This window comes from Pantherophis guttatus, chromosome 5, assembly GCF_059756535.1.
Source record: "Pantherophis guttatus breed Tessera chromosome 5, ASM5975653v1, whole genome shotgun sequence".
NCBI classification, from domain to species: domain Eukaryota; kingdom Metazoa; phylum Chordata; class Lepidosauria; order Squamata; family Colubridae; genus Pantherophis; species Pantherophis guttatus.
In genome coordinates, this window is record NC_142067.1 from 16,674,415 (window position 1) to 16,818,593 (window position 144,179).

The 144,179-nt window shown below is 39.9% G+C and overlaps 1 protein-coding gene across 2 annotated transcripts; it reads right to left on the bottom strand.

The window, feature by feature from the left end:
* Positions 1 to 7,429: 7,429 nt before the first annotated feature.
* TRPC6 (transient receptor potential cation channel subfamily C member 6) lies at positions 7,430 to 82,297 on the bottom strand. Of its 2 annotated transcripts, none has more exons than XM_034408935.3 (12): positions 81,116 to 82,297; positions 39,296 to 40,070; positions 35,567 to 35,746; positions 33,680 to 33,844; positions 28,669 to 28,885; positions 22,485 to 22,700; positions 21,103 to 21,367; positions 18,312 to 18,507; positions 16,691 to 16,894; positions 14,270 to 14,353; positions 12,310 to 12,385; positions 7,430 to 8,061 (listed from the first exon to the last, which is right to left on the bottom strand). In XM_034408935.3, exons 1-12 carry the CDS (start codon positions 81,256 to 81,258, stop codon positions 7,910 to 7,912), a joined length of 2,673 nt encoding a protein of 890 aa, XP_034264826.1. In that variant the 5' UTR covers positions 81,259 to 82,297; the 3' UTR covers positions 7,430 to 7,909. The 2 variants fall into 2 exon arrangements, with proteins under 2 accessions (XP_034264826.1, XP_034264836.1); XM_034408945.3 differs by having other exon boundaries at positions 7,463 to 8,061; positions 39,296 to 40,067; positions 81,116 to 81,864.
* Positions 82,298 to 144,179: the final 61,882 nt, after the last annotated feature.

The following is a 144,179-nucleotide window of genomic DNA, read 5'->3' on the forward strand; positions in this document are numbered from 1 at the left end:
CTAAGAAGCTGAGAAAACCATCACCCTAAAGAGCAGGGATGAAATGCTACCAGTTTGCTCCAGTTCAGTTCAACCGGCAGTTTATTTATTTATTTTATTTTATTTTAATTTGATTTATATGCCGCCCTTCTCCAGAGACTCAGGGCAGCTTACAATGCGTTAAGCAATAGCCTTCATACTTTTGTATATTTATACAAAGTCAGCTTATTGCCCCCACAAACTGGGTCCTCATTTCACCTACCTTAGAAAGGATGGAAGACTGAGTCAACCTTGAGCCTTGGAGAGATTCGAACCAGCAAGTAATTGCAGGCAGCTGTGTTAATAACAGGGTGCTCAGACCACTGTACTATCAAGTTTAAAATGCTATCAGTTTAGGCGAACCAGTAGTTTAAAAAAGCTACTGGTTTCTGACGATCAGCTATGCAGCGGGGTTTAGCTTTGCTAGAAAGCAGGAAATTCTGCTTTCTAGCAAAGCTAAATCACGTGCCACAGCTGATTTCCCCCTTTGCTGTTCTACTTACTTTCCCAAGCATCTTTTTGGCATGTACTGCACATGCGCGTGAGCGCAGCACGTGCCAAAAGGAGGCTTGGGAAGGTAAGTAGAACAGTGGGGGTGGGGATCAGCTGTGCAGCGCAGTTTAGCTTTGCTAGAAAGCAGGAAATCCTGCTTTCTAGCGAAGCTAAATCGTGCGCCACAGCTGATCCTCCCCCCTCGCTTCTACTTACCTTTCCAAGGCTCCTTTTGGCACGTGCTGTGCATGCACAGTCAGCGAACCGGTAGCAAACCGGTCGGGATTTCAGCACTGCCAAAGAGGTAAGTGGGTAGCAAACCATTTTTTGTAGCACCTACAAGGAACCTGGACAGGTGGTATCAAGTACTCAGCAGAATGTTGAGTTGGGCTCAGAAGTTGATTTGGGCTTTGTTGGCAAGCAAAGAAAAAAAAAAGTCAAGATCAAGTCTCCATCCAGATTTGTTCAGTGTGCGAGGTGGGTGGTCGATAAACAAACAAATAAATAAATAAAACAGGGGTTTAAGGCACCCTGTTATTAAGCTGGTTATTAAGAGCAGCTGCCTGCAATTACTGCAGGGTTCGAATCTCGCCAAGGCTCAAGGTTGACTCAGCCTTCCATCCTTTCTAAGGTAGGTGAAATGAGGACCCAGTTGTGGGGGCAATAAGCTGACTTTGTATAAATATACAAAAGTATGAAGGCTATTGCTTAACGCATTGTAAGCCGCCCTGAGTCTTCGGAGAAGGGCGGCATATAAATCAAATAAAAAAAATAAATAAAAAAAAATAAAAAAGATGGAGCTTCAGTTGCATTTTTTTTACAACACACCCTGTGATCCAAACCCTTTTGGTTTGAGACTATCTTTAACTTTTATGTATTAAAACTGGTTTAAGGGAAAGCAATACTACTAGGAAGCATTATTCCAGTTCCCCACAAACACACACACACACTCACACTAAAAATCAACTCTGCGTGATGAGGCAGGGTGTGGAAAGCGTGGTTGTGTTGAAAGAATTAGAGCATACACAGAGCGTACCTAACTCAACTGGCCACCCCCCCCCCCGAGGGAGAGCCTTCTCAGTGGGGGCTCCTGCTCTCTGGAACGAGCTGCCCCCGAAGGTACGGAGGATCCCAGACTTGCATACCTTCCGCTGTGCCCTGAAAACTTTGTTATTCCAGCAAGCCGGGCTAGCCTAATTTTAATGGTTTAAATTTTAAATTGGATTTTAATGGGATGTTTTTAATTGTGGGCCAAAGTATTTAATCTGGTTTTAAATTGTTTTTAACTTTTATATTTATGTATTTGATCTTGGCTGTTCACCGCCCTGAGTCCTTCAGGAGAAGGCAGTATATAAATATAATAAATAAATAAATAACTTTTGATTCCCTGCTGAGCCGAGCTCCATTGTAACCTAACATGCCAACTGCAAAAATAAAGCCTCTAAGCTAATTGCCAGTAGCCTCGCTTGTAACTTAAAATGTGTATTCTCAGCAACCTAATGTAAAATAGCACCCCCTAACAAAGCTCTGGGCTTTAGGCCAGAAAATGTATTCCTTTCCCCTTCTAAGGTCCTTTGTTTGCAGAGTGCTGAGAAAATCATGAGGGTTGCATGAACTAATGGATAGGAAATTATGTTTCTAACATAATTCTACCTTCAACCTTCATCATACAATCAGAGGTCCTTCCAGGAGTCAGTTTAGTAATTTTTTAAACCAATCTTTAAGCTTTTAATGACCTCTTCTTCCCCTATTTACTTAACAAAGAGTGCCAGAGACACAGATTCATCCGAGTCACATTGGAAATGTATTAGCTTGCCTGTTGGGTATTCTCTGCATCACATGTGTAACTCTTCTGGCACAGCCATCACATATCTAGCCATGTTTAATTGAATAAACTGGGAAAGATTGTAATGCTGGGAAAGGTGGAAGGAGAGAGAGGAAGAGGGCAACCAGCAGCAAGGCGAATGGACTCATAACAGCAATGAATGCATGAAGGAAGAGCTGAAGGACCTAGTCAGGGACAGATCCCCATGGTGAAAATCTATCTATATGGCCAATAACAGTCAACAAAGACATGGCCAATCAATTCCTCAGAGCCAAGAAGGTATAAATACCCACCTAAATTTCATTCCTTTCTCTTATTTTCTTTCTTCTTGTTGCAGGATCCCTCCAGTTCAGTACTGAAACCTGAAGATCTCTATTGATCTTGGTTACCGGCAGAAGTAGAATTCAGCCAGTTCTGTCCGGTTTGGGCGAATCAGTAGTGGCAACTGTGGGAGGCTCTGCTCACCCGCCCGGATGTAATATGCGAGCAAAGAGCATGCGGGGAAGGCCGTGCGCATGCATAGAGGTGGCACGTGTGAACGAAGCGAGCGCTTACATTTGCGAACCGGTAGGGAAGGCAACTGAATCCCACCTCTGGTCACCTCAAGTACAGGTAGTCCTCAACTAACAACAGTTCATTTAGGGACTGTTCAAACGGCCCTGAAAAAAGTGACTTATGTCCATTTTTCACACCGTTGCAGCATCTCCAGGGTCATGCAATCAAAATTCTGGCACTTGGCAACTGACTCATATTTATGACGGTTGCAGTGTCCCGGGGTCAAATGACCACCTTTTGTAACCTTCTGACAAGCAAAATCAATGAAGAAACCAGACTCACTTAGGAACCAGGTTATTAACTTAAAAACTGCAGCGCTGGCTCTTCAGCTTTGAAATGAAGATGAGCATCGCCCCCTAGAGTCGGGAACGACTAGCACATATATGCAACGGGAACCTTTACCTTTATATAGTTTAGCTTAACAGATTGTCTCCCTATTAGTAACAGTCTGCTGATCGAGTGTTGGTAGGAGAATGTCTAATTCACTATTCCTTTTTATAAATACTTGTGGCAAAATATACTTGCATTGTTCAACTTAACCTCTTAGTCAAGGTCCTTGGCTTCTTCTTTATGGGAAACATACCACGCACCACATGCTCTGCAGAGATATTGTTGGCCCTATGTTCCTGAAATATAAATGTTCAAACACGGGTCAACAAAGAGATAACACAGCACTTCAACATAACATTGGGCTATTTAAAATGGTATCAATTCAGGGAGCGGGGGGGGGGGGCTGCCAAGGTCTTCGCTCCCACCAGCTTTGCCCCACCATTAAGATACATCACAGGGCTAAATGCATTCAGAACGCTGTAAGGAAATCTCTTTGCAAAAGGTCAGTGCTTAAAATATATAGCTAAATAAACTATCCCTTGCTTACTCTGAATGAGAGTCGAAGAGGATGACTCAGAGAGATAGAAAACAGCTGGTGGAGATGCTGGAGATCAAAACCTATGCCAAGGACTTAGAACAGAGGGACTTTAATCAGTTTTCTCTTGTCAGGTTTTCCTACCTGTTTCTCAAGCTGTTTTGTGTATGGTTGCAATCTCATTCCGACAGAAATTTAAGTGAATAGAGTTTATTTCTGGTGCGTGTATTTCATCTGTTTAGTTTTAATACCACAGATTAGAATTAGTAGAGAGAATGGGGATATTTAACCAGTAGTGGGATTCAAATAATTTAACAACTGGTTCTCTGCCCTAATGTTTGTTTATGTTTATGTTTTATTAAATTTATATACCACCCTACTCCCGAAGGACTCAGGGCGGTGAACAGGCACAAAATAAAATACATAAATACAAAAGTTAGAAACATAATTAAAACCAAATTAAATAATTTAGCCCAAGACAATTAAAAATCCCAATAATTTAAAACAAATTAAAATTCCAATTTAAAAATTTTTAAAAAAGGGGAGAAAATTAGGCCAGGCTGGCTTGCGGGAATAGGAGGTTCTTAAAAGCAAGGCGGAAAGTGCGCAGATCCGGGATCCTCCGTATCTCCGGGGGGAGCTCGTTCCAGATAGTGGGTGCCCCCACAGAGAAGGCCCTCCCCCTGGGGGTCGCTAGTGTACACTGCTTGGCTGACAGCACCTGGAGGAGCCCCTCTCTATGAGAGTGTACCGGCCGGTGGGAGGTTGTTTGTGGTAGTAGACGGTCCTGTAAATAACCAGGTCCTAAGCCATGGAGCGCTCTAAAGGTGGTGACCAAAACCTTGAAGTGCACCCGGAAGACCACCGGGAGCCAGTGCAGCTCGCGCAGGAGAGGTGTCACAATGACAGGTTGGGTGGGTGTGGCCATGGTGGGCATGGCCAGGGGGTGTGACAGGCAATACTTGGCCTCCTGCATCCCCCTGGGAGCAAAACAGGCCGTGGGGGGGAAATGTGCCTCCCGCCCTGCGCCCCATTTTGGACTAGTAGGCCTCTTTGCAGCCTCCTAGGAGCAAAAACGGGTAGCGGGGGTGGGAGCGCTGCAAGATAATAATGACGACAGCCTAGCTATTTAAAAGCCAGTGGAGAGTGAGGCAGATGTATAAACACTCATATATAAACTTCTCCTTCATTTGAAAAACAGTAATTTTAGGGTTTTCAGTAGTTTCTCAATCTTGGCCATTTGAAAATGTGTGGACCAGTGGTGCGTTCCTCCCGGTTCGGTCCGGTTCGGCCGAGCCGGTAGCGGTGATGATATGACGTCACCGAACCGGTTCTCCCCCCCTGCCCTCCCACCCCCCCATTATTCTTACCTTTTATTTGGTCCCACCCCCAATCTATTGCTGCCTCCTGAGTCCCAGCTGATGACTAGAGGGAAAAAAACTGTTTAAACTCTTGCCATGGGGCTTCAAAGGGCCGTCCTACAGCTGATCAGTGTTAAAAGCAAACAAATGAGTCGGGTCGTAAGTGCGAGGACTGGTCGTAAATGCGAGGACCTTCCAGAAATGACTCTGACCAGCTAGCCATGCCCACCTAGTCACATGACCTCCAAGCCACACCCACAAAATAAGCCACACCCACAGAACCGGTAGTAAAAAAATTTAGAACCCATCCCTGGTGTGGACCCAGCATAGTTGGCTGGGAAATTTTGGGAGTTGAAGTCCATCTATCTTCAAATGGAATCAACTCTGTATTTCCCAATCATTCTTAGCTGTTTATGGCTTCTATACTGCATTTATGTGACAGAACAAACCTTAAGTTTCATACCTGGAAAGTCATTTCTTCACTTTCATTTAATTGTATGCCGAAGCCCCCGAGAGAAATGTGTGTTTCCTGATAATGAATAAATCTGGCTTATCACATCATGCAAACAGCTCCATACACTTTATAATAAATGTATAAATATAATCCTACCATAATTTATACATATACTGTTGATACCCCCTTATTCAGCTTTTCGTAACTTGGTAATATAATTTTTGTGTGTGTGAGATGGTTTTTGTAATTCTACACGATATGGTTTAGCCTAGTGATTCTCAACCTCTGGTCCGTGGACTCCTGGGGGGCCGTGATGTCATCACAGGTCTGCAAAGACTAGAAATATTATGATTTAAATCTTGAGTCTTTGGGGCGGGTCTGTGGACCTGGTACGTGACCACAAAAGGTATTTAAAGGGGGGGGGTCCGTGGTGAAAAAAACAATACAGAACCAGTGGTTTAGTCCATTCTTCAAAAAATGCTGCATATGATAATTTCCTAAGAGGAGAGCTAGGTCTCCTGAGACATTTTCGTTAGGCCAAGACAGCTAAAATACTATTGTTTAAATTCCTTACAAAAATTATATTACAATACAGGTAGTCCTCGACTGACAAGTTGCTTAGCAGCCATTTGAAGTTATGACAGACTCCCTAAAACAGAGGTCCCCAACCCCCAGTCCATGGACCGGCAGCAGTCCATGGCATGCCAGAAACCGGTCCGCGCAAACAAACAAAGCTCCATCCACAGGAAATAGGCAGCAAGCGAAATCACGGCCCCTCCGGTCATCAGTAAAACCTCTCTCCATGGAACTGGTCCCTGGTGCCCCAAAGTTTGGAAGCCGCTGTCCTAAAAGGTACTCATGACTTGTATTCGAACTTCCTCCTTCCCTGCATGCTTGCATTTTGGGTACTTGGCAACCTGACCGCATTTATGGCTGTTTGCAGTATCCTGCTGTTATATGATTGAGATTTATGACATTTTTTGGCCAGAAACTGGTGTTTGCTTCTAGTTCCCACCACAAAGCAACCACTGCGAAGAAAAGATTTGCTTCAGAACCACAGTATTCTGTTCACAAGCACAATGTTTGCTTAACAACCGTAACATTTGCTTTGCGACCATCACAATCACTTAACAACCACTGTAAAAAAAGGTCATAAAATCAGCAGGGACAATCATGTGATGACCCACTTAATGACCATCTCGACTTATGACTGTAATTCCAGGCTCAATTATGGTTATAAATTGAGGAGTCACTGTAGTATAGTGATACCTGTGGTGTTGTATTACAGTAGTTCTAGAGCAGCGATGGCTAACCTTTTTGCCATCGTGTGCCAAAAGCAGAGGGAGCGCGGGGGGCCGTGTGCATGTGTGTGGGTGGGGCGCACTGAATTATAGGTACCCATAATTCAGGGCGCCCCACCCACACACATGTGCGTGCAACCCCCCCACAAACCCCCCCGCTTTTGGCATGCACGGTGGGCCCGGTAAGTCTGTTTTATGCCCTCCCCAGGCTCCAGAGGCTTTCTTGGAGCCTGGGGAGGGTGAAAACAGCCTTCCCCACCCCACCCCCGGAAGTCCTCCAGAGGCCGGAAATGGTCCACTTGTTGACTTCCGGTGGGCCCAGAAGGCCCAAAAATCAGATGTGCGCGCCGGAGCTGAGCTAGGGCAACGCTCGCATGCCCACCGATATGGCTCCGCGTGCCATAGGTTTGCCATCCCAGTTCTAGAGTTATACAACAATTTCCAGATGTATTCTTTTGAACTTATCTTTTATCCACCCTAAGCCTTTATACTGACAATGAAATTCATCTCTTTGGTTAATTAAGAATATAATCTTTTTAGTTAAAGGAGGTTCAGTTCTTTTCTTTTTAAGACCGGAACTCTGTTCCTAGCTAATTTATTGCAACCTCGCTTTATTTTAATGGTCTATGATTACAGATACACGTTAAGATATAAGGTATGTGTTTGAACATATTGTATATGTGAAAAAGAACTTGATGTTAACAGAATCCAGCAGTTAAAGTCATATAGTTTACGAGATTGTGTTTTATGTCTTTTTTTAATTTTAAGATTATTTTTGAAAAGTTCTTTTTCTTCTTCTTCTTCTCTCTTTCTCCTTTGGTGCATGGGATTGAACAACTCAGTCAAATGCTGTTTTCCACCCTGTAACAAATAATAATAAAAAGGTCCATTCAAGATGTGTCTGCTTTTGATGTCTGCTGTAAAAGTGTCAATTAAGTCAGAAGGAGAACAAAGGGAGGTAAACACTGATATGGCTTTCATTGGGTCTGCCAGCTTGGAGGATTTTTGCTTCTTTTCCTTTTGAGAAAGAAGTTCTTGTTATCTGCTGCTTTGTTCCTGCTTTGGTTCAATACGCAGTTTCTCTCCAAGTTTTCTGATAAGTTCTGCCAGGTCTTCTGTGTTTTGTGATTTTTCTTCAAGGAGCTCATATCGAAGGCTTGAGATGTCCTGTTTAATTTCTTTCAGCTCACCTGTAAAAGAGAAAAGATCAGAAGGCTTAGGAATATAGGAACCAAAAACCTGTTTCCAGAAGGAAGGTAATAAATAAAACACCAATAATGAAGGTAATGAAACCTTTGCATTATTATTATCATTATTATTATCATCATCATTATTATTATTATTATTATTATTATTATTTAATCTTTAGTGAGATTCACAGCCTTTGAGGCTGGTTAATAGCTCAGCAGCTCGAGTCCTAACCAAGGACCTAGAATTGTTACGGTATCATCGGAGGATGTAAGCTGTTCCGAGTAAGGTGGTTTTTTGTAGAGTCAAAATGTTCAAGTCTGGTAAATTTAGAATTTCTAAATAGCGGGGTAGCCCTTTGGGTATTGCTCCAAGGGCTCCAATTACAATTGGGACAACACATGATTTCTTTTTCCACAGTCGCTCAACTTCAATTTGCAAGTCCCGGTACTTTGTGATTTTTTTTCTTGCTGATTATTATTATTATTATTATTATTATTATTATTATTATTATTATTATTAACAACAACAACAACAACAACAACAAATCTGTTTTTCAAAAGAGGTGGGTTATTCCCCCCCCCCTAGAAATATAGAATCTTTATCAGGAAGAGAAATAAGGTTTAATGTTGGCTCTGGAAGCAGAGCTAATTCTGCCACTATTTTGAATAGCTTCTGCTATTTGATAGTATTTGATAAACATCAGCTATATTGATATTAGGATCCTTCTTCTTCCCAAAGTTGTCCAAGAAGCTTCTTATCCAAGAAACAAAACGTCTTCAAAGAAAAACCAGAAAGTCCAGTTGCCTCTTGAAAAAGCACCTTTGGGACAACCATGACCTCGATGCAGTGGTGAAATTCAAATTTTTTTACTACCAGCTCTGTGGGTGTGGCTTGGTGGGTGTAGTGTGGCTTGGTGGGCATGGCAGAGGAAGGATGCTGCAAAATCTCCATTCCCACCCCACTCCAGGGGAAGGATACTGCAAAATCTCCATTCCCACCCCACTCCAGGGGAAGGATATTGCAAAATCGCCATTCCCACCCCACTCTGGGGCCAGCCAGAGGTGGTATTTGCCGGTTCTCCAAACTACTCAAAATTTCCACTACCAGTTCTCCAGAACCTGTTAGAACCTGCTGGATTTCACCCCTGCCTGGATGACTGATAATTTCCATAGACATCCTTGTCCTTCACATCTACAGTATATGGATCCCTGACAGGAGCTATTTTTAACTTCATTGGGGGTTTTTTTGGCATCAGGTTCAAACACCATCTTTGTTTCCAAGAATGCTATGAGATATAAGACACATTGTACTATTATTTTTTTACAGTGGGAAGTTTTAGCTCCCTGCTTTGGTTTGTCATACTTACAAATGATTGTCGGTCCTTGACTTACAACCGTTCTTTTAACAATCATTCAAAGTTACAATAGCACTGGAAAAAAGTGACTTACGACTGGTCTTCACACTTATGACCATCACAGCATTCTCCTGGTCCCATGATCAAAATTTGGGTACTTGGGAACCAGGGTGTATTTTCAATGGTTGCAGCACTGCGGGGTCATATGATTTCGATTTGTGACCTTCCCAGCTGGCTTCTCTAACAATCAAAGTCTAACCCAAAGCTGGATTGCTGAACGACCATGTGATTCACTTAACAACTGCAGCAGTGGTGGGTTTCAAATTTTTTTAATACCAGTTCTGTGAGTGTGGCTTGGTGGGCATGGCATGGCTTGGTGGGCGTGGCAGGGGAAGGATACTGTAAAATCTCCATTCCCACCCCATTCCAGGGGAAGGTTACTGCAAAATCCCCATTTCCTCCTGATCAGCTGGGTCTTGGGAGGCAGAGAACAGATGGGGGTGAGACCAGTCAGAATTTTTACTACCGGTTCTCCGAACTACTCAAAATTTCCACTACTGATTCTCCAGAACTGGTTAGAACCTGTTGAAACCCACCTCTGAACTGCAGTGATTTACTTAACAATTGTGGCAAAAAAAAAAAAAATTAGGCATGACTCGCTCAACAACCATTTTGCTGAGCAATGGATATTCCGCTCTCAGTTGTGGTGATAAGTTGAGGACTACCTATATTGCACAAGAAAAAGGGTGAGCTTTTCTTTGCTGGTTTGTGTCGTGCCCTGCTTTTCATCCAAAGAGCGCAACCTCATTCTGCCTTTCAAATCTTAGCCTCAAAATTCAGGGAAAGATTAAATTGGGAAACCCATTTCAGAGAAGATGCTAACTGGCCTTATCTTGTCTTGCCTTGCCTCTGACATCAAAGCACAATTTAAGGCCTTAGGACAGACTGGCTGCTCAACATGTCATTCCTTTTGAAAAATCAAGTCTGCTGGAAACTTTCAACATTTTTTTTTTACATCGGAGATCTGGTCCTTTCTTTAGTTTCTCAGTCAAGGGTGGAAATGCTGTTCTATCCACATCTACCAGAGCTCGAATTATGACTTGCAGATTGAGACTCTGTATCCTGTTACAAATTGCAGAGGTCAACTTTCTGGATCCATTGCACATATCCAGGAGGAAAAATAAATAGATATATAAAAGTATTGCCCTCCCGAGTCAATGTTTACTGCTCCTCTGTAATGAGATCACTGGTGGCATTGCCTGCAGAACATATAGCAATAGTAATAGCCATGGTGGCGCAGTGGTTAGAATGAGAACTGCAGGCTACTTCTGCTGACTGCTGGCTGACTGCAATTTGGCACTTCGAATCTCACCAGGCTCAAGGTTGACTCAGCCTTCCATCCTTCCGAGGTCAGTAAAATAAGGACCCAGATTGTTGGGGGCAAGAGGCTGACTCTGTAAACCGCTTAGAGAGGGTTATAAAGCACCATGAAGCGGTATACAAGTCTAAGTTCTATTGCTATTATATACCAGATATATCAGTAATATACCACTATTTTTTTTAGTGTCCCCAAGAAAAAAAAAGATAGCATTTGTGATAAACGGGAATTATTTTGATTTGGGGATTTTTATGTATGTTTGTGTGTTGGAGGAAAAGTTATACAGGTTGTCTTCAATTTACAACAGTTCATTTAGTGACTGTTTGAAATTACAATGGCACTGGAAAAAATGACTTATGACCATTTTTGATACTTATGATCATTGAAGCATCCCCATGGTCATGTGATCAAAATTCAGATGCTTAGCAACTGATTCATATTTATGATGGTTGCAGTGTCCTGGGGGTCATGTAATCATCTTTTGCGACCTTCTGACTGACAAAGTCAATGGGGAAGCCAAATTGACTTAACAACTGTGTTACCAACTTAACAACTGCACTGATTCACTTAACAACTGTGGCAAGAAAGCTCATAAACTGAGACCAAAGTCAGTTAAATGTTTCACTTGGCAACAGAAATTTTGGCCTCAATTGTGGTCATAAGCCAAGGACTACCTATATTTATAGGTGTATTAAGCCCACCCAAGACTCGATGCACTACACTTTGCTGTAATAATGGATTCCTGCATTGGGCAATTAGGTTGGGATCGGGGTGAAATGCTCCCGGTTCGGACCAGATCACCCAATCCGGTAATGATGGCGGCGGGTGGTTCGGAGAACCGGTAGCAAAAAGCCGCCCCACCATGCTCAGCTGAGTCGCACGATCATCAGAGGCTTTTTTTTTTTACTTTTCAAAGCATTTTTTCTACAACCTCTTCTGATGAAAAAATGCTTTTAAAAGTAAAAAATAAAGCCTCTGATGATCGCGCGGCTCAGCTGGGATCCTCAGAGGCTTTTCAAAACATTTTTTTCTGCAACCTCTTGGCCGAAGAGGTGGTAAAAAAAATGTTTTGAAAAGTCTCTGACGATCCCAGCTGAGTTGCCTGATAGTCAGAGAGGCTTTTCAAAGCATTAGAAAAAATGCTTTGAAAAGTTAAAAAAAAAAAAAAAGTTGGCCACGCCCACCGTCACATTATCCCCCACAGAACCGGTAGTAACACATTTTAAATTTCACCCCTGGTTGAGATAAATCTCCAAGATCCCATTCACCTCTTACATTTTCTGCTTTCTACAGCCATGACCTGAAAACTCTGCTTCTGTTATTCATCAATTTGCTAATGAATCTTTGACAGCATGATTTTGAGGAGACACTTCTAGAATTGCACAAGGCTAGTACAGACCATGGATTAAAAATACATGTTTGGCAGCAAAGATACAACTAAAGTCTTGATGATACAAACAAACAAGAAAACTTTCTTATCTAATATTAAGAATTATAGCCATTCTACAATCTTACCTTCATTGACTTCATCACTTTCTCTGTCTACTTGAGCTTTCAGTACATAACGTTTAATAAGACGTTTCATGATCTTCTAGAAAAGAGAAGCATAAAAAAAATTATTTTAGCTTTGATGAAAGGATCCTAATTCTACAAGCTGACTAACGCTTGGCTTGCCCTCCCGGAACTATTCAGAGCCTTGCTATGACCAGACTGATGCTTATACAAATATCGCCGTGTCATGTATATTAGCAGCTCCCAACCTTTTGGGCATCAAGGACTGGTTCCATGGAGAGAGGACCGGAAGGATCGTAGTTTCGCATGCTGCCTGCATCCTGAGGATGGGGCTTTGCTTGTTTGCATGGCCCAGTTTCTGACATGCCGCCACGATGCTGATCCACAGCTCAGGGGTTGGGGACCCATGATGTATATTAAGTATATTAACTCAGAAGCCCCACTGAACATAGTAGAATTTACTGCTTCATACCAAATTTCCCTTATTTCCATAACAATTTCCATAACAAAACCGTAAGAAAGACTGAGCGCCAAAGAATTGAGGCCTTTGAACTATGGTGCTGGAGAAGACTCCTGCAAGTCCCTTGGACTGCAAGGCGATCAAACCGGTCAGTCCTAAAGGAGATCAACCTTGACTGCTCTTTAGAAGGCCAGATCCTGAAGATGAAACTCAAATACTTTGGCCACCTAATGAGAAGGAAGGACTCACTGGAGAAGAGCCTAATGCTGGGAAAGATTGAGAGCAAAAGAAGAAGGGGATGACCGAGAACGAGGTGGCTGGCTGGAGTTACTGAAGCAGTAGGCATGAACTTAAATGGACTCCAGAGGATGGTAGAGGACAGGAAGGCCTGGAGGAACATTGTCCATGGGGTCGCGATGGGTTGAAAATGACTTCGCAACTAACAACAACAATTTCCCTATATTTTTCCATTGACCCAAACTGATGCAGGAGATTCATATTCAGAACAATCCATTAAGAGATTTACTCGGAAGGCCAAGATAAGTTGGCTATTACCCCAAAGGAAAAGGCACAGAATAATGGAAATCAATGAGAGAGAGATGGATTCCACCTTGAAAGTTAGGAAAAACTTCTGAACAATAAGAACAGCCTGTAGAACCAGTTGTTCAAAAAGCTGGTGAGATCTTTTCACTGGATGCATTGAAATGGAGAGTTAGAAGGCCATCTGTCTCAGATGGTTTAATTTAGATTTTCTGAAGAGAACAGGGAATTGGACTCAATGGCCTAGTGGAGACTTTTTATTAATTCATGCGCTGTTGTGATTCAATAGTTAGAACAATTAATCAGTGGAACAACTTGCCTCCAGAGGTTGTGAATGCTCCAACACTGGAAGTTTTAAAGAAGAAATTGGATAATCATTTGTCTGAAGAGGTGTAGGGTTTCCTGCCTGAGCAGAGAGTTGGACTAGAAGACCTCTAAGGTCCCTTTCCAACTCTATTCTTCTATTCTATTGAATCATGGCAATTCCTGAGGGAAGGATTCCGGTATGGCATTTTTCACAGTTGAGTCTTCTCACAAGTTACTTTGTGACTTCTTCATGTAAGACTGAATATGTCTTACACCTTGTACTAAAATTCTGCAGAATTCTGTCTATTGAATTTCCTGGCTGGTTCCAATTGGCTGGATTCCCACTAGATTTGTCACTTACTGAATTAACCCATTTCTTTCAGATCTGCAAAATACAACAAACCATAACCAACCAAACAGGTTGAGTTATGAGACCTGGGTTGTAAAAATAAAGGTATAGTTTTTTTAAAAAATCTAGCGCTTTGCTTTTATATAAAAGCCATCCTAAATTCTACAGTCCAGATCTGGTAGCCCTATATGACAAATTAATTCACAAAAAATATAACCCAGGTTAAACTTGGCTAAGTTCTTCTGAAGATGCCACAATTATGTCTTTAACTGATCTAGTTAAGCATAAGATGCAAATTTGACACTTACCTGGTACTTTCTTTGTGAATTATTTGAACTGTTTAAGTCGATATCATCTGTACTTCTTATATTTGGTAGCTTATTATGCTCCATCTGAAAATAAGAAATAATGAGAAGTTTTCTTAGATAATTCCATTTTTTCCCCCCTTTTTTCTACCTGCTGGATATTTCAAAGAAGATAAGCAAGGAACCCCCAAATATAAGCCAAGGAAAAATAGGTGAATGTTTTTATTTAGTGGTACAATTTTATTAATTGTCACCAACTAACAACTGGGTTCTGTATAGATATGTCACTCCAATTTATTTTCTCTCATTTCATGACCTTTTGTATCCAGTCTTCTGTATTATCTTTTTATCTAGGAACTTGATGGTAGATTTTGAGGATCCAGGCTCTCTGCTTCACTAAATTAACATGGTTACGTTCTCATCACCACTCTATAAAGCCTTAGTAAGACCACACCTAGAATACTGCATCCAGTTTTGGTCACCACTCTATAAAAAAGATGCTGAGACTCTAGAAAAAGTGCAGAGAAGAGCAACCAGGATGATTAGGGGACTAGAGGCTAAAACATACGATGAATGGTTGCAGGAACTGGGCATGGCTAGTCCAGTGAAGAAAAGGACCAGGGGACACATGATAGCAGAGTTCCAATATTTGACGCGCTACCCCAGAGAGGAAGGGGTCAAGCTATTTTCCAAGGACCTGAAGACCAGACAAGGAATAACGGATGGGAACTGATTAAGGATATATTCAACCTGGAAATAAGGAGAAATGTTCTGACAGTGAGAAAAATCAGCCAATGGAACAGCTTGCCTTCGGACGTTATGGGAGCTTCATCAGTGGAGGCTTTCAAGAAGAGATTGGACTGCCATTTATCAGAAATGGTGCAGGGTCTCCCGCTTGGGCAGGGGGTTGGACTAGATGACCTACAAGGTCCTTTCCAACTCTGTTAATCTAATCAAATGTTCACATGGATCAAAGTATTTTCAAAAACTAATCACATTTTATATTTGCTGGAGTACTTTATTTCCCCAAATGACTGAAGCTTTAGCTACAAACATGATAAAGGAAGAGCAACCTATCATATCAAACATAATAACTATTAGACATGAGCTCCAAAATATTGATCATTTTATTTATTAATCCGTAAGAGCTTTAGAAGAGAAAAAAAAATAAGCATCTCCTTCTTCATTCCTCTTTTTCCTTTGCATTCCCCTAAGCGGAAAATTGATATTCTTAAGAAAAAATAGCTTGATTTCTCCTTATTTTCTTCATTTTAAGGATAGAAAGCTTAACATGCAAATTGGAGTATTCCTTAATAAATGTGATTTGTCCCTTTGGATATCCATTTATAAATTCTCTCAATTAGCTTAATTCTACTTGCATACGTACATCCTGATACATGTAGATTCTGAAGAATAGACCAAGGATTTTAACTAACATTGCCTTCATTTTCTCCTCTAACTACCACATAATTACCAAATTCCATCTAAAACATGTGTTTTTCATCCAGATGCATCAAGTATGATGTTTTTTCTTTAGAAATTCAGTTCTTGGAAGAGCAGTTTTCAGGAAGCAAAATCTCACAGGAATCCTTCATGTTCTGGAATATGAGAATCTTCTCACTAACACTCTCTCTAAGCAAATTGTTTATAGGAACAGTTATTTTTAGTGTTATGCAGAAAAACTATCCTCTATTTTTCATTTCTAACTCTCTCTCGTGAAAGAGAATTTCCTTTCTAAGATTTGTTTCAGAAAAGAAGACTGGAGCATTTACAGCTGTTTAGTTCTAAAGTCAACAAGATATGCACCAATTCCTACTTTTCACATAAAATCATCTCTTCGGCACTCTACAGTTCTCCTGATTTCTCATGCTTCCGTGAAGAAGTCATAATAAGGGAAACTTCATCCATGGGGAGAGCTTTCTAATTCAAGGTGATGGAAAGATCAGGGCCGCCAGCAAGAGCAGGGACCTCCTACAATAATGCTCAAAACTACCACTAAAAGAAAGTCAGAAATAATTCTCAGTCCCTCTGAAAGTAAGACATAAAAAGCAGAAGGCAGATTTCATGAGGCAGTTGCATTCAATTGTTTCAGTGTAATAATATTTCAACACTGGCTGTTAAATTTTAAAAGGTCCAAGTGAAATTACATTGCATTACAGTCTTTGAACACGTGGTGGCAGGATGCACAAAGTCAGTACACTTTCCAATTGTCTAATAGTCTAAAAGCTGGCTTTAAACAATGCTAAGTATGCTGCCTCATTTCCTGAAACAGTAGGGTAGCAGTGTAATAGCCGCTGATTTTACTTGCTGAAAGCTCACCTCCTGAGGCAGCCATTGTGTTGAATGGTGTAGAAATAGCACCTATTTCCTCCTCCAACTCAAACTATGAAAAATATACAATTCTAGTATGTGGCAGCTGGTTACCTGATTCATCTCAGCATCCTCCTGGAAACCCTTCACGTGGCAAAACAGTAGTTTAAAAATCCATGTCTTTATTCTGAGGGAAAAGTACAGCAGAGATTTGGGGCTGGGCACCAGATTGAAAGGGACAGGAAGAGTTCGGCCTTCCTCAAAATAAGAAAACCAGAGTTTTGCTCTGGCAAACTTCCATTCTACATCGGCATCATCCTGAAAGGCAGAGAAAACAGTCAGTCAGTGGTTACCTGAAACAGTGGTACACAAAAGAGAATATACACTTGTTTAGAGCTGCAAATTTGTCTAAATTCCTACAAATGCACTCTCTCTCTCTGTCTGTGTGTGTCTCTCTCTTTCTCTCACACACACTCACACTCAGTCACACACACACACACACACACACACACACACACACTTTTTAATATATGTACGAGCAGTGCAGTGACCTAGATCTTAAGATGCTCATTTCATATTCAGGAGGTTGAGATTTCAATTCTAGGCAGTGGCAGATATTTCTCTTTCTGGGCTCAAAGAGAAAATATCTGCTGCGAACTGCATGTAGGTGTCAGGAAGGGAATCTGGCCAGTAAACGTTTAGCTCCATTCAGTCGCCCCGACTCCACCCCAATGCAAGGGGTTACAGGATTGTAAAAAGAAATAGATAGATGCCATTCTTCAAAATCTACATTTTGTCAGGGTGATCTATATTAGGTTTTGGAGCTGGCTATAAATATTGTTAAATAAACACATGAAATGCAAATACATTAAATATACAATTAACTATAATTATTAAAAAGCACAACACTAAAACAACAAAATAAAAGCAGCAACCTGAATGCAAATTTCTGAGCAGCAAGATGTTAGAAAATTAGCACACTGATTGAGTGATTCAAACAAAACTTCTTTGCTCGGTGCTAAGAAATAAAAACTGGTTTCCTTAGTGCAGAAAATACTTCTCTTTTTTCCAGTATATTAGCTTATTTTGTCAGGTGATTCTTTCTGGCATTTAGTTAAAATCCTTTTTTATTTTTTCCTGCTCTTTTATGTCTTATGTTCCAAAATGGCAGAGAACTATCTACTGTAGCTATAGCTTCAGAAGGTGAGTAATACATCATTTTTAATAGCCTCTTCCCCAAGCTAACACCCTTCAACTTTTCTTCACAGGCCTTAGCGTGCAGGCTATGTATCATCTCTTTTCTCTTCTTCTGGACCTGTTCTAGCCTGTCAACATCTTTCTTAAATTACAGTGTCTAAAACTAGGTATAAAAGTATCAGAATAGTCTTGCTGGATTTGGCCAGAACATAATTCTGTCCCCAGGAAGCAACACCCAAAAGCATTCAGGAAGCTCTCATGACAATCTTCCAGAACCAGCCTTGGCCAAAACAGAAGACTGATGCAAATATAGAGTTTTATTGCTGAATACTCATATTTAACTATCAGCAGAGCCATAAATATAATTTTAATGAACAGTAATAATTTTAAAGAAAAGCTCTATTAGCTCAAAGACTGCTTCTATGCTACAATGTTTCCTGTGTTTGTTTATTAGCATGGCTGTAGTTCCTAATTAAGAATATGTACAACATTTTCATGTCTCTGAGGAAAGCCCATATCAGTTTAATCAAAATATTACCTCAATTTCCTGGAAGGAACTATTGATCATTGCGATAAGCATGTTCAACAAAACAATAACCATGGTGACATTATAAACACCATAAAGGACATAGCCAATATTTTCAATAAATTTGTGGTTATAATTTATGACCACAGATTTTACTTCGGAAAGTCCAAATATTGCCCAGAACAAAGTCTTGAAGCTTTCTTCCACTCTGAAAAAAAAAAAAAGAATAAATAGAAGCATGAACAAATCTTGCAAAAGATCTAGAAAAATTGAACTGCATTAGCAGCAATTTGCCTATCTTTAATTAATAGTCCTTGAAAATATATTATGTCATGGATGGTATTTGCAGGATACGTGTTGTATATTTGTACAGGTAGTCCTCGACTTATGAGCACAAATAAGCCCAAAATTTCTGTTGCTAAGTAAGACAGTTATTAAGTGAGTTTTGCTCCATTTTACAACTTTTCTTGGTACATTTGTTAAGTGAATCACTGCAGTTCAGGGGTGGATTCTACTTACCTTTACTACCAGTTCGCAATGAGACTGCATGTGCTTCTGCGCATATCACCCATGATGACATTGTGATGGGTGGGCGGAGCCTCCTGCCGGTTTTACTACCGGTTCTATAGAACCGGACTGAACCGGGAGCAACCCACCACTGGACTAGAACTCCCAGTCTCCTGATAGGCCCAATGTCATCTAGTTCAGTGGTGGGTTTCAAAAATGTTTATTACCGGTTCTGTGTGTGTAGCTTGGTGGGTGTGGCTTGGTGGGCATGGCAGGGGAGGGATATTGCAAAATCCCCATTTCCTCCCAATCAGCTGGGACTTGGGAGGCAGAAAATAGATGGGGGCGGGGCTAGTCAGTATATTTACTACCGGTTCTCTGAACTACTCAAAATTTCCGCTACCGGTTCTCCAGAACTGGTCAGAACCTGCTGAAACCCACCTCTGCTGCAGTTGTAACATGATTAAGCGAAACTCGCTAACTTTGCTTGTCAGAAGATTTCAAAAGGCGATCACATGACCTCTGGACACTGCAACCATCATAAATATGAGCCAAGTGCAAAGCGTCTGAATTTTGATTACATGACCATGAGAATGCTGCAGTGGTCGTAAGTGTGAAAAATGGTCATAAATCACTTTTTTCAATCCCATTGTAACTTCAAATGGTCACTAAATGAACTGTTGTAAGTCATGGACTACCTGTATATCCAAAATTGGAAGATGAAGGTGCATTGTCACAATCTAAAGCCCACCCGTTTCCACCTGTATCAACGCCGTACTAACATCCAAAGGTGGTGTGACATCACACCTATCATCTTGCATTTTTTGACTCTTCCTTGTGAATACACACAAATGTCTCAATGAATTGGGCATGTCAAATTTTTCAACTTTCAATTTCCAAACATTAGGGATTCTCAAAAGTTGTGATATGTCTTGGGGATTGTAAAGATATTTCGGTTACTTTAATAGAATTTAGATGTGCTTGGTAAGCAACTACATGAATATCATAACTTTTTAACACTTTGTTTCTTTCATTTGATAATATATTGAACTTCTAGGCCTCAATTGTTTTGGGTGGATCACAACAATAAAAAAAATATAATAACATAAACATCAATCGTTTTAAAAGTTTAAGTGAGACATGATCAGATGTTGCTAGAAAAAAAAGGAAAAATGCAATTATTTTGGCAAGTCAAAAGTAGAAATGTTTCTAGTCGTCTAATATACCGCTCTTTTTTTCTTCTTTTAAATATAATTGCCTTCCTTTTTTCTACATGTTTACATTTTCTTAGCATATTTGAAAGAAATGGGCATGTTCTGGCATGATCTGATTTGGACATTTTCTTAATATCCTTTTACATAATAACAGCAATCTCAATCTTTTTGAATGTTGTTCCTGATGAAACCACAACAATACTATCCACAAACACAAAAAAATCAGTACTGGATTGGGGAAAAAACTAATGCTTCAATAACACCAAAATGGGACAGAAAGAATATAAAGAGAAACAAAATAGAGCAATTAGAACTGAAGTTTGTTAGTCAGCATAAAATGTTGGATAACGAAAGGAAAACAATACATCTGGGAATGAGTGTAAATAAATCCAAAATATAGTTGGAGGCACAGGTGGAGAATTGATTAAAATTCCAAACTGCAACAATTTACAGTATGAATTTTGATACAGTTTATTTCATAATGCACAATGTTGGATTTAGGATTTTAAGATTCTCTGTATAGAGATAGTCCTTGGAGGAAGATGTGCTGGATATGTTCACCATTTTGGACTGTTTGTAAAAATAATAAAGGCAGGATACAAATAAATAAATGAATAAATTAACTAAATGCATGCTAACACATCTGCATCAGAATATTGAATTTTTACAGAGTAAAGAATATGAAATGTATTTCATAATTTTTTTTCTGCTTAATATCTCTTCTTAGGAAAATGTACAGGCACCATAGTTCCGCTTTCTCTAATAATCTCATCAATCCATTTTATGGCAATCTAACAAAATACAGTAGTATGAAAAAAAATCACACTGATTAAAAGCAGTGATCCTTCCTCATTCATGAAAACGTTCACCTAATCCGATTTCACAGATCTGAAGGCATCAATATTAACAGCATAAAAACGGTACAGCAGAGAAATGTTTTAGGGTCAGCAACCGTAGCTAACTATGACAAGGGAATCAAATACATTCTGCTCACACTAAGAATGTTACAAAATCAAAAATACTTAATCCAGTTGAGTGCCTTCCAATACAATCATTCACAGATTCCACAAGGATTAACTTACGTAGTAAATGCTTCATTCTGCTTTGCTCCCAAGTAATAGGAATAGAGATTAAACATTCCTATCATGAAGGCCACAAAAACCATGATAAATATGACCATGAACTTGAAAATGTCTTTCACAGTTCTACCAAGTGATATCTGCAAGGGTCCAAAGCTTTCGTTGGCTGGCAAAATATAGGCGATGCGTGAGAAACTTAAAACCACAGCAATTGCATACAAGCCTTCGGATATGATTTGAGGGTCAGATGGATCCCAGTCTATTCTTGCTAAAAAGAAAGAAATAGAAGAATTTTAGTTTAATATGTTGAGCTTTGGTCCTCCTACATCAGAGGTGGGTTTCAGCAGGTTCTGACCAGTTCTGGAGAACCGGTAGTAAAAATTCTGACTGGCCCCGCCCCCATCTATTCTCTGCTTACCAAGTCTCAGCTGATCAGAAGGAAATGGGGATTTTGCAGTATCCTTCCCCTGCCACACCCACCAAGCCACGCCTGCCAAGCCATGCCACGCCCGCCAAGCCATGCCCACAGAAACGGTAGTAAAATTTGAAACCCACCACTGTCCTACATGCCTGCTCAAAACATTAGGTCAACCACAGTACAGCTAGTCCTCAATTTACGTTCATTTAGTGACTGTTTGAAGTTACAACAGCACTGAAACGACAATTTTTCACACTTATGACCATTGTATTACTACCTGTAGCCTAGGTATCATTTAACCTTGTATGAAATAAGACAACTGAGGAAATGAGAGGATCTTCCTTTGTTCTGGAACTGAGTTCAAGCAACAATCTTCAGAAGTGTGTCTCTTTGACTTCAATACTGTTTACATTCAGGTTTGCAATGAACACGTCACTTTTCCCGCAGATTATGGCTGATAAACTTGGTGAATAAATTATGGCATCTCATAAAATGAGTTAAATCAACCTTTTATATCCTGCTGCTTTTTATTATAAGTTGGGGTTGCAACTTTTTTGCAACTCCCAGCCAGTGAAGGACAAGAAAGCTAGAATTTTGAGAGTCGCTGTCTCATCAGATCCAGAAGGTGTCATATTTTTTAAAAAATATTTTAAAAACTGCCGTATATTATCTGGAGATGGCTTGTTTATAACGTCTTGCTGATATTTACTTTATAGCATTTAATTTACTTTCATGGCCATTCAGTAAAACCTCTTTTACTTTAGAAGCAAAAGGGCACGTTTATCTGGTATTATTCTGTTTCATTTCTAAGATAAGTCAAGTCTGGTTAAAAAAAATTGAGGCTTATTTTTGGATGGATTTATATATAAGTATATACGGTATATTTCAATTCTGAATAATATAAATTCATATTTGGAAGGAAATAAAACGTTAGTTTAGCTCTATAGTATAAATCTGAGCTGCTCACCCAAAGTGTAGTACTTTATCCTGGGATCCAATATTGCAGTTGTATTAGCGTCAACAATATTCTGGGCTCTAGAAGCGTGCCAGAAGGCCATGAACCTGGCAATGAATGAGGCTGCAAAAATAGCCAACATACCAAAATCTAGCATATTCCACAACTCAAAAAGATATTCCTTGGGACCTTGGGACCAAATTTCTTTGCATTCAGCCCATATCATACCTAAAAGAAGAAAGAAGAAAACAGGACATTAGCTTTAGACTTCGTGCCTCTCCTTACCTTCAAAAGACTCTGAACATGGTACACAACAGTCAAAAGAACAGAGATGGGGGTGGACAGGGGAGAGTTAGCTGAAGCATGATCTGTACTTGTAAGTGCAGACCGGCTGCCAAGCGCCAGAATAGAATAGAATAGAATAGAATAGAATAGAATAGAATAGAATAGAATAGAATAGAATAGAATAGAATAGAATAGAATAGAATAGAATAGAATAGAATAGAATAGAACAGAACAGAACAGAACAGAACAGAATTCTTTATTGGCCAAGTGTGATTGGACACACAAGGAATTTGTCTTGGTGCATATGCTCTCAGTGTACATAAAAGAAAAGATACGTTCATCAAGAATCATAAGGTACAACACTTAATTATAGTCATAGGGTACAAATAAGCAGGATACAAGCAATAAAATTACAGTCATAAGTGGGAGGAGATGGGTGATAGGAACGATGAGAAGATTAATAGTAGTGCAGACTTAGTGAATAGTTTGAGAATGTTGAGGGAATTATTTGTTTAGCAGAGTGATGGCGTTCAGAGAAAAAACTGTTCTTGTGTCTAGTTGTTCTGATGTGCAGTGCTTTATAGCGTCGTTTTGAGGGTAGGAGTTGAAACAGTTTATATCCAGGAGGCAAGGGGTCTGTAAATATTTTCACAGGCCTCATTTGGACTTGTGCAGTATACAAGTCCTCAATGGAAGGCAGGTTGGTAGCCATTGTTTTTTCTGCAGTTTTAATTATCCTCTGAAGTCTGTGTCTATCTTGTTGATCACACAACCGTGGGGACCCTGTAATGGCCATAACTTTGAGGACTGAGCATAAGTACCATATGTTCAGTGCTGTCATGACTTTGAATGGTCATCGAATGGTCATTAAGTGAGACGTGTCTATGGTTCTCACAGTCAGAATTTTTTTTCTTATTTCAGGTCTGGTTCTCCCTCTGTAAAGTCTCCACACCTAGTTAATCTCTGAGAGTTATGCAGAATAAATACCTACACTCTGTTATAGACCTTCAAGGATTTGAAAGCTCTTGTTATCTCTCTCCTTAACCTTCTCTTCTTTAGGTCAAACATATCTAAGTTCTTCATCACTTTCCATAGAACCATCATCATGTTAATTGGTTTTTCTCTGCATTCTTTCCAGTTCCTTAAGTTCCAGATCTTGCTTGAATTGTAGTGATCAGAACTGGACACAGGGGTAATCTGACCAGCATAGAGCAGAACTATTATTTCCCCTTATGTCACCATTCTACCTCTGTTGATGCAACTCAAGACTGCTATCAAGATTCTCAATCATCCAGGTCACGATTGTCCCAAAACTGCTTTTCCAAAAGGCAACTAGATGTTCTTGTTTTTTTTTTCCTCCATGAAAACGTTTCCCTTCTCATTCCAGAAGCTTCTTCAATTCAGTGAACTGAACTTCAATGAACTGAAGGAGCTTCTTGGATGGCAAGCTAAACATTTTCAAGGGAAAAAACCAAGAAAGTCTAATTGCCTTTTGGAAAAGCACCTAGGGGACAACCCAAGACTGCATTAATTCTTTTGACAACTGCAGCACAATTCTGGCTCATGCTTAGCCTATGTTCTACCAGGTTACTTATAACCTTCTCATAGGTACCATTCCTGAGACAAATGTCATCTATTTTGTCACCTGTGCATCAAGTTTTTCCTACCTAAGTCCTGAACACTACATTTTTTTCATGACTGATTTGAATTTTGGTGTAAAGGGCCCAATGGTTAATTCTATCAAGATTCTTTTAAGTCTTGTGTCTGTCTTCTGAAGTATTAGTGTTCTCCTCCAGCAAAAAAAAAACAAAAAAACCCCCACCCCCCAAAAAGCAGTAAATTCAGTATAGCAAGCTTTATATTTTTAAGAAACCTATACTGGCTTCTAGCAATATCCTTATTTCATTCTAAGTGTCTGTAGTGCTTGATTATCTTTTTCTAGGATTTTGTCAGGTAGTGGTATGAGATTGATCAGCCTAGAGCTTCCTGAGTCCACTTTGCCTATTTTGAAGATAAGAAAAAAATATTCATTCTTCACCAATCTTCCAATATTTCCAAACCAGTGGTGAAATCCAATTTTTTTTACTACCGGTTCTGTGGGCGTGGCTTGCTGGATGTGGTGTGGCTTGGTGGGCGTGGCTTGGTGGGTGTGGCAGGGGAAGGATACTGCAAAATCTCCATTCCCACCCTACTCTGGGCTAGCCAGAGGTGGTATTTGCCGGTTCTCCGAATTACTCAAAATTTCCGCTACCGGTTCTCCAGAACCTGTCAGAACCTGCTGGATTTCACCCCTGCTTCCAACTGTATTTGACAAAACAGTCAAAGGTTCTAAGATCACGTCCACCAGTTCCTTAGCCCTCTGGGATTCATTCAAAACAGCCAGGTGTTCCTTCACCAATTATTTACCTATTCTGACCTATTTTGTTCTACGGCCTTATGGTGTGGCTTCCTAATACTTTCTAATGCTGTGATCCATCTCCCTCCAAAATAAGCTAAACAAAACTGCTTTAGCAAGCAAGGAGGTACAGTTGTTTTTGCAGAAAGCAAGGGGGTGTGGTGCAGCTGTTTATGCAGAACCCATAAACATTTTTTCTTAGGATCGATTGAGAACAGCCCAATTAGTTGAGTTGTAATGTAAGGAAGTGGAGGGGGGGGAGGAAGGGAGGGAAATGTGTGAGACAAAGAACAGACTGAATAGATCAAGACCTGGATGTCAGATCTATTTTATTACAAAAGTTACAAACTTTCCCTTTTCAGCACAGCTGAGATTTATTTGACCTGAATATTAAATCTAAAGTAGAATTGCTCTGAACTGCGTTCCTTGTAGAACCATTATGATTTGCTGCAAACAAAGGAATTGTCAAAAGGGAAAGAAACAGATGAAGAACAAGCCATGTCTCAGCTTTTTCTGCACTGGGAAGCATTAAAGTACAGCTGTTATTTGGTACCTTGAGTTCAAGCTGGCATTTTCAATGAGCATATATTACTGTATAACAGACTTGTCATTTCATGGATTAATGTATGCTTTGAAAATGATTCAGAAGAAGTCCTTAAACCTCAAGCAAGCAGAGTACTTTTCTGCTGTTCGTTCAAGCAACTCTACTTTTTTCAGGCTGTTGTGTGAAAGTCAAACTCCTTAAAGCAGCTACATCATTTTTCGTAGTCATACAGAGGATGATAAAACAGCGGTCCTTTAATTAATAACTTTGCTTATGCCACATTTGAGCATCTTAGGATAAAAGCGGGCATGTTCCTCTTTTTTATGTATGAAAAAATATTAATTATAAAATAAATGAAACAATTTCATGGAATCCCACTCATTCATTTACCTCTCAGTTCTTAATTTATTTACTTTCATTACATTTAATATTTGTTAATATTTAATATGATTATATGTGGAAACTCTAGAAAGAGTGCAGAGAAGAGCAACAAAGGTGGAGGCTAAAACATATGAAGAACAGTTGCAGGAACTGGATATGTCTAGTTTAATAAAAAGAAGGACTAGGGGTGACATGATAGCAGTCTTCCAAAATCTAAGGGGCTGCCACAAAGAAGGGGGAGTCAAGCTATTCTCCAAAGCACCTGAGGGCAGGACAAGAAGCAATGGGTGGAAACTAATCAAGGAGAGAAGCAACTTAGAACTAAGGAGAAATTTCCTGACAGTTAGAACAATTAATCAGTGGACAACTTGCCTCTTTTTGTAAATGCTCCAGCAATGGAAGTTTTTAAGAAGATGTTGGATAACCATCTGTCTGAAGTGGTGTAGGGTTTCCTGCCTAAGCATGGGGTTGGACTAGAAGACCTCCAAGGTCCCTTCCAACTCTGTTATTCTATTCTGTTCTGTTCTGTTCTGTTCTGTTCTGTTCTGTTCTATTCTATTCTATTCTATTCTATTCTATTCTATTCTATTCTATTCTATTCTATTCTATTCTATTCTATTCTATTCTATTCTATATTTTCACTTCTCAAGAATCATACTTAATTATCTGGAATACCAGGTTTTATCAAGCTGACTCTCTCTCCTGCTACATATAACTTTTTTTCTAGAATTCACTAACAATGTTTCATATGCTTACAAATGTCATGTCAACCTACAAATTCTTTTTTAGAACATTGCTACAAAATATCTATATTTACATAGATACTACAGCCAGAAATGAAATAATGTTTTTTTCAAATGATGTATATTGTTAATTCTACAGACTAAGAGTTTTGTAGTGCTTTCATGATAACGTTTGACCTTGTTTTTCACAGCATACAGCTAAAATACAACAAGCAGATGGTCAGGAAGTACATTAAAGCTTGAATTCTTCTTCCTAAGATTGTGAAATGTAAATTGCAATGGAATTAATAACATGTCAGCTGCAAGCTATTTTTTAATGCGACTATGAAATGTATTATCAGGGATGAATATATAATATATGGACACTGAGATCAGTTTAATTGGTCCTGGTCTAATGAATCTGACTCCGAAAATGGTATGACTAAGCAAAGCATTCTATGCTTGGTCTTTTTCCTGGTTTGGGACTTTAATACGTAATTGTAAATTCCTTTAGTTTGTATTTCAATGTTGCGATACTGCAGCAACCATTCAAACTTGTGATTGTGCTGAATGAATGATAGTTATGACCAGTCCTCAAAATTCTGGCTGGCACAGCAACTCAAACGGTCATAAGATGACCAGGGTACTTGGCCTGGAATTCTGATTGTCAAAGCTAATTATGATTTGTGACCTTCCGTGCTGGCTTCCCACAAGCAAAATTAATGGGGAACCTCGAAGAAAGTCGTGATCACATGAGGTCCTCATTTAACAACCCACACTTGCTTAACCACGGTAACCGGGGACTGCCAGAACTGCCATTGCATTGCAATTTTATTTATTTTATTTATTTTATTCGGCTTATATGCCGCCCTATCTCACAATGGACTCAGGGCGGCTCACAACAATAAAACACAAGCCACAATATAAAATAAAGACCAAAATCTAAAAAATGTAAAATTAACCCTTAAAATCAATTAAAACCCCATCATCAGTCCAGGTCAAGGGATTTGAAAAGCCAGGTTTTTAATTCCCGGCGGAAGGTGCGAAGGTCAGGAGCTAATCGGAGCTCCAAGGGGAGTTGATTCCAGAGGGTGGGCGCACCAACCGAGAAGGCTCTACCCCTGGGGGCCACCAGCCAGCACTGTCTAGCCAACGGCACCCTGAGCAGGCCCTCTCTATGGGCGCGAACCGGGCGATGGGATATCATTGCTGGCTGTAAGTGGTCCACCAAATATCCTGGTCCTAAGCCATGTTGGGCTTTATAGGTCATCACCAGCACCTTGAATCTCACCCGGAGAGCAACTGGTAGCCAATGCAAACCACACAGGAGGGGTGTAACATGGGAGTATCGGGATTCTCCCATCACAACCCGTGCGGCTGCATTTTGCACCAGCTGAAGCCTCCGAGTGGTCCTCAAGGGCAGCCCCATGTAGAGAGCATTGCAGTAGTCAATCCGTGAGGTGACCAGCGCATGAGTAACTGTGCGTTTGGTAATCCCCAAAGTGCTTTTTCTGGACGCAACTGGACTTTCTAGTTTTTTCTTTTGAAGACATTTCATTTCTCATCCAAGAAGCTTCTTCAGCTCTGACAGGATAGTGGGGAATGGAAGGATTTATATTCCTTGCAGACAGCTAGTAAATTACTTTTAGAAGGTCGTTGAAGCACTTGGAGGTTTATCTGTATCCTCAGGGTCACCTGACTAGTGCTCCCGGTCCCTGTAGTCTGCAATTTTTTCCTCTGGAAATCCATTCCTACTCCCACACCATTCAAAGGGTGTTCATCATAAATTGTATGTAAACTGTAAAGCATCTTTAAACATCTGTAACCTCTGCTATGGTTGCAAAACAGAACTTGGACGAATATTTTTACCTATTACCCATGAGATAATCAGCATTTCCATCCAGGAGAAGCAAGATGTCTTCATTCGAAACAGCTGTTTTGCACTATCTGTCACAGTTTCATTGGGCTTCAGTTTGATGCCATCAAATCTGTCTGCTGCATTCATGACCAGGAGCCCAAGGAAAATGGTGAAAGAGGCTGCATGTGCCACAAATTTCATAAAGGGTCCACGCATGACTCTACCCAACTGCAAAACAAGTAAAAAAATAAAATTTATTTCAGATTAGAGGAAACTGGAAAAGGTAACAGAAATGAGTGAACGCAACAATTAAAATTATGAGCTAAGCCACATGTAATATAGCCAGAGATCATATTTTAGCATATGGGTAGTCCTTGACTTACGACCACAATTGAGCCCAACATTACTGTCGCTAAGTGAGACATTTGTTAAGTGAGCTTTGCTCCACTTTACGACCTTTCTTGCCCCAGCTGTGAAGTGGATCACTGCAGTTGTTAAGTTAGTAACATAGCTGTTCAGTGAGTCTGGTTCCCCCATTCACTTCTGTTTGTCAGAAGGTCACAAAAGGGGATCACATGACCCCGGGACACTGCAACCGTCTTAAGTATGAATCAGTTGCCAACCCTTTGAATTTTGATCATGTGACCATGGGGAATGTTGCAATGGTCGTAAGTATGAAAAACAGTCATAAGTCACTTTTTCCAAATGCTGTTGTAATACTCAGTGGTGGTATTCAGCCGGTTCTATCTGGTTCGGGCGAACCGGTAGCGGCGGCTGCAGGAGGCTCCGCCCACCTGCCTGGATGTAATCACGTCCCATTTATCCACATTTTTGACACTCTGAGCATGCGAACCGGTAGCGAAGCTAAGTGATGACCACCCCTGAAACCATTGTAAATCAAGGACTACCTGTATTTGGAGGGTTGAAGGACATTGTCAACTACTACTTGATACTTTTTGTATATGCCTAGATTACAATTTCCATCATCTACCAATCCCCATAGTCATGGAATTGGATGGAGAGAAATTGTTTAATTGGGATTATAGGAATTGTACTGTAACACACCTAGATGGATCATGATCTAAAACAACCAAGAGAGGATTATAGCACCCTAAATGTGCTACCACCCTGCCATGATGTCAAACAAGCTGGTCACTTTGGTTTCCTGAAGACGCTACACCTGGCCAATAGGCAGTTCTGGTGGCCATGGATGAAGAAGGACATTGAGGCCTATGTAAAAAGCTGCCCAACCTGTGCTGCTATGAAACCCAGGCCAGGGAAACCGCTGAGCCTGCTGCAGCCGATTGCCGACCCCATTAGGCCATGGGAGGACATCACTATGGATTTTATTGTGGACCTCCCAGAGAGCCACAGGAACATGGTGATCTGGACAGTAATAGACTTTTTTTTTTTTAAGCAGGCCCACTTCATCGCTTACCCTCAGCTCGCAAGCTGGCCAAATTGTTCCTGATCCTGATCTACTGGCTACACAGGGTACCAAGAAGGATAATATCTGACCGGGGAGTCCAATTTACGGCCGACAATCAGCTGGGCCAGAGCGCATGACAAGCACCAGGGTGAGGCATGCGCAGGGGAGAGAGTAGCTTGCCTATTTAAGGGCGCTGAATGGCACGCAGTCTCGGACATTGATACACATTCTTTCAGAGATGTAGGTCATCATCACATTTTGTAAGTACACAGTGAACATGTTGCTCATGTATATCCCTTCATGGATGGATGCAAGCAGTGTGTGGAACTAATGTATAATGCTAAGTCACAAGTCACGCTAAGCGCAACACTGTGCATTTATTCCAAAGCAAGACTCACTGCATTTCGTAAGTTTTATGTTTGCTCAGAGGGCTGCCTAAAATAGGTTTTGCCTTTCTTCTGAAAAATAAGCAGCTGTCTTCCGTTGCCAGATGGCCACCACCGTTCCTAATCACTCTTATTAATGACCTAGACAAAGTTTTTGTTAAAGCTTCCAAAAGGACAGTTAAAGACTTTGATGATTAAAATGCACTTTATAAAAAGCTTGTGTATCTTGATTGTGTATCTGTATTTAAATCTGTATAAATCTGAAGGAAAAAGTAAAGCAGGAGAATGAAGCATCAATATGGAAAAAAATTATCAAAGTAAAACAAGGTAATGGCAGAATAACTAGAGAAGGATTAATTTGCATCACCTGTAGTAAATATCACTACATAATTATTATTTTTTTTTGATATTTTGGGTTGGGTGGAGAGAAGTTGTTTAACTGGGATTATTATGGGAATTATAATCTAACACACCCAGATGCATCACGATTTAAAACAACCAAGAGAGGCTTGTGGCAGCTTAATTTCATTTTCTGTGTCATGTTTTTTTCAGAGATATACGTGATCATCACATTCCTGAAGTAGACAGTGAATATGTTGCCCCTATATATCCTTCGTGGGTGGGGGGTCAAGGAAATAAAACTACTTTGCATAAACAGATGACAACATGAAATCAGGGAGAGCGAACCTCACAGTGGTATATGCAGTTAGTTAGAAATTAACTCTTTCCATTCTACAAGACTTTCCCAATGTAACTCACACTGCAAAAACCCAGAAATACCCCTTAGTGCTTCATAAAGGAAAAATTCTGAATATGCATGTTTTATGAGGCAAATTTAGAAAGGAAACTGACCCGTGGACACATATTTTTGACCCACTGTAGTAAATCTCCATTCTCAAATCCCACAACTAATTCCCACAACACTGTCACATTATTTACTAAGACTGTATTACTATTATTCTTCTCATCCTTCCTAGTACCTATCTCTTCCCACTTATGACTATAACCATGTTGGTTGTATCTTTACAGTTTATATTGTTTTATTTGTTTCCAAGTACGATTTGATTGCTTATTAGTAACCTATGACTATTACTAAGTGTTGTATCTTATGATTCTTGATGAATGTATTTTATTTTTCTTTATGTACGCTGAGAGCATCTGTATCAAAGACAAATTCCTTGTGTGTCCAATCACACTTGGCCAAAAAGAATTCTATTCTATTACAATGGGAAATTCAGTTGTGATAATCCCGTCCATGACTGAACTGAAATCCCATGGTCAAAGACAGACACAACCAACAACACTTTCTTTATATGTTTTAAATTCTGCTGGGACTTTATTAATTAGGAAAATGCTGAAAACCTATTCCTTCAAGCAGTTCAAATACATGAAAGATTGGATTAAACGTATATGTCTTCTGATCAATACATAAGAGAGGAATAGAAGGGATAATTGATAATTCATAGAAGGGATAATTGATGGCAGAAATGTATTCCAGGTTTAAATATTATTCAATCATCTAAATAAAGCTGTGAATGATTCTGTCCAGATAAGATGCTATACTTCAGCAACCACAATATTTATATTAAAATAAGGGTTTTGTTTTTAAATAAGAAACACACAGCCACAGGCAGAGAGACAGACAGACAGAAAGTGTGGTAATTGTTAAGGCACTAGGCTGGAAACCAGGAGCCAGGAACATTCCTCCAGAGTCCAGACCACTTCTGAGATCTTGCCAAGAAAACTGCAGGGACCGGTTTTTATGCCAAAGCTTGTTTTTTTATAGTCTACATCTGTTCACTCATTTGATAATCATTATTAGTTTGACAAATAACTCTTTCTTCTCCCTCTATCCTGACAAGCTTTATCAGCATAGGAAATGTCATTCATTTTTATTCATTTGGAACGTACACATGGAAGCAGTCTAGTAGCAAAGCACAGGGATTGCACATAGAAAATCTTGGGCTGAAACCTTGCGCCTAATAATCTGTATTTTATCATAAAGACCAATCAAAATTTAATCATATTGACCACCTGCTCTTCTGTAGCTTTAGTTTAAGCACAATTGTGATATATTGCATGAGCAAATTTGCCTGCAGTCGTTATATAAATGACATATCTGTTTGATATTAAGCAATCTAAAAGAGATTGTCTTTCAACACTTACTTACTTCCAATCAAAATGAGTGCCTATAAGTTAAGTCCTTTTGCTGACATGTATTTAATGTGCTGAAGTATGACCAGCTCATGGTTTAAAGTAGGCTTGAGTAAAATGTTTCAGATTTGAAACATTTTAATTTTGGAAGTGGGTTGCTGCAATCTTCTGATCACAATGGAAGAATGCAAACTCAAAGGTGTTTTTCCAAAAAAGGCAACTGGACTTTCTTGTTTGTTTGTTTTTTCCTTGAAATCATTTTGCTAGAATTTACAGTCTCCCAGTTTTGGTGTGTAAGTGATTCATTTTATTGCAACTGATACCGGTTCAAAAAACTACCTCTGTGTTTATATCGGTCAACAGTCTAAGGTAAATCAGACAGGACAATTAACTAGATGAGCTAGTTCTACTGTATTGTAAGATTATATTAACAGAACCTTACAAGTCTTAAAATACAAACTTCTCGTTGCTACTTTTAATTGTCTAATCCATTAAGACAAATCCTTGCTAAGATTCTTTCTCTGGCTGTTGAGACACTAGGGCCGTGATGGCGAACCTATGGTATGCGTGCCAGAGGTGGCACACTGCGCCCTCTCTGTGGGCACGCAAGCCATCGCCCCAGTTCAGCTCCGTCGTGCATGCGCACATGCCTCCCGCCAGTCAGCTGATCTTCGGATCTCTGCTGCACATGTGCAGGGGGCGAGGCGTGGGGGGAGCATGTGCATGCAGGGGGGGCAGGATATGGGGGGTGCACACAAATGCACGGGGTGGAGTGTATGCGGGGTGGTGCGGGGGTGGGGCACATGCACAGGGGGCGCACTTGCATTGCATTTTGGGGGTTTGGATGCTCTTTGGGCACTCGGTCCAGAAAAGGTTAGCCATCACTGTACTAGGAGCTCCTGCTTCTCTTCTCTGATGGTTTCCTAGGCAGAATCTCTTGCCTTCATCCCCAAGGCCATTCACACATTCCATTACATCATCTATTCTTTCCCACATGCAAACCAAGCCCCAGAGTTATTAAAAAGTCAGGCCCATCTGAGCCCAAACTCATACCTTACTACACGGAGCAATCCAATAAGCCATTGAAAGGAATGGCAATCCAACAGCTACAGCAAGAACCACTAAAAACTTCACCGCCATGGTCTGTTGTCGTAAACCCGACAGATTCTCGTACCAGATTGAGAGAAGTTGCTGCTGGCAGTTTGGATGTGCAACAAACTGCCAGAGAAAAAAAAGGAAACACAAAGAAGCGTTAGCCATAGTCTGCCACTCACCTCAAAAGTAGGATGCTAAACCAATATTAAAACAGAAAAATATCTAAATAATCTTCATACCATAGTCGCAAAGGAAACATGAAACTTAAAGTAGGGGAAGTCTCTCTATGTGCCTTATGTCTTTCTAAAGTAGAGAATTTTGATTACTTAATCAGAAGAAACCCTGAATTTAATTTTCAGCAATATTGCTTTTAAAAAGATTTTCCTATCAACAAATGTCCCCAGGCGACTACTACTACAAATAAGAGCATAAAATGTGCTTAGATTGAGTCAAGTCAATGGTATATTTTACTGTATCCTGCTCAGATTTAACTTTAATAATATCTTTGGGATTTTTGCAACATGAGTCTAATGGCAGGAACCATTCCCTTTTATGATATTACAACTTCTCATTAAAAAAAGTATAAAAGCAATTGGTATTGAAAATGAAAAATGCATTTTTGGATATTTTAATAGCCATATTTGAACACCATCTCTATAACTAGTACGGGGTCTGCAACCTTAAATGCTCAAACAGCCATTTGGACCCGTTTCCCACAGAAAAGAAAACACCGGGAGCCACAAAACCCTTCCCGTGCCTGACTATTTTTTGAGTGGCCACAAAACTAGCAAATGTAGTTGAATTAAACATTCTGTTTTCTTCTGAAACTTTCCTTTTCTTGGATTATCCATGGTTGGCCTACCAGGGGTTGAAAAGCTCAATAAATCGCATGCCAGTGGGTGTCGTGCATTGGCGGTTGTGATGCATATTTTGAGTGACGGAGCCACAGCAGAGGGGTGAAAGAGCCACATGCGGCTCCAGAGCCACAGGTTGCTGACCCCTGAGCTAGTATAATTATAGCTAGTAAAGAGCTTTAATTCTCTTTTCTCTGCTTACATGAAGTTGGACCTCAATTGTTCAATCATTATGAGGCTGCAGGGAGATTTAAAAAAATTTTTTAAGAGAGATTTAATTTGCTTGTTTTGGAATTTATAGGTGTTAATAGATATTGTTAAACATACTGGAGATTTAAAACACTAATATATACATTACAACAATATATGTACCATCTGGGTACATTTATCCTGAATTTTAGCAGCTGATCTTAATAGCTGTGAGGCTGCGTATAACTGACAGACCCACCAGAAGAGAATATCCGTAACTCAGGGTTGAACTACCATATTTTTCGGAATATAAGACGCCCCAAAATTTCGAAGAGGTAAGGAAAAAAAAAGGTTTTTGCCCTCCCTGGCTGCCAGGAGCAGTCTGCAGGCCTCCCAAGCCCTCTGCATGCCCCATTTTTCACAAAAATGGGCCCATTTTTCACAAAAACGGGGGTGTTTTTGCCCTCCCCGGCCCCCATTAGCACTCAGCAAACCCTCTGCGCACCCTGTTTTTGCGAAAAATGGGCCTGTTTTTCGCAAAAAATGGGATGAGCTGGGCAGGGCTTCGGGAGGCCAAAAATGGCTGTATCCGGTGTATAAGACGCATCAACATTTTCACCCTCTTTTGGGGGGGGGGGAAGTGTGTCTTATACTCCGAAAAATATGGTATGCAGCAGGGGTGGGATCTACTTACCTTTACTACCGGTTCGCAATGGGATCGCACGTGCGTGTTCCATGCTAACAGTATTGAATAATTGTGAGGAACTTAACTGAAAACCCCTCAGTTAATCTCAGAACTCACTTTTTTGACTTCATATTTTATAGCCCGTTTTAAGCGGCTCAAGCTTGGACGTCCATGCTCCCCGTGGTTCAGTTCAACATCTCCGTTGAGGATAGCTTCCACTTCTTCTGTGTTTCTGCACAAATCAAGAAGTCCAACCACAAAGTCCTTGCACTGCATTGATAATTTTTTGTAATCGTTCTTTGAAGGAAAAGAAGTTGATGAGTAAATAAACAGTCTCTCCCATTCCCAGTAACACACGAGTACGGAAGAACTCTCTTAGTAGGTTGTTGGAAGTAGGAAGGCTCTACTACAGAATGTGTTCTACTTTGGGCCTAGCTGTGGAATTTTCTGCTCCCCAATGGGTGTAGATTAGGGAATGTTATACCAGTGAATAATGGAACATTAACTTCCAAGAAATTAGAGATAACTGTGAGATAATGGAGTGGAGTGTTTGGCATGCAATGTTAAATAGCAATGCAATTCTTAGGAACCATAGGTCAGTCTTTGTAGATGATTGGGATGAGTGAAGGGACTCGAGACTGATGATCAGTGGACATGTCATCAGTCCCAAGTCCCTTCATACCCACAAGAAATATAAGTCCAACCCACCCTGAATTCCTTTGACTCTTATCTACTGCCAATTTACCTTGACCATTAGTAATTTAGATTCCTGAGTGGTGCGGTGGCCTAGAGGTGGAGCTCTCGCACCACAATCAGGAGGCTGTGAGTTTAATCCTAGGTAGAGGCAGATATTTCTCTCTATGGGCATGATGAGAATATATCTGCTGAATATAACTCCACATTGGCAACAGGAAAGGCATCTGGCCAGTAATCACTCAGCTCCATTCAGTTGCCCAGACTCCACTCCGCAAGGGATTATGGGTCATTAAAAGAGAAATTGAGCAATTCTGACTACATCAAAAAAGGATTAGGTGGATGTGTTTAATAAGTAGATAAATATTTGCAGGACTTATAGGTTGATCTGTTCTACTAAGTGCTGCATAACTCCTCGTGTCTATGAATCAAATCAGAGAGATGAGTAATCAAAATGTTAAAAATAAAATCATTAACGATAAAAACCAGGAATCAATTATCTAATTATAATAAGGCAAATTCATCATCCACAGGGATAGTCACAGCAACCCTGATGAAATAACCAACTCCAGAGGTGGTATTCAGCAGGTTCTGACCAGTTCTGGAGAACCGGTAGCGGAAATTTTGAGTAGTTCGGAGAACCGATAAATACCACCTCTGACTGGCCGCACCCCAAACTACTCTCTGCCTTCCGAGTCCCAGCTGATTGGGAGGAAATGGGGATTTTGCAGTAACCTTCCCCTGGAGTGGGGTGGGAATGGAGATTTTACAGTTTCCTTCCCCTGCCATGCCCACCAAGCCACGCCACGCCCACAGAACCGGAAGTAAAAAAATCTGAATCCCACCACTGACCAACTCTACTGATTTTCTGAAAACAAGGAGGAAGGAACTTACAAAAAATTTGGTGATGCTACTACTTGTGTAAGGGAGATGGAATCTAATAAAAAAAAATAATACAACTAATGCATAACTGAATGATCAGGTAATGAACAATCAAGGAACAGAAACCCTGGAATTTATGGCCAATTACAAACCTGTTAAGAAAATAAGTTATGAGTGATATATAATAGGAAACCCAACATAGCAATATGGTTTTGCACTTCTGGCTTTCTCTCTCCTGCCCAGAGAGTAGAAAAGGTCACTCTGATCAACAGACCCAGATTTTATTGCAGTGCCATTTTCAAGTTTTAGCTTGCAGGGGAAAAAAAACACTGCAAGCTACTTTAAACGGGCCTGGTGGCAGACTGATAACATTGTGATTAACACCAGCTGTCTGCAATTACTCTAAGTTCGAATCTCACCAGGTTCAAGGTTGACTCAGCCTTCCATCCTTTCTAAGGTAGGTAAATTGAGGACCCAGTTTGTGGAGGCAATAAGCTGACTTTGTATAAATATACAAAAGTATGAAGGCTATTGCTTAACGCATTGTAAGCCACCCTGAGTCTCCGGAGAAGGGCGGCATATAAATCAAATTAAAATAAAATAAATAAATAAATAAAATAAACATGCTTTTCTTTTGATCTTCTGTTTTGTGAATAAAGTACAGTTGTTTTTCCTTAAATTATGGTTCAACTGTTTCATGCAAAAGGCAGATGGGTTTTAATTCAATACATTTTAATTTATGGGATAGCAATAATGAGAGATTGTCCTAAATAGACTAAAAAAAATTTGCCATTCCAAAAACCCTCCCTTGCCTGCAAGTTTCTCTAAGAATTAGAAGAAGAGGAAGTTCAAATTCTATGTTAAAATCAATAAACGGAATTCAGAGACCTCTGATTTCTTTCACTCATTTAACGTAAAATTTAAAAATTATTACTAGCCACAGAGACAACTGTAATAATACCAGTGTCTTATTACTTGCATGACTAAAAAAAAAAGGTCAACTGTACTTTTTTGTCATTTGAAGACATTATTAGCTGTGGTGGCACAGTGGTTAGAGTGAAGTACTGCAGGCTACTTCTGCTGCCTGCCGGCTGCCTGCAATTTGGCAGTTGAAATCTCGCCAGGCTTAAGGTTGACTCAGCCTTCCAACCTTCTGAGGTCAGTAAAATGAGGAGCCAGATTGTTGGGGGCAATAGGCTGACTCTGTAAACTGCTTAGAAAGGGCTATAAAGCACTGTAAAGTGGTATATAAGTCTAAGTGCTATTGCTATTATCCATTACTTAATTAATTATAAGTTTATTTAACTCTAGTATCAGGGTGGCCTGCAAAGTTTAAATATGAATTATTTAAAAATATGATGCAGTTTTAGAAAGTTATCTAAAATGTAGACATAACGATCATTAGCACATTTTACCCTACTGTAGTCTAATGCATTTTATTATTTTGGATAGAAAAATTCTCTTCCAAATTTGGAAAAATATTTAAAAGGTAAAGATTTCCCCTGCCCAGTCATGTCTGACTTTAGGGGCATTGCTCATCTTTGTTTCTTAATCAAGAGACCCAATGTTGTCTGAAATGATTTCCATAGTCATAAGACCAGAACGACTATATGCCAAGGCAATGGAACCCTGTTACCTTCCCACCAAAATGGTTCCTATTTATCTACTTGCATTTGCATGGTTTTGACCTGCTAGGTGGGCAGGAGCTGGAGCAAGTAATGGGAGCTCGCCCCATCACGCGGCACTTGGGTCTTAAACTTGGGCTGCCAGCTTTCTAGCTGAAAAGTTTAGTGTCTTTAACTGCTGAGCCATCATGTCCCCAGGAAAATATTAATAATTAATAATTAGTAACTATATTAGTTTTAACTTTGCAAACTGACTTGATATATGTGACTGAATTTCTTTTGACATCTAACTTGGAATGCAAAATATGGGAGTCAAACCTTCAAAGTCTACTTTAAGACTTTCTTAAAATGGTGCAGTGGTTAGAATGCAATACTGCAGGCTGCTTCATGGTTGACTCAGCCTTCCATCCTCCCCAGGTGGGTAAAATGAAGATCCAGATTGTTGGGGATAATAAAACTGCTTAGATAGGGCTGTAAAGTACTGTAAAGCGGTATATAAATCTAAGTGCTATTGCTGCTAGAGCTAAACTCTTTTTTATGGTTTATGTGTTTTTTATGGTAATGGAAAGGAGTTTAAGATATTTACTCTGATCCAAAAGAGGTTATGTAATGACAATTCATGCCTATCTATTGATTAACATCTTACCTTGAATTCTTTTTCGATGTTAGCAAGCACAGCCAACTCATTGCTGAGTTCTAAGGCAGTCATAACGGGGTCCTCACTGGACAAAGACAGATAAGCTGGACTCGCCAGACCTTTGTAAGCATTGATCCTGGATCTAGAATGGCTGAAGGAGTCATTCTTTTGCTTCTTGTTGCATTCGCTGCATTTGCAGAAATAATCATGAGGCCTCTCAATCCGAGCTCCTTTCCTCAGCAGGATATGCACAATTTCATACTCATGGCAGTGGGCGGCGAGGATAATGGGGGTCACGTCATGGGAGAAGCGAGTTCCGTCCTCATCGTAGGCGTAAAAGTCATCATGTTGCAACTCCGATTGACTGGGGCTTGTGGCCAGCCTCTTCCCTTCTGCAAATGCAGGATGATTCAGAATGGCTTCAACGATTCGGATGTAGCCTTTGCTAATGGCCAAGAGTAGCGCATCTCCAACCCGTGACAAGTTTTCCTTCTTAAGTAACAGCTCCGTGATTTCCAGGTGTTCATTTGCCACAGCCAGTTGTAACGCATTCTGGCCCATGTAATCCACACAGTTCACGTTGAGCGATGTGCATTCCTCCAGCATTTTACGGACTACAGGGATATTGCCATATTCTGCTGCTTCCAGAAAACGCTCTTCCTCAATAGAAAGGCTGGTTGAATGATCATTAAACATATATGCTGGGCCTCGAATGGCAGATCTCCTTCCTTTCTCTCTAACTACGGTCTGTTGGCGAAAGCCATGCCTGTTCTCAGCACCTCTACTAAAAAGAAAGAGAGGATTAATGCTTTGGCCACCTTCCTTTTTTAAGGATACATTTGTCAGGTGTAAGGAACAAGGAGAGAGACACAAGGAGCTGAACAGAGTGGTATGCTTATTGCTACTCGCCTAAAGACAGGAATCTGGTCACACTAAATCTCCACACATACACACACACAACTACTGGGTATACATTGATTTCCTTTCAGCTGCTTCCTTCCCATCAGTGACTCAAGGTTAGCCAGCTTCTTCAATCTTCCCCTCAACTCACCTCAAAATTCCATAACATTTTGAAGACTATAATGTGGAATCTTACTTCAGGCTCTATGCAATGTTAAGCTAGATCTTCAGCTAGGTCTCTCACAACTTCTCTATAGACTACCAAATAAAATTAATATTTGAAAAAAGATGCATATCCTGTAATCCTTGCACTGTTCGCTTGAATGTGGACTGCAGAACGCTCAAAATATTTTACTATATTGTAATGTTTAATGTGTTAGGAAATATAATTGTTTATATACATGGGAGTGGTATTAGTCAAAGTAATATCGAATTAGTTATGTTTAACCCTGTTTAATGTTATATTAAAAATTAAATCCAATTTAATTTTCGTCTTCCCCTTGCTCAGTTTTCTATCTTATCCAGTAAAACTATCCAGTTTTATCTTTTAACAAATTTTTGGCATATATTCCCCATTATACTATAAGTTGGCCTCCAAATAGTATAGATGAAGAAGCTTGGAAAAGAGTATTTGTAGCTCAGGGTTGAACTGTGGGACCGTTGGCGGTCTCTGAGCTTGGCTGATTTCTTGCAGATGTTTTAATACCCAACCAAGTAACATCATTAGTGCTAGGCTTTATCTTTTCTTTTTTTTCTTTTTCTTTGATTTATATGCTGCCCTTCTCCGGAGACTCAGGGCGACTTACAATGCGTTAAGCAATAGCCTTCATACTTTTGTGTATTTATACAAAGTCAGCTTATTGCCCTCACAAACTGGGTCCTCAATTTACCTACCTTAGAAAGGATGGAAGGCTGAGTCAACCTTGAGCCTGGTGAGATTCGAACTTACAGTAATTGCAGACAGCTGGTATTAATCACAATGCTATCAGTCTGCTGAGCCACCAGGCCCTAGTCTTCCAGTAATTCTTTGGCTTTTTGTATATATTGTGATCTGTTCATGATCACCATTTAATTTGTCTGCTGGTAGGATGATATTAATTAGTTGGATAATGAAATGTCTACATAGAAACCGATCAAGTTCAGAGAGCACCAAGGACCCCACAAAGCTTGGAAAAAGGTGCAAACAGCATTAAAAGATTTAAAAGTTTATGTATTAAAATTGTTTCCTCTAATAACCAGTAAAAACGACTGGATTTATTTCTAGTCCATATTATCTTCACACTGTTTTCAGGCTTGGTATCATATACTTTTTACACTAGTCTATTTTCAAGCTGTGTATTTATGCAATTTATGTGTTTAAATTTTTACCTACCTTTTTTCTCAAAGTTTTCTCAAAATGCGTATTTAAATGCCTAGCTTGATCACATTTTAATTGTTGAGAGCGAGAGCAATTTTGCAACAATGGAACCAAAATGAATTCTGTCTGTTTAAGTTCTAATAAGCGCATCCATCTAAGACGGTGTCGAACTGAAGGCCCTGGCTGGATCCGACCCAGGGCTGCTTAAATCTGGCCCGCGGGCCGGCCTGGCAATAGCAAAGGACTGGCCCGCACTGCCTCTGGCAGCCAAAATGGGACACGCCCCCCCACCATGCCCCATTTTGGCTGGCAAAGTGCTGCAGGAGGCTGTTCAGGCCGAAAATGAGCCACGGGGGCTGCACGTGGCCCCACACCGCGTTTTGGCCAGCAAAATGCTGCAGGAGGCGTCCGCCCCATCTCCCCCTCACCGCCCCCCAGAGAATTACAATGCTGATCTGACCCTCAAAGAAATCAAGTTAGACACCCCGATCTAAGGTAATATCTAAGTAATAGATCAGCGCCTATAGGAATTTGCCTGCATTTGAATATTTTTTACATGCAGTAGAACTAAAATAATACCTTAAAGAAGAGAGAATGAAAACTGCTGAAAGTAATTTTTGCTACTGATTCATCCTATGTACTCATTTGCATTTAATTTCCACTTAAATCAATGTCATTGTAATTATCTCTTCAGCTGATTGCAATTACACGGTTTTTCTTTGAAAATTATTTTTTCCAGACATATAAAGAATGTATTTAGGGTCAACAGGATAATTATTTCAAAACCTGATCCATATCTAATTGGTGACTTTCAAAACTCTGCATTTTCTTGGAACTGTAAAAATATAACTCTAATGATATATTAGAAGCTCCAATATCACCTCAGATTAGCACCAGAGATTTAGATGAAAATTGAAAAATCTTTCTGAATTGTTGAGTTTTTAAAAGGCTGTCAGATCTGGACATTTTGCTCATAAACTAAAGTTCATAAATGTTGGGTTAAGCTTTATATTTTAAAAACTGCCTAGTAATCATCACAGTAATGTTAATTACGGCTGATGAAGATTTGCTTATGTTATCTGCAGTAGCTTCAATTTCAATTTACTTTGCTCGCTACCCTTTCCCAGAACTTTTAAATATTATAATAGATGCACTGTGAAGTATACTTGCAAGACAATCTTTTCAAATAAAAAAAAAATCTGCAGATTTTTTTTAGAGTCAAATTTTAACAGATTAACAGAGTTGGAAGGGACCTTGTAGGTCATCTAGTCCAACCCCCCACCCAAGCATTTCTGACAAATGGCAGTCCAATCTCTTTTTGAAAGCCTCCAGTGATGAAGCTCCCACAACTTCCGAAGGCAAACTATTCCATTGGTTGATTGTTCTCACTGTCAGAAAATTTCTCCTCATTTCCAGGTTAAATCTCTCCTTGTTCAGTTTCCATCCGTTATTCCTTGTCTGGCCTTCAGGTGCTTTAGAAAATAGTTTGACCCACTCCTGTCTGTGGCAGCGCCTCAAATATTGGAACACTGCTATCATGTCTCCCCTGGTCCTTCTCTTCACTAGACTAGCCATGCCCAGTTCCTGCAACTGTTCTTCGTATGTTTTAGTCTCCAGTCCCCTAATCATCCTGGTTGCTCTCCTCTGCACTTTTTCTAGAGTCTCAACATCTTTTTATAGTTAAATTCTTAAACTGAATTACCTTGCTTTGAAATAAAACTTGGAAAGTTAGAATTGCAGACATCTTCCTGCCAAAAAGGCAGTCTAAATCACCTGCGTCCCCACATAAAAGAAAATTTACTTCCTATCCAGACTTACAGAGAAAATGAAGAGAATTTGTCTGAAGCAGACAAATTTGTGAAATTTTAACAAATGAAGCACATGACTCACATGGAATGCAAAAACCGGGAGAAGAGTCATGGAAGGGTTTTCATGGAAACATTGCAACCATGTGGAAATAGAAAAACTGGCATGCTTATTCAGTTTTGTTAAAATGTATGTCTTGCTGGAGAAAATAACTCTAATTTGATGGGTCTTTATTACAACTTTTTCAAAAATAGGAGAGTAATCAGTATTTGACTGAAATAAAACTGACATGAATACTAGGATAATACTAATTATTAGTATTATTACTAATTAATATTAGTTACTATTAATAATACTAACACTAATAATACTACATTGATACATTTGATCAATTAAGAATACAAGGAAAGTCAATCCTATCTACCCTGTTTCCCCCCAAATAAGACATCCCCTGATAATAAGCCCAATCGGGCTTTTGAACGCATGATAATAAGGCCAAGCACTTATTTCAGGGTTCAAAAAAAATATAAGACAGAGTCTTATTTTCGGGAAAACATGGTAATCCCAGCTGTCTATGGAGATTCTCAGTCATCCAGGTCACGGTTGTCCCCAAAGGTGCTTTTTCAAGAGGCAACTGGACTTCTTTGGTTTTTCTTTGAAGACGTTTCGCTTCTCATCCAAGAAGCTCTTGGATGAGAAGCGAAACGACGTTTTAAAAGAAAAACCAGAAAGTCCAGTTGCTTCTTGAAAACACACCTTTGGGGCATCTAATCCAGTATTCTATGTCAAAGAGAGAGAGAGAACAGTTTAGGGCAGGGGTGTCAAACTCGATTTCATTGAGGGCCGCATCAGGTTTGCGGGGGTCAGTGGTGGGTTCCTCCTGGTTCGGTCCGGTTCGGCCGAGCCGGTAGCGGTGACGATATGACATCACCAAACCGGTTCTCCCCCCCGCCCTCCCACCCGCCCCACATTATTCTTACCTTTTATTTGGTCCCACCCCCAATCTATTGCTGCCTCCTGAGTCCCAGCTGATGACTAGAGGGAAAAAAACTGTTTAAACTCTTGCCACGGGGCTTCAAAGGACCGTCCTACAGCTGATCAGTGTTAAAAGCAAACAAATGAGTCGGGTCGTAAGGGCGAGGACTGGTCGTAAGTACGAGGACCTTCCAGAAATGACTCTGACCAGCTAGCCACGCCCACCTAGTCACATGACCTCCAAGCCACACCCACAAAATAAGCCACGCCCACAGAGCCAGCAGTAAAAAAATTTAGAACCCACCCCTGGCGGGTGTGTGTGTGTGAAGGCGGGCATGAGGAGCATGGGCAGAGTGGGTGGGTGTGGCAGGGGTGGGCGTGGCCAGCTTGACATCACTTGTGTCAGGGACACCTGTGGTAGCCCTGGCAGGACTGGGGAGGACCCACTGTCTATAGCAGAGGAAGGTGAGACCAGGGAGAGCCCCAAATCCTTGTCTTCCATAGGAGCCTCGCCATCCCTCTCAAGCCACGTGGAGGACCCCCGGATGGCAGCGATGGTTGTCCAGAGCCCTAGGCAGCAGAGGGCAAGCACCCAGCCCAGCCCTTGAGCTCCCAAAGTACCAGGACCCACAGCCCAATCCAGCCCAACCCCACTGGGCTGGTTATAAGCATTCAGGAAACTCATAAATATGGACTGTCTTCTGATACCATCACTCTCTAGCAACTATCTGAGGCATGTGTGATTCAGGAGATTGTACTGTATATACCAGTGTTTCTCAAACTTGGCAACATGAAGATGTGTGGGCTTCAACAGAATACTCATTTTTTTTCCCCATCCAAGCAGAGTTGGCTCTGCACTGAATCTGTTTAAAGATTTTCACTGAGCTTATTTTTCTTTATTTTTCACTCTTGGTGAACCAGCAGACACCACATAGCAAAATATACAAGGTAGTATCAAATGAAACCATTTATCTCTGTTTGAAATGTCAGTGATAAAATAGACTATCTGCAGGCTCTTTTTTTTTTAAGCTTCCCACTTTCTTCTATACAGTTGCAGATATAAAATATATTAACCTTTTGATCTAAAATTCAAAACACACAATATGTCTATAATCATACTGGAGAAAGACTGATATGTCATAGATCTGTTGGAAATATAAACTGCATGTTCTTTTAGTAGCAAAATTAGTAGCTGAGATTCTCTTACAATGAATGTGTTTCTAAAACATGTTGAAAGACATGAGGTGTATAAATAAATTCTGGGCAGTAAATTTTCAAAATGTGATTCCCATTTGCAATTACATACCTATACTTTGTTAAATTATAAAGGGATTGCTATGTAGTGGTCACAAAGGGCTAAGTATACTAGCGCTTCTTATTTAAAGAGGCTTTAATAAATTGTGGTCCTAGCGCAGATTCAAGTGAACATTCTCCTATACGGTTCCATTTTAATCTGTTTTAAATATTCTGCATTTTTTTTCTAAAAGCTTCCCAATTTAGCATTATCTGGGAGTGCATGACACTGTGCAAATGTTTATAATTGCTATGTAATTTGCTTCCTAGAAATGGTGCATGCATTTTAATACAGGTAGTCTTTGCTTACTGACTGCCTCATTTAGCGAACATTGAAAGTTATAAGCAGAGTTCACGGAGAATATGAAAGTAAAAAATTTGCAAATTGTAGTCTAATATAACAACCATGGTGATCCACCTAATCACCAAATGGGAAATGATATGTTGCGTAGAAACCCCAGTGCTTATCAATGGAGTTGCCAGTGCCAATTGTAGTCTCTAAACAAGGACTACCTGTACGCAAGCAGACACACCTAACCCCAATAGTCTATTCAGCTATGTCCAGTGCTCTATGTTGTGGCTCCGTTACCTGAGCCTGTGTCATTGGCAGGAGAGGACTCCGAGAGTGAAGGAGAGGAGTTGGCAAGGCCTCCCTCTCCAAGACCCTCCTCTTTGGCAATGCCTTCGGTTTCCGCCGAAGGGTAAGAGATAGGGCCGGGGCCAAGCATGTCCATGCAGCCACAGGTGGACAGTGATGAGAGTAATGAGTCTTGGCTGGATCCACGCCAGCGTCGCAGGGATAAGCGCGCACAACAGAAGAAAAGGCGTGCCCGAGATTAGGCTGAGTCACTGGACCACACCCCACAGGGTATAAAAGGGAGCGTGGTGGCCAGTCAAGCCTTGTGACGAACAAAGCTGAAAGCTTCCACGCCATTCTGCATTGCCGGACTTTTACTATAGACTTTGCTGGATTATACTTGGATTTAAGTGACTTTGTAATTATTGAACATTTTACTTTGATGTACCAGAAGCGGAGAGAACTTATCTCTTCCCTTCGTGAGTAATAAACTCTTGGCAGGCAGCCACTAGGTTGCTGCCAAGTTCCGTTATCATAAGGAAAAGGATTTTGTCAGCTGGTTTGGTTTTTAACTCTTGGACGTCTGTTGGTGTGTGTGCGTGTGGGACGGGGACAGAACACCCTAAAACTTTAGGAGCAGCAGCATCAACAGTATAAAAAACAAGGCAAGGTGTATCCAAATTGAATTCTAGGTTTACAGTTACTGTACTTTGGTCAGTTCTGTTATAGAGCATTCCAGTTATGCTGAATTTCACATTTTACAAAATGTGTGAGTGCCATTTTTTTTTTTTTTACCTCTCTAGCTGGGAACTCTGGCAGAATATATTTGAAAGGCACCAGATTGGAGAAGGTCATTCTATAAAATAGGAAGATCTCAACCAGATCAAGCCAAAATTCCGTCTGCTACAGTCTTCTTTTTTGTACAGGAACCAGAAAATTCACAAAGCAAAATTGCTTAACGCATTGTAAGCCGCCCTGAGTCTCCGGAGAAGGGCGGCATGTAAATCAAAATTAAAATTAAAAGAATAAAAAAAATTGTCCACAGTTAATCCCTAGACTTGGTCTCCTGTATTTGTCTAGTTGTTTTCAAAATCCATTTAAGCTAGTAGCCATCAACATATCTTATAGAAGTAATTGAAGTCTGGATCATACAATGTGTGGTGTCTTTTATTTTATTTTATTTTTATTTTATCCCATATAAATCATATTACAGCGGCATAAATTTGTAATCCAGAATATTAATGGTTAAAAAATTCAGACAATGAGATTTTTCTCCATAGAAATAATCCTTCCTTACCATAGTCTTTGTTTTTGAGTAAATGCCACTTCCTTCCCCCAAATATGTGAATGTTTATTTGGGGAAAATAGAGGCAAAATGTGATCTTTATTTACAACCTACCAAAAACTTTGTTGCTCATTTTCTTTTTTTAAAAAAAAAATATTAAAAAAATATTTGCAATGGTGGAAAGGAAAACCAACCAATTCTTTTCACTGCATATTTATCTGAGGAGATACTTAGCTTACAATTATTCAAGTCCTGATATTGATTGTGGGTTCTAAATTTAGCAGGAGGGAAAATACAGTGCTAGAGTTTATCAAAGAATCTTACCACATTCACAAATGCAAACAGCCCTTCCTATTTCATTTGTCTTTTAGGAAACACACTGCCAAAAAGAAATCAGTGCAAATGCATTTAGGAGTTTGGTAATAAAGTGATGATAATGACTAGCAGCCGCTTTAAAGTGATAAATCACCACCACCTCCATCATCATCACCACAAGTATAAAGCCTGGCAAAAGAAATAAAATGACTGTGGCAACCGAAAGCAAAAGCAGTACTAATGGTAATATTTTAACTGCAATCCCAAAACAGCTGGAGCATCATTTGAACACCATCAGCACTGACAAAATGACGATTGGTCAATTGCAAAAGGCAGCTTTGCTGGGAACAGCTTACATCCTGTAACAATACCTCTAAGTGCATCAAACATATTTGCCTATCCCAGGTCCTTGGGAAAGACTCGCTAGCTTGATAAAAATATCAAATCCAATCTAAACATCTGGCTGACTGTGTGACCAACCATAATAATTTTTAATGATTATCGATTCCAGGTGATAATGACTTTGAATACACTGGTATTATTAGGGGACAGAATAAATTTAAGTTTATTTTTTAAGAGTGGACAGAAGAAGCAGAATAGCAGGAATCCAAGTGGCAACAGATCTGAGAAATCAAAGATAGGAAAGTGACTTGGGCAACAAAATTTAAGATCAGAATCTTGAAGAATGGAAATTTAGATACAGAATGTAAAATTAAGTATGATGTCAGGAGTTTCACATACTTTGTCCCACAGATAAAACAGCAATCCTTGAGAAGGAGAACATGTTTTGGACTGAAGCTACCGACAGGGTGCAAGAAAGCCATTCTGGTGTAGTGGTTGACATGCTGGACTTCAACTGGGGAAGCTGGACTTCAACTTGTACAGATAATCCTTGACCTATTACCACAACTGAGCCTGGAATTTTGTTTGTAAGTCATTGAGGTCATAAATCCAGTCATCATGTGACCAAACTCAATTTTATGACCATTTTTACAATGATTGCTAATCAATTCATCGCAATTTGTTAAGTGAATCATGTGGTTGTAAATCCAAATATGGCTTATCCAATGGCCTTTTTTGCTAGTTGTTGGGGGATTTTTTCCTAGGAAATGGCAAAAAAAATCACAAAACATGATCTTTTGACTGAGCAATGCTGCAACCAGTTGTAAATCAAGCCGGCTGACAAGCGCTTGAAATATGATTACGTAACTGCAGAGGTTGTGTGGCAGTCATTACTTTAAGAGGGATCGTAAGTAACTTTTCAAGCCTGTTGCAATTTCCAAGGGTTGTTAAGCAACTTGTCATTAGTAGAGAACTACCTGTAGTCCTTCATTAGGCACAGAAACCAGCTAGGTCATGGGTCCCCAACCTTGGCAACTTTAAGCCTGGAGGACTTCAACTCCCAGAATTCCCCAGCCAGCCCACCAGGTTTAAAGTTGCCAAGGTTGGAGACCCCTGATCTAGGTGTCCTTGAGCCATTCAGCCACAATCAATGTCAGGTTCTGCATATAGTTGGCTGTAAAATAAACCCTTATGACATGATGCCTTGATGACTTTGCTGTGTGAACAGGCAACTACAGTGCATAAGAAGTGGATCCTGCAAGCAGGACCAACACTACGAAAAATGTAGCAAATCCATGTTTAAGAATCGCTCTCAGCAACTGCATTAATCCAATCATGGCTTCTGAGCATTATGACATAATGCCACTGTTTTCTTGGAATAAACAACATAAGTCATACTAATGGACTTTCCATTACAATTTAATAGACTTATTCAAACACATTTATTTTGTAAATAAGGAACTTTGCTGAAAAGTCCCATTTATTCTACAATTATAAGTGCATTAGAGTTCAGTTCTAAATGAACAGAAATGCTTATTTGTAAACTCTTTCAAATGGAGTTGCCAATTAAAGTTATATCAAAATGTGTAGGAGAGTGTAGTACCCAACTAAACAAAAATCCTGGGGATTTCAGATACAAAAATTATAATGTTTTTGAACAACGCTCAGATCCGGAAATTAACATTATAACTTTGGGAAATGAACTTTGTAAATTAATAAATCTTTAACAGACTAAAGATCAGCAACTTTTTCACTGTAGCAGCATACAGAGTGGGGGGTGGGGGGGGAGAGAGACACATGGGGATCTCCTAAGACAATAATTCCCAACTTTTTCCTTTATATGGATCACAACAACTTTATGTGGAAAGCCAGTTTAAGTATCAGGCTATAAACCAGGAGACTGAGTTCTAGTCCCACCTTAGACATGAAAGTTGGCTGGGTGGTTTTGTGCCAATCACTTTTTCTCACTTCACAGGATTGTTGTTGTGGGGAAAAATAGGAGGAGGAAAGAGCATTATGTATGTTGGTTGCCTTGAGTTATTTATAAAAATAATAGAGGCAGGATAAAAATCTAATAAATGAATAAATAAAACATTAGGGCTGAAAGTTTGCAAACCAACAGGCAGTGCTGTACGTGTGCTCCCTTCCAAATGGACATAAATATTATGTGAAAATGAATGTAATTTTAACCAATTAAAAATGAATAAAATAGCCAAAATCTTAGGAAATCACTAAATCTCGTATTTTGGCATTCCTGTCTAAACTTTAGCAAGCGTTTACATAACAATCCTAAAAACCCATGTGAGTTGAATGAAATTGTACAACAGTTGCAAGACCTCCCAAGATTTTATCTTTTTTTTTTTAAAAAAAGAGAATCTATATTTGCCACCTGTATCAATAGTTCTTTGTAGAATAAAGAAGATGACTTTGACAGAAAATATTGCCTAAGCAAAAGGGTTAAAACATTTTAAAGTCCAGAATATACAGATAATATTAGGAAGGGGCCCAGAAAGACACCTCTCTAAATCAGAGGAGCATAAGAAGGGGAACAATGTAGAACATAATCAGACTTAGACGACTATATTATTAAAGCTAAAGGAAAACAATGCTTAGATAGTATATTATTCAAACCCTTATCTTTAGTTGGCTCATCTAAGATGGGCAAAGGGGAAATCTGAATCTTTGCCTGTGGACTGTATATTCCATGTTCTGGAACATATTCTGTCCATTATCATAGTACAAGGTTTTCTCTTTCTTTCTTTTAACAAAATTCCAGTATTGCAAGTTCAGTAAACTATGATAAACAAACATGAGAAATTATATTAAAAAGGCAAACCTTCAGTTCATGGAATAGAGAAATGTTATTTTTCCTATTTTATAGGCAGCATTATCAGCAATTTGTTTAAAACTCTTCAGGAATTAAATGGAAATCATTTCTTGTAGTATTTGTTTCTTGCCAACTTACCAACTTCATCTGGATGCATCATTCTATATATTTATGTATACAACCAATAAATTGGACCCACAAGAAGGACTTACTTCTGGGTAGACATGCATAGGATTGTAGTGTTAATTTTGTTATTTCCCAAAACAATGTATGCCAAGAAATAATAATGGTGTCTCAAGCAACTTGCCACTGATTTCAGCTGCACCAAGATTTCACTCCTAGAACAGAAAAAACTATTAAATTTTCTTTAGCACCAACCTGATGTTTACAATAAATATTGTACCATCTACTATAAATCAGATCACAACATGGAACTCAGAGAAGGCACAGACGCATAAAGTCCATTGTGCTACAGGGTTTTTCATTGCTGAGACTTCCATGGTAGGATTTGGCATTATTTTAACAAAACAAAGAAATGCAGGAGCAGAATTCCTTATTTGGTTTCTAGAGGTGGTTATTTTGCTTTATGCCAGACGTTTCTAAAATATACCTTCCCTAAAAGAATAAAATGATCTCTGTTGGTTGTATTGTACAAAAATAAAGGCATAGGTTATCAAGCATGTCAACTTGCTTAGGTGAACATTGACAATCCAAAGCACACAAACAAGACCTCACAGAGATTCATAACATCCACTGATATAAAGAAACATCAGGAAAGGGATGGGATATAATTTGATCCTGCTGCTACTCAGTCTTCCAGGATAACTTTCTTACAATCTACATTTTAAAAATGCACACATTAATTACCTGTAATTAACATCCTATTTGGTCATACCGCCCCATTTTTTCCAATTAATCCCTAAAAAATTTTACGCTCTTAGCGATGTTTCACTCTCGCTTTCAAGATTGAGCCAAGTAGGTAGGTTTTTTGAAATCAAACTACAAAGCTATTAATCTATTGAACCATTTCTTCAACTAACCTAATATTGTCTGCTTGGACTGGCAGCTCCTCTCTATGGCTTTGCTTAACTTTTCTTGACTATCTTTAAACCAGAGGTGCTGAACAACGTCTGAACAAAAGCCATGCACCTCACACCATCATCCTATAGACCCGCCCATCCAGATAAAATTTAAAGCCTAAAGAGTCATCCCTGTTTTACATGGGAGATACATCTCAGCAGAAATGCTAGGACAATAGAGCATACCTTTCATCTCAGAATGGATGGTGTTTAGTTATTTGCTGTATGAAGACTTGAAGAGATAATCCAAGGTTTAGAAACTGAAGGCAGAGCCCCAATAGCAGTCACTAGAGAGTTGGCCTCTTAAGCAGAGATGTTCTTAAACACTGCTTCAGCATCAGTCAGTAGCTCTTTAAGAAGGACCATCGAAGAGGAATGGAGTATTTATCCTCCCTTCCTAGAAGACGGCAGTCCAATTAAGGGAGTGGTGAACTATGCATTCTGATGGTGATAAGTGTATCAACATATGCCTGCTGCCAGTGGGAATAGCAACGCAATAACTGCAAGATGCTAAGAGCTAAGGCAATCCTTGGAGAACGGTAACCAATACTTGGATAATGTCAGAAGAAATACCTATTTAGCTGCATTTCATTATGTTCAGTACCACAGGGCTAATTGACTGCCTGCTGATAACACACAATGCTTTTTTTAAGCAATGCATATGGCCTCAATTCTGTGTGGACAGCATTATTGATTCTATCCTAACAGAATTTTGGTATAGGAATCCTTGTATCTCGTTTTCATTTTTATTTTAAAACATTCTCTAGCAAATATCAAAAGACTTATGGGGTAGACTAATACAATATTTAACTGTACATATTCAATATTTAATACAAGAATTCAAAATCTTATTCATTGTAAGATGAGATGGTAGCTAAATTCATCCACTATAAGCATTAAGACACTGACATTAAGACCGGTGCCTGGAGGCTGTGAGGGTCTGGATGGGAGTCAACAGGCTCAGACTTAACCCAGACAAGACCGAGTGGCTGTGGGTATTGCCTCCTAAAGACTATGTTGATTGTCCATCCTTGGTTCTGATGGGGGGGGGAGAAATTGTCCCCCTCAGAACGGGTTCGCAATTTGGGTGTCCTCCTAGACTCATAGCTGATTAGAGCAAAATCTGTCAGCTGTGGCTAGGGGGACCTTTGCACAGGTTCGCCTGGTGCACCAATTGCGACCCTACTTGGATCGGGAGACTCTCCTCACGGTCACTCATGCCCTTGTCACCTCACGGTTAGATTATTGCAACACGCTCTACATGGGGCTACCCTTGAAAAGTGTTCGGAGACTACAGTTGGTGCAGAACGCAGCCACGCGAGCTGTCGTGGGTGCACCTAGGTACATCCACATTACACCAATTCTCCGCGAGCTGCACTGGCTCCCTATTGGTCTCCGGTCACAATTCAAGGTATTGGTTATTACCGTTAAAGCCCTACATGGCTCAGGGCCAGGGTATCTTCGAGACCACCTTCTACCGCATAACTCCCAATGACCGGTAAGATCCCACAGAGTTGGTCTCCTCCGGGTCCCGTCAGCTAAACAATGCCGGCTGGTGGGCCCGCGGGGGAGGGCCTTCTCTGTGGCTGCCCCAGCTCTCTGGAACCAGTTACCTCCTAAGGTCCGGACCATCCCCACCCTATTGGCCTTCCAAAAAGCGGTGAAGACCTGGCTTTTCTGGCAGGCCTGGGGCCGTTGATCTCGCTCTTGCGATCCAACGAGATCTGGCCATGAATGGTGTGAATGAGTTTTAATGTTTTTAATTATTAAATGTTTTTTATAATGATTTTAAATGCATTGTGAGCCACCTTGAGTCTTCGGAGAGGGGCGGCATACAAATTGAATTAATAATAAATAAATAAATATGCTGTCTAAATGATCCCACCAAGTTAGTCATGTAAGCCATATTGTAGTTCACTTGCCTTGGCTTGTGGTTTTGATATTAACACTGTGGTTTGTTACCATCTGTGGGTTACAGCTGAACAGTTTTTTTATACCTTACATAACTTTTTCATCCTGCACCGTTTGCTTAGAATTCATGAAGCACCAGTTTACATTTATGATTCAACACATTTGCTATTTTTATTTACTAACATTAGCCTGAAAACAATTAAACTTCTTCAATTGTTCTGCGTTTAACATTTCTGAAAACTTTTAACACATTATTTTAAGGAAACAAGTCATTTTTCGCGGCTCTTTCTGACATTTCTAATATAGGTAAATCAGCTACAGTATTTTCCTAACAATTTATACATTGGTAATTGTTGGAAAATTACTGAGAGTAACTTCCTGTTTCGTTGGTACCTATTTTCTCTTAATCTATAAGCATAGTCCTCAACATACAATGACAACTGGGACAAGAATTTCCATTGCTAAACAAGGCAGTTGCTAAGTGAGTCACACCCAATTTATGATCCTTTTTGCACAATTGTTAAGTGAATACTGTGGTTAAGTGAATCACATGGTGGGTAAGTGTTGTGGCCCGTCAGCAGCCTGTGCAGCTAGTAGCTGATTCCAACAGCGAGGAGGCTGGTGTGGTGCTGCGCCAGCACCTGTGCAGCTGGCACTTGAGTCAGACAATGAGGAGACTGGAGAAGATGTGGTGCCAGAGGCGGGGATTCAGCCAGGGCCTTCAGAACCTCCAGAAGCTCCCATAAATGAAGAGGAAGAAGAGGAGGAGCCTCTTCTTGATGCACGAGTGTGCAGAGCTGCCAAAAGGCAGGAGTGGCTCCTCAGGAGGAGGTCTCCTCGAGAGTAAGGCTTGGGGCTAATTGGCCACTCCCCTAGCCTATTTAAGGAAGGACGATGACTGAGGCAATTTGCAGGAAACAACTTCGTTCATATTCCTTTGTGTCTCGATTCCAGAAATGTCTTGCTCCTTTCTTGTCAGTTTTCCTGCAAATTGCTTCTGGGCATTCTGCCAACCACAGTAAGATTACGGTTATCTGAAATACTATGCTTCAGAATTGAGTTATTATTCTTTGGATTCTTGTCAGCTGTTAATGAAGTTAAATTAACAGCCCTTGTTCAGAAAAGACTGATTTAAACTGTACTTGTGTTCGAACAACTACTAAGAAAACTCATTAGTAGTCCTTAATTAGTAAACTAAGGTTTGTATGGACTTTGTGTGTGCTACGTTCTTTGAGGTCTGTAGCTGGGGCAGAACAGTAAGCGAATCTGGCTTTCCCCACTGATTTTGCTTGTCAGAAACCAGCTGGGAAGGTCACAAATGGTGATCATATGACCATAGAACCCTGCAACGATCGCCAATCATGCCAATTGTCAAGTTCCTGAATTTTGATCATGTGACCATGCAGACACTGCAACAGTTGTTAGTGCAAAACAAGGAGAAAGAGACATAAATAATTACCAGATAAAAATAATAAAGGCCTTAATATTTACAATCTACATTATGAACATCCATCTATATCTAAAGGCACAGAACTTTCAGAACCACTTGGAAACACTATGAGTAATTAGAATGGAGAGACCCAAAGGGAGTGGGGTTTGTTATTCCAGTTTAACAATAGCAATAGCATTTAGGCTTATATACTACCCCATAGCACTCTCTGGGCGGCTTACTAGGTAATCGTATTTGCATATTGCATTTGCATATTTTCCCCAATAATCTGAGTCCTGGGTTTATTCCACTTATGTATCTACAGAGGAATAGAGATGGGACATAGGACACCAAGTGATCCCTACTGTATTGTACATCATGAAGGAATCAATTTGATGGATGGGATGAAGTATCCAAGAATAACAATGTGCATAGATCTCTGTTACTGCTAACTACTGCTATGGACATCTTTGCACAGGTGGGTTTCCCTGTGATTTCTTTCTGTTACAACCTAGAGCAGTATTTCTCAACCTTGGCGACTTTAAAATGGGGTGGACTTCAACTCCACAAATTCCCTAGCCAGCATGTTGGCTGGGGAATTCTGGGAGTTGAGGTCCATACACCTTTAAAGTTGTCACGGTTGAGAAACACTGACCTAGAGAGTAATTCTCAAAGTTTTGATTCCTTTGTTCCCTATGATTTCATGAATGAACTAAACATAAAGTTGTAAGAATTTATTAGGTCTCCATCCTTTTAGCCTTCGAGAAGGTCATCAAGACCATTTTTTTTCTACCCAGGTATTTGTGCAAAGTGAGGATGTTTTAAGTTTCTTCTTGGAGCATCCCAAAGGGATAACCGAGATGCTGGGTTTTGTTCGTGTTTTATGGTTTTATAGTTTGAGGTTTTACTGTTATGGCGAGTGCCCAGAGTTGTGTTTTAAGATGGGCAGCCATATAGCAAAAGCAATAGGACTTAGACTTATATACCGCTTTGCAGTGCTTTACAGCCCTCTCTAAATGGTTTACGGAATCTGCATATTGCTCCCAACAATCTGGGTCCTCATTTTAGTGACCTCAGAAGATTGGAAGGCTGAGTCAACCTTGAGCCTGGTGAGATTTGAACTGCCAAATTGCAAGCAGCCAGCAGGCAGCAGAAGTAGCCTGCAATACTGCACTCTAACCACTGCAACCACTCATTAAATCTTTTAAATCAATAAATAATCTAAAATCAGAGCCTAAACATTTGAACAGTTTCTTAGCACAAAATGGGTGCCAAGTTTAAAAATGTGCAATACTTCAATAACAGTAAACTGGAATTTTTTTCCCCTTTCCCTTCCCCAAATGATGTCAGAATGCAGATTATTCCCGTGTAGAATGGTGAGTGCATTTCACTTTATGCTAACTGAAATTGAAACTCCTATTAGACACTGTAGGTCAAAAACCACTGTTTATTTAGAAATAGAAATAGAATAACAGAATTGGAAGGGACCTTGGAGGTCTTCTAGTCCAACTCCCTGTCCAGGCAGGAAACCCTACACCACTTCAGACAAATGGTTACCCAACATCTTCTTAAAAATTTCCAGTTTTGGAGCATTCACAACTTCTGCAGGCAAATTGTTCCACTTATTAATTGTTCTAACTGTCAGGAAATTTCTCCTTAGTTCTAAGTTACTTCTCCCCTTAATTAGTTTCCACCCATTGCTTCTTGTCCTACCCTCAGGTGCTTTGAAGAATAGTTTGACTCCCTCTTCTTTGTGGCAGCCCCTGAGATATTAGAACACTGCTATCATGTCTCCCCTAGTCCTTCTTTTCATTAAACTAGACATACCCAATTCCTGCAATTGTTCTTTATATGTTTTAGCCTCCAGTCCCCTAATCATCTATGTTTCTCTTCTCTGCACTCTTTCTGGAGTCTCAACATCTTTTTTACGTCGTGGCGACCAAAACTGAATGCAATATTCCAAGTGTGGCCTTACCAAGGCATTATAAAGTGGTATTAATACTTCACGTGATCTTGACTCTCTGTTTCAACTTGTATCCCACAAGTATGTGATTATAAAGTTTCCTTGATGGAAAAGGAAGTCAAAAGCAGCCGAAGAAGCAGAAATGGTTCTGTATTTGGACCATTAGCAGTCATATACTGTATGTGTTAAAAGTATCTCTTAACAAGCTCCCTAGTGGTTGTCATCCATTGAAACAAATGGGCATTTATGTTTTTTTACTTAAAGCTGAGAAAACATTATTAAAGGCATGAAATTATTTACACAATGTAGCTATAGCAGAACTGAATGGGGAGAAAATCTCCGCTAAAAGCCTTGATTTTACTAACTTTTCTTTCAAACATTAATAAGCCCAAAAAGAAATGTTGACAGATACAGTATGGCACCAAAGACAATGTGAAAGGCAGTGTGAGCTTCCTTAATATCCTTATTTATATATCCCATCATCAGTAACATTTCAGCAATTATCTAGTACTTTTAGTAAAAAATTTAGCTGATCGCAAACACAGAGGAAGGTTGGGTAATTACTTGCATTAGATCACTGCAAATTACTGTAATGCTTTCATTTCTTTCATGTGGAAAAGCCCAAGAGATACATTATATGCAAGATATATTACAAGATATGTTGTTACTTCTGGCTGGCAACCTTTTATCGGTTTCTGCTGACACCAGAACTGAAAAATTGATATTTTTTGGATTTGTTTAGATAAGAGATGGGATAAAGAGATAAATGTTTGTAACCTTAGACGGGGTGAAGAGTCACTAAATTTGTTTACACTTGTGATGAAGTTTGGAAGTCAAACCCCCCCCACACACACACATCTGTATTATATTTTTGCCCTTTCTTCTGTTTGTTTGTTCCTTCTTTTTTCCTTCGCATGTTTTATTATTTTTTTCTGTTCTCTTTTCTTTCTTTAGTCTGTATTATTCTTTACCATTATAACAAAAGTTATTAAATATGTATATATAAACTGATTGGGGAGGGAGGAAGAGGGAAAACATTTTTCGGGTATAGCTCAGATATTAGTTGAATAGTACAATAATTCACTGATTTCTGCTGAAAAGCTAATATTATTGATTTCCTCTGAGATTGATGCAATATCAAACCAAGTTTAGAAATGATCATGCTATGTAGGGTAGAGTAGGTAGGGTAGGGTAGGGTAGGGTAGGGTAGAACAGAACAGAACAGAACAGAATAGGAGTTGGAAGGTACCTTGGAGGTCTTCTAGTCCAACCCCTTGCTTAGACAGGAAACAATATACAATTTCAGACAAATGGTTATCTAATCTCTTCTTAAAAACTTCCAGTGTTGGAGCATTCACAATTTCTGGAGGCAAGTTTTTCCACTGATTAATTATTCTAACTGTCAGAAAATGTCTCCTTAGTTCTAAATTGCTTCTCTCCTTGATTAGTTTCCACCCATTGCTTCTTGTCCTACCCTCAGGTGCTTTGGAGAATAGCTTGACTCCCTCTTCTTTGTGGCAACCCCTGAGATATTGGAACACTGCTATCTTGTCTCCCCTAGTCCTTCTTTTCATAGTTCAAATGAAAATATGCAAGTTCAGACTTTTTGCATTTCTTCTCTTATTAACAAACCATAATGCTGCCATTTTGCCTGTAATGTCAAACAATGGTTGGTGGTTACCAGGTAAAGGGAAAGAGGAAAACATCTTATAAGCAGAACATTCAGCTCAGTAGCCTGCCAGCAAGCTCATAGGAAAAGGGCAGGATTGTAAACTCTGCATTTAGGACTTGGCAAAGATACTTAGGCAAAGGCTAAGGAAGGAAGGAAGTTTTCTCTGTCATTATAGGGAGTTTTGGAGAAACAGCAAGCGTCTAATTGTTTCTAAGTGCCTCCAGATTCTCTTTAATACATTCCATAAACTCTAACTAGCAGAAGATGACTTAAAGGTTTGCTCTTGGCAGACTCCTAATCCTGTTGAAAGCTAATAACACACTATGGGATGACAGAATTCCTCACTATTTCCTAGTGCCAGATCTCCCATGTACTGCATTTCAAACCTGTTTTACCCCGTTATAAATTTTGCTTCCCTTTGTTTAAAATTATTGTCATTCATCCTTTTGAATGTTATGTAGTTTGCTGCAGGAAAGGTGAAAACTCTTGGAAAGATAAAGACTCTTGGAAGGATGAAAACAAGAACAAAATGAAATGGGCAGTAACTTAAAAAGCTTGAGAGCAAGCAAATCTAAAGCTTTTGAAGTAACTGGTCAAATGCTTGGCTGTGGGCCATTCGATTCCATTTCATGCATTCCCCCATGCTTCTTAGTAAAGCACAGGCACAAAAACCACAAGAATTCTGTTTTCCCCTTCTTCCTGATATAAATTTGTATCTGTTTTGATTTTATGGAATCACAGATACGTATTAGAATGATGCATACATTTAAAGCAGCAGAAAATATGTTGTGTGTGTGTGGCAAATAAGAAAAGATCTAGCAGAGTTACCAGAGAAAACTGGCTAACACCCAGTGAAGTAACTAATAGCCATAGAAGGAAATTTTCTCTCCAGAAAGAAAGTTGGATTGTATCAGACATGAAAGGATGTGGGATTAAATGGACCGCACTGCAACTCTGGACTATTTTACAACTGCTCAAACAGTTCTAAAAAGTATGCAAGGGGTAAAAGATTTATCAGGACAAACAGACACAAACGTAGAGTTAAAACAGGTGAATAGCTTTGCATTTTGCATGAGTCAAAATGGGAAAAATGTACAAAAGTTGACTTGGGGATTAGGATTCCAATACCACTTCCTATCTTTTAAAAACCATATGTATACTGTAATAGCTGTAATTTAATATTAAATATCTGTATTTATTAAGTATACAAGAAATTGCTCCTTTATTTTATTGGCATCAGACTACTTTAGGCGTTAGCGTTGACTCTGGCAACTCTATGACTGCTCCCTGCAGTTTTCTTGGCAGTATTTTCAGAAGTGTTTTTGCTAGAATTTCATTCCTAAAGTTGACAGAGAGGGATTGGCCCAAAGTCATCCAATCAGATTTGTGCCTAAGGCAAGACTAGAACTTTCCTGGTTTTTACCTGGTGCCTTAACCATTACACTAATCTGGTTCTCTTAAGCATGCAATATATGTTATATATGCATACACATACAGACACACATACTACAATTGGCGGATGAGGGAGATTAATCAAAATACCCAAGGTGATATTTCAGCCTTAACATTTTCCTTGACACTTACAAGCTCCCAAGCGTAACATTTTATTTATTTATATAGCTTTAATGCTGGATCTTCCTGGAGTCGGAACGACTAGCACATATGTGCGAGGAGAACCTTTAACTTTTAATGCTGGAAAAAATGAAAACAAAACACAATGGCAACCATTTTGTGGGAGTGATTAGAGCTTACTTTCAAAATTCTCATATATGACCGATAATCTAAAAGGGTAAGTGCTTGCAGAAAGCCATAAGGGTACCCTTAAGAGAGGGTACCCTTAATCAGATTAAGTCAATAGTAAACAAATCAGAGTTTAATACTATAGGTGAACCACACCACAGTAAAGATTTGGGCAGGTATATAGGTTTGTTTAATAAATGTGGGATAATTTTATACTTTTTCTTCATGCACACATATCACTTTGCAGTTCTCTCTCTTCCTCTCGTACTCTGGCAGCTCAATGAGCATCTGGGAGCTAAGCAGCCATTCTGCCATGATTGACCCAGGACAACTGTCAAAATTTGTTTCCCCTGCTGCCAAGTTTACCATCCAAGGGACTTTAAACATGGTGACTACCCAGTGTTGAGAAGCTGTCTGGCTCCTGAACTGTTATAGTATTGCCGGCATCATGTAAACCAGTTAGTCTGCCTTCCTGCAGGAGATTTTCGGCTGGAGGAGGAAGACAAAAGGCCCGCTGACCCCATCAGCAAATTCCTATTTAAAAACTTGTAATTTAAGTAAGCTTAGAGAAACATGATGCAGTTATATATTGACCATTTGGTTCTATCAATGTGTGATTCCCTGCTGGACTTTTTAACTCTGTTCTGATTAGATCTGGAGTTAAAATTAAAGCTTTGGGCCATTGAGTATATCCTTTGCTCAGTGCAGTAAACCATATTAAGCACCCCAAATACATGGATGTCTAGCCTTAAGCTGTTTGGCTAAACAACTATACTATTGAATACCACTAGGAAATTTTTCCTAATACTGAGACAGAGACTCTGCCTTCTGTAGCATAAATCCATTAATCTACGACATGCCTGCTGGAACAATTCTTTCAGATTATCAAATCCATCATCCAGTTTTCATGTCTCAGAACTAAACATTCTCTGGTTCCTGTTACTTTTCTTCACAGAACTTAATTTCCTCTAATCCTCCAATCATCTTCCTTGTTCTTGTCTGAAACTCCTCCAGATTGCCTGAATTATTATTAAAAAATATCCAGAGCTGGAAACATGACTTGAAATATGGCCAACATAGGATGAAATGGGAGAACTGCTATTTATAATTTCAGAAATATACTTCTCTTCATGCAACAAACTTAAATAAAATCTTTTCCTCTGGGAAATAAAGAAATGATTTCTCCAATGACCTTGTTCAAATGTTTTCACTTGTGACACCACCGTCACAAAGATAAGATTTACTTGACACAAAGGACACTAGTAATGCCCAAAAGATCCTAAGTCACCATGAACTCGGATTCATTGATTATGTGCCATCATCAGTGTTGACTCTTAGTCAGAACACAGGTAGATTTTCTCCCAGAGGATCTGTCCCAAATTTACTCTTTACTTTACTTTTACTTTTACTTTTATTTGATTTATATACCGCCCTACTCCTGAAGGACTCAGGGCGGTGAAAAGCCAACAATAAAATACATACATACAAAATTTAAAAATCAGAAATAAAATCAAATTAAATAGTTTGGCCCAGACAGATTAAAAAACCCCAATCAATTTAAAACAAATTTAAACTTTGAATATTAAAAATATTAAAAAATATTAAAAATTATTTAAAAAGAGGGAGAAAGTTAGGCCAGGCCCGCCTGGTGGAATAAAAAGGTCTTAAGAGTGCGTCGGAAGGTGCGCAGATCCGGGATCCTCCGTATCTCCGGGGGGAGCTCGTTCCAGATAGTAGGTGCCCCCACAGAAAAGGCTCTCCCCCTGGGGGCCGCCAGTCGATATTGTTTGGCCGACAGCACCCGGAGGAGCCCCTCTCTATGAGAGCGTACCGGCCGGTGGGAGGCTATTGGTGGTAGTAGGCGGTCCCGCAAGTATCCAGGTCCTAAGCCATGGAGCGCTTTAAAGGTGGTGACCAAAACCTTGAAGCGCACCTGGAAGACCACCTGGAGCCAATGCAGCTCACGCAGGAGGGGTGTTACATGGGAACGCCATGTCGCTCCCATTACCACCCACGTGGCCGCACTCTGCGCCAGTTGGAGCCTCCGGGTGCTCCTCAAGGGGAGCCCCATGTAGAGAGCGTTACAATAGTCCAGGCGGGAGGTGACGAGGGCATGAGTGACCGTGCGTAAGGAGTCCCGATCCAGAAAGGGACGCAACTGGCGAATCAGGCGAACCTGATGAAAAATCCTCCCGGTCATGGCCATCAAGTGCTCTTCTAAAGACAGCCGTGAATCCAGGAGGACGCCCAAGTTGCGCACCCTCTCCGTGAGGGCCAATGATTCACCCCCAATAGTCAGTGATGGCACCAACTGACTATATTGGGATGTCGGAAACCACAGCCACTCGGTCTTGGATGGGTTGAGCCTGAGCCTATTCCTCCCCATCCAGATCCGCACGGCCTCCAGGCACCGGGACATCACTTCAAGGGCATTGTTGGGGTGGTCTGGGGTGGAGATGTACAGCTGGGTGTCATCAGCGTACTGGTGGTACTTCACCCGAAACCACGGATGATCTCTCCCAGTGGCTTCACATAAATATTGAACAGGAGGGGTGAGAGGACCGACCTTTGCAGCACCCCGCATGAGGGGCCTCGGGGTCGACCTCTGCCCCCCTGCCAACACAGACTGCGACCGGTCAGAGAGAAAGGAGGAGAACCACTGCAACACAGTGCCTCCCACCCCTAACTCTTCCAACCGGTGCAGCATGATACCATGGTCGATGGTATCAAAAGCCGCTGAGAGATCTAACAGGACCAGGACAGAGGAGCACCCCCTGTCCTGAGCCCTCCAGAGATCATCTACCAACGCGACCAATGCCGTTTCTGTGTTGTACCCGGGCCTGAAGCCTGACCGGAACGGATCCAGATTCGTCGTTTCATCCAGGTGCTGGGGGAACTGTTGCGCAACCACGTTCTCAACAACCTTCGCCACAAAGCGAAGATTGGAGACCAGACGATAGTTTACCAACATTGCCGGGTCCAGGGAAGGCTTCTTGAGGAGAGGCCTCACCACCGCCTCTTTCAAGGCGGTGGTGAGGCCAATACTCTTCCAATTGTGCACCTAGTGCCACTTAATTGACTCTGCCCACCTTTCTACTAGTTATTCCCTTTTCTTTCCTTCCGCCTTCCTGAAATTATGGACTTCTTAGTGGAATTGAATTTCTGCATAATGTGCAAAGTACGATATTTGAGCCACATCATTTCTGCCTCAGCTCTGCATTGATTTGTTCCATGGTCCAATTGTATGCTTTCTTGGCTATCTTTGATATGCTTAAGAGGAGTCTTCTTCAACACCGAATTTCCAAAATGTTCAATACTTTTTCTATCTTTCTCCTTAAAATCTCAACTTTCATTTCCATAAAATATCACAGGGAAAAACATTGCCGGCATTATTCTGATTTTTGTAGGTACTGACACTTCCCAACATTTGTGTATTTTTCCAAATTTACCCAATATAGTGTATCATTTTTTTTTATATTTGTTCCATGTTGTTTGCATTAAAAAATCATATCACCCACAACAATATGATTTTTTCCCAATATAAGTTAATTAATTTATAAAAGAAATTAAGAGAAAGATTTCTAAAATAATTCACCACCTTCCCCAATATGTTACTGCTTTGTTTTAGTGAATTTTAGAATTCCGAGCCTGTGTGATTTTAATGATTATTGATTACTGATGTATACATTATTGATTTAATCAATAATCATAGTGTCTGAGAATTCAGGGCACCGACTTGGGGTCAAAGTAATGTTTGAATAGGCAAATATTGGACAAACTTTATTTTGAATCCATGCACTGAACAGGGATCCAACTCAGTGTACCAAATGGCTTCTTCTACAATACTATTAGATTTAATTTTGTCCATGATGGGAAACAAACAAAGTTCATTAACTGCTATTTCTTGTTTTCCTGTCGCCAGACAAATGTAGTTAATGCATTTTTTAAAAACCCAGAAGTTTACAAATGTAGAGACAAAAATGAACATTATTAGGTTAAGTAATATGGTTCTAATACACATATTATTATAAAATATGAGCCTAATTTTCCAAACTACCCAAGCAGAAGTTTCTACAAGTAGCATAGAAACTAATTTAATAGGATAAATATTTGTTTCACAATAAAAGATTATAAGTTTGTTTTTACATTTCTACTCTGTAAATGTGCTCTCATTGTATATTAGATTTGCAATATAGTGATACAATTGAGAAATACATAGGAAGACATACTAATAACATCTTTTCTAAGAATTAGAGGATAGTAGTTATCTTCTCAGAAGTCTATAATGTTAATATGGAAGTACTATAAAATGACTGTACATATTTTCTACCATTGTTGTGGTGTTGTTGTTAGTTGCAAAGTCATCTCCGACCCATTGCGACCCCATGGACAACGTTCCTCCAGGCCTTTCTGTCCTCTACCATTCTCTGGAGTCCATTTAAGCTCACACCGACTGCTTCAATGACTCCATCCAGCCACCTCATTCTCTGCCATCCCCTTCTTCTTTTGCCCTCAATCTTTCCCTGCATTAGGTTCTTCTCCAGTGAGTCCTTCCTTCTCATTAGGTGGCCAAAATATTTGAGTTTCATCTTCAGGATCTGGCCTTCTAAAGAGCGGTCAGGGTTGATCTTCCCTAGGACGGACCGGTTTGATCGCCTTGCAGTCCAAGGGACTCGCAGGAGTCTTCTCCAGCACCATAGTTCAAAGGCCTCAATTCTTTGGTGCTCAGTCTTTCTTAGGGTCCAACTTTCACAGCCGTACATTGCAACTGGGAAAACCATAGCCTTGACTGTACACACTTTTGTTGGCAGGGTGATGTCTCTGCTTTTTAGTATGCTGTCTAGATTTGCCATAGCTTTCCTCCCCAGGAGCAAGCGTCTTTTAATTTCTTGGCTGCAGTCCCCATCTGCAGTGATCTTGGAGCCCAGGAAAATAAAGTCTGTCACTACCTCCATTTCTTCCCCATCTATTTGCCAGGAATTTTCTAACATATTTGCACCCAAAGCAATTCCAAGAGTCTTTTCATTCAGGTTTTACATTTGCTCAGATCATTGTAAATTAGCATCCCCTGCAATTAGTAAAAACACTCGATTCTCTTTTTGTTGTTGCTATTGTACCGTTGTAATTTTTCTCTAGACACTGTCAATTTGTTTTGCATTTTTTTTTCACAGAACTAACCCTATTAGTTTCCACAATGTTTTAAATGTTTCCTGAAATGGTCTCTAGGAAACTGTTCAATCAAAGGCTCCAGATATGGATTATGCTACAAAAATACATTTTACCCAAAGTCATTCACCATGCTTTCCAAAAGAAAAGAATGATTAAAAAACACTTTATTGAAACTGCTACACCAGACCCAAGAACCACATACTAGGAAAAATATCTAAAACTTTATTTAACAGTCCACTCCAGAATAACACAATAACAGACCCAATACTTTTAAAAAATTACTAAGGGATTAGCACTAACAGTTGTCTGTCTTTTTAGTGCAGGTTTATAGTGAAAACAGAATGTAGTCCATTTCAGAAAGAGAACATGTAAATTGATTATGGGTAGTTTATAAAGACCATTTGTATGATAAAAGGAAAAAAATAGTTGTAACATAACAAGAAAACTCATATTAATGCCTTTAATAGTTGTGTCAAATTTCACCTGGCACAGCTTCTAATCTTGAGAAATTTCACCTGCCAAAATTTTCTGATCTGCATAATGATTAAAACCATGGTAACCACGGTATAATTCTAAATGCCTCATGCTGAACTAAATAGAAGAGGAAGACTCCTATCTTGTCTCTTAGGGGCAGATTTTTGGTCTGGGCCAACTTAAACAATTACAAAACAAGTGTGAAGAATATCACAATAGATATATCACAAGAAATAATGACAATGGCCTGATCCAGACATCATAGTAAGTTACTCTGAGGCTTGCTTGGTTTACTGCAGTGTTTCCCAAACTTGGCTATTTTAAGATGCATGGACTTCAACTCCCAGAATTCCTCAGCCAGTATGCCCGGTTGAGGAATTCTGGGAGTTGAAGTCCATACATCTTCAAAGGGTCAAGTTTGGGAAACACTGGTTTACTGCATGATCTTGATCTTGTGATTTGCGCACCATGATTTATGAAGTATAAACAATGGATGGATAGATGGACGGACTGACAGGTGGATGGATGGAAGGAACCAATCTTCTCCCAACTTGTAGCTATATAAATACTATATCTTTCAGTATTTTCTGGTAGAATAATAAAAGTGTAAGAATTCTGAAAACTTCAGTCCAGATACATATGTGGAGGATGCCAAACTGGGATGGAGATGTTGTCTGACGTAAGATTTTTATTTTTGTAATTAATATGGAATACCTGCTTTGCATAATTCTTATTGTAAACCATTTAGACACTGTTTGAATGTATATTGCCTGAAAAACCCTAGATTATTGCGTGATGGAAAATAAGAAAGACATTATTTTCTAGGTAAATAATGCAAGCTTATAATGAAATTGATCAATATATTAAATATCTTTGGATTGGTGAAGAAGCATGGAAATTTGTGATTCTGGAAAGTAAGGCAGAAGAACGAGTTTAGTAAAACATCACTTATGCTTCCAAAATTCTTTGCTAAGTTACGTCTTTAGAGGGAGGAAATTACTGGTTTTGATTTTTATTGATTGCTTCATGATAATAAAACAGATACAACTTTGCAGATCTTAATCTGTTGTCCAAGCCACTTTGAAATGAATTGGAATTGTGCATTATTATAGCCTGAGACTAAAGTATCAAATAATAAAAAACAAACCAGTGGCTGGTCTGATATGAGCCATTCTCTCTATAACATCAGAAAAGATTATTGAACATATTTTCTAAATAAACAAATAGCTTTTTCTGTTCAAAGTTGATTCATTATTTAAACATTATGAAGAAATAAAAATTAGCAGTGCAAAAATATGGTTACACTTCGCTATAGAAACATTTCTCAAATTCTGTTGGAAATCATTTATCCATTAGGGTTTCAGAGTTAAAAGTGTATTATTTAGAGAAGTACAAATTAGCCATGTTAATTGCAAAAGTCAAGTATAGCAGCACATTTCGCTTACTACTGATTTTCTTATGCTAGAATTTATAATTGAGATTTGTTTTAGGGTATGGTTACGTTCCTTCTCTTGGGATGATATATGGAGATTTCAGCTTAATCCCCATGTTGAGGAATGAAATGACTCTTTACAAAAGAGTAAAATGAATAACTTAATATATTCAAATGCCTTCAATTCTTAATAATGATCTCTATGCTAAATGATATCCACCTTCTATTAGCCCTGTGTAACTATAATAGTATTACTAATGACAGAACACGATAATTCATGGTAGTTAAGAATCTTGGAGAACCTGAAAGACTGCTACAGCGTTTTTCTCTGGATGTATCTATTGGATTCCAAAGTACAGCAAGGTCATTTTAAATTGTAAATATAATAATGTAAGAGAACTTTTTATGGCAATGAAACTGTCTTTGCTGGTTTCTGGCATGCTGTGGACCGGTGCCACCCTGGATTTCTGTCCCAAAATTCTGCTCTAATAGTGCCACAAATTGAAGTTGCAGAACCAGTTTGATCTAATGGTTAAGGCATCAGGCTAAAAACCAGGAGGCAATGAGTTCCAATCCCATGTTAGGCATGAAAGCCAGTCACTCTCTCTCAGACCAACTCATCTCACACGACTGTTGTTGTGGAGTAGGAAGGAATATTATGTCTGTTCGCTGCCTTGAGTTATTTATATAAAAATAATAAAGGCAGTATATAACCTGTAGATAAACCACTGTTTGAAAAACCTGTGTACTGTATTTTGCTTCTGGGTTGTCTCAAACTAGCAGTCACACTGTGCACACTCTGACAAAAATAAATAAATAAAAATCAATTATGGAGATACCGTATGAAGCTACTCTAATGAAACAACTCTCTGTGTGTCTAGATCCAAATTGCCCACTGCAGGAGGAGCTTCTTAGGCAGTACTATGCAAAAATCTATTGCAGACTTCCCCATTATTAGTGAACAAAAAATACTTTGGTGCTGAACACCATAAGTCTGTGAGAAAAGGGTGCAAAAATAGATATATGAAATCCAAATTGAAAATTAAGTACTCTTGCTGCAGAGATTATAGCAATATTGTTTTTCATCCTAATAAAGCTTGCTAAAAGAAATGTTGTGAGATTTGGGGGGAGAGGGATCAATTCAGGAAGCTACCCGAAGATCTGTCTTCCAGAATAGAAGAAGAATCACTAAGAATTAAGACAGCTGACTTCATCTAGAGATATTGCAAAGTGGATCTCTAATCTTCTGTATGGAAAACATGATTTCCCAGACTACAGATTACATACTTCTCATACCTCCATAAGATATTGGAGAAGAGAAAAGAGGTTTAATAGCTAGGCATATACTATACAAAACTACATATGGTGTATGGGATGAATGAGATTCCAGCTGCGTGAATTTCTGGGTAGTTTGAAGAAGGTATTGGCTTTAAGCCTCAGTCCCCAGCTGTACAATGGGAATAATAATATAGCTCATACCAATGAGATTACAAGAATGAGAAACCTTCATAACAGGTTCATAAATGCTGGGGAGAATTTATGGGTGATTTATACAGTTGAAATGTAATGTGTAAGTATGTGAAATATTTATTACCATTACTATAATGATCATTGGTAAAGATACAAAAAAGAACCGTGTATATTTTTCTTTGTAAATAACACACAAACAAATTAACATAATAGATAATGGTTACCTGAAAAATTATGGTAATTATTTCATTTCAAGGCATTAATTCCATTAAATGTACAGAAAAGGAGTATGTAGGTCTGTTATTAAATTTAACATCACCATCTCAGTAAGTAATATAACTAGTAGAACAATTCATTCATGGTATTTAAAACTCAATCATTTAATATACAGTAATAACTTAACTATCTATTTCCCCAGTGGGTACAAATATTTTTTTTAAAAAAAAGATATTAAAGCCACTCCTTACTAAAGCTGTACCATGATTTTAAGCTATTAAAGAAGCATCTCATGGTAAACAAGGTAAACAACCAGTAACCAGTTGCTCATTAAGATTGATAATCAATCTAGCTATCAACCAGGCAATCTATTGAGGGAGAAAAGTATTCCATTCTGTTTTCTCACATTCTTACTTGCCAGGTCTACAGAGTACTGGAATATTATGTTCAAACCAGCTGGCTTAATGTTACAATCATTCCTCCTCCTCCTCTTCCTCCTCCTCCTTAGGTTTATTTATTGAGTACATTGCTTCGATTCTATGTAAGATTTATTTTCCACTTCTAGCATATCTATTTTCTTTCCATCCCACTTTGTCTCACTTTTTTTGACTTTCTCCATTTCAGAATTTCACCTGCACTAATTGTATCTCCTCCTCCATTTCAACCTTCCCCACTCTTTTCACACACTTTTGCTATCCTGTTTCTGTCCTTAAGATTATCTTCTAAATTTCCAGTACAGAACTTTGTAGGGTCCTAATGCCTTGCTTACTTCTTTGTTAAAAAATATCCCAGATTTTACTTTGGTCTTCCTGAATTAGATTCCTGAACTAGAAATCTTTACAACTTTACAATCTTTATCACTGAAATCAACCAAACATGTAGGCAATGACTCAATGGAGATCCAATGTGTTTTAATATACGATTTGCACTTTCATCTATTATTTATTTTTATTCAATACATTTATATTCTGTTTTTACTATGGTTTGATTACAGTATCCATATGCTTATTTTATTTGTTTGTTTGTTTATTTATTAAATTTGGTACACTGCCCAGTGTAAATAAAATAATAATAAGGAATAAAAATGGCAAAAGAAAAAGAAAAAAGGCAGCAACAAAATATACTTACTCCTTGGAGGAGATTATATATATCCTAAACAAATATGTGGACAAAGAGCCGTGTCCAACCACTAGGACAGCCAATTTGCCATGGCCAACTCACTGTGGGACAAGAGTTATATTAATATTGAAGAAATAATCCACTAGAATCATTAAAGAAAGGATGCAAAGAAAATGCAGAAAAGAGGGACAAAGAAAAATGTGACTGACAAAAATTAAAATAAATTTTAAATTTTATTTTAAATAATTAAATTGAATCGTTGAATTGTCCTATGGTGAACTGGCCTGTGGTGAGTTGGCTGCAGCAAGTTGGCCATAGCAAGTTGGCCATGGTTAGCTGGGCATGGTGAATTGGCTGCGGCAAGTTATCCCATTCTGACACCAGAAGGATGGGATCTGAGGGAAACTCATTCTAGAAGGCAGATGCTACAACAAAGAATAAACCAAGAGCACTCCAACTCTGCAGGTATCCCCATAACTGTCCATGTCATTGTATTCTTGGACCACTTGAAGCTTCTGGAAGGTCTTCAAAAACATGTAGGGTGTAAGGCAGGGTGTGTTACATTAATCAAACTAAATATTTTCTCTGCATTCTTTCATCATGCTCAGACAGAAATCAGTGGATCTGAAGTACATAACCCAAAAGACATGCTATCATATTTCCTTATTTTTACAGTCCAGGATGCTTTATCTGTGTGATTTAGGATTAGAATGTTGTCTTTGGACCAAGGAACCTGAATTCACATCTAAAAATGTCTTATCCGTCAAAGAAAATATGTGCTATTATTGATAATGATGATGATTAGCAGTGGAGCAGCAGTGATTTTTACATATTCGTATTACTGCCTTTTTCACACTGATTGACTTTCACAATTGTTTTTATTATTGTTACCAGAGAAAAAAATAGAAAAGTCAAAAAAGGTTAATTTGACACAACATATAAAAAACATGTTTTTGTTTGGACTTATTATTACATCGTGTGAACCCCACCAACAGCAGATTATGCATCAAACCATGTTTAAGTAACTTAGTATGATACACTAAATACTAAGTAGCTACAGTGCCTGCCAATAACTGCACTACAATTCTTCCACTAGTTTTTCTATGCAAGCATATTGAATGAGCTTTTGAGGAAATATGAGCAAGGTTTGACATGAAGTGTGATAGTACCCTGCTACATCTGGCTGACCCCAAATGCAGAGAAGAGTTGGACCTGGTTAGTTCTGGTATGAAGGATCCCAAGATTACAAATTATGCTGGGAAATTGAAAAAAAATAGAAGAGTCAATGGCAAACAACATCCATATTATTGTGAAACAAACAAACAAATCTGTAAGACTCAAGTTTAACTCAGAGGACACTTTATTAATTTTCATCCATCTATCATCTATCTATTCATCTATCATCTATTTATTCACACACAAAAAAAGTAAAGTATAAATTAAATCCACCAAGAACTTTTTTGAAGAGCACTTGAAATAAGAGATATGAACAGTATAACAGAAATAACAGAATAACAGAATTGGAAGGGATATTGTAGGTTATCTAGTCATCTAGTAGGTCATCTAGTATAAACACTTGCAAAAATAGAAAAGGTTTCCTAGGGCTTGCAGAGCTTTCCAATCACCAACTAAACTTTCTACATAGAATATTCTAAAAGCAGAAAGCAATTTCAAAAACCCCTTTTTCCATTCCCTCTCCCGGTGTACTATGATAGCTGTTATAATTCTCATCACTTCCAGCTAACATGACATACGGTTGGGTTCCAATGCAATGCAATGCAATCAATGCATCAAGAATGAGCCCAAATTGAGAAAGTTGGTAGTCAACCATAGTGACATTCATCTTGTCTCCTATCTGATTCCAACCTCTCTAATTTATTTCCATCTTTTCCAAGGTCCACCTAATGAACTTTCAAATGAATTGAACCAGTAAAATTATCATTTCTTCAGTGTTCTTAAACCCATAGGTATTGGTAATTATTCTTCAGATGGTCTCCAAGCAAGAGTCTTGCATATAACATTTTGACATTTGCATAATATTTAACAGAATTAAACAACTGTTCATTATTTCTTTGGAGGGTGAGAAGGGCTGTGTTATCCTGAGATGTGTACAGATGGAGGCCAGACATATCTATGTCTATGCGATGATTCGATCTGAAATCCAGTAATAAACGGGGGATTGGATTCAGTGGCCTTTTCCAATGCTGTTATTCTGAGTATCTATTCTTATAACCTTAAACTTCATCTTCATTGTAGCTTCCTCATACCAGCACTCCAAAACTGTGCCAGGTTATATTAATATATTCTGGCAAGTTCAACTTGTATAAATCAAAGGAGGTGAACAACAAAATGACTCACGTTAAGAAGTCAAAATACAAAGTTAGACTATTAGTGAGATAGAAAACATGTCTCCTACAGCCATCTCCAACTATTCTAGATTCTTGTCATGCTTTCTAATATAATTATTTCTTGATCTCTAGGGAAGATTATTGTATGCAAGATGCTGTGATTAAATTAAGATAAATTGGAAGCCATGATGTTTATTCTGGTTTTATTGAAAGTCCATAGAATTCAAAAGTGTGTACATGTGAGCTTCCAAATTGCTACCAAATTTAGTTTTTTATGCGATTGGAGGGAAGAATTAATAACTATATGAAGGATTATTATATTAATGTATTTGATCAATTTAATACATTTAAATATTAGTTTTTGAATTGATGTAACTTTTCTTGACTAGTTCTACCAACTTTGTAAACTACTTCTTAAGCAGAGGCATCTCTCAGCTTTAAAAAAAAGTTGTATATCCTTTCATGAAATTTCTCTAAATCCTAAAATATTTTAAAATCAATTTTTATTCCTAAAATTCGTATTTTTTGAATAATTGTTTTTCTGGGTTACCCACTTTAAAAATTATTCAAGCTAGGAATCCCATTTAAAATAATCCCAAACAGAACTGGTAAAAGATTAAATCTAAGTGTACTGTTCCACTAGAAGAGAATATATTTATTGAGGTATACTTCAGAACCCAGAAGAGACCTAGTTCAGCAGTGAAACAGACAGAAAAGTGAGATACTGTGTCAAGATTTTGTTTTTACATGAAAAGTACTGAGATGATGGTGACCTACATCCCAAACTAAGTGTCAACATTTCACACACCTTGTACTGCAGACAGTGAAAGCTAGACAGAGTAAAAGTTTATTAAGTGAAAATGCCAAAACCATGTTTCACTTTACCATGGTAAAGCAATTAAAGCCATCTGTATTTTATTTTTGTTAAATCTTTACATTTGAATTGGAGAGCGTGCTAAGAACAGCCAAGATAAAATCATTACCATTGCGTACATTTACCCTTACTCTTATACATATCAGTATATTGCAGATTTAACTCTTACAGAAATATGACTGCAATCTTAGTTTGGTTCAACATGTGATGTGGCTATTTAAAAAAAGACAAATGCATTTTTGGGCTGCATAGTTTGCAATTCCCAAGGAATAATTATTGCCTTTTATTCTCTCTTGGTCAGACTCCTCTTAAAAATTATATCCAGTCTGGGGCATTACAATCTAAAAAGGAATCAGATAAACTGGATTTGGGGAAGGGCACTGAGGATAATTAGGGGATTAAAAGTATAAACAAATATTGATGGAGTTGGATATATTGACCTTGAGAGTAGAGTATAGAACAAGAAGACAGAGGAGTATGGGAATATTCTTTAAATATATTATAGTCAGAGGTGGGTTCTAAATTTTTTTACTACCGGTTCTGTGGGCATGGCTTATTTTGTGGGTGTGGCTTGGAGGTCATGTGACTAGGTGGGCGTGGCTAGCTGGTCAGAGTCATTTCCGGAAGGTCCTCGCACTTACGACCAGTCCTCGCACTTACGACCTGACTCATTTGTTTGCTTTTACCATTGATCAGCTGTAGGACGGCCCTTTGAAGCCCCGCGGCAAGAGTTTAAACAGTTTTTTTCCCTCTAGTCATCAGCTGGGACTCAGGAGGCAGCAATAGATTGCGGGTGGGACCAAATAAAAGATAAGAATAACGTGGGGGGGGAGGGCGGGGGGGAGAACCGGTTCGATGACGTCATATCTTCACCGCTACCGGCTCGGCCGAACCAGACTGAACCGGGAGGAACCCACCACTGATTATAGTGTGTCATTCAGAAGGTTCAGACCTGTTCTCTATGATTCTAGAATATAGGACAAGAAGACAGATTCCAGCCCAAAACAAACTTAACAAGAGTTGTCCCATAGTAGAACCAATAACCTAGGTAGTGATGGGTGTTCCACACTAGATGTAATCAAGTAATGAATAAGGGGTCCTTGGTACTCTCTGAGCTTGCTTGTTTTCTTGCAGACATTTCATTACCCAACTAAGTAACATCATCAGTGTAGTAAGGAATACAGTTTGCTGTCAATTTATATTCTAATGCAGTGATGGCGAACCTATGGCATGCGTGCCGGAAGTGGCACACAGAGTTATCTCTCCGGACACGCAAACAGTCACCTGTTGCTGTTCCGGGTTCCGGCACGTTTTCACACGTGCGGGAGCACCGGAAACCGGAAGAGCAGCCGCCTGGTGTACATGCCCACTCCAGGAAGATGATCTTCCAGTTTCTGGTGCGCGCAAGTGTACCGGCCAACTGGTCTTCGCGCACACATGTGCGCCAGAAACCAAAAGATAATTTTCCCAGCGCGTGCGTGCGCACTGGGCGGCTGCTCTTCCAGTTTCTGGCACGCCGGCGCACACACGGATTCCTGTTTTGAAACTCGGTGCTGAAAAGGTTCACCAACACTGTTCTAGTGGCTTGCCCTGTCAGTATAATGTTCAATATAAAGGAGAATATTCTCCTTTATAAGTAATGAATAGCTATCATGAATACTTTATAAGTAATGAATAGTAATGAGAAACCTGTCTGACAGGAATGCTTTAATCTGTATTTTTTCACTAGGCTGGGGGTGCCGTTGGTCCCTTTTAATCCTAAAATTCCCATATTCTAGTTTTACAAACAATATTTCCTTTACTTAACAATAGCAAACAGATCTTAACCTGTTTCTGTATGGATGTCTTCCTTTCCTATATTTCTGATTGAAGCATTGAAGAAAGCAGTGTTAATTCACTATAATTGGGCTGTATTAGTTGTTTAATTTCCAAATATGCACAATAACTATTTTTACACTGAATACATGCAGTAAACCAGATATGTGATTAATATAACAAAATATGGATTCACTAATGCTACGAATGTCATCTTTCTCATCCCACAGACCATAATTAGAAGGAGTCAAGCAACAGGGTGCTACCTCCCATGCACATTTGTTACCCTTTCCCAGAAATATATTTCCCAGATTTTCCTCCTACTTTCCCAGTCTACATTTTTGTTGAATGTTTATGTTAATCTTTTTTTTCCTTCTTTTGACTGGGTGTTCTTCATTGTGAACTATTATTATAAATAGATTTATAAGCTATAATACTTCTGACCGAACCTGGGTTTTTCAGCAATTTTAAAGATGTTCTAAAACAGGGGTGTCAAACTCAATTTCATTGAGGGACGCATCAGGATTGTGGGGCTGGGGTGGGCGTGGCCATGGTGGGCGTGGCCAGCTTGACGTCATTCATGTCGGAGGCGCCTGTGGTGGCCCAAGCGCTCTGCCAGTGAAAATGGGCTCCTGAGCTCCATTTTCAGCTGCGACGACCTCCTGCAACTCCCTGCCAGCGAAAATGTAACTTGGGAGAGCCACAAGCTCTGTTTTTACTGGCACAGGCACCGTGAGCCGGTCCTTCGCTGTTTCCAGGGCGGCCCTGCAGGCAAGATCTAAGCACCCCACAGGCCAGATCTGGCCCCTGGGCCTTGAGTTTGACACCCCTGTTCCCATTGGATCATAGTTTGAGATATATTTCCTTAAACAGAAAAACAGAATGACCAAGGGCAAACAAAAAAAGCAGTGGGAGCAAGAGCATTACATTTCCTTGTGGGAATCTGGCAGGGGGCATCAGAAATCTCCCTTCTCTTTCCTTTCTGGCAGGCAGATAAATGGCTGCTGCTGAGTGTGGGAGGGAGGAAGGGATTTCAAGACTGGCTGGGAAATTGTCACAGAACATTGAAAATAATGACCATGTAACCACAAGAGAAGCCCAGCAGTGCAGCAGCAGCCAGTAGCACTGAAGCAGCTATAGGTTTCACAAATTTCATTCTGCTAGGAGTCATGTCCCGGATTTTAGACGCATTCTGTAAGGAAGTCCATTTGAGGTAGCTTGGTTCAAAAAATTATTGCCCTGTGCTGCACCAGTTACGGAACCTGACAACAAGAATTTTAGTACAGTAGTATATATATTAAGGATGATCACTTTGTTACAATATCTGCCATCTTTATAATGGTAGGCAAGATAGTTACTTCCACAAAGGAAAGGAATATGTCAAAATTTGCAGTAGCCTGCAGTCCTTCTATTCTCTACAAAGAAGAGGGGGTCAAATTATTCTCCAAAGCACCGGAGGGCAGGATAAGAAACAATGGTTGGAAACGAATCAAAGAGTGAAACAACCTGGAATTAAAGAGAAACTTCCTAACAGTGAGGACAATTAACCAGTGGAATAGCATGCCTTCAGGAATCGTGAGCACTCCATCACTGGAGGTTTTTAAGAAGAGACTGGACAGTCAGATATCTGAAATAGTATAGGTTCTCCTGCTTGAGCATGGGCTGGACTAGCAGACCTCCAAGGTCCCTTCCAGCTATTCTATTCTATTCCTGTTCCGTTCTATTCTACCAACCAACACCAAACCTGTTTAGCTTCTGAGTTTAGACAAGGTTGGCCAGATGCTGACACCTTAGAATTAAACAAACTTTGCATCCATTTAATATATACTTTAGCCATTGTTCACTCAAGTTCATTTTGCCCCATTATAGATTTTTTTCCCAGAACTGAGCTCCATGACAATCCTTGTGTATCAAGAAGAATCCTCTCTTCCTCTTTCTTCCACATCCTCATTTTTCTTTTCCTCATCTTGGATAATTTGGGAAATCAAAATGTAGCAAGTATGTGTAGTCCTTGTTTTGTGGCTGCCTTGTTTAGCCACCATTTGCAGTTACAAAGGTCATGAAAAAATAACTTTACAACCAATCCTTGTATTTACAACCTTTGCAGGTCTGTAAAGGAAAGGGAAGCTGAAATAAGGTGATAAGCACAGTCATGGTTTCACTTAGCAATTGCTTTGCTTAACGACTGAGTTGTGGGTCCTAATTGTGGGTACTAAATGAGGACCTCTATATAGAGTAATGGAAGACGGTGAATAGTGCTGTTAATATTGACCTAAAAAAAGGAATCTCTGTATCCTGATCAGCAAATGTTGTGATGATGTATTGGATGAAAGACATTTTAAGGTGGGGAAAGGCATTTGAATGAGTTTGAATCAAAACTGTGCTGATCCAGATTTTCTGTCACATGATGTCTTCAGTCAGAAAGGAGGCATGCCTCTAGTAGCATAATTAGAATGGTTTTTCAGCATTAAGTTAGCAGAAAGACACTCCTGTGCCATATCCTATAGCACACCTCCAGGTCTTGCCCCAAATCTTCCAGGTTGGACAGGGTGATGAGTGGTGTCTAAATGAATAGGAATAGGAATAGGAATAGGAACAGGAATAGGAATAGGAATAGGAACAGCATAGCATAGCATAGCATAGCATAGCATAGCATAGCATAGCATAGCATAGCATAGCATAGCATAGCAAAGCATAGCATAGCATAGAATAGAATTTTTTATTGGCCAAATGTGATTGGACACATTTTTTATTGGCCAAATGTGATTGGACACACAAGGAATTTGTCTTTGGTGCATAAGCTCTCAGTGAACATAAAAGCTGTAAGTGATAAATAATGATCATAGTCATCATAAAAATGCATTCATCATAAATCATAAGTTACAACACTTAGTGATAGTCATAGGATACTAAATAAGCAATCAGCATAAATCATACTAGGAAACTAAATAAAACAATATAAATCATAAAGATACAAGGAACAAAGTTATAGTCATAAGTAGAAAAGGAGATAGGTAATAGTAAAGATAAGAATAACAGTAATACAGCCTTATTAAATACTTTGATAGTGTTGTGGGAATTAGTTGTTTAGCAGAGTGGTGGCATGGGGGGGGGATTATCCAGTGGTGGGATTCAAATAATTTAACAACCGGTTCTCTGCCCAAATGATTTCTTCCAACAACCAGTTCACCAAACTGCTCAGAAAGTTAACAACCGGTTCTCCCGAAGTGGTGCGAACTGGCTGAATCCCACCACTGGAACTATCCTTGTGGATAGATAGGATGTTTCCCTGAAAATAAGACCCTGTCTTATATTTTTTTGAACCCCAAAATAACCTCAAAAGCCCGATTGGGTTTATTATCAGGGGATGTCTTATTTGGGGGCAAACAGGGTATATATATATATATATATATATATATATATATATATATATGCTTTTTCCTTTCTACTTTAACTATGTCCATTAAGAGGTAAATTACTGCACATATAATACCCTTGACACTGTTTTTAAGATGCAAAAGTTAAGAGATTTGGTATTATACTATGTAGATCAACACTTGCAGCTTCCCTGGCTGTCATTTCCTGACAAATACTATCTCTTGTCTTGTATTTGTCCCCTACGTTGCACTCATTCTCTTTCAACAACCTGCTGCAGTTTTGTCAGCAGGCACATAAACACGGGTTTTGTCCAACAGGTCATTCACCTTTAGTATGTCCCTGATCTACAGTTAAGGCACAGACGTTCTTTACTTTTCTACTTCACATCTTGTTGTTCCACTGACACACAAACAAATACTGCCTATCACAGATAAAGCATCTTACAACAGATTCACCCAAAGCGTAGGTATGCCAACAGGGGCAGAAATGGGTACATCAACCACGCTGCCCTAACATTAGTATACTCAAAACAAACTTCCAGCATTGTGGGGTGGCTTTGCCATCACTACAGCAATAGAAGCAAGCTGATCAACACCTTTATTTATTTTCAAAATCATTTGGTCTTTTGCTACAATACTTTTGGAGCCTGGATTTAATGTTCTTATTTGCAGTGGCATTTAGTTGATGATATGTCCTATCTCAGAATAAGCACAGTGGGCCTTAAGGAGAAAAATGTCATATCGGATGGCATCAGCAACTGTTAACAGTTCACGCTGGTTTTCTATTTGCCCCCAAGTCCAGCTCTAATTTCATCCTTGCCATGGGGAGGTAGGCATTATGTCACATTAGTACCATGAATACAAGAGATTGGCAATTTTTATTCTACGATGACCCCACTCTCTCCACATCCTTAGAGATTTGCACATCCCTGTGCAAGGGGCCCCTTCTGCCCCACAAGCCACCAAAGGCCACCTTCACCACCAATCCTTATCACAAATAAACATTTTTATGGAGAGTAGGACCACTTCTCTGCCTCATTACGCATGGCCTATTGCTGAGCGATTATCACCGAAGGGCCATCCATAATATGCCTCAGCCTTTTATGCCTCGACAGGCAATAAAACTAATCAGTCCAAACATAATCGCAAGAGTTATTTCAGTAGGTCTCTGGGTTTTCCCATATGCTCCTATTTCCTGCACCATTGACTTTAATGGACAACAATAATAAGAGAGAGAAAAATGCAGAGATGGGATGGAGGGAGAAGAAAATTGGAAGGGGTGGCCAATGAGCATTCTGCATCCCACCAGGGCCCTTCAAATCTCTTTAAAAGGCTTGGACAGCACACATATACGTTCACAAACACACACACAAACTCCTTTTCATCACCCACACATTTTTCTGCCACACGTTCAGTTAGCAATCATAAACCCATCCTTTCGCATTCCCCGTGTTTCTTTGCAGCAAACGCTCCTCCTCGCCTGGAAGTTTTCTACAATTTCTCCAATTGCTGACAAAGCCATTTTTTTTAAATTAAAAAAAGAGAGGTGGAAATGCAACAGGTGCCTCTCGGAAATGAGCTTCACCGGCCACTTCTGCCCACTATGCAGTTGTCAGAGCCACTTTGAGGAGCGAAGGAAAGGCAAGTCAGGTCCTATATTATTGCACCCCACTCAGCGCTCTCTCCCCACACACACCCCTCGCTTTTTTCCCCCCCCCGTGACGCTTTAGCAGCGTGGGCTGGGATGGCCAACACGCATGTGTGATTGTGAGTGCGTTCCCACGGGCAGCTTGGTCTCTAGCCGCTGCATTCGTGCAACAGGCTTGTTTAGTTCTTGGTTGGCAGGGTTTAGTGTGCAGTGTGAATCCACGCCGTTTCGAGGAGTCGTGGGAAAAGTAGAAATGTAGAAAACGGGGTAATTTAGTAAGCAAGTTAAGCACGTGGCGCCAACACAGCCTGAACCCGAACCGTCCCCTCAACACCTGACCCAGCTCAGCCGACGCCGCCCCCCCCCCACCGCGAGGCTCTTTTTTTTTTTTTTTTTTAAGCGGGAAACCCACTCACATGGGGTAGTAAGCGTAAGGCGCCAGGCAGTTCTCCTCACACGTTTCGGAATCCATCAGCAAATAGTCCTGGCTGTCGTTCCTGGGGGCTCCGCCGACCGGCGAGCCGTTCCCCCGCGGCGCGTAGAGCTGGTTGTGACTCATGGCGCTTCCTCTGGGGAGAGGTTGGGGGGTCCCGAGGAAAAAAAAAAGCCCCCCTCTTCTTCAGGAGGCTCCCAGCCCCGGTCCCCAAAAGGGGCACCCTCGGGGAAACCCCCCCTCCTCTCTTTCCCGCAAAAAAATTAAATAAATAAAAATACAGGGGCGCGCGCGCCGCCCAGAGAGAGAGAAAAGAGACGCGCGCGCGCTCGGCCGGCGTTGTTTAAAAGCAATATTATTATTATTATTATTTAAAAAATGGCTCGAAGCGCTCGCCTTCTGTTCCTCCGGCTACCTGTGGCGCAGCGTCCCCATTTTTAAAAAGAGGGCTGGAGATGTTCGTTTCTGCGTGGAGGGGGAGACCAAAGGGCGAGCGAGCCCCAGCAGATCTCTCCCTCGCCGGGGTCGTCGCTTTCCAGCCCCCACCTCAGTCCAAGCAGGCGGTTTTCTCCGCCGCGCCGAGCCTCCGGATAGCCACTGAGGGAGAGAGAGGGGGGGGGAATAAAAAAAAATAAAAAGGACGGAGTTACTATGTCAACCAGCCCTATCCCCTCTCTCTCTGAAAGCCATCCGTGCCCGGAGAGGCTCAACCAGCTTTTGCAAAGCCGCAACGAGGGGAAATTTAAAAAAAAAAAAAAAGGAAAGGAAAGGAAAGGCGGGGAAGAGGGGCTTAAAAAGTTTACGCGACCGCCGCCGGCCAGAAAGCAAAGCGTGGGCGCGGGAGGGCCACAAGATCCAGTGGCGAAAAACGCCGGATAAACCAGCCTCGGCTTTAATAACCGTCCGGCCCTTCCCACGTTTTTCATCTGCCCCTTCGGATCCTTTACATCATCTTGGGCGATCACGTGAAGGAAGGGATTCCGAAGTCTTCCTACTACTTGTTTGACGATGATCCTTCAATAGGTGTAACTTCGCCGGCCAAGTCCCGTGCTGCTTTTTTGGCTCGGTTTTTCATTGTGAATGAAAAGCTCTTGCCATCCACCGAGCCTTCTAAAGTCAAGCGCAATCCGTCGCTGCCAACGATCTCTCAAAAGCTTTGAATAACGAAGGCTGGAGAATTCAGAGGAAGTACCTTGTCGTCTGCCTCCCTCGGTTCATTTGCCCTGGAGGCAGGTTCTCTCAGGGCTGGGTACCTAGTTATGCAATGCCACTTGATGAAATCTGCTTCATTGGCATTCAACGGTTAGGGAAAAATCTTCATGTTGCTTGGTTGAAAAGAAAAGGGGATGCAACAGGGATTGGTTACTGTGATCAGAATGGACAACTTCTGTAATGAAAATTTATTACCATCTCCTGAAGATGGGCAAATTGGAAATGGCATTTGACTGGATACAGCACTCTTTAGAATTGGGGTTGTTTGTTGTGTTCTGCAATTCGCATCTGGCGATTGTCTATTCTGGCAGTACTTCTCACCCACAGATATACTTTTACCTGCAAAGTGCAAACATAGTTGGCTCCACGATTATTTTAAAGCCTTGCAACGTGGAAAGTTTGCAGAGGGTCAGGACATCCTAAATGTCCATAAGATGGAAGAAAAATATTATTGTAAGAGACCAGCTGTTTCAGGCTAAACGTGATGCCATTAGGTGAGGCTAGAAAAATAATGATTTCTGCTTCTTTTTCAGTACTGCTCTCCATTTAAAGGTATCTGCAATTTACAAGAATTAAAATGACCCTATCCTCAGATCTGTTCCAAAAGCAATGGTTTTTAGAAAGATTTTCGCACATTTATAGTTGTCTTCCTTATTTTTATATTCCATTATTTCATATAATCTTTTCTGAAAATGTTAAAAGGATTTTCTATTCTTTTGACTGGGGTATTATAATAAAGAATTAGAACTTCTAAACTGGTATAAAGTGCAGTTGCGTTTCAAGGCACTGTATACTGTGATACTGATGCAAGAAAAAGAAACAATTTAAACTTTCAAATCAAACATTCTGTTTTTTTTTTTACCTTGAGTGATTGTGTCTGATTGTATCTGCAGAATTTCTAGCAGCTGTAGGTACTGTAATGTGCAGGTAGTCCTGGACTTACAAAGTTTGTTTAGTGACCAAAGTTACAACAGCACTGAAAAAAATGATTTATGACCGTTTTTCACACTTACAACTGTTGCATTATCCCCATGGTCACGTGATCAAAATTCAGAGGCTTGGCAACTGACTCATATTTATGATGGTTGCAGTCTCCCAGGGTCATGTGACAAGCAAGTCCATTGGGAAGCCAGATTCATTTAACAGCTTTGCTACTAAATTAACTGCAGTGGTTCACTTAAAAACTGGCAAGAAAGATTGTAAAATGGGGAAAAACTCACTTAACAAATGTCTCACTTAGCAACAAAAAAGTTGGGCTCAATTGTGGTCGTAAATCGAGGACTATATGTATTGTGTATATGTGTGATGTTGCTTTTAATTTCCCCACCGTTCAGAGTATTTATTTATTTATTTATTTATTTATTTATTGGTTCGATTTATATGCCGCCCTTCTCCGGAGACTCAGGACAGCTTACAATGTGTTAAGCAATAGCCTTCATACTTTTGTATATACCTGCTTAGTAGGGCTTCCCCCCCACTCCAGCGGTGTTCTTTTTTATACAAAGTCAGCTTATTACCCCCACAATCCGGGTCCTCATTTTACCTACCTCGAAAGGATGGAAGGCTGAGTCAACCTTGAGCCTGGTGAGATTTGAACTTGCAGTAATTGCAGGCAGCTGGTGCTACTTAACAGCACTTTAGTCTGCTGCGCCACCAAGGCTCTTGGTAAAGTTGTAAATTTCTCCCTAGTTGTTGTACATCCTGCTAGAGTCTGAATCTTGAGTTTATTCTCCAAAGTATTGAAAGTCCCCCAAATTTGAAGAGCACTCCTTCCATCCTCTCATCTAGATCATTTATGAAGATATTGAAGAGCTGTGGCCCAAAACAGAACCTTGAGTAACCAGCTGTAAACTGTTCTCCATGCAGATGTAATTCCATTGCCACAAGTGACTTCTACTACCACTATATTTGCCAACACAGCAGAACTGAGCACCCAGGTTCTAAGGCAGAACTTCTCAAACTTTCTACACCTGTTCACTTGAAACATTGTGAGACCAATTGTACAGAAAAAGATAGCCATGCAATTGGAAGAATGATAATTACATATCATAATTACAAGAAAAATAATGATAATAATCAGACTCACAGAGTTAGAATAAACCAGGCCGGATGCGTCACGTGCTGGCCACACCCACAACCAGTTTAGTGAAGGGGGGGAAGTCACAATATGTCACATGATGACGCCATGATGATGTGAGTTTGACACCCTTTGTCTAGGCCACCAAGTCCTTTGTTCAGTGCAAAAATCCAAGTTATAGCATCCAAGACAGAGGGTTTTCTAACCTCCATTTGACCATATCCAGTGATGGAAGCCCTATTATTTTAATTCAATATTGGGTTCACTGCTAGATGTGTTAGAAAGTATTCTCCTAATGTTTAATTGGAATCTGCCTTACTGTAGCCATTATTTCACATCCTGCCGTCTGGAATGATGGTTAAAGGGCCTTGCCCTTTGGTGTGACATCTTTTTTGGTATTTGGAAAAGGCTATCATAATACTGCTCAGTCTTCTCAATACTACCTACTTAGTTCTTTCTATCTCCAATTATAGGACTTGATTTCTTTCTTCCTAGGTCACACTTTGCTAAATCTATTCTAGTTTCTCTGAATTCTTCTTACAGTATAGTGCTCAGAACTAGACTATGGAATGGATGCAACCTAAAATTGCATATGCCTTTCCTGTAGCAACATCATGCTACTAACTCATACTCAATTTGTAGTCAACTACTAATCCATTATTGTAGCAAACAATATCCATTATATGTATCCATTATTACTATGTTTTGTTGTAAATTCTTATCTCTTCAATTAACTTCTTATCTCTTCAATTAACTGTTTCATTTTCATATTTTTTTTCTCTCCTTATGCAGTTGGAAGAAAGTTGTGGAGAGCAAGAAGGATTTGAGACCCAAGTAGGACTATTATGAGATCCAATACTTGGATCCTGACCAACATTTTAGTCCACAGTTTGAGCCATTGCAAAGCTCTAGTTCCAGGTTCCATTTGTTTGTATTCAAATGTAAAATAAAATGTAAAATAAAAATAATTGGCATAATATGGCTGAGAAAATGGAAATTACCGTATTTTTTGGAGTATAAGACGCACTGGAGTGTAAGACACAAGTTAGTTTTTGGGGAGGAAAATAGGGGGGGGAATCTGCCTACCAGGTGTTCCTCTGGCTAGTCCTTAGCCTGGTCAGCTTCGGCACATTAGTTTGCTCGCTGGTTTTGAGGTTGGGGCTGGTTGAGGCTAAAAAACAGCTTTTAAAGCACAGCTGATCGTCGGAGGAAGCAGCAATTAGAAAAGCAGGCAAAGCACAGAAGATTGCTTCACTCACGTTGGGGCTGAAAGACAGCTTCAAAAGGGGGCTCCATTGACTAAAGCAGGCGAAGCGCGGAAGGGATAAGAGAAGGCAGCAGCTGTTCCAGGTAGCCATTTTGGGCACCACATGCGGGGTTATATTTGGAGTATAAGAGGCACCCAAATTTTCAGCCTCTTTTAGGAGGGAAAAAAGTGTGTCTTATACTCCGAAAAATACGGTAAGTGCAGCTTTAAAGAGGGAAAAGTAGAAACTAGGATGTTTAGTGATTTCTTGAATGGAATGTTGACTTTTCCATTGAGATTCATAATGTAGGTGTCAACTTCTAAATGGATCGGGCTTGTCACAGCCATTTTCTCTGTTTCTCAGTTTGACACACTTTGGCGGGAGGGAGGAGCTTGGAATTCAGACCAGTGACCAGACATCAACAACTTACTATATTGTGGGAACCAAGATCATCCCAACAGGTGCTGGCCAGAGACTGGAAGAGGTTACCAAGAAGACGCCAGAACACGTAATTGGACAATGTGACCTGTGACAAGGAAGGAGGGAGCTGTCTATTCTTTAATTATACTGAAAGCGCGGGAATTAGCCAGAGCTGGTTTTGTTTTTCAACTGTGCTGAAATGATGTACTCAATAAAGCAGTTCTTTGAAAAAGCTAAAAGTCTCAGAGTTGCTGGATTGGTTGGATTCATTACTTGCAACCTTGACAGTAAGATCTAGTAAGGTAAATACTATTTATAACTCTGTTTTGGAAAGATCTTGGTTTATTAAAATGATATGCTTCTGTAGCTACAGTTATGATTAGTTAGATTTGTATAAACACACTTGAACATTATTGCTTACAAGCTTTTTTGCATGTTAGTCTTTTGGAATGTAGTCAATGTTCATCATCATAACTTATAAATATTTGGTCATTATGAGAAATTCTGTATTCTGAAGAAAACGGGAAGATTGTTAATAACATTTTTCTGGCATGAGGACTAAAAATAGATACAGTTACCAATTAAAAGCTGAGACTATATTAGTGTGGAAAGTTCAGAAGAATCATATCCATCAAGAAATGTCACTTGCTAGTTTTCCATGAATAATATTCAAGATTTCCTCATTGTATCTGTTAGAATGTATGTACATGTGTATTTTGTATTCAGAAATAGGACATTAAATATGCAAGCATCTTACAGTATACTTAATTGCAATTTAAATATTGATTTTTCAATAACTACTTTTATTTGCAATGACAAGAAATTATGACTTGGAAGGTTGCATACTACAATTAACATACAGACATTTAGAAGAAAATTGCAATAGTATTAGAAGGGCTGTAGTGAAAATGGCAATCTCATTCAGCCTAAGTTGTGTGATGAAGATGGTATCTTGTTCCAAGCTCCCTAAATAAAACATGATGATGTTTTTTACAATGAAAATGTGGAAATATCATCAATGTGATATTTGCTGACTTTTCAAGGCACTATCAAATCTTCTAAATAGTGCAAGCAAAGTGAGATATTTAGATACAGGTTTTACTGTAATTTGACTATGACCATGAAGTTTCATTAATTATCCTGTGTAAAAATTATGCGTAAATTGTATAATGAGCAAATGTATAATAAAGACTTTCTAAATTGAAAAGTTCAAATGTTCTAAATCAAATGTTCAGTATTAAACCTTATAGTATTGCCAGATGCAAGATGCCCTTTGCATGGGGGCAATATCTAATTGAAGTGAAATCCAAGCACATGAAGTGAAGATTTTCTTGGCTTTGGAGAAATAGTCTTTATGTATATTATTATTATTATTATTATTATTATTATTATTATTATTATTATTATTATTATTATTATTATTATTATTAACAACATTACATGACAGTGGCTGAGAAATAAGATGCTAAGTTAACTGCTTTTTTTAATTAGTAAATTTTTCTCTTATTAATTGAGCAGAACAGAAAAAAAGAAACAGAAAAAAGACACAAAGTCACAAAACAACATACACATATACTATATGCTAAATATAGATATGGATATAGAGGTAAAGATAGAGAAAGATTGCTAAAGATATAAATATAGTTTTACATAATATTTTTAATAGAGGATGGCCATTCTCTGTGAGGGAAATGGGCAGTTCTTAAACATGACAAATAAATAAATATTTTATTGCAATAGTCCTTATATAGTCTATTTCTACAAGCATTCTTAAAGCACTAGTAACATAAGATCTTCAATTAATTGAGTATTTTGAGCTATAAATTTATCTTTGCAACGTTCAGTGTTTGGCAAAAATATGAAGCTCACAGAGAATCTATTTTCATTGTCCAGCCATTAATTTCCATGTGATAGATGTGTACAGCAGTTCAAAATAATATAGATGTCTGAAGATACTAAAACTGGTTTCAAAATTAAATTGATATGTGTAAACATAAGACATCAAAGAAGTTTCAATGAAGATTTCTTCCCACTTCATATCTCCAGTAACAAAATAATTTATTCATTCCCTTTCTATATAAATGCAATGTCCCAAGTGTTATTTTTCATTGAATAAGATGTAGTCTAAGAACTATTTAAGGTTTTTATGAGAAACATTAAGACATCTTTCTATTGTTTAAAAAAAAAAACTGAGGATCACAAATTCCTGATTTCATTCACTGTTTAAAATGTGCATACCAAATTGATTTATCAAAAATAATTCAATAGGTTTTTATTTAATTACTTCAGCCTAGAGATTATATATAAAATATCAGATTCCATGTCATTATAACCTCACCTTGAGTAAAGAAAATAAAAACAACTTCAATCAACAGTTTATACAGTATATACATACAGAAAAAGACATACAGATGCATATTATATTGAGATTCTAAGTTTCTCCCCAGGAGAAAAATCTATTCAATTTGATTAATGTTATTGCAAATGAATTTTTCTTCTTCTGGAAAAAGGAAGAAAATTCAAGATAAGGTTCATATCTATTCTTTAGATTTGTACCTGCACCTACATACAAACATGTGAAAGTCAAGGCTGGTGACAACAGAATCTGTGATGGATGTTTTTCAAGAGAGAGATGGAGAAGATGACTAAGTAGATTAGCAACAGAATAAGGTGGGAAGTAGTTACTTCAAGTCCTCCAGAATCTTCTTCAGAGAAGTTCCTTTTGTCAACATGACCTTCTACTAAAGATTAACATTTTAAAACCCTTTTTATAAATAAATCTTGGAGAAGCTTGTACTCTTTCTTTCTTTCTTTCTTTTTTTTTTGGCTTGGTCTGTACTTCCTCCTAATAGTCTTTCTGTAAGATCACCTCTGTCCAAACTATTGATGCATGTTGTGATAACTAACAGCTATGATTACGTACTGTTACTGCAAAGCCTCTATTTATATTGAACTTGTACATGTGTTTCAAAACCTCCAACATCTTACTTAAATACAAAATGACATCATCATTGCATGAATCACTTTTGGATTTTTAATATAAGGGTATTTCCTTTATTTAGTAATATATTTCCATGGATATATGCTTTTTTTAAAAATTGCTGCCTATTGTTACTATTGTAACTCCAACTCCGGATTAAACTACAATTCATGGTCCAAGATCTGTCAAACTCAAAGTTTGGTGTGGAATTGTTACACAGATTCCCTAATTTGGTGTTGTCTAGATGTTGGAGGACCATAAATTAGCTTAGCTGTTGACCATAACAGTGGGGAATTCTGTTTGGTTTTTTTTAAATCTCAACAGATATAGAGGGCACAACATTGGTGAAGATTGCTAAAATAGTATTACTAAACAGGGAATGATCCTTACTGTGTGAGTGCAATGAGTATTGGTTTATTTATTTATTTTAATATAAAGAGTAATTACGGAATAGATCAAGCAGAAGTTTTTTGGGAGAGTGGGAAAATGCTTTTCAAAATACCAGAGAGAGCAACAAATTTCTATATCCTCTCTTGACTGCTGGCACTTCTGTCTGGCAATATTACCAGCTGCTGTTTACTCTTTAAATATAATTCAATGTCTATCATCTCTCAATCCCTATATCTGTCTGTCACTGTATTTATCTATCTCTATCATCTATCATCTATTAGGGACACGGTGGCTCAGTGGCTAAGATGCTGAGCTTGTCGATCGAAAGATCAGCAATTCAGCGGTTCGAATCCCTAGTGCTGCGTAATGGTGTGAGCTCCCGTTACTTGTCCCAGCTTCTGCCAACCTAGCAGTTCGAAAGCACGTAAAAAATGCAAGTAGAAAAATAGGGACCACTTTTGGTGGGAAGGTAACAGTGTTCTGTGCGCCTTTGGCATTTAGTCATGCTGGCCACATGACCATGGAGACGTCTTCGGACAGCGCTGGCTCTTCGGCTTTGAAACGGAGATGAGCACCACCCCCTAGAGTCGGAACGACTAGCACATATGTGCAAGGGGAACCTTTACCTTTACCTCTATCATCTATCTATCTCTACCTATCTTTCTATCACCTCCCCCCCAGTAATGGGTTTCAAAACCTGTCGCTACCGGGCCTCCCGTCGCTGCTGCTACAGTTCGCCCAATCCAGGGCGAACCGGTAGCAACCCACCACTGCTCCCCCCTCTCTCTCATCTGTTTCTATATCTATCATCTCAATCTCTCTCCCTCACACACACACACACACACACACACACACACACACACACACACACATATCTATCATCTATCATCTATCTCTATATTATCTATCTTATTTCTCTCTCTCTCTCATTTCTACACTGACATGATAAAAAATCATTCTGTACTGCACTAAGTTCTCTAAGGTACATTTAATTCAGCAAGTTTTCCCCCCCTTTGTAAATTGTTGAAGAAAAGCTCCTATTCTTTCCCCATTCTTTATTTCTCCTGTGTAGATTTGGTATTCTTTCTGTCTGAGAAAACAATTTGCTGTTTTTTATAAATTAATGGTTACTATTGCTCATTTGGTCATTAGAATTATTAGTCATTATTACTTCCTCAATATGATTTTGAGTTCAGCAGCATGTCTTTTAGAGGGTCAGCAAAGATGATGCCCTGTGTGTGTGTGTGTGTGTGTGTGTGTGTGTGTGTGTGTGTGTGTAATTGCTTGGTATGAAGATTTGGGATTAAAAGAAACCATAAGAACAAAAGCATTTTAAAATGTGCTCTTGTATAGAACAACTCAGAATAGCCCAATTTCCTCTGAATCGGAGGATCTGCGGGATATTATTAGACTATGTTCTCACAGTCCTTTGAAGTAGAGACTAGTCTATAGTTCTCAACAGAGAGGCAGGAATCAATGGGGGTGGGGTGGGCGGGTACCATGATTCTTCAAGCAGGCTGCATCAGTCTCCATGTAGGAGAGATATTACTAATAAAACTTAATATCTCCTTCAGCAAATCTCTCTCTGCACAGTACTAACCAAGACAGGTTCTAACAAATAGCAATAGCACTTGGACTTATATGTCGCTTCACAGTGCTTTACAGCCCTCTCTAAGCGGTTTTACAGAGTCGGCATATATTGCCTTGATAATACTGCGTTCAGTTTTGGTTGCCACAATGTAAAAAAGATGTGGAGACTCTAGAAAGAGTGCAGAGAAGAGCCACAAAGATGATAAGGGAACTGGAGGCTAAAACATATGAAGAACAGTTGCAGGAACTGGGTATGTTTAGTTTAATGAAAAGAAGGACTAGGGGAGACATGATAGCAGTCTTCCAATATCTCAGGGGCTGCCACAAAGAAGAGGGAGTCAAGCTATTCTCCAAAGCACCTGAGGGTAGAACAAGAAGCAATGGATGGAAACTAATCAAGGAGAGAAGCAACTTAGAACTAAGGAGAAATTTCCTGACAGTTAGAACAATTAATCAGTGGAACAACTTGCCTCCAGAAGTTGTGAATGCTCCAACATTGGAAATTTTTAAGAAGAAGTTGGATAACCATTTGTCTGAAGTGGTGTAGGGTTTCCTGCCTAAGCAGGGGATTGGACTAGAAGACCTCCAATGTCCCTTCCAACTCTGTTATTCTATTCCCCCAACAATCTGGGTCCTCGATTTACCGACCTTGAAAGGATGGAAGGGTGAGTCAACCTTGTGAGTTACTATCTGCCTGTCCCTTTAATTGTCTGCATCTCCCCAAAAATCTAGGGACTTCTACAATCTTAGAAGGCAGTCGGAGAATGCTTAAATGCTAAACAGCTGGTCATTCCAAGCCTTCACCAAGTTCTTGACTGAAGGATTAAGGTTAGAATATTGTGGCAAACTAAAGTTCCAATAAATCCAGAGGCAATTTTAGGGCCCCCCAAATACCCCAGATTCCTCTGGGAGAGAGGCAACACTAGCCTGATAGCAATCTGTCCATAACAAAAGAGTAATTTCTGATCCCCCCATCTATGGAAGACCGTCCTAAGTGTTAGTCCATTGTGTGTCATGCTGATAAATGGGGACACGTATCAACCACAACTGGCCTGTGGAAATTATGAAAGCCATGAACTCCTCAGCCATTACTGAGAATTAGGCCTTATCATGACTGTTGAAGTATCTCAAGACTTACAGCCTAGGAACTCTCAATATTAAATGCAGCTCCAACTTTACACTTAAGGAAATTGTTTGATAGTAAATGGCACAGTGCAGTGGTTAGAGTGCAGTACTGCAGGCTACTTCTGCCGGCTGCCTGCAATTTGGCAGTTCAAATCTCACCAGGCTCAAGGTTGACTCAGCCTTCCGTCCTTCCAAGGTGGGTAAAATGAGGATCCAGATTGTTGGGAGCAATAGGCTGACTCTAGAGTGGGCTGTAAAACAGTATATAAGTGCTATTGCTACTGCTATTGTACACCAGCAAGATCCCCAACTTGTTCTACTCACCCAATTCCTGTGAAATATACACTGATCTCTCCCCAGTTTGGGAAAAAGGAATAAATAAAGCCGTTGAGACCACTTTCTCTGCCAACTCATTCATGTCTTTGTTCCAGAACAAAGAAACCTGGCGGGATAATCTGAAGGTCCTCCAGACATGCTTCTTATTTGCCATTAACCTAACATTATCAAGGCAAGGGAGACAATGGGGAAATGATTGGAGAAATAATTGAAGTCTACAAAGACCAAGCCATGATACATTTTATCTATGGCTGTGATTAGATATCTCAGAAAACATCATACTTTGGATTCAGATATCACAATAAATACAAAATATATTATGTGAGAAACTTTCCCTAATAACATTGAACACTGCCCAAGAGAGAATCAAGAAAGACTTTTTAATGTGTATATCTAAATATAAGGATTTTATCTGGAAGAAACTACCCCGCATAGGGTATCTCCTTTACTATGTCCCTAAATTATGCCATAGTGCAAAATGATATCCAATTGGTACTTTATAAATATCAGTAAGCTATGTTCTGATAGAAGTTTAATCTTGCTTCATTTGCTCATGACTCAATATTTAGAGCAGATGTTTAAAAATGAAGGGGGGGAACTCAGATCAAACTTTTGTGAGCTATGAAAGAAGATTCATTTCATGCATGAGGAATTATCAATGAAAGATATGAATAAAATAGAATTTCATAAGGGGGAAAATACTGCCATTTCTATGAAAGCCAAAAGTATTCTTTAAAAAAAAAAAGTTTAAATGTTATCTTCAATACCTTACAGTACATTATATTTATTTATGTATTCTCACCTTTGGAAGCAGTCAAGGAGAAAAAGGAAGAGTCATACCTTTATCACAAGGCCATCTAAAGAGGTTCTTATATGGAGGTAATTAAACTTTTGTTGGCTGTGAGGAACATTTAACATTCTGAAGAAGGCGGATGGCCAAAGTCGATCTAGTAAAGATGGGAATGGGTTATTATTATTTATTTAGCGTATGGCATCTACTGAAGTCATGCAATCACTGATATACAAATTTAGTTTAAATAAATAAATAAATTTCTATACCGCCCTTCTCCCGAAGGACTCAGGGCAGTGTACAGCCTATTAAAAGCACAAAGACAGACATCAGTTAAAAATAATTAAAATTATTAAATAATTTCGGCTCAGATTTAAAACCCCCAAAATTTAAAACGCCCAATTTAAAAATCATTACATTGATAGCCCAGCCTGGCGGAACAACAGGGTCTTGAGGGCACAGCGGAATACACAGAGGTCAGAGAACTTACACATTTCCGGGGGGAAATGCGTAAGTTTAAATGAAGCATCAGCAAAGATAGAAGTGGGTGGGGTTGGGCCCCACAATGATCAAGAGCAGAATGTTCTCTAATTTCCTGGGTGAGAAAGAGTGAATGAATGAATGAATGAATGAATGAATAGATGAATGAATGAATGAATGAATGAATGAATGAATGAATGAATGAATTTGGATTATTTTTCCTTTTAGGCCTTTTCACTAGATCAAGATTTGTTTTGTTAGCATGTATGTACCAACAACTTTCTTTATTGCGGCCCTGGAAATTGGCTCAAATTGGCTGGAAATTGTAATTTATTTATTTATTTTTGACAACTGTGGTGGACGGGGGCTTTGGAGATTGCAAAAGATTGCATCAATATTCCTACTATCCTCTTCTTTAGAGTCCAATTTTTACTTCCATAGAATGCCATAGGGCAGGGCTGTCAAACTCGCGGCCCCTGGGCCGGATGCGTCACATGCTGGCCACACCCACGCCCAGTTTAGTGAAGGGGAAAAAAGTCATGATATCTCATGAGATGACCCCGTGACGACGTGAGTTTGACATCCCAGCCATAGGGAATACCAAATCCTTGCACAATTCTTATCTTTGTAGATAAACGCATCATGGCAAATAAGTTTTACAATTCCTCCTACCACTTGGACTAGAGAGGGGTATTGGGTAGAACTCTTGTAGTTTTTTATCCAGTTTTTTTAAAATAATAAATTAATAATAAAAAAGCACGGATACCATTTCAGCACTCTCCACTACTATATCACCAATATATATATATATATATATATATATATATATATATATATATATATATATATATATATATATATATATATATATATATATATATATATATATATATATATATATATATATATATATAAAAGGGTGGATAAAAATCAATGATTTTTTAAAAAAAATCAAAAAAATCAGATTTTTTTGATTTAAATCGGATTTTTTTGATTTTTATCGAATTTATTTTAATAAAAAACTTTTGGGGTAAAAATCTATCGTAAGATAGTTTTCTATTTAATATACATAAATAATTTAGTTTATTCAGCATGAAATGGAGCTTAGTTATGTAGCATGAGGCTGTATATTCTGCAACACTGGGAGTATCGGTGAGTCAACAGTGGGTCAAAGGAGTAGCAGAGATGACAGTTGCTCTTTAAAAATTATGATTTAAATCGAGTTGATTTAAATCAAGCCTTTTTACTAGTGATTTAAATCATGATTTAAATTGTGATTTAAATCAACTCGATTTAAATCAAATCCACCCTGATATATATATCTATCTATCTCCAATATGTCATGGCAGGCAGGTCAATTTGAAATAGCCGTCAATTGCAGGAAGAGGTATTGTTGGGTGATATATCTGTCAGATCTCATAACAGTAAATTGCAATGAAAATGTTGTAGAACACAGACTGAAGTGTAGCTGGCAATCCAGACTGTCCTACTTACACCAGTAAGAGGTGAAAAACACTGCTTTGGATGCAGAGCGAGAAAACTCAGGTCTCTACTCAGAATTTAGGGAAGGGTTGAGATTGATGTCATCCATTTCTCCCTTCCCAAAATGTTCTGTTGTCCACCCTTGTGATGGAACAAGCAGGAAGCTTGGATCAGCTTACTTTTGTCTCCTTTTGTCTACTTCTTTACCTCCATTGGTCAGTTCCGCCTCTATTGATGTGAGGGACTGTGGAAACCAGGCAGAGGGGGAATCCAGTCTGAGAAGGACCAGCCCATCAGAGAGTTGGGTGCTGTAGGAAGGGACACTTCTAAACCTTAATTGACTTGCTCTAAATCTGCCTGGAAATTTACTCTTCCGCATTCTAAGATTATTTTAAATTTAAGCATTTTAAGATTAAAACTCCCAAAACTTTAACCTTAAACTGTCTACTGTTGACCTCACGCCATTCCTAAAATGCCTGTAAGGGGCGTGCATAAGTGCACCAGCGTGCCTACTATCCCTGTCCTAATATTCCTTTTTACTTACTCTTTTCATGTATTCAAATTATGTTTATACTTTTACCTTATATGTGTGTATATATATATATATAACCATATATACATATTTGCTTTAATTTATATGCCGCCCTTCTCCGGAGACTCAGGGCAGCTTACAATGCGTTAAGCAATAGCCTTCATACTTTTGTATATTTATACAAAATCAGCTTATTGCCCCCACAACCTGGGTCCTCATTTTACCTACCTTTGAAAGGATGGAAGGCTGAATCAACCTTGAGCCCGGTGAGATTTGAACTTGCAGTAATTGCAAGCAGCAGATGTTAATAATATATGCTTGACAAAATAAACTTATGATTATGATTATTATGTTTTTATGTTGACTAGCTTTAAAAATGCCTCCTTGAAGTCTTTGAGCTTACCAGTTACATGAGGTATGACAATTGATTCAGCAAAAAAGGAGGGAGGGAGGGAGAAAGCAATTTTCAAACCAGGATCAAAGGTGTAAAAAAGAGGGAATAAGTAGTTCCCTCCATTTTAACTATGCCGGACACTTGTTTCAGCCCACTCAACAAATTATAGAATAGAATATAGAAATATAGAATAACAGAGTTGGAAGGGACCTTGGAGGTTTTCTAATCCAACCCCCTGCTTAGGCAGGAAACCCTACACCACTTCAGACAAATGGTTATCCAATCTCTTCTTAAAAATTTCCAGTGTTGGAGCATTCACAACTTCTGGAGGCAAGTTGTTCCACTGATTAATTTGTTCTAACTGTCAGGAAATTTCTCCTTAGTTCTAAATTGCTTCTCTCCTTGATTAGTTTCCACCCATTGCTTCTTGTCCTGCCCTCGGGTGCTTTGGAGAATAGCTTGACTCCCTCTTCTTTGTGGCAGCTCTTGAGATATTGGAACACTGCTAACATGTGTCCCCTAGTCCTTCTTTTCATTAAACGTCATTAAACTTTTCATTAAACATTATTCCTTAGAACAGTCTTTCCTAACCCGAGTTCCTTAGTGTCAGCCCTTCAAGGTAGACCATGAAAGTTCCACAAACCATGAATACTAATACTAGCCTTATTATAAAGTTACAGTAACAGAATATTGCACAACTGAAAGCACTTCTTCCCTCTCTTATTTTCCAGAAAACTAGGGGAGGTCCCTGCTAAGATGCTTCCAACATTGCCTTCCTTCTGTGTGCTGAGCTAGCTTTTAAATTATGATTGTCTGGGTTGCATTCCTTCCTCTGCTTTCCCAAAGTTATTCTCACAGGTCATCATACTTTGAGTTTAAATTCTCAGAAGTCCCCCTTCAACAAGACCACTGCTAATAATTCCAGGAATATAAGTCATTTGGAAGGCAGCAGATTGGGAAAGTTTAACTTAGAGCAGAGTTTCTTAACTTTAACCACTCTAAGATGGGTGGACTTCAACTCCCAGAATTCCTCAGCCAGCCATGTTGGCTGGGGAATTCTGGAACTGAAGTCCATCCATTTTAAAAGTTGTCAACATTGAAAAACACTGCCTTAGAATATGGAACCATAAGAAGAAAAAAAGTCACTCAGTGTTGAATTTATGTTTTACCGACAAAGAAATAAAGGGAGACTAGTATAGATCTAATTCAAGCTAAGTTCTCATTAGTTAGCCATACCCTTGTGGGATTTGAACCTGGGCTACTTGCATATTAGGTAGATGTATTAACCTCTAAGCCTCCCTTTGTCGGCTATACCAGGGGAAAGATTAAGTGTTTTTACCAGTCTCCCTTTATTTCTTTGTCGGTAGAACATAAATTCAACACAAAAATAGTTTGTCACGAAAGTGACTGCCTGTGAATGCTCCTGGACTGGGGCTGAAAGGCGAAAACTGAAGCAGTGTGCTCCGTCCCATAATTGGGTAGACCAGGTTGCCATGACAAAAGCCACTAAAAGTCGCTCAGCTTTCAATGAAAGATTTGCCAGTCTAGACTTAGGAGTTTTACAGAATTTCTCTGCATGACAAAACATTAGGTAATATGATAATAGTAATATCAGATAATAGTGATAATGGTGCTGATGATTTTGATGCCACTCTTAAGCAAACAACAGCCTGAAAATTTTTTCAAAGACATTTTTTCAACTCCCTCTGTAAAGAAACATTCTCCTCACCCCATTCACACATGTGTCACTTTCTTCCAAGCCATTTTGCATGAGTGCTTCCAAAATGTTACTCCCAATTGCTCCAAAAAATATGCTTGCATTTCCCTTTCAAATATCACTCTGGGCTATTATTGAAATGGGCAAAAGTTGGAATTATGTATAAATGTGCTTCGCTTAGTGTGTAAAGGTAAAGGTTCCCCTCGCACATATGTGCTAGTCATTCCTGACTCTAGGGGGCGATGCTCATCTCTGTTTCAAAGCCGAAGAAGCAGCGCTGTCCAAACACGTCTCCATGGTCATGTGGCCGGCATGACTCAATGCCAAAGAGTCACAGAACGCTGTTACCATCCCACCAAAGGTGGTCCCTATTTTTCTACTTGCATTTTTTATGTGCTTTTGAACTGCTAGGTTGGCAGAAGCTAGGACAAGTAACGGGAGCTCACCCCATTACGCGGCACTAGGGATTCAAACTGCTGAACTGCCGACCTTTCGATCAACAAGCTCAGCATCTTAGCCACTGACCCACCATATCCACATTTTTAGTGTGTATGATATGCCAATTTCTGTAAATTGGAAAATGGTGTCCTTAGATATTTCTCTAAGGCAGGGATGTCAAACTCAAGGCCCGGGGGCCAGATCCGGCCTGCCGGGTACTTAACATCTGGCCTGCGGGACCGCCGTGGAAACAGTGAAGGACTGGCCCACGGTGTTTCTGCCAGCAAACACGGAGCTCGGGAGCCCATTTTCGCTGGCAGAGCGCTTGGGCCACCACAGACGCCACCAACATGAGTGACATCAAGCTGGCCACACCCACCCTGGCCATGCCTACCCCGCCCCCCGCCCCAGGTCAAACACAACCCTGAAGCAGCCCTCATTGAAATCAACTTTGACACCCCTGCTCTAAGGCATTATATAACGAACAAAATATCTAACATCTGATTTCTTTTGAGTCACCACTATATACTGTAATCTGGAATCATAGGAGTTGTTGGCATCTCACTTCCTAAAAGTTTACTCCCCCCACTTTTTTTTATTACCACTTTTTCATTGTACCACTTGCATTTTTTTTTTCTTACTTTCTCTCTGAAGTGCACCTCTTATCACATAAACTGTTAAATGAAGTTCGTCTTTTATGCAGTTGCTATAGGCTCTGAGCAGGACAATTTTCACAGATTTCACTTAGAATTCAGCTGTTTTGTTACCTGTGCTTTATAATGTGTATCTTAATATATTGTTTTCCACATTGACCCAAAAACTTGAGATTTTTTTTGGTTTGCCTTGAGCTACCTTTACACAACTTGCCCTAAAAAAAAAAAAAGAAAGAAAAAGAAAAGGAAGAAAAATCAATTCCAACAAGCTTTTTGCAAAATGTGATAATGCTGCTAAAATCCTTTTGCTGTATTTTTAAAAAAGAGTAGAACTTATCTTTTGATTAAATGGTCACTGAGACACACAAGCACCATAAGCTAATAAATATCCTAGGGAAAATTACATAATAAAAATAGTCATTTTTTTTCAATTTATACATTTAGAACTATAGTATGTACCATGACAAAACTTTAGGATATAAAAGTCATTCATATGTTTTCTGTTATGCTGCCAAAGGACAAAGTATGCCAAGAGCTGACTGTGTGCCCAAATTGCTGTTGATTCTTAACAACAGCATAGGCAGATTTCTTCTTCTTCTTCTTCTTCTTCTTCTTCTTCTTCTTCTTCTTCTTCTTCTTCTTCTTCTTCTTCTTCTTCTTCTTCTTCTTCTTCTTCTTCTTCTTCTTCTTCTTCTTCCCCTTCCCCTTCCCCTTCTTCTTCTCCTTCTCCTTCTCCTCCTCCTCCTCTTCCTCCTCCTCCTCCCCTTTTCCTCCTCCTCCTCCTCCTCCTCCTCCTCCTCCTCCTCCATCTATCCCTTACATGGTCCTTCACTTGTTCCAGTGGTCCACATCTTCACTTAACTGAATCCATCCACCTTGCCTCTTTCTTCTCCGTTCTTCCATCTTTCCCAATATTATAGCCTTTCTAGAGTGCTGGGCTTTTACATAAGTTGCCTGAAGTAGGATAAGATGTCTGAAGTGGCATAATTTGAGCCTGATCATTTGTGCCTCAAATAAGAACTCTAGGTTGATTTTATCTGATGATCCATGTGTTTGTTTCTTGGCAGTTCACAGTATTCAAAAGTGTTAATAATAAAATGCCCAGAGTTACTGTGATGACCTGGGGCTGGGCATGGAAGCAACACAGCTGGAATGAAGGCTTAATTCCTCTTTATTGCTCCAACATTCCCCCAAAAGTCCCACCATTCACTGCAAGTCCAGGAACCAAACCAAAGCTCTAAACACACACCTCCAATAGTTCCTGGCTGCTATTAGTCCAGAGGAGCAGCACAGAGTTCAGCCACAGTTCTGAGAGCAACCACAGTTCAGGGAACTTGGTCCCAGGGAGTCCTTGTCACAGGAAGAATTCACTGGGACTGCAGCACAACTGTGTCACTGCAAACTTGCACATAGCGAGGCAAAGCAAGCAGGGCAAGGCAAACAGGGCAGGGCAAGGCAAGGCACAGCAAAGTATCTAGACATTGGTAACAGCACATGAGGCTGGGAAAAGGCAATGCTTGTTCCTGATAAGTGTCCCTCCCAACGGCGTCTCTTTAAATCTCATTCCCCAGGTGAGCCTTGTGAAGAGGGGCAGGGTACCCTCCTACTGAGTCATCAGGTGCCCTGCGCTGATCCCGCCTCCTCTCCATTCTCCGTGCTCGGGGATCAGGGGTGGGGGAGGTAATTGCTCATCACCGGAGCTCCGTCACTTCTCTCTCCGCTGCCTGCCCTCTCTTCCCCCCTTGCTTGGACGTCCTGCACCCTCTCTCCTTCACTGGCGACCCTTCCCAGGCCCAAGTGACACAGGACTGCCTCGTCCTGCTCATCCGGTCATTTCTCTGGGGCCAGAGAGGTCGCATCATCTTCCTATGTCAGCTCTAGTTCTGTCTTGTCCTCCTCCTTGGACCCAGGCTCCAATGGGGCCATGACAGGGGGACCTTGAGGTAAGATGGGCACTGGGCAGCCTATAAATTGGTAAGTAAGTAAGTAAGTAAGTAAGTGAATGAATGAATGAATGAATGAATCTCATCTATTGTGCTTCTTCCAAATCCAACTTTTGCTTCTATGGAGTATCACAGGAAATACTGCTGCTTGCACAATTTGATCTTTGTAGGTATAGAGATATCACGCCAGTTTAAAGTATGAAATGTCTGTGTTATTTTAATTTGCTCTATACTTTCCCTAGGCATTGTATGCTCATAATGCTGAGACATTATGCAGAATGAACAAGAAAAGAGCCTTGGTAGTACAGGGGTTTAAGGCACCCTGTTATTAAGCTGGTTATTAAGACCAGCTGCCTGCAATTACTGCAGGGTTCGAATCTCGCCAAGGCTCAAGGTTGACTCAGCCTTCCATCCTTTCTAAGGTAGGTGAAATGAGGACCCAGTTTGTGGGGGCAATAAGCTGACTTTGTATAAATATACAAAAGGATGAAGGCTATTGCTGAGCACATTGTAAGCCGCCCTGAGTCTTCGGAGAAGGGCGGCATATAAATCAAATTAAAAAAAAAAAAGAACTATTTAGGCAAAGTATGAAAAGAGAGTCTTGAGAAGTATTAGGGTTAAAGGTAAAGGTAAAGGTTCTCCTCGCACATATGTACTAGTTGTTCCCGACTGTAGGGGGCAGTGCTCATCTCCGTTTCAAAGCCGAAGAGCCAGCGCTGTCCGAAGATGTCTCCATGGTCATGTGGCCAGCATGATTAAACGCCAAAGGCGCACGGAACGTTGTTACCTTCCCACCAAAAGTGGTCCCTATTTCTCTACTTGCATTTTTTTCGTGCTTTCGAACTGCTAGTTGGCAGAAGCTGGGACAAGTAACAGGAGCTCACCCCATTACATCGCACTAGGGATTCGAACCGCTGAACTGCCAACCTTTCGATCGACAAGCTCAGCGTCTTAGCCACTGAGCCACCGTGTCCCTTTTGTATTAGGGTTAAAGATAGCCTAATTCTAACCCTTTAACCCAGGGATGTCAAACTTGCGGCCCGTGGGCCAGATACGTCACGCGCTGCCCACGCCCAGTTTAGTGAAGGGGGAAAAAGTTGTGATACATCACATGACGATGCCATGATGACGGAAGTTTGACATCCGTGCTTTAACCTAACCCTAAGCCTTTATTGAAAAGACATATATGAAAATGAAAGAAGAAATGCAAAATAAAGTTGTTTTCTTACTACTTTAACAACAGAAAAAGACCAGTATTGTTGCAAACAGTCAATTTCTCCATGTTCTGTTCGTATTGTGGCTTTCTAATTTCTGAACAGGTTTTGCATGAGACAATGAGATATTGTGGGATTCCCATTTCTCAAAGCATGTTCCACAACTTGACATGACTGATACAATTGCAAACCTTTCGATACGGACTTCTTTTTTTATATTCTTTGGATTTTTCCAGCATGAATCAGCGATAATGTCTTATGTTTCTCAGCCTTTTCTAAAGCCATCTTAAATATCTGGCATTTCTTTTTCCATGTATGGCTCTAATCTACGTTAGATGATCATTTTGCTAGCATGTGAAGGATATTGTACGATAGTTTGCATACTCTGTTCAAACTTTTGTACATTCATAGAATATTTCCCATATCATGAAATTAAACAGTGCTTAAATAAAAGATGCCTTCAGGTAGAGGACTGTCTTCTGTAAAATAAGCCATATGGTCAGATTTTTGCCAGTGCTTTTGCAACAATCAGATAGTTGAACTTAATTTATAGTTTTACTGTTATCACACTACTTAATATCAATGCTCTTATTCAGAGTAGTACATATAACTACCTAACCCAGCTAAAATATTGTGATTGCTTCTTATACGGTATATATTCAGATTTAAAATTTGGAAAGTCCACCTATTCATTCATTTATGTACGTGTTGGCAATGGGGTACTTCTACTTTGTCAAATGACATCTGTGGAACCCCAAAATCAGTTTTGCTAATTAGAATTACTGAAATATCACAAGGCTGCTGTCCCAAAAGGGCTTTTTCAAGAGGCAACTGGACTTTCTGGTTTTTCTTTGAAGATGTTTCGCTTCTCATCCAAGAAGCTTCTTCAGCTTCTTCTTGGATGAGAAGCAAAACATCTTCAAAGAAAAACCAGAAAGTCCAGTTGCCTCTTGAAAAAAGCACCTTTTTGGTGCTTTGGGACAACCATGACCTGGATGACTGAGAATCTCCATAGACAGTCACAAGGTTGCTGAAATTTGTCATGGGTTGATGTTCTCATCAAGTGTTGTGACATTTCAGATGAGTATGCCAAAGTCTTATAAAATCTTAGTGTCTCTGATTAAAGTTGTAGGACAATGAAGCTGTACCTCTATGTTCTGGGATCAATATAAGTCTCAGAATTGTATTTTATGTGAGGTATTAGCACTCAGCAGACATTCTTCTCTAAACTGGATTAATTCATTATGCTTAATGTATTGTATTAACATACAATATATTACATGATAAACTACTCAGAGTGAGTTCACATCAATACTAAGCCCCCTTTTTAAAAAAAAACTTGTAGCCTACATGAACATTGAGTAATATTTGCTTCCAATTACACAGCTACCAATACATGATTATATTTGGAAGGATATTCCCTACCTCTGGTGATGTTCTTTGCTCATAATGATCATAATCATGCCAGTATTCTATACTTACCTGCTTATTTTGCACTGATTAGTCTCTTCACCTTGTATATATATGCTTAAGGGCATGTAAATTTGATGTTTTCAAAAGCAAGTTGTGCAAAATGATTGTACGATATTGGAAGTAGATGGAGGAACAACACACCAGCCAGTTAATGAAAGTGAATAATCACTTTCTACAGTCACCCATAAAATAACTCATATTCAGCCTGGGAACTTACGTTGTCATTTATTAGGAGAATTTCTGAATAAGCACACTAAACCTAGTGAGTTAAGTACTTGTCATATTTTATCTGGTTAGAAGTAGAGTGAGGTGGAAATATGTACAGCACAGGAATGAAAAACATATCAGAATTGGTTTATGAGAAATAAATACCAAGATACTGGAATATGCAAAGTATGCAATTGCAAACTTACAGTGATTCTAGTGCATAATGAATGTCACAATATATAGCAGCTTTTCCCAATCTAGTATCTTCCAGGTATGTTTCGCCAACATCTCCTGGAACCCCCATGTTGGTTTCAAAAGGGCGCACTGTCCCTTCACTATTCCTCAGATGATAAATCTATATTTTGATCCAAATTGCCCAAAACATCCTATTAGGGTGAATTAAATCTACTTCTACTCAGCAGCACAATTCAATTTGGTGTAATGGTTAATATGTTGGACTGGAGCAGACAAAGACTCAAGTAAAAGACTTTGTCATGAAGCTCAATTAATAATTTTGGCACTGTCATGATGTCTGAGCCCACTCTAGTTTAAAGGTAAAGGTAAAAGTTTCACCTTTCCAGTCATGTCCAACTCTAGGGGTTGGTACTCATCTCCATTCCCATGGTCCTGTGGCCAGCATGACTAGCACAGAATGCTGCTACCACCCACGTGGTACCTGTGTATCTGTTGCTCCCCTCTGGGAGGAGGTTTAGAAGTATTTGTAGAAGGGCTACCAGTTTCTGTAACAGCTTTGTTCCCTATGCCATCCGTCTGGTAAACTCACAAGATTTGTTTCTCTCGCCATGTACATGTATGTATATATCTCAACTAGACTGTGTTGTTTCTCTATGTCATATAATATATGTGGGTATATGCATAATTATGTACGTATGTATGTATGTATGTATGTATGTATGTATGTATGTATCAGGGGTGGGTTCTAATTTTTTTTACTACCGGTTCTGTGGGCGTGGCTTATTTTGTGGGTGTGGCTTGATGGTCATGTGACAATTATTTAGGATTTAGCAGAGGTACTGAAAAAAGAGAGCAGAGGTACTGATCTACCAGGCTTTTAACTGCTTGCAGAGCTGTACCGATCTACCCATTTATTTTTTGCAGGCACTGGTCTACTCATGTATTTTTGCAGGCACTGGTCTACTCATGTATTTTTTGTAGGCACTGGTCTACTCATTTGTTTTCTTTTAACACTGATCAGCTGTAGGGCGGCACTTTGAAGCCCCGCGGCAAGAGTTTAAACAGTTTTTTTCCCTCTAGCCATCAGCTGGGACTCAGGAGGCAGCAATAGATTGGGGGTGGGACCAAATAAAAGGTAAGAATAACACGAGGGGTGGGGGGGCATGGGGGTGGGGGGTGCGGGGGGGAAGAACCGGTTCGGTGACATCATATCGTCACCACTACTGGCTCGGGAGAACTGGGCCGAACCAGGAGGAACCCACCACTGGTATGTATGCATTTAGTCATGTTTATATAGTGGCTATTGGAAGTGGAGACCCTTTGAGAGCTGTATGCAACAAAATTTCATCTTAATTTTTGCTGATTACTGTACATTCAATGTGACTATAAAGTTATTCTATTCTATTCTATTCTATTCTACTCTACTCTACTCTACTCTACTCTACTCTACTCTACTCTACTCTACTCTACTCTACTCTACTCTATTCTATTCTATTCTATTCTATTCTATTCTATTCTATTCTTCAACCTGGCTGTCCCCTTTCCAGTGGACAAACTCAGCATCTTTAACCACTGAGACATTGCCCCCCTCCCAGTTTACAGAGTGTTTTTTATGGGGATTGCATGAATGCAAATCCTTCTGTAGATTGCCATTGTAGGAAGAATAATATATATGAATTCAAATATAATATCAATATAATGGTCACCTTCTTTCCATTGCTCATAAGAAGAGAAAGAGGAAAAAAATGTTTGTGCATACATTGGACTATAGGACAAGAAATCAGGGGAAAAGCCTAGGCATATGACAGTAGAAACCAACCTTGTCCAAGTCACTCTCTAAATCTCTAAGTGGAGATTCCTAGGGGAGAAGAAATGAAAAATCTTATTTCGATAATGAAATCCTGTTGAGAAAGTTGATGCAATTCATGATTTCTGTAACTGACAAACAACAGATACAGAAAGCTGGAGAGAGGCCTAAAATCACTAATTGACTTCTTTCTTTGGCTAATTAGGTCCTGTTCCTAATTAAACCTAATTAGTTGCTACTAGAGCCATTTAAACCACCTAATCTTCCTTTGTCCCTCACCTCTATTTGCTAGGAAATATTAGTCATTGTGGAAAAGGTTATTAACACAGAAAAATGGTCCCTATTGACTATTATTGGCAAACCTTCACCTCTTTTTTATATATACATATATTCCTAAAGTAAAGAGTGAATTATTCACTCTTTAATATTCAAACGTCAGATACTGTTCTTGTAAACAATGTAATGAGATTGTTCCATTCCATTCAAGAGGAAAGAAAGACTATGATTTTACTGTTGCCTGCTCTACTTTTATGATTACCATTGAAACCTCATAATAGACACAAAAATAGACTTCCTCATAATATAGTTGAAGCTTCTTTTAAGTGGAAATCTAATGTAATCAAAGCTGGGAATAGAAGGCAAGTTATTCTTCCTTTCAATCCTTTGCATTGTGTATTATTTAATTGAGAGTAGATTGTAGCTCTAAGTCCACTGATTACAGGATAACGCCTATTGATTGCCGATAGATTTGTTTAGAAATTAATTAATTAATTAATTAATTAATTAATTAATTCTATAAAGGGGGTAAGATTAATTCTTTTTCATAAAGTTTTGAAGCATTTGCCATAAACCCATTCCACTATTACTATCCATGCTATCCTTTAAAAAATTCAATGACATTAACATCAGAGTTGCGCGATGACACTATTACACCAGTGATCAAGTTATATAATCATATTCCAATTTCTCATGAACCACAACTGCGCTTGTATAACATGTATTTATTGCATTTGGCAATCTCTGGCAATCTGGTGTATTGTTTTCTTGGTTTAGGGGTTTTGATTGGACTAGATGACCTCCAAGGTCCCTTCCAACTCTATTACTCTTACTGAACACCTTGTCCACATTCTTGAGTATCACAAATTGAATCCTTCCAGTCTAGTTATATAAGAGGAGTTACTAAATACAACCTATAGTTGACTTTTCTTCAAAGTTGACACCAGTTCAAACTTTGATATGAAAGATTTCACTTGCAAAAAAACCTAATTCAAGGTGTGATAACAAGCCTCTGAGGGCTCTGTAAAAAAAAGAGAGGAGAAAGCTTCCCCTTCACAACTGAAAACAACTCAGCCAACTATGAATTCACAAATGCCATATATGCAGAAAAGAGGAAAAAAACACAAAAAACCCTAAACCATTAACAACCACAAATTCTTTCTTTGCTGCAGTTACTGAGACAGCATTGGCTTTCAAATGGATTATATGCTGTACTTATCAAGATTCTTCCACCTGGATTCTAGTCATCTACTTTCCCTCTTCAGCTACCATATTAATTCACCCCAGGACTATCTTTAAAGCAGGTTGGAGAAACTACTTAGAAACATGCGCTAGCTATTGTAGGAGGCAGCCAGGGCACCAGTAGAATCACTGATAGATCTAACCTTAAATATTTTCAAGTTGTATTGGAATCCAACCAGATCCAATAACAACTTTAATTCATTGTTCATACTTTTAGAATGGACACCGTCCTAAATGCACTATCCCTTCAGACACCCCTAATCCAAACCTAACTTCTACTCTGCTAATGCCACTACGTAAACCTAGGGTGACCTCAACTATGGAACAGTTCCTTGCCCTGTATAAATGCCAAATCAAGATGCGAACTGCAGCGTTGACTCTGTGACCAACTGGAATTGGACTGTTGTTTTTATGTCCGTTACAAACTCATGAGTCCTTCTAGATAAGCCAAAATGGATAGTGAAATCTCCAAGTGGATCTCTATTGCACACCAATCTGAGACCAGATCTCAATCAGGAAGTCCACCAGACAGTGGGCAAGTAGCAAATTTACATGTAAATCTCAATTTAATCCCTAGCCTCTTCCAGCCATGTCTCTATTACAGACCCAAGTCATGTTTTGCTATTGAATGACCCAGGGGTGGGTTCTAAATTTTTTTACTACCGGTTCTGTGGGCGTGGCTTATTTTATGGGCATGTTACATGATGGTCATGTGACAATTCTTTAGGATTTAGCAGAGGTTCTGGTCTACCAGGCTTTTAACTGCTTGCAGAGCTGTACCGGTCTACTCATTTGTTTTTGGAGGCACTGGTCTACCCATTTATTTTTGCAGGCACCGGTCTACTCATTTGTTTTTGGAGGCACCGGTCTACCACCACACTGCCTTTTAACACTGATCAGCTGTAGGGTGGCCATTTGAAGCCCCTGGCAAGAGTTTAAACAGTTTTTTTTCCTTCTAGCCGATCAGCTGGGATTCAGAAGGCAGCAATAGATTGGGGGTGGGGCCAAATAAAAGGTAAGAATAATGCGGGAGGGGGGGCAGAACCGGCTTGGTGACGTCATATCAACACCGCTACCGGCTCGGTGGAACCAGGAGGAATCGGGAGGAACCCACCACTGGAATGACCTCATCCTGATTTACTGTTTATTTAGTATGTAGTATGTTTGTGCTTTTGAGTCAATCTTGACTCTTGGTGACTCCTTGGACAAGTCCCTGCAGGGGATTTTTTGGGTCTGTTTGTCAGAAGTGGCATGTCCTTGTTTCCTGCCTAGAGCTGGGAGAATGAGAAATTGGCTCCAATTCACCCTGTTGACTTTGTGCATTCTTTGTTTTTATTTTTACACAACTTTGCCAAATACCCTCATTTTATTAAGCCATATTCACTAAGCTGTGTCCCAGTATTTCTGAGCTCCCATACACACATTGGCAGACTGACAGCCTGGAATTCTAAGAGAGCCAAAATGTTCCTGTGCTGTGATGTGTGAGACAGTTTGTTTCTCGGTTTGGGAAAAGCGAAGATTTTACTGATAACTGTATTTTGTTTTTGGCACATCTTCTTGTCCTATCTTGAGTTAGCAAAATATCTTCACCCAATCCTTCTCTCAAAAGATGAGTTACCTGAATCTGGATACTTTTCCCATCCATTCTTGAACAAACTTTAAAGGTAAAGGTTCCCCTCACACATATGTGCTAGTCGTTCCCGACTCTAGCGGGCGGTGCTCATCTCGGTTTCAAAGCCAAAGAGCCAGTGCTGTCCAAAGACATCTCTGTGGTCATGTGGCCAGCATGACTAAACGCCAAAGGCGCACGGAACGCTATTACCTTCCCACCAAAGGTGGTCCCTATTTTTCTACTTGCATTTTTTACGTGCTTTCGAACTGCTAGGTTGGCAGAAGCTGGGACAAGTAATGGGAGCTCATCTCGTTACACGGCACTAGGGATTTGAACCGCTGAACTGCCGACCTTTCGATCAACAAGCTCAGCATCTTAGCCACTGAGCCACCATGTCCCCTGAACAAACTTTAGGTGCTACCTAAAATTCCATTTACTTTTCTCTTTTCTGTGCTGTCAGCCACACCATTTTATAAATCAGTGTTTGTACTGGAGTTAAATAAGATAATTTTTCCCCCTTCTATATATTGATTGAAGTGTTGGAAAGGCTCATTTTGCTTCTCAAAGCAAAAGGAGTAACAGGAGCAGCAAAGCAACTCATTTGAAAATCTGTTCAATGAAAGGGTGTTTTTGGTGTTAAAGCAGGGAAAAGGGAATTTTATGAGGATTCGATTAACAGTGGAACATTAAATCTTAAAATCAGCTTGTGATCTATTTGGAACTTATCTTTTTTAATACCTATCTTGTCATTTTACAGATGTAATTCATCAAGAAACAAAAAGAAGACAATGACTGCAAATATCAGAGATCATATTTTCAGCACACATAATGGAGCAATGAATTTATTTGAATTCAGTGAATTAAGTAATTCCTTAGCACCTAGTGGAACCATTTAACAGCAGTATTTTCTATTTAATCATCCCTACCTGTGCATCCCTATCTGGCTTGACAAAATCAGAAATGAGGAAGTGATAAGCCACCTGGGAAAGCCGAGGGAAATCATCAAAACCATAAAAAGCGAAAGTTAGAATATTTTGGACAGGTGATGCGACACCCAGAAAAATATGGCATACTTCACTTAATCCTCCAGGGAAAGATTGAAAGCAAATGAGGTCCAGGCAGAAGAAGAACATCATGGCTTCAAAACCTAAGGGACTGGTTTGGACAAAACTCAGCAGCACTTTTTCGTACGACTGTTGATAAAAATAGGATCGCCAACATGATTGCCAATGTCCGATGACCAATATAGCACAAGTAGAAGACCTGTGATGATATTTTATTTTTTTTAATTTTTTTATTTATATTTAAATTTATATACCGCCCTTCTCCTGAAGGACAAAGGGCAGTGAACAGCCAAAGGTAAAAAACATAGAATACAAAAAATTAAAAGCAATTTAAAATATATTAAACAATTTGGCCCAACAATTAAAATACCCCATTTAAAATTAAAATTAAACAATTGGAGAAGTTAGGCCAGCCTGGCTTGTTGAAATAAAAAAGTCTTGAGGGCCTGGCGGAAAGTACGTAAATCAGGAATTGTCTGTATCTCCTGGGGGAGCTCGTTCCAGAGGCAGGTGCTCCCACAGAAAAAGCTCTCCCCCTGGGGGCCGCCAGTCGACATTGTTTGACCGACGGCACCCCGAGGAGCCCCTCTCTGTGGGAGCGTACTGGCCGGTGGGAAGCTCTCAGTGGCAGAAGGCGGTCTCGTAGATAACCAGGTCCTAAGCCATGGAGCGCTCTAAAGGTGGTCACCAACACCTTGAATCACACCGGGAGGACCACCGGGAGCCAGTGCAGCTTGCGCAGGAGAGGTGTTACATGGGAGTGCCATGATGCTCCCATAATCACCCGCGCGGCCGCATTCTGGACCAGTTGGAGCCTCCGGGTGCTCTTCAAGGGAAGCCCCATGTAGAGAGCATTACAGTAATCGAGGCAGGAAGTGATGAGGGCATGAGTGACCATGCGCAAGGAGTCCTGATCCAGAAAGGGACGCAACTGGCGAATCAGGTGAACCTGATAGAAAGCCCCCTTGGCCACGGCCGTCACATGTTATAATATATATAATATATAATAATATATGTTGATATAATAGAGGGAAACAAATCTTGAGGAAATTACACTAAATCATGGTTATAATCTTTCCTTTTTAAAAAAAAAACTAGAACAAAAAAGCTACAACACACAACAAATGTACACATGATGGGTTCTTATTCTGAAACTGATTGTACAAAAGTTATGAACAATGATATTTGGAGGTAAGCTTTTTTCTCGTAAGCTGGTTTTCCAATTAATTTTACAAGCAGTGCTGCTTCTTGTATTCTGGGGTTCTCTATGGAAACCAAACTTGGATGGGCAAACACCATCTGTGAAAAAGCAGGTTTATGATTTGGGAGTCCTTCTGGATTCGTGGCTCCTGTTCAAACAACAGGTGAAAACTATGCCCTGCCAGCTTTGGTAGGCACATCAAATATGGTCTTATCTTCTGAAAGAGGCCCTGGCTAGAGTTACTTATGCCTTTATTGTCACCTGGATAGACTACAGGTAGTCCTCGACTTATAACCATTCATTTAGTCACTGTCTGAAGTTACAACATCACTGAAAAAAGTGACATGCCAGTTGCCAAGCGTCCACATTTTGATCACATGACCATGGAGATGCTGCAGTGATCGTAAGGTCACTGTGGGGAAAAAAGATTTTTTCAATGACCTTTCAGCCTCTCCATGGTTATGTGATCAAAATGTGGACGCTTGGCAACTGGCATGTATTTATGATGGTTGCAGTATCTCAAGGTCATACGTTCACTTTTTGAACAAGCAAAGTCAATGGGGAGGTGAGAGCCTCTTAACAACCATGCTACTAATGCAACGATTCACTTAATAACCGTGGCAAGAAAGGTCGTAAAATGGAGCAAAACTCACTTCACAACTCTCTTGTTTAGCAATAGAAATTTTGGGCTCAGTTGTGGTCATAAGACGAGGACTACCTGTTCTGAAATATGCTTTATAAGGGATTACTTCTAAAGACTGCTCAGAAATTACAAAACATCCAAAACATATCTAGCTACTGATGCTAGAAGCATATGATACTTGTAACTAGTATTACAAGTCCTTCCGCATTACCAGTTGAGTTCCCAGTACAATTTAAAGTGCCATTTTGAACCTATAAAGCCCTTCAATGGTTGGTACCTGTAGAATCGCTTTCTCTAATCTATATCAGCCGCTACGTACTAGGACAGTGATGGCTAACCTTTTTGCGTGGGGAGGGTTGCATGTGCGTGCCCACACCCATAATTCAATGAGCCCTGTCCCCCCACGTATGCACCCGCAACCCCCCCACGTGACCTCCCCCCGCTTTTGGCACATGATGGCACGGTGGACCAGGTAGGCCCATTTCTTGTCCTCCCCAGGCTCCAGAGGCTTTCTAGGAGCCTGGGAAGGGCAAAAACGGTCTTCCCTACCCCCTCCAGAGGCCAGAAATGGCCCCTTTCCCAACTTCCAGTGAACCCAGAAGGCCCGAAAATTAATTGGCTGGCGCACGCATGCGCACTGGAGCTGAGCTAGGGCAATGCTTGTGTGCCCATAGATATGGCTCCGCATGCCACAGGTTCGTCATCACGGTACTAGGACTTTTGCAAAGAAATTCCTTATATTTCTTTGGGTTTACATTTCTCAATGGGGGGGCGGGAAGTTGGAGATCAAGCTAACTCCTTCCTTGATAGCAATCAGAAGGTTCAATTCAATGTTTCAATTTTGTTTCTAGTGATGCTTAACTATTCCACCATTATTTATGGTACTTTTTATTGTTGTTATGTAGCTGTTAATTCAGTGGTTTTGCTATTTAGTTCATTTTTGAACTAAATGAACATATTGAGTCTGTCATCTGCACCTCTATAACTGTCTGGTTTGGTTCTGCAACCCAACAAGACAGACACAGACTTCAGAGGATAATAATAACCCTGCTAACTCATTCTCATTGCGTCATCTCGGTTTACAGCCTTCCAGCAGCTGGTCAGCTATTAAATCATCATTACCTTAACAGAATTACTAATAGTTGTCAATTTATGACCATTCATCGAATGATGATTTGAAGTCACGATGGCCTCAGAAAAAGTGACTTGCGACCTGTCCTTGAAGTTACGACTGTCACATCACACCTGCAGTCATGTGATTGCAATTCAGATGCTTGGCAAAAACAGCTTGCATTTATGACCGTTGTAGTGTCTTACAGGATCATGATTTGTGACTTTCCCAGCTGAAGGTGGATTTGCTTAACAAAAGGATGATTCAGTTAACGATCTCAGTGAAAATTGTTGTAAAATCAGTTTCAGTAACCTGATTATTCATGTTATGACCACACTGACTTACAACAGAAATTCCAGCCCCATTTGTGTTTGTAACTTGAGGATTAACTCAATCAATTTAATCTATATGATTTCCTGTTTGAAAATGAGCTTGAGTGAACATGCGAAGATTTATGCACTCTGGCCAATGAACATTTCCAATCAACATGCTCTATTTATTAGCCCAAAGTTGGTTGCTGCAAAAAAAAAGGGTTTCTTACAGGAAGAAGGAATTTTTGTATCTAATCTGGAAAACAATCTCTTCCGTTGGCTTTGTATAACTAATAATAAAGCAGCGCAGATGCTACAGTAGTGAGTTATCCCATGCGGTAGATAAAAATTGAGCCTAGCATATGGCGCTGGTTTGATGAAATAAAAAATTCAAGTCATTTATTACAGTTTAAGAAGAAAATCAATTATTTCCTTTCCTCCGGCAAGAATTTTATGAAGTGCCTTTTAAAATACCATGCTTTGCATATCTGTTCTATAGCATATGTGTGTTCCGTCATTTCTTTTAGTAGTAAACATAGGAAGTTGACTAGATTTAAGTTTAACAACAAATTAGGGCCAGATTGGAATATTTGGCAATATGTCTACAGACTTAATAGGCTGCCTTTAGAGCATCAATTGTAAGAGCCTGGGAAAAGAAAGAGGAAAGAATTCTAATACTGTATTTATTTCTAAATTATCCATATTATCGTTACTAGCTGCTTGGACCATACTACAGAACCCCTCTCTGTGGCAGGTAATTTTTCTTGAGTGTAGTTATAAAGTACACCTTAGAACTACAGATCAGTTGAATTTTTGGAAAGCACAAACTTGAAAACCAGAAAAATTAAACAGAAATTAGATTTACAAACCAAAACTGATTTGTTGAATCTCTGTGTGATATCTGTGTTTAGGTGTGATTATCCTAAACCTGATTTAAAACCACTAGGTTAAGGCTTATCCAGAGGTGAAATCCAGCAGGTTCCAACAGGTTCTGGAGAACCAGTAGCAGAAATTTTGAGCAGTTCGGAGAACCGGAAAATACCACCTCTGGCTGGCCCCAGAGTGGGATGGGATATCCTTCCCCCAGGAGTGGGGTGAGAATGGAGATTTTGCAGTATCCTTCCCCTGCCATGCCCACCAAGCCACGTCTACAGAACCAGTAGTAAAAAAATTTGGATTTCACTACTGAGCTTATCAGAAACCAGGACATCACTTCTTAAGAAAAGCATTTCTGAAAATTAAGTCCTATCATCTTTATATATCACTTTGGATAGTGAGATGGGCAGCATAAAAATTTAATTAATAAATAAATATGTCTTCATGTGAAGAACAAGGAAATGTTCATTCTGTGTAGGTTATCTAGAAAAAAACCAAACAATACTTTATACTATTCAACGGGTTGAGTTTGGTTGGTTAGATTTTTGGTTTGGATTTTAGTAATAAGCATCTGATTAATTCTCTCTTTTTAAAAAGGGGCATTTGTTTCAAGAATTTATGACTCAGTTTTCAAAATTAAAATGTGAATCATGGGCATGCAATTCTCATTTACCTTAATTGGGCTGCCAATCATGTGAAATACTCTGGTTCATTTCCTTGCAATCATAACTGAGTAAAAGACATGATGGCTGAGAAACCTGGAAAAAAAATTTGTAAGAGGGCAACTCCTACGTGTGGTGGGGGTGGGTTTTTTTTTTTTTGTTTTTTTTTTACAGTGCCCTGAATCTCCTTGAAGCTATAGTTACAAACTACCAAGTTGTGTGATTATTTTACACTTTTTAAAAAGAGATAAGTGCCCCGCATGGTATGAGATTGGGATAGTTTAGGGATTGCCTCTCCTGTTATATCTACTTGTTCCATCAGCTGCAGCAGAAGATTCATGTTATAAGTTCCATTAGCCAAGGAGGACCTTGGAAGAAAGCATCTTCTGCCATGGCTCCCACCCTGTGGCATATCAATTCTCACAAGATGAAGATGGCCTCATGTGGTGGAATGTGGTACAGAGTAACAAAAGGAAAGAGTCTTTCCCAAGGAGCTGTTGTGGTCTGCCAGCAGCCTGCGGAGCTGGCAGCAGATTCAGACAGTGAGGAGGTTGGAAAGGAACGTGGGCCAGTCCTGGAGTCTGGGGAAGGCTCGGATGAGGGCTCTGTGTCGAAGGCAGGGAAAGGGCCATCTGGGAGGTACGTGCTGCCACCGATCCTCCAGAGTTGGACCTCAGCGAGGCAGAGGAACAGGGGGAGCCTGTTCCCAGTGCGCACATGCGCAGAGCTGCCAGAAAGGAAGAACAGTTAAAACAAAAGGGACGACTCGGGAGTAGGGCTGGGAGATGATTGGCCTGTCCCATAAGACTTAAAAGAGGAGCAAAGGCACGTGAGCCTTTGCAGGAAGCAACGTTTGTTCATTCGGTTCAGCTTAAAGCCTGAAGCTCTGTTTGATTCTGGACTCCATGTGGCTTTGCCAATTAGGTCTTTGGCAGCGTGTCAAGGGAGATAAAGGTGGATGATTATGCCGAAGGACTTCTCCTGAAGGACTCTTTATAACTACTTGGGACTCATCTGTGAATGAACAGAATTCACAGCTGTTACAATAAAAGAGGTTTTTGGGACTACTCGTGTGTTTTAATGACTCAGAAACCTAGGTCAGAACAGGAGCTAAGATGCAAATGAGTCTGGAATTAGGGGTGGGATTCAGAGGTGGATTCTACTTACCTTTACTACCCGTTCACAACGGGGCCACATGCACTCTTCTGCACATGCGCAGAAGCGTTTTCATGATGTCAGGGTCAGTGGGCGGGGCCTCCCGCCGGTTTTACTACCAGTTCTATAGAACCGGTGCGAACCAGGGGCAACCACCACTGGTGGGATTCTATCAGTTTGGACCGGTTCGGGTGAACCGGTAGCTCTGACGATCAGCTAGACCCACTGTGTTCCCACTAACACAGAAGGTGATTGTTTTTTAAATTGTGCACGCACGCACAGCTGAACCGGTTGTTAAACCAGAAGGATCCCACCACTGTCTGGAATCTTTGGCATGCAGAAAGAGAGCCAGAGTAGACCCTCCCTAGATATATCCTCTTCACAGGATATATCTATAGTTATGCAGATTTATGCATTAGTCTGGCAAGATTCCTTGCCTATAAAAAAAAAAATACTCTGAGTAACTCTTCCTGTCATTCTTAGTTCCTTGCGCCTGACGTAACAACCCTGTTGGTCTTCCAGAAGGCTCATAAAAGATGGTTCTGCCAGCAAGCTATGACAGGGTGGAGCCTGTTAAATGGCTGTATATGTTGGAAAGCAACCATCCCAGCAGGAGGAGGAGGGTTCAAGTGGGAACTTAGTCTGAAATCATTATGTAAACATATAATGGTCCATTCCCCAGCTGTCAATTAGAATTGAAGAAGCTATCTGACTGAGAAGCAAAATATTTTCAAAGGAAAAAAGAAAGTCCAGTTGTCTTTTGGAAAAAGCATCTTTGGGATCTTACTAGAACAGGAGTATCAAACTCGATTTCATTGAGGGCCACATCAGGGTTGTGTTTGACCTTGGGAGGGCGGTGTATGTGTGGCCAGGGTGGGCATGGCCAGCTCATCACTCATGTCAGGGGCGCCTGTGGCGGCCTGAGCACGGCCCTCCCAGGCTACATTTTTGTTGGCAGAGGCACAGCACGCCAGTCTTTTGCTATCTCAAAGGCAGCCCCAGGGCCAGAGATCTAAACACCCATGGGCTGGAGTCAGCCTGCAGGCCTTGAATGTGACACCCGTGCACTAGTAAATAGAAGGCAGAAAATCTAGTAGAAACTTAGTAGTCAGAACAATCATGCCATTACCCAAAGGTATGTAGACTCAGATGGTTTCTGGAAGAGGTTAATCCATTTCACCCTATGAGGACTGATCCTGACACTACATGGAACAAACGGGCACAACCCAACAAAACGCACAGAAGAATTCATTAATGTCTGTCAACCTCTGCTCAAAAATTTTCACAAAAAAGAGATAAGAGTTAAAGGGAAAATGAGATCAGCACAGACACCCTCAAATCAGACTCGGCTCCTGGTAGCTCCATGGACACATTCATGTAGTCCTTTTGATAATGCTAAGGAAGTGAGTTGTCATTAGTTTCTTCCAAGGTTTTTGTTTTTTTTAAATTTTCCAGTCTAGCTGATAGTCCTGACCTCCCACCAGTAGTGGGATTCAAATCCTGGCGCTACCGGTTCACTATTGTGAGTGCGCAGGTGCGCGCATGTGTGTGCTTCGAAGGTTCTGTGCATGCGCAGAGCATTTTTGATGGTGTCTGGGCGGGTGGACGGAGCCTCCCGCTGCCGCTACCGGTTCGCCTGAACCGGGGCGAACCGGTAGCAACCCACCCCTGCCTCCCACCCTATTCTGTTTAATTGGTAAGTGCTTGCACTAAGTTTTTGGCGCAGTGATTAGAATGCAATATTGCAGCTAACTCTGCATTCCACTGCCAGGAATTCAGTCCTGGCCAGCTCAGTGTTGACTCAGCCTTCCATCTTTCTGAGGTCAGTAAAATGAGGACCCAGATTGTTGGGGGCAATGTGGTGACTCTGTAAACCGTTTAAAGAGGGCTGTAAAGAACCACAGTATGAAGCGGTATATAAGTCTAAGTGCTATTGCTGTTGCTACATTAGGTAAAGCCCCACACAAAAGTTCCACCAAGTTAATTACATGATTTTAGCATGAATAAAAACCCTAGTGAATAAATAAAAATGTTCAGGGAATGTTGCCTCTTCCGAACAGGTCTGCATGGCTCTGACCCTGCTTTAAGAGAGCTTTAAAGAGTTGGGTCTTTCCACAGGTAGGAACAATGTAGGAATGCCTTTTAAAATAGAAGTGATTTACTGTGTTTGTTTTCCACACTGCTGGGGCCACTTTATATTCATTATTCTTATTCCAGTCTTTTTCATTGTTTTTAATCCTCTGTAAGCCACCCAGAGTCATCGCCAAGCAGATGCTTTAGAAATGGAAATGATAAATAAAGTTGCTAAAATGGAGCTTGCAGGTGTTTGGAGTTTGCAGGGTTGTGGAATTGTGGTGTTTGCAGTGTTGTTGTTGTTGTTTTAATTCATACACAAGAAAATGGAGTTGCTCTCATCTGAAGACCTTAAGAAAAACTGGTGCATAGGGTAACAATCTCTGTTCAATCTTTAAATCTTAGTGGGAAAATGGCCTCTAGCTTTCTCTAATGCATTGGGTGGCTTATATGAGTTAAGTAGCAGCATTTTTTCTTTAGGGGCCAAATGGATTCCACCCCGCCTAGCAAATTTGTTCCCCAAATTACCTCCCACACTGCAATTTGGTTCAGAAACAAATAGGTGGTTTGCAAACATCACAGTCTTATTTCTGTTATTTCCTGAAATAAGAACTCCAGTTTATTCATTCTAAGATCTCCTTAAAGCTGACTCTAATTTTCTCTCCCTGCATAAATTCAGTGCCTAATATGTATGGGATAAAATGACTCTCAGCTCAGGAACAAACAAACCAAAATTATGAACATCATACCTTGAAAGTTCTTTGTAGCAGAAAATAGAGCCAGGCCTAGGACTAATGTAAGGACTTTCATATACTTAAGAATATTTAACATCTTGAATACTTGATTTCATTCATCCCATGCCACTTGCTAGAGGGTGTCCTTGAAAAAGGTGCTTTTTCAAAAGGCGACTGGTCTTTTTTTTTTGTTTTTCTTTGAAGACATTTGACTTCTCATCCAAGAAGCTTCTTCAGTTCTGCCTGTATGGTGGAGGATGGAAGATCTATATTCATTTATATACTTCATTTGGCCTCAACATTTCACTTCTCTTCTCACTAAATGTAACAATCTCCTCATCCTCAATTCAGATTATTTGGGAATAACAAATAGTCATTGTCTCAGGTAAACACAGTATTTTTCTCCATATATCTACCTTCAAAGAACACTGTATTTGTCAAGATCCTGTTTAGCTGAGGTCTCTTTCTCTAAGCCAGTGTTTCTCAATCTTGGTAGCTTGAAGATGGGTGGACTTCAACTCCCAGAATCCCCCAGCCAGCAGCGCTGGCTGGGGGATTCTGGGAGTTGAAGTCCACCCATCTTCAAGCTACCAAGGTTGAGAAACACTGCTCTAAGCCCTCATTATTTTTACTGAAGAATAGTATTGATTTTCATTATGAAAAAAGGCTCCCTCTTATATTAAGTATTTCCATTAAGGATCCTCCAGATTATATTTGAGCAAGGGTCACTTTATCACATATGTATTATGCTATTCAAGGAGACCTCACCAATCCCTGAGTTTGCTGGTTTTCCTGTTGCATGAAGCAATGGACTACTAAAATCTGGATGTCTACTAGATAGCAACAAAAGAAAATGCAAGATATATTTAAAAAAAAGCTCAAACTGCCCAAAGAGCTGCTGATCCAGTTCTACAGAGGAATTATTGAGTCTGTCGTCTGCACCTCCATAACTGTCTGATCTGTCCCCGTACCCACACACACACAAACACAGCCAGCCGAGGGTTAAGGAAACACTTTGGAACGCACCCAGGTCTTATCTCCCACTTGGCAGCGATAGACACACCGTCTGCCAAATGCCTTTATTTTCACAAACAGAAAGATAAGGTACTTAACGTGCAAAAAGTCCAAGCAGAAACAATATTTCTCTCTGCAGTTCCGAACGAGGCTTTAGTGACTATCCAAGGTTTACTTTTGTTCGTCACAAGGATCACTGACCACTACCCTCTATTATATAGTCTCTAGGGTGTGGTCCAGTGACTCAGTTCTAATCCCTAGCACGCCTCCTAAGCTGCTACAAACGTTTATCACGCCTTCGGAGGCGTGCTTCCAGGAATGATGTTTCCTCGTCACTCTGATCCGAGCCAGCTGTCTCCCTACTGATCTCCTCTCCCTCGGCCGGCACCTGAGACAATGCCAGAGGGGAGGGGCCTGGAGAGGGAGGCCTGGCTGACTCCTCTTCCTCATGCTCGGAGCTTTCTTCCTCCGATGGGACAGGCTCAGAGGGCGGGGCCACAACACTGTCTGGTTTGGCTCTGCAACCAAACCAGACAGACACGGACTTCAACGGATAATTAGAACTGCAGAAAAAACAATTGCTACCAACCATTGAGAATCTATATACTGCACCAGTCAAAAAGAGGGCTGTGAAAATATCTACAGACCCTTTACATCCTGGACATAAATTGTTTCAACTTCTACCCTCAAAACGAAGCTATAGGGCTCTGCACACCAGAACAACTAGACACAAGGACAGCTTTTTCCCGAATGCCATCACTCTACTTAACAACTAATTCCCACAACACTGTCAAATAATTTACTAAGACTGTATTACTATTATTCTTCTCTTCCTTACTAGTATCTATATCTTCCCACCTATAACTATGTTGCTTGTAACTTTTAATTTATATTGTTTTTATTTGTTTCCTAGTACAATTTGATAGCTTATTAGTAACCTTGACTATCACTAAGTGTTGTATCTTTTTATTCTTGATGAATGTATTTTATTCTCCTTATGTACACTGAGAGCATATACACCAAAGACAAATTCCTTGTGTGTCCAATCACACTTGGCCAATAAAGAATTCTATTCTATTCTATCTATTCTATAAGACTGCCATCAAGTGGTGTTTTGAAGTCCAGATCTGGTAGACCTATGCATGATCATACCCACCATCAGGCAACTAAAGACACTGTCTTAGACAGATGCAGGGAGATGAAGCATGACAGCATCTTGTCTATCCCTAATAATCCTCAGCAATCACATCTTATTTTAGATGGCAGAGTTGGGTACTGCATTGTCTCTTCAAATTAGTTTCTTTCATCAAGACAACTGCAACAGAGGATACACTATGGAAAATCACACCCTACTAAAGGATCAAGAAAACATCACCTGCTTCCAGAATTGTACGCAGTGGCCTTTTAGGAAGGGCTGCATGTCGCATTGGCTGTGTGTGCTTTTGGAAAGACACACTTCAGAAGAGATAAGTGGAGCAAGGTGTGACAGGACAGTGAAAAATCTTGAGTCCTTTGGGACTCAGCAGGTCAGAATTGGGGGAAGATAGGCAGGTGGGGGGCAGTTCCAATGTCCCTCCCATCGGTTGTATAGGTGAGTGTATTGCCAAGCACCCAAAGTTTTTAGAGGCATCCATGCTTATTTATTTATTTTTATTATTTATTAGACCAATTTATATGCCGCCCTTCTCCATAGACTCAGGGCAGCTTACAATGCATTATAGCAATAGCCTGCATACTTTTTTGTATATACCTGCTTATCAGGGCTTTCGGGCCACCCTAAGCGGTGTTGTTCTATACAAAATTGGCTTATTGCCCCCACAATCCGGGTCCTCAATCAGCAATGATATCTATGATCATTTCTACCTCATTTGGCTTCAACATTTGACTTCTCTTCTTCTCACTAAATGTAACAATCTCCTCATCCTCAACTCAGTTTATTTGGGACTAACAAATATTTATTGTCTCATGTAAACACAGTATTCTTGTCTATTCCTCATAATTTTCAGCAATCACATCTTATTTTAGATGGCAGAGTTGGGTACTGTATTCCAGGTTATAGAATATTCCATAATCTACAAACGAAGATATCTGGGAACACCGAAGTTTGGTACTGTGGAGGTTTTTGTTTGCTGTATTAAGGTTGTGAAGACTTGTGCAAATGTGTCTTCCGCAAAATTGACTTTAAATCATTTGTACAAAGGACAATGAGAAATTCAGGTTATATTCCTAATTGTTTTAAGAAAACAAATTGTCTAGAACCGTGATGGTGAAACTATGGCACCCGTGCCCGAAGTGGCACATGGAGCCATGTCACCTGGCACACATGGTGCCGCCCATTCCTCTTCCGGGTTTCTGGCGTGCATGTGCACGCGATGATCAGCTGGCCTTTGTGCATGCGAAGAGCTGGTCTTCTGTTTACTGGCGTGAGCATGCGCGCCAGCCAGCTGATTGGTACGTGCAGGTGCACGTCAGTAACTGGAAGACTTGCTTGCCAGTGTGCATGCGCACGCTAGAACCCAGAAGTACCTTATCTGGCATGCACATACCCCCTGGGCTGCTCCTCTTCCTGGTTGCGGCCCTGAGAAGTTAACACACGCACAAAGTGCTCCCTTTTTGCCATCACTGATCTAAAATTTAGCATTTTCTTTACATCTTTTATATTTGCAATCCCCTTTGTTGGATGCAAAAAATAAGATTTGTTTTCTTTTTAATCCTCCCCAAATGAAATTGTGATGCCTTTATAAAAAAAAACAAGGCTGAAAGGTCACTTGTGCAGAATAAGAGTGTGTGTGATAATCATGGGCTACATATTTACTTAGCCCTGGAAAAAATAATCACTCATGGTTTCTATCACAATAACTTCTATAATTGGGTGCTATATTTGGGGTCCTTTATTACCACTTTATGTTTTCCAGCAGAAAAAGTAAGCTCAGGGACAAAAAGCCTCCTTCCCTTTGTCATAAAGTACATATAATTATAAATAAATAAAACCGAGTTGATTATATGGCAAGACTCAATCACATTTTCCTCCTTGTTCTCCCCAAATGATTCCTCTGCCCTCTGCATTTTGGGGGGCTGTGCTTTATCAACTTTCCTTTTTATCACCGTCGAAATCCAATATATAAATTCCCTTAAGTATTAGAGCAATTACCAATTTACCACAAAAGGCAACACTTTGAGAGGAAGGATCCCTGGGCTGCTTTAATGCCTTAAAACTGTGTTGCACATCAGAACAGGAAAGCCTATTATTTTCTCAGCCAGCTTAAGTAGAAGTTTATTTACCTCAGAAAAATGGGATCTGGAGCACTTTTTCCTCATAAAGCTCCTGGATAGCTGTTACATATGCCCTGCTCATTTCAAAATGTGCTGTGTGGGAGGTGTTGCCAAGGAATTTCAGAAAAAAAAAATTGTGCACTCCCGCATTGGGATTCAAATGCTGGTTCAACCCATTTCTTCCATTCTGTGGAATATTAAAAGTTCTCTAGGACGAAGAACTATGTATAAGAAAGGGCTATGTGCCAGATCTACTTATACGTAAAATGACTTTTGGATTCAAAATTCACAGTGGTTCAGAGGTGGTATTCAGCAGGTTCTAACCAGTTCTGGAGAACCGGTAGCAGAAATTTTGAGTAGTTCGGAGAACTGGTAAATGCCACCTCTGACTGGTCCCACTCCCATCTATTCTCTGCCTCCCGAGTCCCAGTTGATGGCGATTTTGCAGTAACCTTATCCTGGATTGGGGAGGGAATGGAGATTTTACAGTATCCTTCCCCTGGAATGGGGTGGGAATGGAGCTTTTATAGTATCCTTCCCTTCCTACACCCACCAAGCCACACCCACCAAGCTATGCCACGCCCACCAAGCCACCTCCACAGAGTAAATTTTTTTGAAACCCACCACTGCAGTGGTTGAATCAAGAAGATCCACAATGCCGCCATTTTCCTTCCCGAAAGCCTAAGGTGCAGGTTGAAAGGCAACCCTGAGGCTTCACTTCTGAATAAGGAACAAAAACGCACTGTTGTTGTGCTGTTTTTGTTGTTTTGCACCTCCTGAAGCAAAGAAACTCCATCCCTTCTTGCAAGTCTTGGAAGTATAGTCTTCTGCCCATCACTTTTAACTGCTAGACCAGTGATGGCGAACCTTTTCGGCACCGAGTGCCAAAAAGTTCACACAGAAATATTGCATGTGTGCTCGCATGTTTGTCAGGGCTGCGCTCCTGAAAAGCCGAACTTCCGGGTTCTAGCACACAATCAGCTGGCCAGCGCGCATGCGCACACTGGTTTTTGTCACTGCCACGCACACGAAGGACAGCTGATCGGCATGCGCACATGCGTGCCAGAAACCCAGAAGACAAACTGGCAAGGCTGTGCGTGCCGGATGACATGGCTTCATGTGCCACTTTGGGCATGCGTGCCATAGTTCGCCATCACAGTGCTAGGCCCATTAAAGTAGGTCCTTCCAGTTTTTTTTCTCTGATCATTGAACCATTGCAGATTCCTGCCTCCCTTGTCTGATAGTCTCTTCTCATCCCTTTCTTCAAGGTCATTCTGCATTCCGTTACACTCCTTCTTAGGACTGAGAGAAAGTGACTTTCAGGCACAAAAATTCAGGATCACACATTAAGTTAAGATGATCTATTGCTCAAACCTACACATAAGATGCTAGTCAACTAACTATTAGCACTAAACTGGCACTGGATTAGAGTCAACAGAATCCAGGGGGGGAGGGATGATACAGATTAACAGAGTTGGAAGGGACCTTATAGGTCATCTAGTCCAACCCCCTGCCCAGCAGACCCTACACCATTTTTGACAGATGGCAATCCAGTCTCTTCTTGAAAGCTTCCAGTGATGAAACTCCCACAACTTCTGAAGGCAAGCTGTTCCATTATTCTCACTGTCAGAAAATTTCTCCTTATTTCCAGGTTGAAATTCCTTGTCTGGTCTTTGGGTGCTGTGGAAAATAGCTTGAGCCCCTTCTCTCTGTGGCAGCCGTTCAAATATTGGAACACTTCTATCATGTCTCCCCTAGTCCTTCTCTTCACTAGACTAGCCACGCCCTGTTCTTGCAACCTGGACTGGACTTAGAGCATTCGTAGATATGTAACGATTCTAGGCTGAATCCTCTCTTGACTCTGCCCCCAGGTTCTGTCGCTTCTTCCCCTACAGTAACAAGATAATCCAGCTGGCTTTGTGCCTAAGGCAAGTCCAAAATCCACAGTGTCCCTTCTTCTAATCTAATGCCTTCATTATTACACCAAACTGGCTCTCATATATACATTTACATATAATTACATTCATGAAAGTTAAAGCATCAAAATTCATATGCATGAATTCACAACAACCTTTTTTTTAAAAAAAAAAAATCCTTATATAGTTCTTTCTGCCCTAATAATTATTTGTTCTCCGAAACATGTTCTAGAACAGGGATGTCAAACTCATTGGCCACAGGCCAGATGTGTCATGCGCTGGCCACCCCCGCCCCCATTTTAGCAAAGGGGGAAAAAGTCATGATATGTGACATGACGACAATGTAACACTGGGAGTTTGATACCCCTGTTCTAGAATTACAGCTATTTATACAGGAGGGATATGATGGCTCAGTGGCTAAGACGCTGAGCTTGTCAGTCAGAAGGGTGGCAGTTCAGTGGTTCGAATCCCTAGTGCCGTGTAATGGGGTGAGCTCCTGTTACTTGTCCCAGCTTCTGCCAACCTAGCAGTTTGAAAGCACGTAAAAATGCAAGTAGAAAAATAGGGACCACCTTTGGTGACAAGGTAACAATGTTCCGTGCGCCTTCGACGTTTAGTCATGCCGGTCACATAACCATGGAGACGTCTTCGGACAGCGCTGGCTCTTCGGCTGTGAAACGGAGATGAGCACCGCCCCCTAGAGTCGGGAATGACTAGCACATATCTGCGAGGGGAACCTTTACCTTTATACAGAAGGCAATGCACACAGGCACATGCATTTTCTGATAAATGAGTTCTGTGTGGCTATTATTAAGGGAAAAATAGGGATGTGGGATATATTCACACATTTGGCATCACTTCACTTTGGGTGATTGGGGTTCTGCTGTGGCCAAAAATACAGGAGCTCGAGGAATAAAAGCAACAGTCCAATCAGATACCGTTTTTTATCCCACCAAGGGACATCAGAAATGAAGAAAGCAAAGGGAAGATACACTGGAGATTGAATTTTATTAATCAGCTCAGACAGTTAAGGTATTTCTTCTACAGAAGACCTCGGTGCAGAAAATTGGTTTATGGAGGCCCATAGAGAATGTTTATCTTCCAATCACGCTGGACACCTGCTTGAAAAGACCTTGCAATTTTTGAACTGAATAGACCAAGCGGATTTTTAACTCCCTTTTTCTTTGGGCTCAAGAAAGTCCAGCATTATGACTGGAGGAATTGTGATGGACTGAAGATTTTAAATTCTACTGGCAAGCCTGACTTGCCACTTTTTATTTCCTTCTCCTGGGTTCCTCAATTTACTGTATGTGTGTTTCATATTATATAGGAAGATAAGTTTACCTAGAAGTCTATTAATTGTTCCTACATTATTTTTTTGCCTGATATTACAAGGCATGGATGTTGCATAACATCAGGGGCAGCTGCAGACTAGATGAAAATAATCCAGACAGGAGCCATAACCTTGCAATGAAAACTGTAATCTTGATTATTTACTGTCTCTTCTGCAGATATGCCAAGTATCATCTTGTCTTTATGCAGTAGATCCTAGATACAGTTAGCAAGAAATTACTAACTGCGTGTGACTTAAATAGGCTAAGGGAGTGGCCAATTATCCTCAAACCTTATTCTTGAGGAGACCTCCTCCTCCTGAATAGCCACTCCTGCCTTTTGGCAGCCCTGCATGCTCAAGCATTGAGGAGAGGCTCCTCCACTTCGCTCTCTCCACTTGAAGGAGCCTCTGGAGGTTCTGATGGCCCTGGCTGAGTCTCTGCCTCTGGCACCACATCCTCTTCAGCCTCCTCGCTGTCCGATGCGAGTGTCGGCTGTGTAGGCTGCTGGCGGGACCCCACACCAGCCTCCTCCTCATCGGGATCAGCCACGATCCGCGTAGGCCACTGGCGGGCCACAACAATATGTAGCGTCATTTGTGGATTACTGAGCTGTCAGCCAACCAACGAGACTTAGCTAAATTTCATCCTATGTCCATGGCATCAGGAATAGAAACACAAACTGATAAGTAGAAACATACATGAAGCCCAGGTAGTTTCATTCATTTTGTTTAAAAATGTAAGGAAGGAAGTCTTTCTATAAAAATATAGGAAAGGGGAATAGTATTTTTTTAAAAAAATAAAGAGAAAGGTATTAAAGTTCTCGTATTTGCTAATGCTTTTGAATTATTTCATTATGCAATTTTGAACGCATCCAGATGGCATAGGGAGAGTGATATGGTACATCTTGTATAGGATCTTCATTTTATGGATATGTAGAATCTAGACCTTCTGTCTTGCTATAGTTCCTAAACTGTGACATGGAAAGCCATTGTAAGCAGAGAGGTTTGACAATGATATCTTGGCACTTGACATATCTCCCAATCTATTTCAGAGGTTTGAGGTTAATATGCTGTTCTTGGAGGACATATTCATCTCTGGTTTCCTAGCTAGTCTGTGTATGACAAACATTGTCAGCTATAAAAATGAGATCATATCCATTACAGGAATCTATATTTCTCCAATAGATGTAGTAAAGCTCAGTGAAAGAACAGCTGAGGCTAAAAACTGGAAATTAAATTTCATCTTATAAACTTTTGTATGTCATTAACTTAATTGTCATGAGGGACAGGTAGACAGAATCCATGTATTATTATAAATTAATGTGGATTTATACATTTAGCTACTTCCCAAAGGAGCCAGAGGTCTTTACGAAGAAAATGGTGGATTGTGAAAGATTTTAGTCTGCAAAAATTGCAAGTTCTGCTTTATATATAATATTGGACGAATTGAGAAATGTGTACAATATATTTAGATATTTATTCATTTAGTGAGTGTATGCAAGAGTGAGTCCCTAGATCTTACTATTGATTCAATGGACTCAGTTGCTATTATTATAATTATTATGGTTGGTTGCACAACTCAGTCAAAATCTTGCTGGCCAGAGACTGACATTTTGTCTAATTGTTCTTTCTATTTTAAAAATAAAATTATTGATCCTATTTTATTATATCTTTATTTTTACCATAATGTCATTTTGTTTTAATTTTCATTTACTCAATTTCTTAAATTTCAGACAAATAAAGTTACCTTTTAACAACTGATAAATAGTTACATATTTGTTGACCAGACATCTATAGAATGTCTGACATATTAACATTAAAAAAGGATCACCGAACCCAATTGTGGAAGACACATTACTACTACTATTGCTACTACAGTCATGTCAGGAACACTGAAGCCCTTCCAGGTTGAAAGGATTGAATGGTGGCATCTTTGTTGACCAGGGGACACTCAGTTGGGGCTCCTTTCACATCCCCATTAAGTTGCCCACCGAAAAGGTACCCATCTATCTACTCACGGTCTCTCACTTTCAAATTGCTGGGTCGGCAGGAGCTGGAGCATGTGACAGGAACTCACCCCATCACACAGCAGCAACCAGGTCTTGAACATGAGTCTACTAATCATCATCATGCCCACAAATAAAAACAACATAATATATGCAATGCATACAGGTAGTCCTCAACCAGCAACCACAATTGGGATCAGAATTTCCATTGCTAAGCGAGGTGATTACGTGAGTTGTGCCTACTAACTTTGTTGATATGGTTGTTGAGTGAATCATGGTAGTTGTTAAGTGAATCATGTGTTTGTTAAATGAATCCAGCTCCCCCCATTAACTCTGCTTGTTGGAAACCAGCTGGGAAGATTGCAAATGGTAATCACATCACGTTGGGAAACTGTAACTGTCGTGAATACATGCCAGATGCTAAGCCCCCAAATTCTGATCACATGACTATGGATGATGCCATGATGGTCGTAAATGCAAGGAATAGTTGCACGTCACTCTTGTAACTTCAAATGGTTGCTAAAGAAATGGTTAGAAGTTGAAGACTACCTGTAATCTGTTTTTAACCTTCAATATTGCCACAGCAAACAATCAATACTTTCCACATTAACACATTCCTATTCAGCAAATAAAGCATTTTGCCTACAAAAACAATTTGAGGCTCATCCTGGCAGCTTCCAAGGGTTCAGACTTCACTTCTCAGAATTCCTCAGCCAGACTGGTTATTGCTGGGAAGAAGGAAGGAATAAACCTGTGATATACCCTGGAGGAGGGGAATCTTTGTTCAGTTGAGTTGAGGTCTGAATTTACAGAAGATAAGAAAGAACGAGATGTCATGATAGTGCCATGAAATCCTTTTCTGAAATTCAGTTCAATCAACCTATCGTACCATTACAAAGACTACAGTATTTTAAAACCATGTTAAGAGTTATTAGAGCTAACATCTAAAGCAGACTGTATAATCTTTATCCAGCTCAAGATATGAAATGAAAAATCAATTTAAATATAAAAAATGTATATTTTTATAACCCAGCGAAGACTGGTTATTAGTAGATACTATATTTACCCAAAGGATAAGTGATGCTGTATTTAACATTAACTCCCTTTCCAAGCAAAGGAAGGTTAGGTTGACAAATTATCTTTATCCATGATTTATATTTAATACATCTAAAATTATCCTGAAATTTAAATGCAAAGTACCCTGTTTCCCCCAAAATAAGACATCCCCTGATAATAAACCCAATCGGGCTTTTGAGTGCAGGGCAATAAGGCCAAGTGCTTATTTCAGGGTTCAAGAAAATATAAGACACGGTATTATTTTCAGGAAAATACGGTATTAGAATAAATAGCTATTTTTTTCACTGAAACAAGCATAGTGTCATTGATCATATTCAATTAGTGTTATATACGTACTATAAAAATGGGGGGGGGAGATCTAAATTTGTATAAACCATTTTATCTTAATTGCAACTGTCAACATCAAAAGACCAGCTATTTTCCTGTGATGTTCTACTGATTTGCTATATTAAGCATGTTCCTTTTTTTCTGTTTCTTTGTTTAGATATATTATGTGATGAAAATGACACTGAGAGTTTGTCATTTTCATTAGGTGCCTTGTCGGGGATGCAATCTTCTCTGGAATAAGAGTATTAAGATAATATTATCGGAATGATAAACCTCATTATCTACAGTGGCCAAAAAAAATATCAGGAGTTATTTCATAGCAGTTTTTCAGATTAACTAATTTTATTAAATTTCCCTCAGTGAGAGTTCAATCACTTAAATCTTGGAATAGAGTGTTTGTTCCCAGCATAAAATTTCCCCAAATAGCGCAGTTTGAGCTTTGAGGTATTTCCACAATAGAGATACACTCCATAGTAGGGGTCTCCAACCTTGGCAACTTTAAGACTTGTGGACTTCAGCTCTCAGAATTCCTTAGCCAGCAAAGCTGAGAAATTCTGGGAGCTGAAGTGCACAAGTCTTAAAATTGCCAAGGTTGGAGACCAGGGGTGGGTTCTACTTACCTTTACTACCAGTTCGCATGATGATGTCGTGGCAGGTGGGTGGGACCTCCTGCCAGTTTTACTACCAGTTCTATAAAACTGGACAGAACCAGGAGCATCCACCACTCTTGGAGACCCCTGCTCCATAGCATTACCCAGCCATCCTGCTGACAATACATCACTAATGCAGACAGTCTATATATTGCCACAGCACATATATATAGCGTATATCACAACCAAGAAAGGTTCTACAGAAACCACTTGCTCCTATGGGAGAAAATAAAGGAGATTAAATCTGTTTTGTGCTCCCTCTGATGCTAGCCGCCATGAATTAAACCTGCCTCTCTCTCTGGATAGCGCCAGTTTGTCATCTTCTCGCCCTATTCTGAATTCAGTTTCTATGAGTCACTGTACAATGCTGGGCATTGGGTCTAATGAAAAAAGAAAGAAAGAAGCAATAAATGAATTACTTCATTCAGATAAATAGCTTCATTTGTCCACAGACTTATCCTGTGCCTGTTTCAACTATTCCTCTTTTCTGCCTGCTTATATTTGGAACAATATAGGAGCCTGGATAGCTCAGCAGACTAAGCACTGTAATTTATTTATTTATTTATTTATTTATTTATTTATTTATTTATTTATTTATTTATTTATTATTGAATTTCTATACCGCCCTTCTCCCTGAGGACTCAGGGCAGTGTACAGCCAAAATTAAAAAAAACATGCAGGACAAATATTAAAAAACAATTAAAAGATATATAAATTTGGCCCAATTAAAACTCACTACCAATTAAAACGTTTAAAACATTTAAAAACATTTCAGAATTTCTTCTTAAGCCAGCCCGGCTTGCTTGAAAAAATGGGTTTTAAGGGCACGGCGGAAGGCACTGAGGTCCTGGATTCTCCTTATCTCTGGGGGGAGCTGATTCCAGAGGGTAGGTGCCCCCACAGAGAAGGCCCTCCCCCTGGGGGTCACCAGCCTACACTGTTTGGCTGATGGCACCCTGAGGAGGCCCTCTCTGTGGGAGCGCACGGGTCGATGGGAGGTCGTCGGTAGCAGCAGGCGGTCTCGAAGATAGCTAGGCCCTGTGCCATGGAGCGCTTTGAAGGTGATAACCAGCACCTTGAAGCGCACCCGGAAGACCACCGGGAGCCAGTGCAGCTCGCGCAGGAGCGGTGTTACATGGGAGCGCCATGCTGCTCCCATCACTACCCACGCTGCTGCGTTCTGGACCAGCTGAAGCCTCCGGGTGCTCCTCAAGGGGAGCCCCATGTAGAGAGCATTGCAGTAGTCAAGGCGAGAGGTGACGAAGGCGTGAGTGACTGTGCACAGGGAATCCCGATCAAGAAAGGGCCGCAACTGGCGAATCAGGCGAACCTGACAAAAGGTCCCCCTGGTTACAGCCATCAGATGTTCCTCCAAGGACAGCTGCATATCCAGGTCCGGGGGCCAGATCCAGCCTGTGGGGTGCTTAGAGCTGGCCCGCATGGCTGCCCTGGAAACAGCAAAGGACCAGCCTGCGGTGCCTCTGCCAGTGAAAATAGAGCTCATGAGGGCCACAGTCATGTAAATTAAACACATCTGTTTGTTAAAAAGCTCTTGTGTTGGCCAGTTTTGCAGTTAGAGATTGGTACCAGTCAGCATGGGCTTTTGAGAGTTGATAAAGGGTCTTGTGAGGCATATGTACTCTATAGATTATTCTTTTGGAACTGCTGCTGTATGCAGTCAGTTCTGTCACGGAAGTGACAGCTGTCCAGATGAAGTCAGAGACACTGACCAAAACCTGCAGTTCCTTATATAATTATAAATATATTTAATATTAAAACTTACATCACTCTTTGTCATTGTCCAGAAAAGGAAGAACACAAGATAGTCAGGAACAGAAGAATATCATGAGGTAAATCTAAAACAGTATACAGAATACACAAGAGAAAAAGAAGAGGGTTACTTATAGCAACCAATCATAGCGTAGGTAGCATCATGCATACTAATCAAGTACAACTGTCTGGCCTATTGTACACTTTACTCTTCCAGCTACTAAATTCAATATCCTAACAAGTTCTTTCCTTCAACTATTTCTTTTCCTAATCTTCAACTCAAATCTTCCATCCTGTAACTGAAGTTCTCTGTTGTAGCAGCACATAACACTTTGACTGCATCTGGCCTTGACACGCCGGTTGAATTATGCACTTCTACTATTTGATGAAATGTATCTTGTTACAGCTCAGTCTTCTCTTCTCCAGATCAAATACATATAATTCTTCAAACTTTCTCACCAGGATTTTATTGAGGGTTTTTTTTTTTTTTTGTGGTGCAGTGGTTGAAGTGCAGTATTGGACTGTTGTCTTCTGGCAGAAGATACAGAACAATTAAAACTTGAACCACATGTTTTCTGAATAGTTTTTAATCCCAGAGCTATAATTGCGCTCAACAATGAACTAAAGGACCACCATCACTGAGCTGTTGGACAGCATTACTTGGTCTGTTGTGTGGATGCTTGGGTGGTTTAGGGGTGGGGAATTGTGGTGGGTGGGAGTGTGTTTGGGGATTGTTGTGTGTGTTGGACCTGGTCTTTGGGTGTTAAGTGAATTTCATTGTATGCGTATACTGTGTATACACGTACAATGTCAATAAAGTTATTATTTTATTATTTTATTTTATTTTATTTTATTTTATTTTATTTTATTTTATTTTATTATTTTATTTTATTTTATTTTATTTTATTTTCAAGCAAATTCTGCCCACAGTCTGGAGTTCGAACCTGACAGGACTCAAGGTTGACTCAGCCTTCCATCCTTCCTAGGTTGGTAAAATGAGGAGCCAGATTGTTGAGGGTAATATGCTGATATTGTAAAATACCCAGAGAGCACTATAAAGCACTATGGAATGGTATATAAGTCTAAGTGCTATTTCTATTGTTACTGCTCTTGCATTCCTGGGTTTAATTGCATGAAGAGAAAATAATTCATTCTGTGCTGTCTCAAACAGCAGTGTAAAATGCTGATTATAAAAGAGGAAGAAAGAATTGGGGTGTTTAAGGCCAATTCAGTACACTGAAAAAAAGTAGTATGCCATTCTATTCTGATCCCATCCTTATTCAATAAGAGAATATGAATGTGGAGTGTTGTATGTTTAGCACATTTGCATTTTCAAATGCACTTTGCACTCAAATGCAAAGACCAATCACTTGCTCTCATGCTAGCCTATTTTATAAGACTGTGAGAATACCGTTAGATGCCTAAACTTTTTATTTTGAAAATATTTTTGTATGCATTTTTATTTTATTTTATAGATTTTTTAAAATCTTGTCTTTGTTACATTTATAAATAATGTAAAGTAGTGAACATACTTAATACTCCTTCCTCCTCCTATTTTCCTCACAACAACAACAACTCTGGGGCTGAGAGAGAGTAACTGGTCCACAGTCTCCTAGCCAGCTTTCATGCCTAAGGCAGAACTAGAATTCACTGCCTCCCAGTTTCTAGGCTGGTGCCTTAACCATAAACAAACTGGCTCTTATTTCTTTAATGAAGAACAAATGAAAACAAAAGATAGACAAACAGGCCAGCAGAGAGATGTACGTTGGTGTACATATACATCAAATATACATTGGGGATAAAAACACAATAAAATACGCCAAACATTTGTATAAAAGACATCAATGCTCTCCCTGTCCTGCTTCTTCAAAACTCATTTTTTTTTGTTTTCATACAGTGTCCCAGGGAGTACCAAGGCTTGCATGATTCTGTTCTTTAGAGCAGGGGTCCCCAACCTGTGGGCCGCTACTGGGCCCACTACTGGGCCATTACTGGGCCTTGGTCTATTCACAATCAGGTTGCCTGAGCAGTGGGCTGGCACATGCACTCATGCACGCAGCAGGCACCAGCACTCACAGCCCCACTCACACAAGTGGTGGGCGCCGACCTTTGCAGCTCCACTCGCACAATGGGGCTGCAAATGCCAGTGCCCACCATTCATTCAAGTGGGACTATAAGTGCTTGCACCCATCATGCGCACGTGTACACGTGCTAGCCTGCCATTCACACGGCCCAATTGCAAATAGGCCTGCACCTGACCCTCGTGCAAAACCATCCCATCTTCCCCCTATCGTCCATCCGTTCCCCCCCCCCGGTGCCAAACCGCCAAGCCAGAAAGGTTGGGGAACACTGCTTTAGAGGTATAGACACAGCCCAACTTTTGAATATCTTTTCCAAGGTCTTCATGACTGCTCTACCAAGTGCACATTTATGGCACATTTCTTGACCGCTTATTCTTTTATTGTTGACGGTTAATGCTAAAAAGCAGAAGTTCTCTACCACTTCAATATCTTCATTCTCAATTCTAAGGCTGGTTGTACTACCGCTTGTCATTAATTTAGTTTTAACAGTATTAGGCAGGATATATTATTAGGCAGGCAGGTTATTTTTTGTGACCGATCAAGTTCTTTAAACCGTTATTAGCAAATAAGCTTTTCTAAATTATTAACCCCATTTTAACACCAAGTAAAAACAAAATGCTTTACGCATTATTTATAAATAAGAATTATCCCAGAGATTTAATTTCTCATAAGAACAGGGATGAAACTTAAATTTTCTTCCCAATAACATCCAAATATATCTTGTTGACTTTAATGCTGGAAAGCATCTAAATTCCAACTAAAATTAGAAGCAAGCACTTGATAGGATTTCCAAAGATTTTCCAACTAATAAACTATTAGAGGAGTTAATATTCGAATTCATTTACATTCCAAAAACAAACAAGGCGGTGATAATATTATATATGGCCAAGAGTACAGTTGAAAATCTGGAAAATTTAAACTCCTATTTTCATTTCATAGTCTTAGTTTGAAAGGAACCTACAGCTCTAAATTCCCAAAAAAATATCCTCAGTGGCTTCATGGTTTGTCTCAAATATCTAAGCAGAATTACATAGGTATCCCTCTTAAAACAAACAATCCTGAAGTTAAACTCATGTTCATAATATATGTATTGCCCCATACAAGGTATCAGTATTTATAATCATCTATTAACATTGTCACTGAGTTAACAATACTCATATATATTGTCAAATAAATCTCGCCAAACTTTCCAGCATTTTAGAGATTGTGGACTAAAAACAACCCAATACTTCCATATTTCCATATACATTTTATACATGATTGACAATATATTAAATGTATTTCAATTACCATTGGTTGCCACAATATAAAAAAAGATGTTGAAGCTCCAGAAAAAAATGCAGGGAAGAGCAATATGGATGATTAGGGGATTGGAGGCTAAAATATACGAAGAATAGTTGCAGGAACTAGATATGTCTAGTTCAATGAAAAGAAGGACTAGGGGAGACATGATAGCAGTGTTCCGATATGTCAGGGGCTGCCACAAAGAAGAGAGAGTTAAACTATTCTTCAAAGCACTCGAAGGCAGCACAAGAAGCACAAGAAGTGGAAACTAATCAAGGAGAGAACCATCCTAGAACTAAGGAGAAATTTCCTGGCAGTTAGAACAATTAATTTGTAGAAAGAGTTGCCTCCAGAAGTTGTGAATGCTCCAACCTAGACTTTCAAGGTCTTTTCCAACTCTGTTATTCCGATGGGTCCCCAAATTAGAGACCTGGACTTCCAAATGACTTCCAGGATCTTTGCTTTAAACAGCCTCTTTCTAAATTTCTGATTCAGCTAGCCAGATTCAGCCAGTCTCAGGTAAAAGATTGTTATTCTCCCACCTCAATGCATAATCATTACTTTCTCATCTGGGTAAAGAAAAAAAAAACCCATTTCTTCAAACCTTTCTTGGCACTTGCAGAGAAAATATGGAAACAATAAAAGAGATGAAAAATAGGAGAAAAGGAAACCCAGCTCAGTATAAGGAATAAAAAAACTTAAGATCAGTCTTCGCTACCCTGTTGTCCCCTGGAGTTTACACTATAAATTATGTAAGTGTAGTGCTGATGGTCTATGAGATAATATACAAGACAATAAATCTATTTTTATGTACTGGCAATGTCATTTCTTGCCATTAAACAAGCAGCTGTGGTTTAATTAAATCACCCACAGCTAAAGTGAAAGGAAACCCATAACATGCTGTGATTTCATTTATTATTTGTAAAATCAAGGAGCCATATTTCATTATCTGGTTTTTAAACATTGCCTAGCCAATAAGTGTCTAAAAGGAATAGCATTTAAAAAATATTGGACCTTGCTTTTCATTCTTTGAAAACCCCTTGGTTTACATATATGTGGGTATCGTGTTCCCTATGAAAGAGTTAATTGGAATGTGGCATTTTTTTTTAATCTCTTGAGCTAAATGTTCAAGCCATCATCTGCATAATTATTGTGATTCTCAGCAGTTGGTTGAGTATCAGTTCTCAGGAAAAATAAAGTATATGTAAATGATCCAGCATGTAACCAAAGTATATGTTACATGAGAGTCAATGAAGAAGCCTTCAGAGCAGGGGAGAAATTCAGCAGGTTCAGACAGGTTCTGGAGAACTTGTAGCAGAAATTTTGAGTAGTTTGGAAAAGCGGCAAATACCACCTCTGGCTGGACCCAGAGTGGGGTGGGAATGGAGATTTTGCAATATCCTTCCCCCAGGAGTCAGGAAGGAATGGAGATTTTGCAGTATCCTTCCCCTGGAGTAGAGAGGGAATGGAGATTTTACAATATCCTTCCCCTGCCACACCCACCAAGCCACACCACGTCCATCAAGCCATGCCCACAGAACCGGTAGTAAAAAAAAATTGCCACTTTAAAGGAAGAACTACAGACCTATACAACTGATCATAAGACCTTGGATCTTGGAAAGCAAAGGAAAAGAAAAGGGACTAATGTGGAAGGAAAAAAGGCAGGCAACAGGAGACCCATTCATACATGAGCCAGACAACTAGGTTTGCCTTCCCTTGCATGTATGGCATAAATAAGAAATAGGAAAATGAACAATCAAGATGCTTAGAGGCCATTATCTGGACCAGAGGTGGTATTCAGCAGGTTCTGACCAGTTCTGGAGAACCGGTAGCGGAAATTTTGAATAGTTCAGAGAACCGGTAAATACCACCTCTGACTGACCCCGCCCACATCTACTCTCTGCCTCCCGAGTCCCAGCTGATTGGGAGGAAATAGGGATTTTGCAGTAACCTTCCCCTGGAGTGGAGTGGGAATGGCGATTTTACAGTATCCTTCCCCTGCCACGCCCACCAAGCCATGCCCACAGAACTGGTAGTAAAAATTTTTGAATCCCACTGGACCAATCCTATCCATTAATACATCACTGCAGTCTGGAGTGCAGCTTTTTAAATTTGCTTCAGGAAGAGCTGGGAGCAGCAAGAAAGACAAGCAACTTAGGTTGTTATACAGAATTGCTCAGCCTATCCTGGATCAAAATAGGATAAAATATGGCAACAGGTAGAACCATTCATCTAGTGGCCATTCGAAATTACAATGGTATTGAAAAAAAATTAACTGGTAGCCAGTCTTCCTATTACAACCATTGCAGCTTCCCTGTGGTCATGTGATCAAAATCTGGGTGCTGGGCTAATGGCCTGCATTGCACCATCCCAGAGTCATGTGGTTTCCATTTGTGACCATCCCAGTCTGCTTCTTCCAAGTCAATGGGGAAAGGCAGAGTCACTTAATGACCATATTTATTATTTATTTATTTATTTTATTTTATTTGTCAAGAACGTATTTGGTAATAAGTATAAGCATGGATTGGATACATAAAATAGGTACAAATAGAAGAAACATTAGGACAGGGACACTAGGCACGCTGGTGCACTTATGCATGCCCCTTACAGATCCCTTAGGATGAGGTCAACAGTAGACAGTCTTAGGTTAAAGTTTTGGGGGTTTGAGGATGAAACCACAGAGTCAGGTAGTGTATTCCAGGCATTGATCACTCTGTTGCTGAAGTCATATTTTCTACAATCGAGTTTGGTGCAGTTTACCTTAAGTTTGTATCTATTGTGTGGTCCTGTATTGTTGAAGCTGAAGTAGTCATTGACAGTTAGGACATTGTAGCAGATAATTTTATGAGCTACGCTTAGGTCATACCGAATGCGGCATAGTTTTAAGTTTTCTAAACCCAGAATTTCGAGTCTGGTGGCATAAGGTATTTTGTTGCGAGCAGAGGAGTGGAGAACTCTTCTTGTGAAATATTTCTGGACACGTTCAATTGTATTAATGTCCGATATGCAGTGCGGGTTCCAGACAGATGAGCTGTATTCGAGAATTGGTCTAGTAAATGTTTTGTATGCTCTGGTTAGTAGTGTAATATTACTGGAGAAGAAGCTACACAAGATTAGGTTTACAACTCTTAATGCCTTTTTGGCGATGTTGTTATAGTGGGCTTTGGCACTTAGATCATTAGATATGAGTACTCCAAGATCCTTGACAGAGTGAGGGTCATCTACAAGGTATGATTCACTTAACTGCGGTGACTCATTTAATATGGCAAAAAGGTTATAAAATTGGGCACAACTTACTGAATAATTCCTTGCTTAGCAATAGAAATTCTGTCTCAATTGTGGCCATCAGTTAGGCTTAGAATAACTTTATTATCTCTTCGAATGTACGCTAATTAGCATACATTAAAATGAAATTTCGTTGCATGTGGCTCTCAAAGAGTCACCACCTCCCATATACACCACATAAACACGACAGAATAAGTAAATAAATAAATATGCATAGACCCACAAATATTATAAGACACGGAGAAACAACACAGTCAAGTTCAGATATATACATGCATATGGCAAGAAAAACAAATTTTGCAAGTTTACCAGATGGATGTCATAGGGAACAAAACAGTTACAGAATCTGGTAATCCTGCTAGAAATACTTTGAAACCTCCTCCCAGAGGGGAGCAACAGAAACAGACCAGGGGCAGGTTTCAAAACCCGTCACTACCGGTTTGCTTGTGGACACATGCGCGCATGCGCAGAAGCATCCGGACAGGTGGGCGGAGACTCCCCCCACCGCCGCTATTCCAAACCCCCACCCAAGCAGGAGACCCTACACCATTTCTGACAGATGGCAGTCCAGTCTTTTCTTGAAAACTTCCAATGATGAAGTTCCCACAACTTCTGAAGGCAACTTCTGTTCCATTGGTTGATTGCTCTCACTGTCAAGAAAATTTCTCCTTATTAGAGTTAGTGATGATTTCTGATGATTGCCTAGATGAGTCCCTGAAGTTTTCTTGACCAGTTTTTAGTAATGGTTTGCCATTGCCTTTTTCCTAGGGCTGAGAGTGAGTGGCCCAAAGTCACCTAGTTGATTTTGTGCCCCGGGTAGAACTAGAGTTTACAGTCTTCCAGTTTCTAGCCTGATGCCCCAATCGCTACACCTAACTTCATCTAGTGAAAAAAACTAGTATTGTGACTCTGACCCCCGAGCCCGTCTTATCGGAGGGAGAAGTCCGAAAATGAAGGAGAGGAGTTGGCAAGGCCTCCCTCTCCAGGATCCTCCTCTCTGGCAATGCCTCAGGTGTCTTCCGAAGGAGAAGAGATAGGCCAGGAGCCAGGCACTTCCGAGCAGTCACAGTTAGACAGCGATGGAGATAAGTCTTGGCTGGTTCCGCGACAGCGTCGGAAAGACAAGCGCGCGCAGCAGAGAAGGAGGCGTGCCAGAGATTAATCTGAGTCACTGGACCACACCCCACAGGGGATAAAAGGGGGTGTGGTGGCCATTCAGGCTTTATGACGGACAAAACTGAACAGCTAGCAAGTCATACTGTGTTTCTGGAACTTTGTTATATGCCTTACTTGGATTTATTATGGACTGGACTTGACAATTCTTTGGCTTTGTGAACTTATTTTGGTTTATCTGATGGAAGAGGAAAACCTCCCTTTGTGAGTAAAGTTTTTGGCAAGCAGCTACTGGGTTGCTGCCAATACTGTTATCTCAAAGAAATTCCTGACTGCTGGTTTTATTAACTCCTGGCTGACTGTTTGTGTGCGTGTGTGAGACGGGGACAGAACAACTAGGGAAAAAATTTCCCAAAACAGAATGAGTGAATAAAGTTTTACGTATCCTGGGTTCAGTGCAAGCAGTGGTGGATTGCTACCGGTTCACCCCAGATCAGGCAAACCAGTAGCGGCGGAGGCAGGAGGCTCCGCCCACAGGTTTTAAAACCTGCCCCTGGGTGCAAGTACTGGTAAAAAATATTTAGTGAACGTAGTACAGTGCCAAAAAAACCTGCTTGAGCAATTCTAACCTTGTAAAATGGATGGTAAATTATTGCTTTAAGAAAATCTGTAAACAGTTCCATGAACTGTGAATTGAAATTCACAATCCACATGATCTTGTTTACACTTAATAACACTTGCTTAAATATAAGCAAGTCAAAGATTTCACCATAAAGGTAATGAATTCAGTCCATGAAAAAAGAAATTAAAGAAGAAAGGTGTAAATGATCCATGTTGCAGTCCTCATTTATGATCTGAAATTTATTAATGAACATTCATCATGTAATCAGTTGCAATTGATGCACTGAATAATTTGAACATATTTTTGTCAGAAGTCAATAAAATTGAGGCAGGTAATTTTTTTTCAGATTAAATTGCATAAGGTTTCAGAGTCCTTTGTAAATGACAGATTATACACTTGTACTATACACAAGTTTTATTTATGCAAGGCAGATTGTAGACTTCTGAAAAACATTTTTGTTGTATCATGATTATATATGCTGTGTGGCTGTGTACAGTATTTCATCTGTTAAAATAAATACGATGTATTTAGGATTGATTGAGCCAAAATAATGAGTCCTGCACGACAGCTCCTGAACATAAGATTTACTTCAATCCACATTACTAAATAAGGTTACAGAGAAAAGAAACATTAACAAATGCTTAGAATTAACACGGTTAAGAAACACTTAAATTATGTCTAGTTCAACTGAATTTATTTCTCATTTGTGCTTTATATTTATTGTTTTCTTCCCTCACTTTATGTTTTGTTTTGTTTTTGCTTTGCAGCCGGGAACTTTCCTTCAAGCATTTTTTTTGGGGGGGGGGCAAACATTGTGGAGCATCTGTTTTATGAATTCAGACAACAGATCCTAGGATCTGTTTCATATCCTTTCAAGGGGCAAGTTCATTCCTTGTCTGACAAATTAATTTAAGAGAAGTCTTGTCAGTGTAGAAACTCTAAAACCTTTAGATTTATTTTTCTCTCTCCGCAACACAATCTGAGAAATGCTTTCTTGAAAAGTTATTAGTAACCTTCTTAGAGTTTTGTGTTTGGTCCTGTTTGCAACAGATACTATAGTTTTCAAAATCAATCTTCGCCAACCTGGAGTGTTTCACAATATTTAAAAGGCTTCAGCTTAGGAAAATATAACCTACCATAAGTAGCAATCAAATTCTCCAAACGTTTTGATACATTTTTTTTAAATCATCAATAACCCAAAATGTAAAGGATTAAAGGTTTCATGTGAAGGCATGTGTTCTGTCTTTGGTCTTCTATGAGTTCAATCAATTTTTGACGTCTCATTCAACGCGATATAGTCAGTCAGAAATGCCAACTTGTGCATTCGGTTAGAATTGAAAAGAATAGTTTTTATTTTTATTTTATGCCTATTAATGTTTTTGATTTATCATCCAGGCAGCAACTGCATTAACATAGTAGTAGAGGAGTGGATGTTATACTATGTAATTTTTTTTTGCTAGTTGTTAGTATATTGTTGTATTTATTTGCTTCACTCTGTTCTCTGTTCTCTGTTTTTTTAAAAAGAAATTTGCTAGTCATTGACCAAATATATATTATTCATTGATTAACTGACTGAACACTGAAATTTTACTTATTGGCTAAATTCACATATCTCAGCAAACCATAATCTGTATTGTTTGGGATAGGCCCAGTTTATTAAACTCTGATGATTTGTAAATCATGGCTTATGGCCTTACGTGTTGTGTGAGTTTAAATGTGGCTTATTGAACAATTAGCATGACATTTGAACCCAATTACTATCTCAGGGTATCGTCTATATTTATTTATTGTACAACTTTTCTATATGTAAATTTTTCTAATATGTAAATTTTAATTTGTTTTTAAATTATTGGGGTGTTTTAATCTGTCCGGGCCAAAATGATTTAATTTGATTTTATCTGGTTTTTAAATTTTTTGTATTTATGTATTTTATTGTTTGGCTGTTCACCGCCCTGAGTCCTTCGGGAGTAGGGCGGTATACAAATCAAATAAACTAAACATAAACTAAACAAAAGACGCTGTGATCAATAGAAAATGTCAGGGGTGGGCTGCTGTGGGTTCGCAGGAGTTTGGGACAACCTCTAGCTAAGATTCTGTGCAGTTCAGAGAACCCCCAAATCCCACTCCTGGCTGGCCCCACCCATTCCACCCCTCCCCTCCCAGGAGTCCCCGTGTGGCCTGCTTTGGATGCAAATAAGTGCAGGGTGTGCGCGGAGGCTCAGGGAGGGAAAAAAACAGGCCTACTAGAAGTTCAGGAAAGCCAGAAATGGGCCTGTTTCCAGCCTCCAGAGGGCCTCTAGAGCCTGGGGAGGCCGTTTTTGTCCTCCTGGAGGCACAAAGAAAGCCTCCAGAGCCCAGGGAGGGCAAAAATGCCCCCCCACACACACTGTGGTGCAGGAGGCTGATTAGCCCACGCCCACCATGGCCACGTCCACCCAGCAAACGGGCAGATAAACCTTTGCTAAAATTTTTGAAGCCCACCCCTGGAAAACGTTAACATAAAACAATCCCCCCATATACCAAAAAAACCCACCCATACCCCTATAAACCATCATTAAAGCACAAGTAAAAGTCACCCCAAGTTCAACACAATGTGTTTCAAAAGTAGCTACTTTAAGCACCTTCCAATTGCTACAGGTAAATGGCCAAAGCATTTCTGGTACCAATGTATTTCACAAGGTTTGCCATTAAAAAAGCCTAGATTTATATCATGTGCTAAACTAGGTTAAAATGGGATGGGATAAATTTTGTTTCTGTGCGCAATTAGAACCAACTTTTACAGTAACATGTACTGTAAACTTTGAGGTGTCTTCGGTGCAGACAAGCAAGCTCAGAGAGCACCAAGGACCCCTCATTTCTACCCTGAGCTACAAATATTCTCCTTTATTGCTCCTGTAAACTTTATGATTAGTCATTATATAATTTATATATGGTATGGATAAATGACGCGGTGGCTCAGTGGCTAAGATGCTGAGCTTGTCGATCAGAAAGGTCGGCAGTTCGGCGGCTCGAATCCCTAGCGCCGCGTAACGGGCTGAGCTCCCGTTACTTGTCCCAGCTTCTCCCAACCTAGCAGTTTGAAAGCATGTAAAAATGCAAGTAGAAAAATAGGGACCACTTTGCTCCTTCGGCATTTAGTCATGCCAGCCACATGACCACGGAATCATCATCAGACAGTGCTGGTTCTTCGGCTTTGAAACGGAGCTGAGCACCGCTCCCTAGAGTCGGGAACAACTAGCACGTATGTGTGAGGGGAACCTTTACTTTTACCTTATGGCTAAATGTAAATGAACTGGCATACTACTAGTCTATGGAGAGTCCCATAGACTACCATCGAAGTCCACATTCTGGATAGAGACAACCGCTGGTTTGAAAGAAGAGTCAAAGAGGCCGTCTATGTTAAAATTGAGCAGCCTTCTCTCAATAGTGTGTGTGTGTGTGTGTGTGTGTGTGTGTGTGTGTGTGTGTGTGTGTGTGTAAGACACTATCTATCTCCTGTCTACAATACAGTCCTTTCAGCAGTTCCAAGAATGTTTCACGCCCATTTGCACTCTGATTCAGGTGACCCTGAGAGTACAGATAATCCCAAATTGTTTCAAGGATTCTCAGAGAGCTAACGACTGACTTTCAAACT

Excerpts from the sequence above, each read along its gene's own strand:
- TRPC6 (XM_034408935.3), bottom strand. The coding sequence starts at position 81,258 with ATGAGTCACAACCAGCTCTACGCGCCGCGGGGGAACGGCTCGCCGGTC. Across the intron at positions 35,747-39,295 it reads ACATCGAAAAAGAATTCAAG|AACGATTACAAAAAATTATC; the intron begins GTAAGATGTTAA and ends TTTCCTTCAAAG. Across the intron at positions 12,386-14,269 it reads ATTCACAAAGAAAGTACCAG|AAGATCATGAAACGTCTTAT; the intron begins GTAAGTGTCAAA and ends TCTCTTTTCTAG.